Source organism: Anser brachyrhynchus (genome assembly GCF_964034855.1).
Source record: "Anser brachyrhynchus genome assembly, chromosome: 5".
Taxonomy (NCBI): domain Eukaryota; kingdom Metazoa; phylum Chordata; class Aves; order Anseriformes; family Anatidae; genus Anser; species Anser brachyrhynchus.
In genome coordinates this window covers 39,405,929-39,548,819 of record NC_137699.1, presented here as the reverse complement: position 1 = coordinate 39,548,819, position 142,891 = coordinate 39,405,929, and the positions used below count along the sequence as shown (strand labels likewise).

Below are 142,891 nucleotides of genomic sequence, written 5' to 3'. Positions count from 1 at the left end.
CTTAACGCAAGTCTCTTCTGTGTTCAAAGGAGAGAAACAGATTCCTCCAAGGTTCATCCCCTTCATCTTCACCACCAATCTCTAGTAATGCCAGAGGGGGCAGCTCAACCCATCCTGGGTGCGCAGAGCACAGAAAGACTGAATAGGATGCCTCCGTTTCGGTATGATGAGACCCATCCAAAGACAAGTTGCTTCTGCTCAGTGTTCAGGAGGAAAGGGGCTCTGGCAAAGGACTTAGACCAAGGATCTTTAAGAGACAAAGCTCCAGCCCTCAGCCGAGGAGCCTGTGCCCTGAAGTTGCAGCCCCAGCAGCGGCAAGAGGTGGGCTGCTGCTTCCAACTGGAGCGCCGAGGACTGCAGCTTACGCAGCTATAGCAGCATATCTAAGTGATAAGGGCTGGCTGCCGTTGAAGAAATCACACAAGGAAAGGGGAGCACCCAAGAGAAGCGATGGGCAGCTCTAGCACTTTGTATTCAGGAAATGTCCACTCCTGTAAACAGCTTTTAAGGACTCAAGGAGAAGAGGTAAGGAAGGGGGAAATAAATGAGATTCAAAACAAAAGCAGGGTGAAAGGCAGGAGATCTGCCTGATGAGAGCTGTTTGGTTGTGATTACACACTGCTACCCTACATCCTTTGATCCTCCAGCACTGCCATGCAGTAGTCCAGTTGCTTCCCTATTTCTTCTCTCCCCGTCTCCTGTTCTCTACTTAACTCCTGCAGTTTTTCTTCCAGGGTCTCAGCTGAGATTGGTAAGGTGACCCCACTCACCCAAAGCACACGCAGCTTATTACTATCAGCACACACCTTGGTGCTTACTGATCCCTTTGTGCCTTCCCTTCCTATTTTGTATCCTCTTCGGACACCATTTAATTCTTGCCTTTCCTTCCCTGGGCCTCTTTCCTGTGCTATTTCCCCAAATATCCCAAGGATCCTACATCAGTACAAAAGAACAAACTCACTCCTCTCGTGCAACTCACCCTAGCAAAGGGAAAGCTCTAAGCATCCCTTGCTGACTCCTACATCTCAGTCATCCACTTACTACTTTAGAAGCAGCCAATGCCATGGAGTAGTACGGAACCCAAGCCCAGCACGTCTCTACAATAATTCAGTTTATTATTTAGCAGATAAGGCCAACGTTTTTCTTTTGTGCTCACAGCTTGTGTAAAACCGTGATAATTCACAGCCAAGTTCTGTCAGAGCCCGCGGTGATTGGTAACTCCTGGGTACCAGCTCTTCAGCCCTTGTGGGACAGGGCCTTGCTCCACCAGAGGGTCTCTTTCCATAGACCAGGATCTAGTGGGCCTTTGTAGAGCAAGAGGCCAGAGATGGAAATGATTTGGATTAACAGAAGCTTTCCTATCGACTTCCAAGGCTTGAAGTAATCACAAAAGCTCAGCAAAGAGGGTATAAAAAGTAAGGGGGTAGTCCTCCACAACTGAGTGAAAATGAGCGTTTTAATAAGGTAAAAGCAATCTGTGCCAAAACTCACAAACAAACAAAAAAACAACCCACATCATCTAGAGTGCCAGGTTTTTAAGCCTTATTTTAAGCACTCCCTCTTATGCAAAGTAAGTGAGCACAAAAGCAGGAGCATCTGCCAAAGCTGTTAAGCCTGGAGGACCGTCTGTTCTGAATGAGAACAGGCCCTCACCGAGGTCACTCAGGTCCAACCAAGCCTCCTGATCTTGCTTTTAAGAAGCACCTGGCCAAAGGCAGCCCCAAAGTTGCAGAACCTGGCTGGAGTTCGTGCCAGCTGTCATGCAGACCAGGGCAGGCTGAGAGCTGCAACCACTTCCACACGGGACATGTCCTGCAGAAAGGCACGAAGGCAGAACTGCAGGACACCGATTTCACTTGGTCCCACCATCGCCTGGAACTTCAAAGCAGATGAGAAATGTCACCTGCTCAGACCCGCTGCCCTGCTTGCATGGAGAGCGACCCAAAGCTTCAGGGGAGGGGTAAATGTGCCATGCCTTGGCTTGCACAGAGAGGAATTGCCTTTAAATTGTTACTGCTCCGCCAGCTGTAAAAACTGAGATTTCTATTTCTGCCCAACAGTTCTCCAAACAAAGGCATTATATTGACAAGTTTAATTCAAATCCACATGCCGGGGAACTGCAAAATTGCTCGCTCTGTCTGAAGTAGTAGCTTTTGGAAAAGTTGGCAATCCCAGAGAAACGGTGAACTTCTCAGAAATCTGGGGGAGAAGACAGAAAACTCCTTTTACTCATAGATTTCTGCTTTCCACTACATACTGCATGTGTTTACCTGCTTCACTGCATGAGAAAGTGGCTGCACAGGTGCCTGGAAATCGCAGTGCAAGGTCCCTCCTCCTCAATACAGTTTAGTCCCTTCATCTTTTCAAGGCCTTTCCTCTCCTATTGCATTTCCATCTCCTGGGCCACCACTGCCTATTTTTCCTCCCCTGCCAAGGTCACTCAGCTTCGTACTTGCCCCAGAGCCTTCAAAGCTAGATGCTGGAGCAATGTTTCTGCTATACCTCAAGGCAGAAATGTTGCTGCCCTTCTGCTCTGTGTGAAGGCACACACTGCGGGTACCGGCACGAAGAAGTGATCCTCTTTCACTGACCATGATCTGGCTGTTGTTATTTGCAGCTTTCTCCCTGCATGCCAGGTTTAGCACCTTAAAGCACCACCCCACGCCCTTCTGGATGCACGTTGTGCTCTCAGGGCAGCGGTGACGCAGGGCATCCTCTCAGCGCCCCGAAAGGAGGACGACAGCCCAGGATTTACAGAGCCCGAGGGGACAATTTGCTGGAGCGTACAATGTTGGCCTGGAGCTGCTGCTGAGCTACTGCTGGAGGTCAAGGACAAATCTGGTTTATGTGGCAGCAGTTATACCAGCTGGTAATATAAAAATAAATAAATAAATAAAGCTGCCCTTGGGCTGCTTTCTCTGTCCCCTAGTGCAACTGAAAGCTTCTTTCAACTCCAGCCCTGCAGAGCAGGCAGTCAGTAGGGAAGAGCCCTCCAGACAAACTCCCTCCTGTCCCTAACAGCACTTCCAACATCCCTAAACCAGGTTCCTCTACAAAAGGAGAGGATCACAACCCACCTGAGGCCTCATCCGAAATGTCAGCTGAACTTAGCTTCTTGCAACAGCTTATCCTGTTTGGTGGTTTTTCCTCTTTGTTTGAACAGGCCCCCAGAGTCAAGCAAAAAAGCTGGTTGGAAGGCCATTTGAGAAGAACTTGAGGCATGACAGCGAAGCAGCACAAAGCACTAAATGAAACATCCACGAGCTAGAGAGGCACTGAGATGGAGCCCGAGAGGCTTGCCAATGTCAACAAACAAAACCTGCTGCACACCCAGCCCTAGGAGGAAGCAGGAATTCCTTGCCCAGAGAAGAAACTCCTGGAGATAAGCTCCGTGAGAGCATTGGCCCTAGGAAGATACCTGCCAACGGGGCTATGGTGAGGTGGCAAAATGGGTTCCTCTGAGCTGAGCTGGCACGTGCGGTTATCTCAGAGCATTTACAGCTTGCAGCCCAGGAAGGCAGGGTGCTTATATCAAAGTTCAAGCCATCCGTGTTTTGGTGGACATGTCATTTCACAGTCCTTCTGTGATCCTTCAAGCCCGGGGAGGTCCAGAGTCTAAGGTCAGGCCCTCATAAATGGGAATTTACTCATGCTCAGCTGACTCCGATGTTGCCCTTTGAATGGACACATCAACAACAGGGGCTGAGCTGCCTCACCCACTTCCACCTCCCCTCCTTTTCTGATGCCTTTTTGTCAATGCAAACTGGAGGACGACAACTCAGACCTGCTGTCGTGAACTTTGGCTGCAGTGTGAGCTGTTTGCCTTGACCACCGGGCAGTATAGCCCACCGGGCTCCAAAACCAACATGAACTACACGATCTGATGGGCTTAGATAACATCCGCTAACAGCAGGCAGGGCAACACCGGAGAAGTAAACCATCCAACGACTCTGCCTTGTGAATTACAACACCGTGCAGGGGTAATACACTACCCTACCCAAAAAAAAAGGCACACACAGTTTCGCAACTGAAATCGCAAAAAAGCATGGGCCTAGATGTGTTTAAATCAGAGTGCTTTCTGTACCAGGGGCTGCTCAGAACACAACATTTCTGCAAGCACTGGATTATGCCTACTTGTATGAGCCTAAAAGAAACTATGCACTCCCGTGTTTTCCCCTCTTCCTGGCTATGTCTCCAGCAAAGTCATCTCCTCACACTGCTGCTGGCACTGCTGCCCTGTCCTGTCCTCCTCATCCCGTCCTTCAGAATTTTGCCCATTGGAAAATTTCCCTGAGTGGGAAATTTCCACTCTTGGAAAATTTCCCGGAGTGGTTCAGCTGACAGTAGCATTAAAAGTCACAGCGTGTGCCTGCAGATGTCTTTGTATCAAACATTCAGAGATGTAACAGCAGAGATTTAATTGCCACAACCGTGCTCTTAAATGACTGCTGCTATCTCGGGCTATGCCCTTGCCAGAGACGACGCGATGCAGACCTCACTCCCCCAACAACTGCAGAAGTCCAAGTCCGTGCTGAAAAATCCACTGCTCGAGTTTTTTCCCTTCATTTCAGGGTCACCCCCCCCCCCCCCCCACACACACACACCAAAAAAACCCTCAACTCTTAAATCTTTCTCCCGGCACACCGAGATAAGGAGTAATGCTCTCCTGAGTGCCAGTCACTGGGAAGACGCCGGCTGTTGGAGCAGATACCTTGCTCTGTCCTCCTCGCCTCGTCCTTGAGAACTCTGCCCATTATTCCTTGGAAAATTTCCCAGAGCAGTTCAGCTTACAGCAGCACTGAGAACCTCAGCATGTGTCAGGAGATGTTTTTGTATCAGATGTACCGGGATATAATGTGGCAGATGCTTAATTATCACAAGGTTTTTGCTCTCTTGTATCCTCTGTTGCTTATTAGTCGGGGAAAGAATGAAAGAAAGAACAAAAGAGCCAGCAAGAAGCCACAAACCCTTCCTTAAGCAGTAACCAGGCTACCGTTTTTTGGAACTTTTCCTGATGCAACAAAAGACAGCATAAAGACAGGAACTTTGGCGGTGGCGGTTTTGAACTCCACAACCCCTCGCTTTCCCCTGGTTTTCTATGCGTGCGTTACTGGAAATGCAATCGACTGCTGGGCAAACAGTCAGGCTCCAGATAGGTATTTGAGAAGTAGCAAGCCTCCGGGAGCTGCTGTTGCTACTATCGAAGGGAGATTTTCACCGAAGCAGCTCCAAATTCCCGAGTGAAGTGACGTCCTGTTCTGTCCATCACGGCCACCGCAGTGACTGCAGGAGCTGCCCCCGAGCAGCCCCGCTCCCAGGGGAGAGGGGAGCAGGGAAGCGGCACTGGGATGGGGATGGCTTCAGCTGGGGGAGCAGTGGCACAGAAACGGGCACTGGGTCGGGGGCTGGAGGCCCCCTTGGGGTGCATGCTTGTTGGAAAGGCAGTTTGGAGCAGGAAGGAGGCGAAGGCAGCCGGTGCATGTGCTGCCAGCACAGCAGCCTCAAATGGCTGTCACAGACCAAGGCACGAGAGTGGCATGAGCAAGGCCAGAAGGTGACGGAAGAGCAGCTGAAGATGAGGAGGGCGACGAAAGGAGGCATCCGAAACATCCCAGCAAAGGCCTTTCAGCTAGAGCTGCAACAAGCTGATTCATCCCCCAGCCGTCGCTTGCGTGGCCTGCTCCCTCTCCTGGGGAAAATGGGCAGAAAAAAGCTCAGCACAAGTGCTCACAAGCACTCCTCAGAGTGAATGCCGGGGTGAAAATGCCTCTTTTCTGGGAAGAGGACAGAGATCAGCAGTTCCAGGCATCAGCGGCTTGATATTTGTAGCCACAAAAATAAATGTGAGCATCTGTGAGCGAGGAGAAGGAAGAATCTTGAAACATACTCTTGTGGTGAGAAATACTCACCGCTTACCTACCCTTTACTCCTTTGGGATTCCAAGGACCAGTTAAAATCTTGGCAGCGAAGCTGTCTCAGAAGATCTTGCAGTAAGATTAGAACCATCTGGCCCAGCATGGGCCAGTAAATGTTACTGGCAGCCACCAGTAAGTGTCCACATCATGCAGCACTGGTCTGACTGGGACAGAGGGAGAGGTGAAGGGCTCTGCTGAGCTTAACAGTGCATGGGCATAAACCCTACCGGGTGGTACTGGTGCCAAACCAGTGCTCCTTTAGCCTCTTCCTTCTCAATCCCAGCTGAAGAACTTTGCTGTAGGAAACGTATGACAATTACACACAATTAAAACCGAGAGGACAACTCACTCAGTTTTACAGCGGGAAAAAGGGGGACGGGTTTGACTGTGAGAAGGAAGAAATGGCAGGGCTGTGAAAAACAAACAAACAAACAAAAAAACACAACTAAGGCTTGTCATATTTCTGGAATTTGACCAAAGTCATTCACCTTGCTTATGTGCACAGCCTGTGCCAGCTTTTTCATCCTGGGGACGCAAGGAGGGGAAAAAAAAAAAAGAAAAAAAAAAGTCTTGCTTGATTTTTACTAGTCTATGAGAGTCATCAAGTGATATCACACTGGGCAACCATGCAGTCAGAAAATGTCACAAGGCCTACAGCTGTTCCCTACTGGCTTTACAGCTGCTTTCTGGAGCCAAAACTCCTCCTTCTTACCCCGTTTTGCAGCCATGCCTGCTGGCTGCTGAGAAGCCCTACCATAACGGTTGGGTCTGCAAAAGGCAGCTCAGCTTTGGGGAAAATTCACTTTGCCTAAACACATTCCTACTGAATGCTGCTGCATCTGTGTGCCAACGTAAAAGGGGCGTAAGACTCACTTTTTACAGATATTCTAGATTTGAATAGAGGGAAAAAAAAAAAAAAGAAAAAAAAAAGATAAAATGAGAGAAAAAGGAAAAGAAAGTTACTATTACCCACCCTATGGCTTCTACAAGCTATAAAAGAGGCCTTTTATTATTTTAGTTTTCATTCTAGCAATAGGACTGTTCTAACAATAGGAGTTATGCCTACGTAATTCAAGACTCATAATACATACAGAAAAGTTTGCAGGATAAGAAGTCCTTGTCCTGAGGAGCCATGGTTTTATTAGGCTGGTGACAGGCAGTATCATCCCTGTCATACAGACAGAGCACAGATCAGGAGCCAGACTTCAAATTCTTTGGTGATGTGTAAGGCAAGCCCAACGAAGGACACACAGGAACAGGAGAAGTAATAAATATAAGGTGGAGGAGTTCAAGACTATAAAAGATGATACCTATTGCAGCCTTCCTGACCGAGGCCAGCAAGCGTTGTGATTGCCAGGCAACGTCAGGTGATGCTTGAACCTGGAGAGAAGGTGGTGCATGGGTATCCAGCCTTTTCCTCTGCACTATAGGCAGGATTTAGGAGACCAGAGTCTGTCACTGCTATGCCATGCACCCTTAGGGAGGACAGTTTGCATTTCTGTGCCCCGGGGCCTCCAGCTGGACGGCTGGCACCTGCTCTCCTTCAGAGATCACTGTGATATGTGGTAGGTTCCTGCTGCGTTGTTCTTGGTATTTCTTGATCCACACAAATTCAGGAGCAAAAGTAACAGCCCTGAGACTTAACTCTGTGGCCTTTGTGAGAGTAACAAGCCTGGAGAGCCAGAACAAAGAGCAAGGGTCACGTAGGCCAGCCTGAAGGAAGGCCAGGTAGTGCTGCCTGCATCTTCACAATTTGTATTCCTCCAAAGCTTTCGTTCAGATTTCATATAAACAAATCTCCTAATCGCTTTGGATAATCAATCCCTTGCAGTGTGGGAGAGAACATGAAGCAAACCAAGGATGAGAGATCAGCCTTCCAGAAAGAGATGCTGACAGGACAGCCAGGCTCTTCCCACTGCTGACAGCGCTGCGAGGAGGTACAGCCCCCGGGCAAACAGCGATTTAAGAGCACATATAGCAGCAGAAAGGGGCAGCAGCCAGCTTGTTCTCACTTGATTCTGGGAGGTGTAAGACCAGCCAGCAGCCCTTCCCCCCCAGGAATGCATGCAGCATTCCTGAAGCAAGTGTTAATGCTGGATCTCGACCAAGCAAGGATTCCTATAGACTTAGTGGACGAGAGGAGGGCGTTACGTTGCTTGCTTCTTTCCCCGCTCACCCTGCACATCCCCTCGTCTGAGGATCTGTGGCACAGGGGCTACTGGCTGGAGGGGAGGCACAGCAACACACAGAGCTTGGCAGGAATTATTGTGACTCATGAAAACAGCAGAAACCCAAGAGAGGGGCATGAATAAGGCTAGGCAGGGCTAAAGGGGAAGCCACCTCCTGGTGGAACGCAAACGGATTCGAGTTAGCAAGAGCACAATTGCTTTCAGCATCCAGTTAGCTCCGGATCCCCCTTGCCAAGCACTGCTCTGTAACCTGCATCCTTCCCTCCCTGCAGATAGCTGCTGGCCTGCTTGCCTTCTGCCCCGGGTGTCGTTCAGGTGCACCCTTGGCATAGCACAGGAAAAGCAATAGGCGGCCACGCGGCTCGTAGCAAACCCATACCAGCTGGGAAAGGGAGCTGGGCTGAGAGATCCTTCCCTCGGAAGGCGAGTGCCACCTTGTGCTGGGAGCGGAAACACCGCAGGGATGAAAACTCGTCCGTCAGTGCAGAGCTGGGCGAGAAGCGGGGCAAAGCCGCGTTAGGAGCTCTGGCTTTCCGAGATCTCTCCTGCTGGTGCCAGCCAGCACCCCCCTCAGCCCAACACAGCCCTGCTGCAGGTGGCCTGTGCTTTTGGAAGGGACAGCAGCTCGCAGCTCGCTCCGGATGTGCCCTGACCCCAAACGCCAGCACGGTCCTACCCACACGAGCCAGGCCTCGGACGTAACCGTGCATGGACTGCGGAAGGCTCTGTCCTCAGGGCGGACATCCTGGGACAAACACAGCGTGGCGTCAGGAAACAAGGTTGTGCTCACTGTTATTGACTTCCACGCTGGAGCCTGGTTTGCAACACGTAAGCCTCTAGGTAATACCGATGTGGAAGCCAAAAGCTTTTTAGGCAGCAATTTCCAAATGTAAAACACTGCTATGGTGGCTGTCCTGAACCAGCACGTGCCTGGACATGCCTGGCTGAGAGCTTTACCATAGTCATGGAAAGGTTTAGTTTGTTTAAAAACAGGAGGTTGTTACTGTGCAAAAACACAAGCTCCCTATGGATACAGAGACTGTATTGTTTTGAGTTTTATTTGCTTTATTTTATATTTTTAAACAAGCTTGAGAAGGAAAAATGCAACTTCTTGTAAATATTTCTGTGGCAAAGGAGGAATTCCTTTGCAAACACCTTGGAAACGAGCAGGGCACGAGTATCCTGTTCATGAAAACTGGGCACAAACAAAATCCAGCAATTCAGAATTAAAACACCACGTGGACAATATTGTGTTCCCCCAGAGCAAAAGCAGTAAAATGATAACATCTGGAATTTGGTTATATTCAGCAGAAAGCTGGATGTGCCACAGAAATGCAACTAAAGCATATGGCTGTCACCTCAAAGGGTCCTATGAAGTTTAATTCCAAAGCCATGTGTCCAAGCAAGTCCTCCTGTCTCCAGCAAGACCAGGGATGCATATAAAGTTATCCTCTACGCACATACCCAGAAAGCTGACTCAAACTAAGAGCTGGATGGATCATTTTCCCCATTACTAATTAACCCCTGTGACTGTGTGGGCAGGGGGAGTACCTCCCAGCTTTTTGACAGACGGTATCGTCACATCCCAAGGGAGGAGCACCACCAAAGCTGGATTTTGCCTTCCGTTTCCCTCCCCCAGATCCCTGCCTCCTTTGGTATTTGCAGCATACAAGCCCTGGCACAGCGGGATGGATCATTTATGCTGTCACACAGTTCAGCAGCTGAGGTGGCAAAGAGATGTCCATGCTGGCACTAATGCCAGAGTCACTGTTGATTGCTCCAGCAGTGCCGGTATGTGACCGAGAGACGTGACCCCACTGCATCTGCACAGGGACGGAGGCAGGTCTGAGTCTGACTGCGGCAATAGGCCTGGAGGTGGTGCTGAACTGTCCACATCAGCAGGAGGACAAAGAACAGCACTCACTGGGAGCATCCTTCAAGGTTCTGGCTGACTGCTAGCTCTGGAGTCCTAGACCCAAGCTGATAGATGTTCAGAGATTGAGAAAAAAATAATAAAGACCAAAAAATTCTTCCTTCCCTCTATGGATGCGCCATTTCTAGGACAGCAGCTGCATCTTGCACGCCCATCAGCTGCACAGGACTGAAGCATGACATTGGAAAAGCCCTTAAAAAAAGAGGAAAAAAAAAAGGAGTAAACCAGCACAAACTGGTGCTGTTCACACCTGACTCTCTATGTATCTGCTGAAAATAACTGGAATAAACAAAACACACAAACATGGTTAGTTTCACCAGAAATTACACTTGCCATCCTGTGCTGGAAACTAAAAGTAGACATACCGAGAGCTTTGGGCTTTTTTAGTTGAAAAATATTAATCCTGAGAAGATTTTCATTCAATTACATGGCGTGTTCCCCAAGCTGGAATTGTTCCCTGTTGGTCATCGCCGACAGATGCATCATCCCTGATACTAAATGCCTGCCTCACAATTCCCAGCTTCATCCTACAGAAGAGGTCTCACCCTAGACTTGATCATACACATGCAGCTGGTAGTATGACCAGCGCGGATTTGGGAGGGAACTGAAACTGTTTCTCCCACTTGATTTACAATATTCAATTTCAATATAAAAGGTAACAGGAAGCTGAGAGAAGACAGGGGAAAAAACATACTGCCTCAAAAATATGCCTTCCTCCTCCTCAACGGAAGAATACAAAGATATTTTTTTATTTCAAAATATTTTTAAATGAAAGCATGTAGAAAAGGCATCTACAGATACTTAACTCTAACATTAAAAATATATATATCTTGTGATATTTGGCTATCAACAGACACAAAACTTTGAAAAAATAAAACCAAATGATCATTACGGTCCCTTCGAACCCAAGCTATTCTAGGATTCTATGATTTTCATTCTCTACTTTAGTTCTACCAGTTTCCAAGCAATTCTGTTGTAAAAGGTTGCAGCCGACATAGTAATTGGAGCAGAAAAACCCTGTAAATCTAATTATAGAACTGACTTCTGATGGGCATCGTAAAGCATCAGTGGAAAAATCCATGTTTTGTTGGCCCATTGGTAGCTCCACACCAACTCACCACCAAAACCACGAGTCTTTGCCTGTTGAGTCAAACCAATTCCAGAGCAACCTAGGTTAACTGGTACCATCCACACCTGTTTCAGAGCAGACATCCCTGTACCTACAGCAGGCAGGCCTCCAACATCACCTCTCAAGCTGCTCTTGGCTATTCTGCTCACATTTTACGTATGGATGAAGTGAAATTAGTTAAATCACGTGCAGCTGCCTAGTTCAGAGGAGAAGCTGCAGATTTCCTTTCCCTGTGGAGAGAAGGAATAGCGTTGAAACAACCACCTGTGCTTTGCAATTGTCAAAACATTTCATGGGATCAGCGTAAACACGGTATTACGACTAGAACAGAAGTCACATGGGAGCAAAAAGGAGCAGCTGTAACAGGCAATAAAGAGCAGTTACGTACTTAGCATTACGGCCATGAAATGATGCTAAAGAAAACATAACCGTGATAGCTTGTGAAATCAGGAGTTCAGAAAAGGGCAACGGATTATGTGAAGCTATAGGTTTCTTTGTGACCCAGCCCAAAGAAGAGGATTTAGTAAAACGCATACCGGAGAAGATAAGGCAAGCTTAAGCAACTTTGCTGTTTGTTTTCAGTAAGTCTTACTCCACACAGATCCCCAACCTTCAAACCAGACCAGCATGGGGAACATAGGAATTATGTTCCTGAGTTTATTTTAAAGAGCATGCACTGGCAGCTCTAAGCAAAACTGACCAAACAAACCAAAAAGGGCAGGCAAAAGCAGACCTGGATCCATGCTTTGGGGAGCCCTTTGGATGTATTTATCACATACTGGCAGGTAAGGTAACTGAAAAAAAAAACAGTGACCTGTGAGCAACACTGAATGACAGTAACCTCCAAGAAACAAATACCCGAGCGCTCAAAGCAGACACAGACACACCCCATTGCCAGCAAATACGCTAGGGAAAAAAAAGCTTTGCAACCCCCCCAGTAACAGGACTTTCATAAAAGTCTTGCAGAAAATCCATAACAATTTTATGAGAAACAATTTTTGAAGTCCAAACCCTGCTTGCAGGGAGCTGCAGCTACAGATGAGGTAGAGAAGATGCTTGATTAGCTCACTCATTTCAGACAACGTGACAAGAGCATTTGACAACTGCAAGCTTCTGCTGCTTGCAGAAACCAGAAGGCTGCTTCTTTGCACAAGCAACTTTCCAGAAATTCCCTGATGTCCAGGGCAACTTTCCTGAACATCTGAAATGGTGAGGGCTTGATTCCTATTAGGCTATTTCTAGCCAAATCGTTCTGAAATGACTATGAAATTATAATACTTATAAAATTATGAATTATGAATTTTACATGCTAAAGAGATACGGGAAAGAATAACCATCTGCTTTTGCCTTACCGTTGCTCTCTACTGACTCTCCACGCCAAAGACACAAGCCAGCCAAGTTACACAGCTATCCTTCCTACCACCAATGTCCAAAAGCTCTTGCTAAACCTGCCCTCATCTATAAGGGCCCTCGGTACGCACCACTTGTGCAAGGATGCTTGTAAAGCAGCAGCCGACCCGCTGTCTCCGTGGTGCTCGGAGCATTTCTTTAGCCTCACAGCCTGTTACCCCTGACAGCATAGAACAGCCCACACTGAAATACGAGGTAGTAGGAACACCTATCCCAGGGAAGTTTTCTACTTGTAATGGAAGTAGAATGGAAGAAAGAATAATTGCGGAGCCAAGTAGGAGAAACGGAGGGCTGGTGTCCCTGCGCACACTACACTGAGCATCATGTTGGGCACGTCCCATCCTCCGCTCATACAGCCACGTGGATTTTCACCCAGTGAAAACATGAGTGAGGGCTTTGGGAGAGTTGTATTTGTCATTAACTGTTTGCTGGTAAATTTCCTACCACAAGGGAATTCTTTAATAATTCTTCAATTCTCTTCTCCTTGTAACCTACTTTTTCAGTGACTCATTTTCACACGATGCACTCCAACTAGAAAGCCCACACGACAATACCCCACGGCTGACTCAGGACTCAGAAACGTCAGCATACTTACCCATGCCTTTTGCATACAGCCCTCCATCAACCATGTCTGACAAACAACATACAGGCCTTTATATATATATATATATACACACACACGCACACACTGTACATGAGACACAGCTGGCCTTTAACAAAGACTGGACATTGTGAAAATGAAGTTACAAGTATTATGTTTAATTCTACACTTAATTCTCTGCTCAGAATACAGACGTGAGGGTCAGAGCTGGCCAGACCCCTCTGCTCAGCTCATACGGAAATCTACTCACACGTTACTCAGTGCTTTCAAACCTGGGTAGGACAGTTGTCACGTAACTCAATTTCTTGCTCCTCTGGGCAGAGAGGGTTGGACTTGACGTGAAAATACTATGCAATTAACAGGGGATTAAACTAATACAATAGCACATGGTTTTTGATGTGACTTCTGTTTCTACACCCTTCGATACAAGAACTCTAAACCTTAACCCATGGTTGAGTAAGAACACAAATACCAAACCGCTACACAGTTATGACAACTATGAAATACGGTAACTTTAAAGAGTTTCCATGAAACAGGTCTGCAAATTAGCTGATTTATACATAAGAACAAGTTCATTGTGCCCACAAGTGGTAAGTTTTCCTAACGTTCTTTTATTTAAAAAAAAAAAAAAAGAGGAGCCAAACATTGCCCTGATGCTCTTCATTGTTATAAAGTAGACTCTGAAGTATCAAGTGAACTACATAAAAGCAAAGAACTCCAACTGATGCAGAGTTTAAAACTAGGTTTACAAGTTCCTATTTTATTGGCATGGATGTATTTCTAAACTTAAAAACCCTTCTGGCAAGTTATCTCAATTTCTTATGACAAAATTTCTCACAACACACAAATATTTACAACATATACATATTTTTTCAGTCTTTTACAACTGGTTCTTAAAAGACAAACATTTTATAGGTTACCACAGAACAAAAGCTGTGACTTAGTTGTTTTTAATTTCATAAAACTATCATAAGTTAAAGTGAATAGATTTTCTTTAAATTCCTTGTAGCATTTTACAAGTGCAACAGAAAAAATATGAAGAACCAATTCAGGATAGCTGCAGTTCATTGGATAAATGTTGCCCGTTGTAATCACATTATTTCACAGCAAATTCTTGAAAAAATAAGCACCAATCATTCTTGCAAAGAACAATTTTATCTAAAAGTATTGAAAAGTGTTAAATACAAGGTGTTTAATTTACATAACAAGCAATAAATACACCATATCCAAACTTTTATTCTGCATACTGCTACCCTTGTACATATAATGTACTAAAAAGTCAGCAAATTGTCAACACCTTTTAATTTTTTTTTCTTTTTCTTTAAAGAAATCAATTTGACTTCCAACCAACGGTTTGCTACTATAACAAAGGCCACAAACAGTACGTCTGGGACAGCATACAGTGTTAAAACTGACAAACTCCGAGGGGAAAAAAACATCTAGCAAATAAATTGAAAAGCTGTAGTTCATTGCTGGTGATATTAACATATACTAGAAAACCTTAAATATGCTGCTACTATGATTTTTTTTTTAATCGTTTAGTCAGATATTGTAAGAGCAAACTAATGCTCTTACAGATCAAAAATAATTGTGTAGCCACACTGTATTCTCATTGTCCTGCATGGAAAAGATTTGATGCAATTTCATAACTTTGCTTGAGCCTTTATTTTACAACAGAGCATTACCTCTTACTCTAACTTAGAATTGCACATAAGAAGGCTATTAAAAAGTACAATAAAAATCTGCACAAATCAGACTTAAGAAGAGTCAGTATGCTGTACACTTTCTACAATATTATGTTGATAGGTGAATAAACAATAAAGAAGTGCTGCCACTAAGTCTTTCAGAAAGTTCTTCAGTTGAGGAATAATCAAATGGAATTTTTATTTTTATTTTTTTTTTAATTTTTAAATTTTTATTTTTTAAAAATGACATCCAGGTCAGTTTAAGACCTATAAGCTTATGCATTGAGCCTTAAAGACTGATCTTCTCTCCTCCTGGAAGAAATATCAATATCTATTGAATCCTTGCCAACAATGAGCCTTAATCTCTTTGCTGGAGGAAGAGGAATAAAGTCATCAAATTCATCATCATAATCATCTTCCTCTTCATCATCTTCTTCTGATGAAGATTCATCTGCTGTTTCCTCCTCATACTGAGCATAATCATCTACTTCCATTCTCGACTCCAAAAGGGAGAGAGTTTCACTACAACACACACCATTTTCATGAAGGTCCTCAGGGTACGTCCCTCGGTTTTCTTCCTCTCGTTTTAGCTGTATTTTTAATTTTGTTGAACTATTGCCTGATCCTGAGTTAAACCCATTATTTAGCTTTGCTACATATAAATTATTATCTTTTTCATGGTCTTTACTTAATTTGATGCTTATTTTTGAAGAATTCATTCCATCATTTTCTTGGTCATTTGCCTTGCTACTGCTATCGTGGCGTCTACGAAGAGTCAGTTTAGGGATCCCAGAGCTATTTTCAAGGATTAGTTGTGCATCATACCTCGTGATTCGTCTTTTCTTTTTACTTTTTGCAGTTCTAAAGCTGTCCTTCGCTTTAAAATTGTCAGATGTTACAACAGAGCAGCCACCAGATCCAGGGACACAGTCTTTATAGCCAACAGGTGTCTCTACCACATTATTCCTATCTCCGTGTTCTGAATGAGAACTGATCAAATCTGGTACTTCATCAGTCACAGGTGTGTTGTGCGTACTATCAGTTTCATCTGTTTTTGCAGGTGGTTTTGCCAGTTTTCCTTGTCGAGACTTCTTTTTTGACATGCCTGCATCGTTTTTCTGGCACCTAACCTCCCCTTTATGTGATGCTCCATGAGCCAGGTCATTTTCATTCGTCACATGAGACTGCTGCTCTAAAACGTCCGATCGCGTTCCAGTCAAGTTATTCTTATAGCTATCCAATGTATTTGGTTCAAGCTTTATGTCAGAGGTCTCCTTCAAATTCATCCTTGTTCTCACTGACCTCCTTGTTATGTATGTGCAGGGTGGTATATCACCATGCTCATGAGCACCTTTCACAGAATTCAGTTTATACTCCCTTGCTGCATGCCTTGTTAAGCATCCACTAGAGACTGCAACTTTGACTGGTCCCTCTAATTCTTTATCTTTTTTAATGGGCAAGTTTTTATATAAAACTACTTTAGGCTCTTTGAGAACTAAATTTCCCATTTCGAGCTTTCTAGAAGCGTTCTTCTGCTCTGGCCTTTTGCACTGATTCCTCAGCTTAATCTTCGAAAGTAAAGGCTTTGCAGGCTTTTTCAGTCTCTTTGGTACCCTGGAATTATTTAGATGAGTTAGTTTAGATGAGGTAGAATTTGATGATGCTGGAATTCTTGATATAGACTGTCTGGTTAATGTTCTATTTTTGCCGTTCTTTTTTACACCAATTGAAGATTTTCTGTTAGCTGCAAAAGAAAAGGGTGTTAATGACACTGATTTAACCCGACGTTCCCACTCCCCAAACACTGTAGTTATTTTATTTATTTTTAATCAAAACTTTAACTAGCTAAGGCTTTAACAATCACTTTAATCAGAATCTGTCAAACGGACTATAGAGTATGCAGTAAGGAGACAAACTGACTAACGTGTAACTCAGACACTAGAAGATTGCCAAAAAAGTCAAAAGTACTTCTAAATCCCAGGTACACTTCCCTTACTACCTCTAATATACAAAGTTTGGTGTTTTTTTTGTTTGTTCTTTCTTTTGTTTTTATTCAATTTCTTCTTCTACTGAATTTTCCACAAATTGATCCTGCATGATCCTCAGCATTTACTGAGTATTATTCCAGCAAAAACTGAGGATCAGCAAGCTCTTGTTTTAACCCCAGGATTTTTTCTTTTTGGGGGATAAAACCAAAACTTAACTACTGTAATGGTTTCATTTTCAAATATCCAGTTGTCTGTCACCTGTCACTTACAGTGATAAGCAACAGAGAACAGCCTGCCCAAGCAAAGCCGCAATTCCAAAGCTTTATAACTAGAGATCATATAACTAGGAAAAGGTTGTGGGGTTTTTTTTTGTCTTGTTTTTCAGTTTCACAGCAGCAAATAGGAGACAGATCGAACCAAAATATTTTAAGTGACTCAAAACCTGTTAATTAAGTCAAAGTTGAAATTATTTATATCTTGCCTACATTCTGTGGGGAAAAAATGACACTCGCTACTTGATGAAGAGAAGTCTCTCAAGAGCATCAGAAACAAAAATCCCCTCCAATTTCTTCTGAGATTACTAACTGTACACTGTCACTTCAGAACAGGTATTTGAACTATCAGTCCTGGATTCGGAAATGGAATAGGTGCTCAGTTTAAAACACCTCTAAAGGAAGTGGCTATTTTGCTTGATAATCTCTACTACGAGTATTTATATAAAAACTGTTTTCCTACGGAATGTAGATACCTCAAGCTCCGTGAGTTTTCTTTCCTAAACAATAGTACTGCATGTGATTATTTACCATATTTCTAAAGTATGTAACTTACCAACAGAGCTCTTTAGCTGACAAATTTAGAAATATGTCACTAGCTATTAGCTACTGGTATACATAAAAAACGAAAATGAGAACATACAAACAAAACAAGAATGTACTACCTTTCATCACAGAAAGGCTTAAGGAAAACTGTTAAATTGCTATATAAATTACCTTTGGATTCCTGAATCAATTACAGTTCTAAAGACCAGTATTTGAGATGCATCTCAACATTAAGACAGCAATTCCATCGCAGTGAAAGTTTTTCATTTTTTTATGAAACCTTTAGTCCTGCACTCCAAGTTTTCCCCATACTTACTTGCATTAGCTTTTTCCTGAGTGGTATCTGCATCAGTGTTAGAGCTGACAGACTGGCTGTCTGAATTTTTGCTGCTGTCACCCAACTTTTTGAGTCTATTCAATCGTTTATCTGTTTCTCTCAGTCCATATTTACTATTAATCACAGGAGTAGGTGCTGGCAATCCCACTCTTGATTTAAAAGCACCAGTTCCGCGTCTGTAAAGAAAAGGATGACAATATATTAATAGCTACTAATATAAACTTACATCTTTGTTTCATATTTTAGTCAATCTTGTTATATATGGATAAACAATATCAAGAACCATTGAATTTATTAGGATTTGTGGGCTGTTTTAATAAAATATCTACATAGGTATCTCATTTCAGCAAGATGTTCAGAAATACCTTCCTTTTATTTATTGGAAGAAGAAAGAAGCTAATTTGCAATTTTTCTTTTTGTCTATTTTAGTATGTTTTCATAATGAAGTTATACAGGTGAAAATGAAATACAGTAGTTCAAAACACTACTTGAAATCAACTGAGGTAACAGTTTAAATGGATTATTTTTCTTACTCACAGCAGCCTAATTAAAAAAATGCCAGCTCCAGTTACAATGCTTGTTACTGCATCAGCAAGAGTTATAAAGTGCACAAAATTGAGTAAGATTATCTCATATTTCTGTTTACTTTTGGAACTGACATACTTTTAGTCTTTATTTACCACAGAAACATCTGAGTAAACTTGAAACTTTTTTTTTTATTTTAAATTAATCACATTAAAGGGTGGAGATTAAGAATTCCATCACTTGCATTTCAACCACTACTACCAGGATCACTTTGGTACTCTGCCATCCAGTAAGCTTGCACTTTGTAGAATTATCGAAGACAACTTCAGTTTGGATTCCAGTGTGCTGCACTGGAAGAAAATCCACAAAGCGTAACAAAAAGTACGCCAGAAAGAGAGTGGAGAGGATCTCAAGCGCCACAGGGTTAAATATTATTACGCATATACAGTAATTGTTCTCAAATTAACTGGTATTTCTTTGATATGGAACATTTTTTCAGTATTATTTTGAATTCCACAAATTACAGGCAGCTAAAATAAGATACTAGGCTGAACTCAGCACAAGCAGCAGTCGCTTCAGATCAATGCCATAAATAACCACAACTGCCTTCTGACACATCTTCGGTGCCCAGTTACCCCAGTTAGACATCATGAACAGCATGCTCGCTCACCTAACAGTGTGAATGCACATTTTCTTGGTGACGGTTTTTGGAGGCTTGAAAGTATTTGTACAGTGCTAACCTTCCCTCAGCTCCCAGGCATATCCCCCAGGCTCTTACAAGCCTAGCATTTTAACATTACAAAATTAACAGTTTTCGCAGAATAGTCAAAATTTCATCACTTAAAAATCATTTTTCCTGGTGTTCAATGAGATGACTGACTGCATTACACATCTCCTTTTTCATAACAGAGTCATCTATTAGGTTGGCTTGTCTGTGCTGTTAAAGACTCATTTTGCCTTGCTCAGCTTCCCTAAACTCAAACTTCCCATATTTGACTTCTGTAACACAATTTTGTGACTGAAAAGTAGATTCTTGAAATGAGAATTACCAAAGTCTTAGCTTTAAACTACAACATTTTCATGGACTTAAAATCCAAAGATGACAAGTTTGAGAAAATATTCTGACATATGATCTTGGTCTGTCCTGCAAGTAAGCATGTCCATATTACATCAAAAGCAACAATCAAAGAAACTTGAGCAAAAAGAAAAAGAGACATCTCTCTCCAAGCAGCAAGGAAAAATATTCATGGTACCCATTTATTCAATACTTAACAGCTCCCAGGACTGAAGTACTTTTTTACTAATAAAAGAAACTTGAGCAAAAAGAAAAAGAGACATCTCTCTCCAAGCAGCAAGGAAAAATATTCATGGTACCCATTTATTCAATACTTAACAGCTCCCAGGACTGAAGTACTTTTTTACTAATAACTCTTTAGATAAACCTTGAAACCATAGCCTTCACTTGGAATGACCCACCAACACCATATGACCTTGGAGGCCCACAGCAGCAGGTTTTCCCTTGAATTGCAAGAATTGTTAGTGACCAAAGTAGCTAGTAAAAATGAAGGTTGGTTATGAAACTATTTACATGTGTATGCATTAAGCTATTTCTCAATATGATTAATATTTTGTCCTTCATAGGTTTCTTCTCCCTACAATTAGCTCAAACTAACATAATTGTTATGGGTTCTGCATAGTTGCTCTTGGAACCAGGCGAGGCTGGCACAAATCGTGTCGAACCATCATGCTCAAGGTAAGAAGTTGTTTCGCCATGGCAGGAAACAACTATGAAATTCTTTCAACTGATTTTGTGAAGAAGCTAGGTTGCGATAACCTGGGTAAAAAACAAATAGAAACAAGTTTGCTGTTATGGTGCAATGGACAGACACAGGCAAGTACTGTTCAAACTTGCAGACCTTTAATAAATACTTCAACTATGAAGTTCTAGTAATATAAGGTGAAAACTACTTTGCCTATTTCCATCAGAACAGGACTTCAGATTAACAGAGAAATTTGCCTTCTCTAATGGAAAAAAAAAAAAGCTGCCATTAGGAGCCAGATGCTAATGAGCTCATAGCAGCTATTACTGCTTGTCCTTCCAATTCTACCTTATTCAGAAAAAATATTTTAAAGAATCTAGACTACTTTTTGTCATTTTGGCTATTCTTACGACAGAAAACTAAAAGAAGAACAGAATGCAGAAGTTATCAGGAAACAAGATAATCCAGTAACAATTAAAAAAAATCATTCTGATGAATAATTAGGAGGCAATAATAATGTATCAAAAATTTGAGTACTCATAACCAGGTGCCTTCGGTTTCACAAAATATATCATGAATATGCCCAGTTCCATTGGAAACTTATTTATATCAACACATACCTTTCACAGGTGTAACATTCGCAGTATTCATTATTTTCTCCAAAAAAGCCATCTCCGTAGTAACAAGAGATTTCTTCTCCAGGCTCAATATCTCTTAGAGCTTTCACACATGCTGTATCTCGTCCAGTTGACACAAACTTGGGAAGAAGATGACAGAAAGGGGAGGAAAAAATATAAATAAAAGAAAGGCTAGTCATTAAGGTTGAACAGTATATAAGTAAGAAAACAAGAAGTAAAACAGCTGGGGAGGAAAAGGTGCAGGGACAAAGAAAAAAAAGTGTGGGGTGCTTTATTTATTTACTTTTAATGTCTCGCTTACCTTACAGTTAGGTCTGCAATCTGAAAAAGGTCCAAAAGATAAAGTCAATTAACTGTTGATAAGACCTGAAACATGAATAGTTGTAGATATCTAAAGTAAGGATTCACTCTGACTTCAGTAACTCTAGAATCTCAACTAAATACTGGGAGTCATATTAGTATTGCATAAAGGTATGTATCAGATATTCACTTCGATATCATTTGGTTCCTGAGCTCTTCTGCTACCTACAAGTTTCCAAATTCCCTCATTTTTAAGGTAACAGGATTTATCGTAAATCCTACCCACTTTTCCTTCAGCATACAAATGCAACAGAATAAGCAAAGGGTCTGTGTAAAAATGTAAAGGAGGCACAAGGAGTTCACCTAAGAAATACGTTACAGCTGACTACATTCACAAACTTTGCTACAGCAAGACATCAGAGTAGACCCCAATGCGCTCCACTAATTCAGCTGCCAGTTCCAAAACCTCTGTGAAGGATGAAGGCACCACTTTCCAGAGCCTCCTTTGACTTTCCCAGTTCATAGCTAATTAGCTGTGGTTTGGTGAACTCCCAACAGAGTTTTGTCCTACGCTACTCCAGTATAACAGATTCAGACACTTTCTCTGAAGTCCCGTGTCATTTATCTCACATACAGTAACACCCCTGAAGAGAATTGCTTGTGTCATTTAAATACAGTTCCTATATTTGTTACTCACCATGATTGATAAATGCAGCAGGACCGAGCCACAGTTGTGCACAGTTTTTCCGTGTGGAATACATTACACTGAAGTCATTCTCACCATGTCTCAGCAGCATGTTTTCTTCCATTTCTGATAGTTCGGCAATACACCCAACGAGTAATTCTATTTTATCATTCCGTTTCCTTTATTGTAAGAAGTAGTAAAAGTAAGAATACATACCAAAAATTACCAAGTATAATAGCATGGCATTTCTTCAGAAAAACAAAAGCTGTCAATAATTAGGGTAAGTACGCTTTTTCATCTATATGAAATAAATGTTGTTTTGCTACTATACAGTACCAAGTACATCACTTCTGACAGACATTACCATCATTGTTTCTATGGTCTCCTGAAGAAACAAGCAAGAGACTGAGAGAGTTGATTACTTCATCTACTACAGTTGTTAAAACTAAAATGATTTCTTTTCAATTTTTACTTATTCCCTCAAGCCAAGCATTTTAAGTGCAAAATTATCCTTTTATAGAGACTGCTCAACACTCCTTACTAGCATTATGTCTGAACAGTAGTTTTCAAACTACTGACTGTTTTCCAACTGTTTTGAAGCATGACTTTTGTTTGTCTCTCTTAAATGGTCAGGCAAGATTTTGAGCACAAGAAGTTGATTCATTTTCAACACACCTAAATATACAAAGCTTCCACCTCTAAGAATCAGGTAAGGGAGAATTAAAAACAAAATCACACACAAAAAAAAAACCCAACCCCCCAAAAAAAACGATTATACTATGACTGTGGAACTTCCAGCTATAATCGTGATACAGAAACTGGCCTCAGCCGTCTTGAAGCTTGCTCTCCCACACGTTGAGGCCCCAGTCCCACAATAACAGCATGGTTATTTGGTATGCTGCCAGTGTAAAACCTAGCCACTCAATCCTACCCAGCACAGGACAGCATATCATCATCTGAAAGTGTTGTTAGGCATTGGAATAGGCTGCCCAGGGAAGTGGTTGAGTCACCATCCCTGGATGTCTTTAAAAGACGTTTAGATGTAGAGCTTATTGATATGGTTTAGCGGAGGACTTGTTAGTGTTAGGTCAGAGGTTGGACTAGGTGATCTTGGAGGTCTCTTCCAACCTAGATGATTCTGTGATCTCAGATGTGCTGTTATGAGCATGTAGAGACATACAGTAAAGCAAATAGAAATGTCTGGGGGACGGAGGAGGTGAAGAAAGGGAAAATTAATTTTAAAATCTGGATTAATTTGGCTATCTTGTAGTGCTGCTGCTGACATGTCTACCTTGAAACTCAAATGGGAAAAAATGAGAAGGGAAAAATACGTTGGGGTTCCAGCTTTGTGCTTCCAAGAGAGATTTACCTTGCACAATCAAAATATGTAAATAACATCCCTCAGTTTCACAATGGTAGAAAACTCATCCCCCCCCCGCAATTACCTGTTTTATAACAAATGTGACATCATCCAAGTCTTGACATGGGTTTGTTTCTCATAGCAAACCAATGACTAATGATTTGAAGAAAATAATTTTCTGACAGAAAACAACATAGCCATAGAGTTTTCAGTATACAAGTTTGTTAAGTCCAGATATACGAGGGAATACCTCTCAAATGCACGTACCATGTTAACTAGTCAAAGAAAAATTCCCAAATTTGATTTATAAGTAGAAATAATAAATAACTGGCAGCAACAGAATGCAACAGTAAGCTGTATTACTTACCATTCTTTTGTTGCAACTATTTTGGCTCCATTTTGCTCAGAAGAATACCGATTACAAGGCAGTATCTCAAACCCACTGTCAGTTGCAAACATCCGTAAATAAATAAATACCTGTGATGAAAGAAAAAAAAAATACTATTCTGTTAAAAGCAAAACAAAATCAGCAAGAAAAGCTTTATATAAAATAACGTAAGACAAAAAATACATTGCAAAGGAATGTTTCGTGCTGAAATGCATATATTTCTGTTTTTAAATTTTAACTATACACATTATGTTAACCTTATTTCTTCAAAGTGACTTGCAAGAATCCTCACATGGATAACGTGACCATCCAAAAAATTTAAAGCAGCTAAAGATGCCTTGAATGGAATGAAATTGGCCCAGCTAATGAAAATGGATAATTTCTTCTTTAAGTCACTGAGTACTTGAGTTCAAGAATTCTTCTCGGGTCTTTAAGAACCACTCAGACCTAACAATCTTATCAAGTCCAATTTTATTCTTTCCAGTTCCGAAAGAGATTACTTCCATGAGAAGTCTAGCTACTGAATTCAGGGATTGCTGGATCAGTTCAAGTTTTCAAGTTGTTCCTTTTGGTGGCTTTAGTTAAAAATGAAGTTTTATTACTCAAAACATTTTTAGAAGGCAGCATTTGCTGACTATTCTATACTACTACATTTGATTCATTTTAGACTAGGAAAAGGCCAATTCCTTTTGGATGTCTGTGCAAACAATATACTCTTTCTTGAAGGAGCTCTTTTTTTTTAAAAGAAGTAAAACAACATTACAATTTCTTTGCAAATTTGTGTGTCAATGACCTTTGTGCTATACATGAAATTCATTTTGGGGTGTTAGAAGTGGAGGAAGCGGAATGATGTTCCCATGTAAAAGCCCTATACCCAAAACAGCTGAGGTATATTGCGGTACCTTGGCTTCTCCCTTTTCCTTCATCTTTGACTCACAATTTGACTTACAGTAGCTGTACATTAGAACAAAACCCAAAATCCATAACGAAAACAAACAAACAAAAAACCCAAACCAACAGAGTAACAGCAAAAAAGTCCCCCAAACTCTTTTCTCCCATCAGTAGGACTTCTCTCTTCTGCTTAGGACTTCAGCCAACAGCCGAAGAAGCAACTTTGTTTTTCTTTCTACATGTCTATTAAATAAAAGGCAATGAAAAGTTAGCCTTCCCCCAAACCCCCTTCTCAAGTTCTCTGGGTTTTGAAAAACAAAGGAAGTTAATGTTAAAAAGCAATCAAACAAGTAATATATAACAGAACAGCAAATAACTTCCGTTTACTACTGCTACAATCCTAAGAAACTTGTACATTTTCTTAGCCTTTCAACCATCTGAAAAAGCACATTAATTACAAATACACCTACATGTTCCTTGAACAACCTTTCCTGCATTTTGTTCTTGTTAAGAAAATAGTGCCGGGCCCAGTCACCTGACGTCAAGGACTTGAAGGCTTTTTCTAAGTGCTCATCTTTCTTAAAACGTTCAATCACCTCTTTTAGTTCTTCTTGCCTTCCTTTTATAGGTCGAAATCTGAAATAAAGAATAAAGCTATTCCAGTCCACTGTTATTCATTCGCAGTTCTTCCTCACAGTAACTCACAGCACACAGATCTTTTGCTAGCCAGATGAACGCATAAAGAAATCAACTCCTAGCATAAAGAAATTGACCGTTATGCAATCAAATCACAGCCCGTCATTTCCTGAGGTAAGGAGAAAGGTAAGGTAAAGCCAAGCATACTGCCCGGAACTTTGAAGCCCTCTATTCTGCTGAGAGGCACATTTTATTTATAAAACAAATCGCTGATAAGTAACATTTCAATATTTTCAACACCTCTCACTTGGAAAAAAAAAACAGCTAAAGAACTAGTACAGTAAAAGTGTCATTGGCTAGGAGATTTAGGACAATCTACTATCACTAAAAACATTTGTACAAGAAAATGCAGAAAATTAATTGGATGCTGTAAGTTTCCTAATAAAGGGATTTATGCACATTTCTGGCTTTTGTAGTTGGGCTGGGAGATAGATGCGTCATTTAAAATTTAAGCTCTTTACAACCTCACATGTTACACTTAGTTTTTTTAAATAGCGAACAAACAATTAGATGATGCAACTGACTAGTCCGAGTCAGAAGAAAAAAACTCAAAATAGAAAATAAACAACTATTTTCATGAAGGATTCCAAATCAGCTCTTGCCCTACCAAACAAACTTATTACTTGCATTCATAGAAAATACACCCATTAGTGACCTCACAAAAAAGTTTTGATAATAAGTAACACACAGCACAGGTAACAAACTCTAAGAATGATCTTCCACATATCCATACAGTTTTATTTTTTTTCCCCCAAAATATACTGGCTACAGAAAATTTGCATAGCTAAAAATCACTGGTAGACAAAAATCCGGAAATAAACCCCTGTATATTAGCAGAGAATTCTGTCTTCTTCCCAAAGCTTGAGGTTTAATACAAACTGACCTTCAAATTTTCAACAGAATAAAATGATTACAGAAAAAACAATGCCTTATGTCAACGCAAGAAGGAGCGGCACCATTTCTGAGCTACAAAACCATCAAGAGAAAGTAGAATACTGAGATTATGCCAAACCTTTACAAATTATCTTTAAGCATATATCCATGTGTAGCTTTGGGGCAGAGGGAGGGTGTGGAGTTGTGTGCTTTTAATCGGACGGCACACCCTAGGGGAGACCTAAGAAAGACAGAAAATTCCTAGGACCACAAGAAACGATTTTCTGTAGCTCCTTCTACAGCTCACACAGCATATGACAGAAGAGTTAAACAAGTTAATGTTATGGATTTAATCAAAAGCTGTTAAGACCTATTATTTGCTTCTTGAAGTGTATACTAGCTTCCTTATCTTTAGTGGGGATTTACCATACTGATTTTACTTCCTCTTACTTACCAAATGAAGCCTGGATTTGATGACAGAAGCAAAAAATGGGAAACACATTCTTTAGTTGTTTAAGTTTGTGGAAGGAACTTCATCAGCTCCCTGACTGATAACCTTAAGTGCTGCAGATCCCAGTTTTAGTTTAATTAGTAATAGCTAATAATGGAGGGGATTCATTCGGAAGAAAAATGCTGTATTCATGCTCCTGATACAATAAAGAAAGGCCTAACAGTATTATCACTTCTAGGGGCAGTGCAGGTTAATCAGCTTTCCATGCTTTTACACAGAACCATCTTCTCTGCAGTCTCCATCTGAAAAAGCTTCCTTGTAATATAACGACTCTGCAATTCTTTAGATCTTTTTGAATATTGCAAAAATTATCAGCATAACCCTGAGAGCTTTCAGAGCAGAAGATACAGTAAGTAGTTCTGAGAAGACTTCAAGTAAGTATTCTTCTGGCTGGAATCAGAGCTAACAAGATTACAGTATTTCTGTTAAGAAACAGATGATGTGCTTCTAAAACATACCCACTTAAAAATGAAGTAAATATTATGCCAAAGTTTCAAATTAAGTTCTTTAATTAAAAAAAAACAACAGACTTATCCCCTCTCCCTCAAAACAAACTGCCTAACAAGCTGATGAGACCTTATTGTGGAAGAAAATTCCCTTCAGATGACATGCTTGGCATTCTGATCTGTAATACAAAGTCCTCCTCAACTCCCAGTCAGATACCAGCTGGAGACAACCTCCCAGTTCGCCTAAAAATACAAAGGAGCTCTCCCAGGTTTGATAGTCCTAACTCACAAAGCATCCTCAGGTATCACAGGAATTCAAAATGAGATCACCTGAACTGAAGCTGACTAGTTTCAGAAGATGACACTCCTTTTCACTTGGAATCATTAACACCTCTCAAAACACAGACCCTCTGTACTGTAGCACAAGTACAGAGCACATCGCCACGCAAAAACCTGACGGGTCAGCAGTTTGTTTACACCTGTAACTACAAACGTTACAGGAGGAAAAGGAATAGGATTTGGTGCTAAAAACTGGTCTTCAGCCATTCTTTCTGGGCTAAACGCATGACTGCCCTCTCCTTTTCATTTTTTGTGTTGAAATTGATCTCTTTTTTCCCTAGAAGAGCGATCTGCAGGAACAAAGACAGATGGAAAAACCATCACATTCAATACTGCATTAGCATTTGAAAGATGTTTTGTGCTGATAGACACAGTAATACATTAAGCAGCATTTTGGTTCATGCTGGCTAAAGGAAGTAGCATCTTAACTCCCAGGAAGAAAAAAAAAAGCAGGGCAGATGCAAAGCTTAAACAGTGTCAACACACCTACAGAAAAAGAATCCACACCCTATGTTTTCTAGCAATAAGAAGCACATCTTATAGCCCCAAGGTGGCTCTCCTATTCCCCTTCTTCCATAACATATTGTTCTCAGAGACTGACTAGACACCTAGACTGAACTAGCTACCTTAGTTAGCTCAGAACCAGGCACCAGGCACCAATCTTGCATACCTCTACGGATCACATTCAGCACGTTTCTGCAGGTTTTCTTTTTTTTTTTTAAAAAGACATTCCACACCACTAGAATTCCTTTACTAGTCCAGCTGTAACTCATGCAATATCATTCCTGGCAAGCAGAAACAGTATATCCCCAAGCCTTAAAAAGAACAAAAAGAAGGCTGGAAAATGGTGAAGGGATAGCAAACAAACTGAACCATTAAAAGGTCAGATAACGTTAGTGTGTATGTCAGGCATTTGAAATCTGAAACAGGAACTGGGTCTTTCACAGTACATGACTCATTAGCCAAGGGTTCAAAAATCTTAGCAAGGATCTCCTGCAGCGTATCTATCAAAATGTTTTACTGAGATTACTTACATGGCAAAGAGACAAAGAAAAAGAAAAAAAGGTGTTCAACCAAGCAACAGATGTGTCCAAAAGTACGTGGAAAGAGACTGGAAACCAGCAACATGACATAGAGCATCTCACTTCAAGGGTTCCCAAAACTCAGTGAAACAGAATGACACTTTGCACCTTGAGGTAGTGAGTTTTTCACAGCTCACCAGCACACTTAACTGCACTGAAAGCATCAAGTCTGAGCTAATCCAGAACACTGCGAGGCTGATTCCACACAAAAGCCTCGGTACTTTCAAGTGGCTATCGCCATATAGACTGGGACAGGTACCTGCCGATCTGAGACACTATGGAAGCCAACATGCCAAGAAAGCCTAAAAGCTTTATCTTCCTTAAGAACGCAAGGGCCTGCTGTATTTAATAGAGACACTTCACTTCTCCAAGGAGCATTATGAAATAGCAGTTTATTCATTAGTCTTTCCCAGCACTACCTACCAGGAAGCCAACTAGTTACGAGAAGCTATCTGAAGCGCTACAATTTTGGTGTTACAGGGCTTCCTCATTCACACATGACATTAACAACCTATTTATCTACTGGAAGCATCTACATGACTGTTTACCAACACCACAAAGAGGTCCTGAAGAGACAGTGCAGCTAAACGTATAAAAAAACATGCCTAAAAAGGCTTTTGTGTGTCAGTAAAATGGGAGAGTACTTCAAAGAGAAATAGAGAGATAGAAAGAGCACACAAAAAAACAAACAACAACCCTGAACACCCCCCCCCCCCCAACAAAACAAAACACCCCTGTCTCTGAACAGAGAGCCAACTGAAGTCTGAATTACGCTGATCCGAACTTCTGGTTTGCTCCCATGAATTGTATATTTATAAGATTCCATCGTGGAAACCGGACAAGATGCTCTGCTATTTGAACCTGATCACAGGCACTGACTCCTTGAGCTATCCTACGAACAGCTTCAGGGACCAAGTCTCTCAGAACATGGATGGAGTCTGCTGCAAAACAGTCTGGCTGTTAGAAGTAAGCTAGGAATGACAAACTCAGCTACCACAGTATCCTGACAAGCTGCAGAATAGAAAACTTTTTAAACTTCCCTAGGAAATATTTATTTTTCCCTAGCCAACAAGATCAAAAAAAAAATAACCTTAGGCTACTGCAATTTTCAAACCAGCTAGAGGATGATCTTATCCCAGTTAAGGGCCAAACTGAGGTTGTCTCAACAAGCAAGATGTAGGAAAATGGCTTGGTGAAGCAAAGCTCTTTCTCTCTCTCAAGTTTCTCTTACCTCGGGAATACTTAAAGAATCTTGAAACTCCAAGGTATAAAGCCAAAGGTCAGTGAGATGCTTGCCTATAAAGGAAGTTAAAGGAGAGGTTCTGGTAAGTTCAGAAGCACAGTACCTTGCTCAGTCACTGAGAGCAGTGAGTTTGAACAAAAAGGGTAACAGACCCTGAGAGGGTTCCGGAACAGAACCCCGTGTAATGCGTGCATCTGACAGCACCAGTGCATGACAAAGAATTTTACTGCTAGGCCTAACTCTGAAATTCTGACTGGGAACACCAAGAAGAGTGAATTTATCAAAACACAGCATCCCACTGGCCTCTCAACTACAAGCCCTTGATAGGTATTTTACTTTAGTGGCTGTAGAAAGACAGCAAATTACTGTTTATCTAATTCCAGAGATTCAGCACAAAAGCTAGCACTGCAAGGCTGTTAAACATTTCAAGACAGTATAACAAGAGCTGAAAAGCATCTATTTATAATCAAAGTGGAAACAGTTTATTTAGTTAACATTCCCCCCCCCCCAATCGTTCCATGTTTAATCTCCAGTGCTGTTATCAGAAAAAAAATTCCCATATTCTTTAAAGGCCAAAGTTCAAGATCACATTTTTTAATGATAAAGTAATCTGCTTTACTTAAAATTTCTTGAACTGAAAACATACACATACCACTGTGGTCAAAGCCCAAATACAGCCTAAAGAGAAGTAACAAAAATTCTAGCAGCCACAAAAATCCATTCTTCTTAATATAGTTGTCAAGTAAATGCATTTTTCAATAAATGCTGGGGACAGAACGCAGCAGGGAGAGCCCGCGTCCCTTCATTCTTACTCTGCCACTTCACACCGCAAATTTAACTTAACAGTCAGCATGACTACTGTGCGTAAGCCTCTCCATCCTTTGGAAATAAAATACTTTTTAATGCAGTGCAGCTAAAGGTGCAACTAGAAAAAACGTGCAAGAGTAGCTTTGTTTTGTTTTTTAGATCCAAAGCGTTCAGCAGCAGCAGCATAGCAGCTAATTCCAACGTGTCACTGTCTTTGGAAAAGACAAGAGGAGGAAGAGAACCAGGAGCAAGTTAGACAACTTTACTGAATTCAGTAAAGTACAAAATAAAAATAGGGAAAGACGGATTTTACACCCAAGTCAATATCATTTTTGACAGTAAGTACACAGACAATGGTGTCTGAAGAACGTACAAACTTCAGACTGAAAAAGCGTATCACTGCATAAAGGAGCCGTGTGCCTCTAACACAACATCTCCACAGTGCCACAACGCCGAAAATGAACTACAAATGGCCGTGCCACCTCCCTCAGCAGGTGCCAAATAACTTTTTCTACCTCTAAACTCCACTCAGTCAAGATGAATATTGACTCCTTTAATTATTAGTTTGCAGTAAGCTGAATAGCAGAGAAGAGGTTCAGCACAGACCTGTGGATGCAAGCAATGTGGATCTGCTCTGCCCTTTTTGCCTTTATTGCCACAGGGACCCCAAGGGGCAGAGTTGCACACCCTGTCGAGCTCAGGAATGACTGACTGCTTACACTGCGCTCTTGGTAGAAAGCAGCTTCCAATACACCATCCCCAAACACGCTTTTTCACGTTTGCTCTGGAAAACGATCGTTCTTAAAGCTTGCTCCTTCATCAGACAAAACCACCAGTTTGTAACTTCACTCAAAGCAGCAGCACGGAGCTCAGAAACACCCCTAACTTCTCCTGAAACAGACTGTGATGGGTTTGACTTCCTCAATTGCCAGGAAACTTAAAAGCCATTGGAACTGCTTTCAGTCATCCCCAGCACGATGCTGAAGTTTGAGGGAACCAGGAAACAACAGGGACAGGTAACAGCAGCAGTACGATCAAGAGACTTGCTTAAGATTGAAATACTGACACTAGGCAATATATTAAAAGGTGGATTAGCAATCGAGGCACGCAGCTTCGGGACCCAGCCTCAGCCTGGGGAAAAGCAACTGAGTATACGAATTGGTAAGATAAGCAGCAAGTCACTTTTTACAAATGTCAGTTTTAATCCCCAGTGTTTGACAACCTTCAAACCAGGAAATAATAGTTTGCAAAACAACGAATGGGTTTTGTTTTTACAAACAGAACACGCATACAAACCATGTTAACGATACACACAGGATAGCCTTTGTCTGCTTTAACAGGAGTTGTACAAGAAGCAACAAAACCTCCTGGAATATCTACATTTGACAAGATAATATTTACTAACACTTTTTTTTTTTTGATTAACTACTAACCTGCTCTTTTGCTGAGGTATGAGCTACCAATGTTAGGAAGATGACCAGACAGCCTGTAAGGAGGGCCAGAAGCTCTAGAAACAAATCTGCTTTTCTCTTGGAAATCCAAGATGATGAAAAAAAAAATAAAAGTAACTTTTGGGTAAAGCCTCTAAAGACATTTCCAGATACCTTTTATGTGGTCTTTCAAATCCTCGGTGACAAGACAAGATTTCAGCGAAACACTGGACAAATTCATGTGAGGATCTGACCTAAGTCTTTTGAGAACTAGCTTTCAGCTCTTCCAGACATTACTGACTTGACAGCTTACAAAGCTAACAGCACAATTCCCAAGACGGAATTGGGGACCTTCATTTTATTGCCTCGAGGGAAAAAAAACAAAAATGCAGTCAGGTTCTCGTCACCACTCTACTACTGCTTCAGTATAAAGAAGATGGTAAACCAGGAGAAAAGAGTTTCCAGTAATCATCCAGATATTTTACTAGAATTGTATACGTTTCTTCTCTGACCAATATGCTCTTGGCAAAACCAGAGAACTTTACAAACTCAATATTCAGGTACTGATATTTTGCAGTTGGTCTAGACTTTTCATACTCTCTTCCCCCAACCTCCCCTCAGAGTTACATGGCAACAATCTCCAGAGTTGCAGAAAGACTACAACTTATTAGACAGAACGAAGATAATCCAAGATATGTAGCTACAATAAGCAGAAGTCATCGCTGCACCAAATGGCAAACAAAAACTATGCTGATACCTTTATTTTAATTCTTCACATTGATAGAAACCCTCTCAACTGGACATTAAGAAAGCGTCAAAAAGATGAGTTTCTGATAGAAGTTCTAAGCCTCACCTAAGTATTTCCCACAGTGCTCCAAGATTATTAACTACTGGCCTTGAAGACTGCCTGTAACTGTTCTCCAAGTCTGAGAAAGGAAGAAATACACGGTGATAGCCTTTGTGTAGTCTTTTCTTTCAAATTAATAATTCAAAAAGTATTTTATGCGTTGAAAACATCTGCAGAAACAATAATATTTAAGAAAGCAGCTTCTCCAACTATTGAACAATACAGAAGTCCCTTTTTTAGCAAAAAGCAAAAGAAAGAGTTACTTCTGTAAAGTTTTAGACTACCACTGATGTAAAGACAAACAAAAATGGGGTTTTGAGCATATGTGTTTAGCTCAATTAACTGCTGGAAACAAAGATACTACGACAACTGAGCATCTACCAAGTGTGGACATTTATTGTGACCAACAGCATGGACACAGCAGGGAGACTGCCGGGATTCCTCTTAAAGATGAATGTTGCACACTCCATGGAAAAAGAAAAATCTCTCCGGAGCAAGTCTCTACAGTTACTAGGACCACATTACTGCAATTTCATGTACAACTTGCAAGGTCAGTTTACACCAGCGACCATTTATGTTACGTGGGAACAATTAATCTAGCATTCATTTGTCAAATGATCACCTTGTTAAATACACACAAAATCTACTTAACTGATACTCTGGTTATGCACAGGTTCTTTAAAAACATCCACAGCAACAGTTTTGAGGGTTGAGAAGCCTGCTTCTCATGATGTGCTGCCTGGAAACCCCAGCTCAGACCAAAGTTTTCCCATTTATTTGTACAGTTAGAAGCATACAGTTCCCATCCTTAGATACTTACTTATATACAGCTTCTTCATTAAGCTGCCAATACAGATCTTTTTACGCAAACAAAAGCTTAACAGGTATCTACAGACCACACTTCTAATGGGTGGTATGTCTGCAGACCAGGAAGAAGCATGCAACAACTAAACTACAGGTCCACACTGAATTTAGGCAGGAGTATTCATACAGGTGTGTAACAGTGCAAAAGCATGTGCAATTCTGGTACACAGGCTCCAAGTGTGCATGTTAACTTATCTTACATATACAGACATATCTGAGCAGCATTTCTTCAGCACGGATCTGCAACACCTTGAGAACAAGTGGCGCCAACACTGGAGTGCTCAAGAAGTAAATCTTGAGATGTTGGACAAGTAAAAAAAATAACAAACAAAAACCTAGCCCATGAAATAAACAGAAAATATACTCCCCAAACAATAACTCTCACCTTTGAAATATTATTTCAAATGACTAAAGGTTTAAAACCTAGGATTAGTTAGCTGTTTAAGCTAGAAAGCAGTGTCTGTTAACATTCTGTTCCACAGCAGAAGCTGTCGTTAAGGCTGATAGGAAGACCTACACCGCTACAGAGCTCTAAGTTCCAGTCTCAAAGGCAGCACCATTTCCAAGGCTGAAGCCACTCACAAATTATCATTTCTCAGACTTTTGTAAACATGCAGGAAATTCCAGTTATCATCTTAATGGATGTAATCAGAGGACCATTTCTCTTCTAGGAAAATAAAGACGAGTTACCTAGTATTCATTTTGTGTGTCTGAAAACCTAAATAGGGATCAAGAACCAAGCTAGTTGCTAGGTCATCGTTTTCACACAGTTCCTTGGCAGACATTCCAGAGGAAGGCACATAACGACTTTGACCCTCAAATCCTGAAGCACCGCTACCTGCAAACAAGAAAGCATAAGGCAGATGTCATTTATAGAACGTTCTAAAACTCAGCTACATGGGGGTGGGTGGGTGAGGAGCAACTGCAGGTTGCAGGTTAAAAAGCAAAATAAAACAGAAACAACAACAAAAACCACCCTGAGGATAATAGAATTTCTGAAGAAGCAGGAGCACAGTTAAATTTCTCACTCTTGCTTTTGCTGGTTAATATAGCTGACAGCAAACAGACTTTTTTAGAATACATTTTATGGGTGTCTTTTATTTTGGTTTCCTGCTCTCTCCACCTCCCCAAATGCAAGCATCTCTCCAGAATACGCAATCCAATCATATCCAACTCCATTCAGGTCTACAGATGTGACAAAGCCATGAAAGTTTGAACTGGATTCTCCTAAAACCTGAATCAAGGGTTTACTCCAATTTTATATTTTATTCTTCACCCCAAGTCAACAGCAAAAAATAAAAATCCATGTTCCTTAAAACAGTTTCATAACTATTATTGATACATGTAACTTCACTGAAAACAGGGTTTACTTCTACATGCAAATTCACTAAGAGTTGGGCTCGTAACTCAAATGGGATCTTATCTACTTCCAATCACACTAGGTCTCAGCTAGTGCCCATCATGTATGTAAATTAATTTTGAACTGGTTATGTGCAAAATACAATTACTCTCACTTAACTTTTAAACTGATCTGAAGAGATTCATATTCCTGAAATTAGTTACTACATCCAACACATACACACCTAATTAATACTTCTGATGAGAGCTGCATGCTGAATGCCCACCTCCTTTGTGAATTAAAATCTGACAGAAGCCAGACTTGCAAATTGAAAGGTGAGCCACAAAGAACAATAAACTGCACAAATATGTACGTACATCTATTTGATCTTCTCTCAACTCCATTTTTGCCAGTCTTCGGATTCTCCTTTCCTGCATGCTGCAATTTGGTCTGATTCTGTGCATGGTCATTAGACGACTTGCTTCCACTTCTCCTGCCATTCACCACCATGTTCTTGGATTCTCCCAGCCACTTCATTCCCCCAGACAGCCTGACCCAGTTGCATTTAGTCTCTTTTCAAAAGGCTCGGAGAAGTGGATGAATAATTTCAGTTCCAATTCCTACTGGAAGAAAAAGACAAACATAATTAGAACTTACCGGGAGATCTGTTTCCAAGACACGACTTTTAACACCAACAAAAAAAGATGGTGAGCTCTATTTGCATTAGGAAGAATGAAAAGTGGTTGATCAGCACCAGTCTGGGGAACTGTCACAAATACAGACACCCACGGGTAAACTACTGTCCTACAACTTACTACCACATCTGGAAGCAAAGGCAGAATCCTAAAGCTGATAAATTAAAGACTACATCTACACAGAGAGAGACACACACCCTCTACGTAATTATACAGACACACACAAATACACAACTATGTGACTCCAAAAATGTCACATACAAAGTGTCTGACTCCAAAATGTCACTTTTACATATACTCCCAATTAAGATTAGATTTCCTAATCAATATAATGTAACCTGTTTTGAACTCTACAGCTACGAACGACATTATACAAACACCCCCTAAAAAGTAATGAAGATGACAGCGAGATATTAAAAAACACAAAAAGCTGACAGCATTTTTGGAACGGAGGCGGGGGAAAGATGTTACAACCTCCTTTAAGAATTAGAGTTCAAAAAACCCTGAAGTGATGATCTAGAGGACCTGGGCAGCTATTTTAGTTACTGGTCCAGGTAACAAAACCAACCACCCAACCACCAGCCGACACACCACAACACATTTGGCTCAAGGGGCTAGCGACACGTAGGGTCCCAAGTGGAGCATTAAATGGACAGCATAGGAAGAGCCAGCACAGCACATGCTAGTTTTTGCCTGCAGTCTGAATACCTTCTGTATAAGTAATTATCATACAAGAAAGCTACTAATGCTTTTGTACACGGCTGTGTCTATAACTGTCCACAACTTGCAGGAAGAAAAAGGTCTTACAATGATCTGCACAATTTTACAATTGCATTTATGCATTTGATCATTTACTTGGTTTACAGTCATTCTCCTCTTTGCAGTTTTGGCACAAAGAAATAAATTGTGCCTTTTTTATTATTAACAAAACTCCGACAGCGTTAGTGCTCAAGCTGTCTATGCTCAGCACATGTTATCAGGGAACAACCCCACTTAAATCCAGCGGAAGAAATTCGTGAGAAACTACCAGAGGTTTTGAAATAGCGTCTCCTGTAGGAGCTCTGCTTTTAATCAGCCAAGGCTGGCAAAATGCTGGACTTCTGTTGGGCACCTATGTGTTCAAGCTTGAAAGCCACAGAAATATTTACGGCCAGATCGTAAGTACCTAAAAGTTACCTACAAAGATTCAGAAACCTGAGCCATTAGACAGTGGAGACAAGCGACTTAACAGCTGCATGGCCTCAAACATCTTACTGAAGCTACCTCCCGGAGGTTTACAGGTTTTAGGAGCTTTCACAACTTGTCACAGAAGAACAGGAAGATTATTGACCAAGTGCAACGGGAGTAGACCGAGGACAAAGCAGCTGAGCTACTGCCTCAATGTAGAGACAAAAATGAGAGGACTTCAGTGGACAAGGAATTCTCTTGCTGCCAGTGACAGCAGGGATTGGCTTTTACCTGAAGATAAATATATATACACACAGATATGTTAACAAGGAAAATAAAAGGGAAACTTGGTGCCACCCGAACTTCTTCTGGAATACAGCTGCTCTGGGAAGATCTACATGATAAAACAACCCTTACCTTTCACTCTCTCTGCTCCTCAATCCATTTATTGAACAGGTCTGTATATGCCCATTAAATCCTGCTGCTCCATGTCAGTAGCCATGGTAATAAAGAGCATTAAACCAAACTACTGAAGACTTCTACCAAATTCAGCCTCAGTCTTTGTCACCAGGAGCGAACCGTGGCGTGGCGGAGTGCTGCAGCTAAGGAGCTGCAGGCAAACCAAGGGCAGCACGAAGCCACCTGCAGACGGATACTGGCACGAGGCAGTAGCTAACTGACAGCTAACAAGTACGAGAGCTGCACCCGAGCTGGGAAAAAAAAAGTGGCTGCTGCATGGAGAAGGAAGCCCACTTCTGAAGATGATGCGAGGCTTTGGGAGGGCGGCTGCTATCTGCAGTGAGATGCTTCTGTCTAAACACGAGATGGCAAAGGGAAGTACGACAGCAGAGGTAAGAAGGACCACGGCCACAGAAGAACACTCACACCATGGTAAGCATTAGGAAAAATAAATATTTGCTTCCGCTGCAGAATATATTTACAGAGATGACACCAGAAGTCTCCCCTGCAGCAAAACCAGCAAGTAACTCAGTGAAGCCCAACAAAAACCCTCGCGAAAACCCATTCTTCACTTGAGCCTAGCAGCCTGGCAAGCAAGGAAACTTCTGTCTCTGTCGACTGCTGCCTCTTATTTTCTAGCGCTGGCCAGATGAAGAACTTTGGGAATGCCGGTGTGCTTCTGCTGCCCCTGCCCCCCTTCCACTGACACACAAATGCCGCTTTCAAGAGATGGCACCAACAGAGAGGGCTCCTTCACAGCGAGCATCACAGCTCCTCATGCCCAGAGATAACCTAGCGCGAGATGCCCCACTGATCACCGCTGGGTGACCCTCTAGCACAGCCCCAGATGTGACTTGCTTGCCCCGTCAGACTCACACCTACTGACAGCCCCTTTAGGGATGAAGGGAGAAGAGGGAGAGACGAAATCCACCTCCCTACTCAAGCAAGCGGCTCTGCCTGGAACCCACTTCCACCTCCACACTCCTGCGGAGCCCTGGGGAAAGGCTCTGCCACTGAACGTCTCACCCCCCGCACAGATCACTTCCCACGCGGATTTATCCACGCTTTTATGGTCACCAGCACAACCCCGGCTTCCAAGCAATGGAAATGTCCCTGCTGTTTTAACCCTTTACCACTCGTACTGCTACTCTTTGTAACTCTACTGCTTTTTTATACTCCTACCACTGTAGTTTTCCTATTTCCTCAAGCTTCGAAATGCAGCTCAGCTGTGCCTCTCACGGAGCAATTCAGTGCTTCACTAAAACTGGGCTCGCAAAAACTCACTTTCCTTTACCCGGTGTTCAATCTCTTGAACCTATTGACACATTTTCTGAGCATTATTTTGTTTCTGCACCATCGGGAAGCACCTGAAGCACACTCACACTGCCACTGCTTAGCAGGCCCTCCCAAAGGCAGCCGCAGCCACAAGTGTTTCTGAGGCTGATCGAAGAGAACCCTTCTGATTTTACTGCATATGAAAAGGCTTCGTACAGTAGAAAATGTAGTAAGACTCCATGCATTTGAGTAAAGCAGTTCTGTGACTGCTAAAATAGACTTCAAAGGCTGGCTGATCCTCCCAAGCTCTGGGCTCCGCTCTGTGAAATCTATCAAGTCAATAACGTCTTGTTGGGAGGGAAAAGAGGAAAAAAAAAAAACAACAAAACACAGCTGCACAAACTCAACCAATCAATAAACCCTAAACCATACAAACATATATATCAGTAACCCCAAGAAATTCAACTACCATTCACTTTAGTCTTCCATAACACAGCTTTTGCATATAAATCCTTATTATTTAAAGGACAGGGACAGCTTTGAGCAGAAACGGGGGATTTGGTCCACCAGGTTCCCAAACAGGCAGGGTCATCCTCCCCTCCAGTGCACAGGCAGGCAGAGTAAGCTCTGATATCTAACCCAGTCACTTTTTTAATTTCATTACAGCTGCAAAAAATCTTCCTCAAGAAGACAGCAGCTGAAGTACGTGCAGGCTGCAAACAAAAAGGCCCACTGACCACATCTCCTGCTTCTCCGGACAAATCAGTGATGGCAAGAAAGGGATGTTCCCTTGCTGGGAGCTCTAAAAGAGGAGTAATTGGGAATTTGGGAGGCAAAGCTAAAGCACTCAGTCAGTTTCTCTGTGGGATCACCAGGCTGCAGATGGCTTCACTGCGACCGCCTCACCTGGGCAACAAAAGATGAGCACTACTAAAATGCATTCAAGTTTGGGGGATATGACAGAAAGCCGCTGAGCCAAAGCTGAGCTGAATAAAAACTTGCATAGCTTCAAGCCGCTCTTACAGCTTTCCTACACCTTATTTCTGTTACTACTTCTGAGAGGCCAGAAGCATTCTGTGCCTCCCTTTCTGCTTCAGGCTCACAAAAGGCAGAGCGTCACTTCAAATGGGAGCGCAGGGCCATGCGTGACACTACAAACTGCTGTTAAGGGTAGTAAACCAAAGCAAAACTGGCCACCGAGCACAGGTCTCTGCAACCACAGAAGGCCACAAAAAAAAAAAAAGCAGAGATTTGGTTTATGTCCTGCAAATCTCTGGAGCCCAAGCTGTATCTTACAGAAAGCTCAGGTGGTCCCAAAGCACCTCAGGGATTCGGGAGCTGAGGCTGCAGTTCCTCAGCGGTGTCACGAGCACCCAGGCAGGGGCTTCTGCAACCCCACCGCTGAAGATGCTGCCTTTGACCACCTGATTTCACACCCACTTTAGACTTTGCTTGGACCTGTTCAGCAAATGTCCCTGTCCATGTCCCTGTCATGGACCTGTTCAGCAAATTAAAACACAAGAAAAACATCTGCTTTTCCCGTAGTATTTCAACTAGTTACTTCTCAGAACTGGCTCAGGGCAGCACTGGACATGGGTCAGAAACGGCACTGGAGGCTCCAGGACCATGGTAAAACTCACTCAGGACAACTCAAACTCTTGGAGAGCTGCAGCCCCGGGGTGCAGGTTTGTGACAGGACACGGATTCAAAACTGACCCCAAACTGTGCTCCAGTCCCTCCCTAATAGCTCTGTCTACACATTCCCACCTTCTCCTGTGCCTGTTCTTTCGCAGCCACAAGATTTTCACCTACCAGTTTGGAAACTACCCCAGTTACAACGTGGGCGCAGAAGGAACAGCATGCCAGTATAAAGGAGTGGCAGAGAGGGAATGAACGGATGGCAGGGCTTGAGCAGCTCCTGCTCCTTCTCCCCCCTCACCTCCTCCGCCACGGTGCCCTTTCGGGGTGAACCTGAGTGAAGCTCACTCTGCAGCGAGCCAACACCAAGCACCCTGAAGGGCTCCACCTCGTTAACCCAGCAGGCAGGCGCAGGTCGTTTCTGCTGGCTTAATGAGCCGAACACATTCAGCCAAGGCCGCAGTGGGCACGAGCTGGCTGCCACGAGCAGCACTGCAGCTCAGCGAGCACTTCACAGCAGCCTAACGCCAACGGCTGCCCTGCCTGTGCCCACTCGCAAGCCCCCTCCTCCTTTGGGACGATACAACAGCTGAGCGGGGACCGGCAAAGCCCGAACTCCAACAGCGAGCTGCTCGCGGGACAGGACGGCGTGGGGAGGCAGGGAGACGCGCTCTGGGAAGCGGTCAGGAGCACGTCAGCTTGTTCTGCTCCCGGATGCTTCTCTGAGCTGCCCGAGCCCAGCGTTGGATTCGCTGCTCAGCCTGGGAGCACCCTACCTGCCGCCCGCTGCCTTCACCGGGGCGGCTGCCTGCTGCGCTAGGGCCGCCGCCGCTCCCCGCGAGGAGGAGGCTGGGAGCTGTAGTCCTGCCGCCGGGCAGCGCGACCGGAGCCAAGCGGAGCTGCAGGAGTCGCGCTGGTGCTGTCAGCAGGTGCACACGGGCACCTCAGCCGCACGTCCACCGAACAGGCGGCACTAACGCGGGGCTTTAAGCAAGTCTTATCTCCCAGCTTGCCCGCTCAGCCGGGCGTAACGCGGAGCTGGTTGGTGTGTTTCTGCCGGGCTCCAGAAACACAACAGCACAAAGGTAAACAAAAAAAAAAAATCCTATTTTTCGATCAAGTGAGGCTAATGTGCTTACTTAATCTTAGCGAAATCTTTCTGAGTTCCTCACACGGTGATACTTCGATTCGCTAAGCCTTCTTTTATACAAAGCCAAAGTTCATTTTAAATGAAAGCAGGAAAGGATGCTTCCATAGCTAGAGCGACAGGACTCCAGAGAAGGGACGTGGCTTCGTATCAATTGTTTATTCTGTAACAAGCGTTACCCTCGCTGATTAAAGGCTCCCACCGTTTTGGGGTTCCCAGAGTTACACGCTCTCACCAGCCTGCCAGCTCCTACGTGCTGTCCCGTGCTGAATTCCCCCCAACACCAACCGCACCGAGTCACACGCCTAAAATCCTCCTATTGTCTGCGACACGGCCGCGCAGGGACCCTGCCCTCACTTTTCCAGCGAGTAACGACGGCTCCAAAACCCCCGACTCCACGCCGGGTGGCGGCACGGACGGCTCGGGAAGCGGCAGGGCCGGTCCCCAAACGTCCCCCCCCGGCCTGGAGGGCTGCCCGGCGAGGAGGCAGCAGGCCGGGGAGGGCCGGGCGGGCTGCGGGCCGCTCCCCGGCCCCCTGCTGCCCCCTAGGGCCCGCCGCCGGGCCCCGCCGCCCCTCGGCCCCCGGGGACACGGCCCCGCCTGCGGCCGCCCCTCGGCCTCGGCCGCCCGGCCCCAGCCCCTCGGCCGCTGCACGGCCCCGCAGCGCGACCCGAGGCCCCCCTTAACCCCGCGCAGCCCCGAGCCCAAACCGCCTCGATAACCCCACAGACCCCCTAACCCCACAGTCACCTCCTTAACCCCACACACCCCTAACCCCAAACCTCCCCCTCAACCCCACTACTCCCCTCCTAGCCCCCCATTAACCCCCTCCTTAACCCCACAGCCCCCCTAACCCCACAGACCCCTCCTTAACCCCACAGCCCCCCTTTTAACCCCTCCCCTTAACCCCAGTCCCCCATTAACCCCCCCCACCCCCACGCCCCCACATCTAACCCCAACCCCCCCTTAACCCTAAACCCCCCTAACCCCACACCTCCCCTTAACCCTACAGCCACCCCCCTCACTCCCACACCCCTCCCTTACCCCCCCACCCCCTAAACCCCGCAGCTCCCCCCTCACCCACCACCCCCCCTTCACCCCACAGCCCCCCTTAAACCCAGAGCATCCCCGCAACCCCACAGCCCCCCCCGGCCCAGCCCCCTGCTCGCAGGGCCTCGGGGGTCGCCGGCCGCCATCTCGCCCCCTCCTCACACACGCCCCCCCCAGTCACTCACCTCCCGGCCGCCCACCGCGCTGGGGTGCCCCCGCCGCCGGTGCTGCCCCAGCCTCCGCCGGGGGGAAAAAATGAATCATCAAAAGGGAAAAGAGCGAGGGGGGGGGGGGGAGGAAAAAAAAAAAAAAAAAAGAGGAAGGTGGGGGAGAAAAGAGGAGAGCCGGGGAGAAACGAGAAGGAGGAGGAGGAAAAAAATCAGGAGGAGAAAAAAAAAAAAAAAGCGGCGATAATGGTAAAAAAAATAATTCCGAGTGGGGGGAGGAAAAAAATGGCGGATTAAAATCCAAGATGGCGGCGCCGAGGGGCGAGCGATGCAGGGGGGAGGCGATGGCAAGAGCCGCCGCCAGATCCTTCCGCCGGCCCCCGCGAAAAAGAGTCCCCCGGGCTCCCTCACGGAGCCCCCGCGGGGCGGCGGCGAGACCGGGCCGCCGCCGCTCCCCTCTCCTGTCGCTTCTCTTTCTCTCCGCGGGGAGCCCTCTCTCCGCCGCTCCAGCGGTCGAGACGAGCCGCGGCGCTGCGAAGTTTTTCTTCTTCTTCTTTCCGCCGCGCAACCCGCGACCTCCTCGCCCCGGCCGGGGAGACGCCGCCTGCCCGTGTGGTGCCGGCGGCGGAGGGACACCGCGGCCGCCTTGCGCCTCGCGGAAGGATACAGCGCTCGAAATAAACCTCCCCTTCTCTCAACCTGCGCCGCCTCTTCCTCCTCCTCCTCTTTCTCCTCCTCTCCCTCACGCCGCGATCCAGCGAGCCCCCGGAGGAGGCTCGGCGCGGCCCGCAGCCCCCATGGCGGCGCCGTGCAGGCAGCGCAGGGATTTCGGGGGGGGGGGGGGGGTGGTAGGAAACGAGGTCTGGGGCGGCCCGGCCGTGCGAGGAAAGAAGTCCCGGCGGCGCGATCCCTCCGCGCGGGCTGCCCTTTAAATGCGAGGCCTCCCCTCAGCGTGGGGTTGGGTCGCTCAGAGCGGGGGCCGGGTGGGGAGCGGTCAGAGGGGTGCGCGCCCCGTGTGGCTGAACGCTTCTCCCCAGCCCCGAGGGCTCGGAGGAGGCTGTACGGGGGGCAATCCGCCCTGTCCCGCTTGAGGCAGCCCCTTCAGGGAGCACCGGGCACCTGCTTCTCTCTTCCGCGTCCTCGCAGGGCCATTTAAAAATGGCCCCGGCGGGGAGGCGGCGGCCGCCGGGCTGCTGAGGGGGCCGGGGGCGGTGTGGGGGCGCCCCCTGGAAGGAACAAAAGGCGCTTTTTGCGCCGGTAAAAACTGCAGGGAGGACACCTCAGGACCTCCTGCGAGCAGGAAACGTGTTTCTGTTCGGTGCTCAATTAAATGTATTTAGGGGGAAACGTGTTACTGCCAACCATTGTCCCCTTGCAGGAGGTGGAAAACTCAGATGTTTTCTACTCGAAGTTGAGAAGTTTTATTACATCCTTAAAATACTAAGTTGTCTTGTGTGTTTCTTGATACACAATATGATACACCCCTTGCGGTTCTTGTTCTCCAATGTTTTATTTTTTTTAAGTTTACCAGAAGCCTTTTAGGCTGAGTTCACTGTAAGGTACCATCAGCATTTGTGGAAAAGGAACAGGTTCACCACACAGCGACTTTGCTCTCCACAGCTATTTGCCAGGGATATCAATTCCTCAGTTGTCTTCTGGTATTATCCTTAGTAGGAAGCTAAAGGTTTTAAATAAAATGTAATTTCACATAGAACTGGGGTTAATTCTGCTTTAATTACCCAAGCAATACGGTATCTGGAAATGGCATGTATTCCAACAAAACAAATTTTAAGTACATTGATTTTACTGTAGTAACAAGAAATGACTTCTGAAGCTGAGACTTAGGCTGAGTCGCTAAACTAGATTAGCACAGACTTTTACACCTGAATTATAAATCCCTGGAAGATTTACTTCAGGCCTGAATTGGCTGTTAATAGGGCCACAAGCAGTGACACCGATTATATTAGTAACAACGTTTGAATATTGTTTTATAGACGCATCAGCTTGTTCAGTGCGTTTACGGGAATGACTACAGTCATCTCCCAAGTTCAGATATTGCCAGAATGGAAGATGCCAGCTTCGGTCCTGGTGGCAACAAGGGTTTGCCATAGCTCCAGCAGTGGGTGTAGCTGAAGCAAGGTGCACAAAAAAACTTATTTACTATGGACTCCAGCTGGTGATCTGACAACAAAGCCCTGGCTGAGTGTGAAAGGGTGCTTTTTCAGAATACATTTATCTAAAACTTATTTCTTCTGCTCCCTAGGTAACAATTATAAAAGTTAAAGAAAAAAAAAAAGACACTTTTCCATTAGATTACTTTTTTTTTTTTAATTTTTCCTACTTTATAGCATTTTCCCATTGTAGTTCTTTCATTCTATAACACAAAATACTGGCTTTGAAATAAGGAAGTCAGGTGGCCAAAGCCTGAGAGCATACCATACTAAGTTTACTATGTTAAACAATTTTGACTGCGACTATTTCTTCTGCAAAACTGTAGATATGCGGTGACTAACTCCAAATAAATGTAATTTCAGAAATTTGTTCTGAAAAACCCATCAATAGTTTCAGTGTTGATTTCACTTCCTAAATTAATACTACCATAACAGGCTTAATCCTCACCAGAATGTGAAGGGACTCAAATCTAAAACTTGTATTGTTTTCTTACTAATTATCAAAGGACTGTGACAATGCCATTATTTTTTGCAGGAGTAAAAATTTCTTTCAGTCACGTTACTCAATATTTCAGTCACATGGCGATTTTGTGACTTCTGCTCGATAATTTTCTCCTGATAACAGAGGACTGAAAGATTTAGAGCATATGCCAGGCAACAGATGAGTTTATTTCAGTGTGCATTGGCAAGAATCAGTATTTTTTATTTCCCAAAGTAGTATTCCTAAATTGTTACTGTTATAAAATTTAAAAGGAACTGCATTTGCTCTTTGCTGATTTTGTAGATCGCCTCACTTTGGGAATAGTAGCTTTTGCATTTTCGACATCCCATAGGCACTATGGCGCTGCGCTCCTAATGTAGCAAAAAATTCGAAAGCATCCAGTTTTTACTGAAAATTTGTAGTTATTAAAATCTTTATGTGATGAAGAGTTTCGTAAAACTACATCTTTCGGGCAATGAAACTCAAACTTTGGATTCGAGGTATGCGTGGAGGCTGCTGTGTTGCAATTTCTTGGGGCGTCGCAGAGGTCCAAACCTCGCTCCACAGCTGCAGTTTCTGAGTCAGGACTTCAGTCCTTCCCTCTCCATGAAGAACAGCAACTGCAACAAAACCTTTTCAGTGCTATAAAGCCAAAATCAGCTGCTGCTGAAAAACATACAGCTCTTAATCAGCTTCTGCTGAAGAAGACTGTAGCAGCGGGTAATTTTGAGGAGCACAAACATATAATCCCAATTGAAAAGTCCATTTACCACTTTACAGTTTAACTCAGCCACATAGGCTTTTTTTTTTTTTTTTTTTTCTTTTCCCTTACTTTTCTTCTGCGGTACTTTTGCACAGCCCCAGTGTAGGCGTTTTTGGAAACGGGCATCTGGGAGCGTTTATGTGCCAATAACAGAGCCAGGTTGTCCTATGTGTTCTGGCTCCTTAGCAGGCCTGCCGGGCTGAAAGTCTTAGAGCACTGCAAGGAGTATCTGGGAGCAGAGCATGCTGAATATTAAATAACCAACAGCGTTAAACTTCTGAGCCAGCACTGAAGTCTCTGTTACCCTGACGTGCCCCAAGCTGTCTCCCATGGGTAGTTTGACCCCACCTTCTCCATTACTCTGAAGGTCTCAGTTTCACCACCCAGAAGCGCTGCTCTATATTGTATGTGCGCTACGCTGAAATCTCAGAGTTTGCCAAAGCATTGACAGTAACCTTCCCTTTTAAAAATAAAACCATGTCTTGTAAGTGCTGTATGTCCTGTTGCAATTTTAAACTGGGTATACTGTACCCAGATGCATATGGTCAATTCTGCTGGTTTTAAGGGCACAGCAATGACACCCAGGGAAGCAGAGGCACGAGGAAATAGAAAGAAATACAAAGAAGGAGCCGAAGTAACTAGGCAGGTGTAATGAGCTTGATCTTTCATTTTAGGTAATATTTTATCTGCTGTTTGCAGCAAGCGGATGTCCTATAGCTGCTATTTTTACTGTTGGGAAGGGATGATGTTGTACAAAGGGTAACAGGCTTCAAACTGCAGACACCACAGCAAGCAGCGGATGGGCACTTTTGTATCGGCATGGGCGCACTAAGAATGTGCTCCTTTTATACGCCGAGCAAGTAAGTATCTTCCTGTGACATCTTTAAGAGGATCAGTCCCGTCCACTGACATCCGTGCAGGAGTGTGGCCTTAAATACTAGTCACTGTGCCTCCCCAAACTCTGAGCGGTGTCACAACGCAGTTTTTACTGATGATTACAAACCTGAAGTTAAACATCATGAATGTAAGAACCGAATACAATTAAAGACCTTTTCTATCAGAACCTTATTAATTTATCCAAAATGTACATATTCTCGGTAACAGATGGTCAATAATAGATGATAGATGGCCTCCTCTGGGTAAATTAGTGGCTGTAATTCACTTGAGGGCTTCTGCTGATGTCATAAGCTGCCAGAGTGCAGCCTGAGTGATTTATTAACAGCTGCAGAAATCCTAGAGTGAATTACATCCTTGTATTCACTTCGGGTCTGCAGATTGTTATTTATAAAATACAGAGGTTTGTGTTTCTTAGTTATTATAGGGATTTTTTATATGACTGTAATACAGGGGCACGGTGCAGAAATGACTAGTGTGAAAGCTCAGCTCCCTGCCTGCAGTAAAGGCAGGCAGATTTTCTCTGCTAATGCATATCAACACCAACCCTTTCCTTTATTTTTTAAAATAAGCTAATCAACACTTGCAGATTTTTACATGAGTCCTGTTTTTTTGATTGTTTGTTTTGTTTCGTTTTCTCCATCATCGTTCCAACCATCAAATATGAATAAGGTCAGTATCTTCTCTTCCAGCAACCTCAGTGTTGTAGTCACTCTCTTCACATTGAGCTACGTCCAAAACAAAAACGTCCAAAACAAAAAAGATAGAAAAGGGGTCGATGCTGAACAGGAATAAGTGCTATCTAATAGTAACTGGATGTTTAGGAAGAAGGCAACAGATCCAGAAGGCTAGAAAAGGCACTTGGAAACCAAAATCCCTCGTGTACAGGGAAGAGATTGTCCTTTCTCCTAACACTATCCCTGTTTAGGGAGAAACCCCTTTCTTTCTTCCATAAAATTCCTGCACGGTAAAAGAGTTTTTATCTTACATGCCATCCCACCTTAACATCCAAGACTCATTCTTAGGCGATCTCTTGAGTTCTCAGTGCGATGATACATACTTCCCCGTCAGATTTATCTCATCTTTCTAAAATGTGAACATATGCAAGCAAATTAACTACTATTCATTTCCATACCCTTCTTCCTTCCCACCGAGATGGGAGTGGATGTTACAAAATCCTGTTTCTCAAGCAAGGGATACATTTCCAACAAGTAATGTAAGTTCTGGAAGGAAGGGGAAAAGGGAAATGAGAGTAAATGATGAAGAGTTGCATGGCAGGAAGGAGCAGTCGGAATTCATTTGCCAATAACTCTGTGTATTATTTTTGCTGAAGATGTAGAATTTCTTGACAAAACTTCCAGTGAGTGTTTAGATGCTAGCTAGATGCCAGTGAAAATCCTTCCAGCCTTCTCTCTTTGAGATGGCATTTGTTTGGTGATGGTTAGATCTTACTGGCCATTTGGAGAGGGCTGCGTTTATTGTCGTCACCAAGAAATGCTGCTTTGCTGTGAAACAAATCCTCCTTCACTCCTGCTTTCCTTCACCAACATCTGCCTGCATTAAGTGACCTGTCTCGAAGAGGTACAAATAGATGGTATTTGTACAGAAAGCAAAGGTTAGAATTTGAAGAAAAACAGGCTCCAGAAATTGCTTGTTGCCTTCAGGCAAAGCCCTTTGAAGTCTTTATGAGTTCACTAATTTCAGCAAGCCCATTACTGCCATTACAGTGTTATGGACAAAACCCGATCACGCTGGGATCCCACTATGTTAGATGTTATACAAATGCACAGAAGGGTATCAAGAAACAGGAAAATTTTTTTTTTTTTTTTTTTTTCCTGCTTTCTGGAATGAGTTGTCCTTTGGATGCTTTTAGAATTGCTTATGGATTTGTAGTAGCATATATCCAAAAGCTTGGCTCTCCTTTCTTACCATTTAAATGTTTGGGAACCATACCTAGAGCACATGGACAGCTGGACCACGGTCTGTCCATGATTTGCAACTTCCAGGTCAGTTCTGGAACAGGCTCCTTCATTTCCTCTCAAATTTAATCTAAATCCATTTCTTTCCTTTTTCTTTTCAAATTGAGGTTAGTTTTTTGCTTTTGTTTGTTTGTTTTTGCTTGTTTCTACATGTCTACTTGTTAACTTTGGACTCAGTTTATATGAAGGGTGCAGGGAAAAAAAACACAACAAAGCAAAACACAAGAGCTTGTCAAGTAACAAATTTAAGTTGCATTGATCTCAGGTATTTGTATTTTCGTGCTTGAGGAGGAAGATTTCTATTGTCACCCCATAGCTCTATTGTCATTCAGAGATTCGTTATATTGGGAGGGATTTTTCATTTTCTTTTGTTGTACAGAAAGGGAAGGCTACCAATCCTATGCTATGCTTCGGCACCTTTCTCTGATCTCCCTTTTCTAGCTGGGCTTTTCCTCCCTATACAGACTGGCAAATCACTGCAAGTTTGTGGGGTTGCAAGGAGTGATGACGTACATTATTTCTCCCCGTCCCTGTGTTACTTCTGTAAGTTCTGAGACAATTCCTTCATGAAAAGCGGCAAGATGCCAAGTGCTCTCAGTCCCTCAATCACTCTAAATTGCAAAATAGAGGTGGTTACATATCTTATCCTGAATGGCTACTGAAAGAAACATGTACTGTTTATTACTTAGAGATCCATGGCAGGTAGCAGTGAGCCAGGTTTGGCAGTGCAGTCTCTTTGGATCATCCAGACTGCACCTGTAGGAAGATAGGGTGGAGTTTCATGTATCCGCATCAGATTTCTAACCCCCAAATCACGGTATTTGCAGTTCTGTCACTGGACAGAGCCTCCAGCTTTGTGAACAGCAAAGGGAAGCTTAGTGTCAAGTGATAGGGCAAGGACAAACCCTTTTTCACCTCGCAAGCTTTGTTACTATGAAATATGGTCTTACTTATTTATTTATCTTTAAAGTAAAGGATGGTGGCAAATTTCTGATGGTACTGCTCTGATTGCAATCGAGCATGCTGATCAAGGCATTATTTGCCTGTATATGTTGCTTGTATGAATTATCTCACAGATGAAAAACATTTTTAAAAGGATTCGGAGGTCAGACTCTTTATTTCACAGTTTTGTTTGCAGGTTTTGATGCACTGACCCTGTTCTGCTCATTATTTGACCGCAGAATCTAATGACATTTTTTTTCCTAGTCACTGCTTTTGGTTATATTGGAGAGAGATGTGGATATTCATATTTCTCCTTCTCCTCCCAGCGTCAGGTGAGCCTTTGGTTTTCTCCTGATGGAGGATAGTTCTCAGGTGCACTCTTTAATCCAAGGGCCGCTCACTTCTGTTATGCTCCATCACTACTGAAGAATTACTTCCCGGGGAGCACTGGATCCACATGAGAATCACGTATCCCTTCTGACATAAACCACACAGGCACTTTAGCAAGAGTGAATCCCCTGAGAAAGCATTAAATCAAGCATGATGTTCTGTTTTCCCTGTGGAAACCTCAAGCTTCAGCTATTGTTTCCAGAGAGGCTGCTTTACCCAGGAATGGTTCAGCGAGGAGAAAAATCTCCGTGTGTGCAATTTTCACTTCGTGTCATAGGGCTAGCATGAGAATTTCTCATCTCCCTGTAAAAAGATTAAAAATTAGAAAAAATAGAGCATCTCTATCAAGTGACAAACAATAAGTTGTGTGCAACTCTGCTGCATTCTCATCAAGCAAAATGGAGTTTGTCGTGTTCGTGGCTTGCTCAGAAAGGGGAAAGGTTGTCTTCCGTTACCTGAGTACACATTTCAGAAAAATGCCAGAGGTTAGTTAGGGGGTGGGGGAAGGATAAGAAGTTAAACAAATTCTGTCCTTGGCTGCTTCATTCATCTGCTGTTGGGGAGGATAAGAAGTAAGAGCTAAAGCAAGTTTGGACTAGACTTATCAACACCTGTAACAAGGGAAAACGGCTGGGGATTTAACAGAAGCAACTAATGAACCTCTATTTTACTTGCATCTCTCTTAAAATGGAGGCTAGTATCTTTTGGAGGCAGCTTTGGGAGCAGATTGGAAGGAAGACAGAAAAAAATGCTTTTTAAAAGACAGACAAATTTTGTTAGGCATTTGGATACAGTACCAGCTACCAGTTATGTGGTCAAAAACACTTCTAAGGTTTATACCAGCTGTGGTGTTTCTCTGGTAATGCAGCTCTCCAGGTACAAAGTAGCTTCCTTGCTGTATCACCCTTGCAGCTCTGCAGAGGGGAGCGTCACACCGTGCTACGGGAGACGGGGGCCCTGTTTTAGAGCACTTCTCATCTCCAGGAGAGGTTCTCGAAGGTCCAAGGCAAATTCACGCCGTAGAGATGGAGTTCTCTGAAACTCTCCCGTCTGTTTTCCCAATCGCCAGCTATTTAAGCTTAGGCTGACTGAGTTAGGCTGTTGATCTGCTTTCTGCAGTTATAGACCACTGTAAGTGGTCACAAAGCAGGCACTAGCTGCTCCAGATGCTTTTGAAACTGTTGGTCTGAAGGTCAAGTTAGCCAGTTTGGTTGTCTAACAGTGGGTTCTGCTAGAGTCTTTGGGGTAGATAAGTCAGGCTTTGGTTACTCTGAATGGAAAGAAAAATAGATCCTTTGTCTATGGTTTTGAGGTTTTACAGTCACTCGGTGTGCCTGTTATAGGCATGGATATCTCAGAGGAATGGGATTACGGCTTTGATAACATCCTGTCCTTAAACATGATAGGAAGTCTCACTGGACTCCAAAGAGCAATGCAATAAATCTGCCTTGGTTATTATTACTTCAGGAGTTGTCAGCATTGACCTGCTTCCTTGTGAACGTGAAACACATTGAAATACGTTCTGTCTTCCTGCTTGCTCTCTGTGGAGCTTTTCACAGGTCTAGCACAATACAAACCCAAATCTGCTCTGGGATTGTGACTGGAAATGGTCTTTTCACACTTTTTGAAGCTCTGTCTGGAGCTGAAGTTTGGAAGAAAGCATCTGGCTACTGTCACGGGTGTATGTGGAGGTGGCTTGGTGGCTCTGTCCTAAGCTGTGAAAAGACTGTTTGTTATTCACTGAGGTTGGATGGAAAGGAAGAGGTGGAAATTGTTTCACAGAATTTTGGCTGTATCCATTTTGTTTGTTTGTTTTTGTTAATTTTTGTTTTTAGTACAGGCAAGTGAGAAATTACCAAAACATCTGGATCGGGCTTTTCCTTGGCAGGAAGTTTTTTGGCTTGATTTTCTTTTTTTCTTCCGCACCCCCCCCCCCCCCCCCCCCCATTATGGGCTGCATCCTGATGACTTTGGCCTTTCTGTGAAACTGCAAAGTGGCAGAGAGAGGTAAGAGGAGTGATTACAAACTGAACTCGGTGAGCATGAAAGGAAAGGACTGGGATGACAGATTCCTCCACGCAGTTCTAGTTTTGCACAGGAAACCTTTCACTAATCTCCTGGCTCTGTCTGTTAGTTCATTATCTCTCTTTTTTATGCCTACCCACGAGTTAACGACATCTACCACTGAGGATTGCTACGTGATTTAAGAGTGTCTAAAAAGTGGCCCCTGTGCACAGATACTGCTCTAATAAAGTGTTGACTAAGAAGCAGCCTATGCTCGAGGACTGAGCACAGATCTGGCTCACATGATTCGGGGCTCTGAGTCTGTAGCTGAAGGCCAGCCACTTGCATGCCAAAAGCCATTTGCTTTGAAGAACTCCAAGATGCCTCTGAGGGGAGGTGGAGAGGAGCAGAGAAACTTCTTCAGTGATGCACCAGGATAAACAAGAAGTTTCCGTCCATGTTCTGGGTTAATGAGAATATGGATGAAGTGATCAGAGTAGATGCTTGCACAAATGCTTATATACAGAAGACAAATAAATCTAGCTTCTCCTTTCTATGCTTTGCTGTCCTTCCTCATTCCTGTTAAATGAAAGCAAGAGAACATAAGACAATAGGGGAAATATTCCTTGACATTTCTGAATATTTGATGAGAAGCCCCTTTTTCTTTTCAGGAGATCCTGGCTCTTCTAGTCTGTGGTTTATCACATGCGGAGGAACTTCGTAGTTCTGCTTTCAGAAGCGCATTGTACCATCCTGTTAGAAAGCTGCTTCTCCAACATCTGTCTGCCAACAGGAAAGGTCAAAATGGCCTGCGCTGCATCTTGCACACCATGACTTTTCCTTCTGAGGGAGTCAGAGCCGAGTTTGTCAATGTGTCCTTCTTCACATCCTCATTAACCCAGAAAAAATTAACTACCTGCTGGCTACCAGGCAGCTAAAAAATGCTTAGTCCTGAGAAAAGACTACTAGGTTGGCATCACAGTTTGTGAATTTTTAGGGAAAGCAGATGGCAGTGGGAAGGCCTTTGTTTCATTGAGGACCCTGCGGGTAAGAGCAATGCCTTCTTAAATGTCTATCAGCCTTACATAGCCTAACTATGCCTAATTAAGGCTGATAGACTCTGCCAGGGCTCATGTGTCCACAGCAGAATTCCAGGCTCGAGATCGGCCATTAGGGACTTCCTTGAGGTCCTGTGCATAAAGGGAACTGTGTGCAAGCCCCAGTCACCAAAGATGTTATTGGATCTGCAGTGTTGTGCTAAATGCAAAGGGATTAGTGTACACTGACAGCAACCTGCAAAGGTTTACGGGTTAAAGGTTTACAGCTGCCTCGAGAAATAACAGAATGAGTTCTTGCTTCACTTTGAAACAGCTTCCATGCTGAAATTGGGAAGCAAAAAAGGATAATCATTAACTTTCCAGTCCAACTTTACTCCTGATACGGTGTTCTCCACAAGAAAGCAGAAGTACCTGGTATTTAACAGCAATCTCTCTAAAGAAGTGCATGACTGAAAGCCAAACTTGTTCTTTATTATAGCTCCCTGATAAGCCTGGGCCTTCTTTCCATTTTGATGGAGTATCATAAATCTGCTTTCATTATTATAATTATTTTTGTAGAAACATGTAATATCTGATATAGGTACACTCTTGGCTTCTGCCTTCCTTTTTTGTTCAGAACATATAGATACATGTAACAGATCAAGGATTTCAGTTACAATACAGATGCTTTAAAAAATAGTTTAAAGCCTACTTAAAGTGATATTTGGGCTGCAAATGCAGCTTAATGCTAAATACCAAAATTCTAGCTCACAAGATCCTACCCAGCATCACCTCCTTTGATATATAGTTCCTGGTCTCCCAGGCCTATTGCACCCCATAATAACAGCTAACCTGTTCTCTAGGCCTTTCTTCCCTTCATCCAGTACGCATTAGGAGGAGCAGGCAGGGCTAGTAGGACAGGGTTGGCCAGTCTCACCCATCCTTGCCCCAAAGAGGCCACTTCATGCTGATGCCCTCTCTTTCCAGTCATTGGCTTGCCAGAGCTGTATGGCCCATCAGGTTGGGTGTCACCAGGAAGGCTGTTGCATCTTCAAACCAAAGCTTTTTGTGTAGATTTCAGGTGATAATTTCTGTATTCCCATAGGAATGCAGATTTTTTTTTCTTTTTCTTTTTTCCGTTCTTTTTCCAGTTGCTTTGTGTTGGGGTTGAAACTTTAGCCAGCAAGAACATGGGACAAGCAATCAGCAGTGGTCTAGTCGCAGTCCCTGTAAGCTCTTCAAAGACAAAAGGCCCCTCCTGACTGGGAAGTATTTGGTCAAGAAGCAATCCATTTGTTACATATACTAGGCACAAAACAGAAGAAAAAAAAAGAAGAAAAAAAAAAGAATGAACCTCTCTTGGCTGCACATTTTTTTCCTCATATGTTTGTGTGCTGAAGGCTGAAAAATGTGTTTGATTGAAGCACGAGTAAGTGGTATCTGCAGAACTAGCAGAGGTGACTCTTGGTGTAATTTTCAGTAGGGTTTTGTAACAAGTATGCAAGTGCTGTACTCTTGAGCTGTTCTGTTAGAGCATGTTCTAGCCCATATCCCACTCTGTTATGCCAGGGATTGGAAACTCCACAGGGCTTAAGCCAGTAATTTGGTGATTCATGATATCAGACAGATAATATACAGCAGAGGTTTTGTAAAATCCTTGCTGTCTTTGTCTAGGTATACATCTATCTGTTCCTTGATGTGAAAATTGTTGTCGTATTTCGTGGGTAGGATGATTTGATTTTTATCTGGGCTTTCAGTTTCTTTGGAAGGAAAAGGTTTTCTGAAGTGGAATTTTGTGGAGGGAATTTTGACCAGTCACCTATTAATGGACTGTGTGTGTCCCAGTAACGCCTTGTGGTGAGACAGTAGGTACACAGGGCAGAGCGACAGTGCCCTTTTCTTTTCTTTTGGGCAGCACAGTGTCCAGCTTGTTTTCAAACGGGCTTATTGGATCCTTGTTTGCTCTCTAGCTGTTTGCAATCTTATTTGTAATTCTCCTTTTAATCCTCCTCTTTTAGGAGAAAATTACGAAGAAAGGCGATTCGTCCCTCACAATACCTGACCCTTCCGACCCTCTGTAACCGGCCTGATTTGTGTACCCTGTACAAAGTAGGGTGACTGTATTAGTTTTGTGGCTGCCTGTTGGCACTACTGATCCTTTCAGGTCTTCTCTCTGTTTATCTTGACCATCAGTCTGCTGATATGTGTGGACATCGTATCGGGGACATGCGTGCTCTTTAATGGCCTTATTCATATATTTTTGGCAAAAGACACTAGTATGCTTTGCTTATATGTTTTGACTCCACCACCTTCCTCTACCGTCTCAAAATGAATTGAGAATTTTAAGTTTTCCTGTCAGTCCCTCCCCTGTGCTGGAGTCATTTGAAGGTGATGGTGAAGCCATGCAGGCCATATATCTCTTGTTTTGGTTTGTTTGGTTACTTTTGCTGTGTCAGGGCCTGGATGCAGACAAGGCGGCCATAGCTGACAAATGATACTGACTCTTCAGACAGATCCTCTTCAGTCACAGGGTGAGTGTCGGAGGAATGTTGGAGTTTTCTTGAAATGGAATTTCTGATGAAATTTTTGTCCTCCATTGTGTTGGCACAACCCAAATTCATTGAGTTTCACTTCATATTTTGAGAATATACTTTCCAAACCCTTAAAAATGGTGATGCCTATATGCACACATTTACCAAGGCTTCCCAACCCTCTGAACAGTGGGGCCTTGGTAAAAGCTACCTTCTGTAGAAAGGTGGTTCTTTAATACATCCAAAAATGTATTCTGTAACTAACTGCTCAAAGCTCGCTAATATTTAGCAGGAACATCCTGTTATCCACCACAAGCTATGAACTTAGAAAAGAGAGAAATAAATAGAAACCAGAGGCTACCTGAATATTTCACCTTCTGAATACCAATCCTTTCTCACTGTCCCAAATTCTCTCTTGCCTATAGCAGAACAACATGACCATCTCGATTGCCTTCTACGTTTTTATAAATATAAACATTTATCAGGATATTTTAATAAGCTGTTAGTAAAATGCTCTTCCTGATTTCTTGCAGGCTCATTTGGAAATAAGCTTACCATTAAACCTTCTAGCAGGGATTTGAAAGGAAATTTAATGATGTTTTTGCTTCAGAGCTTATGAAAGAAAAAATTCTTTGTGAGGGAGGGAAAAGGGAAAGGGAAGTTGAACTTTTGAAATCAATCCCCTGCATTAAGGAAGACCAGTTAGTTCATGAATAAAACTTGTTAAAAACAAAGTTTCCAAGTAAGGGAAAAGGCAGAACTGTAATTCAGCGCTACCATTCAAGGAAGCTCTTGAGGCCAACATCAGCAAAGCTTTTGGTTCACTACCACAGCCTAGGCAGAGCTGCACTGTTGTAAAAGGACTGAGGCAGAAGAACGTTACAATTTACCTCCTTTATGATTGCTAATTATGTATGCACACAATAACCAGTTCTGAGTCACTGTGGCAGTTTCTGGGGGGGATGCTGCTGCACAGGCAGGGCATTACCCTCATCTTTATCTAAACCCATGAAAATCCCTCACTGCAAAGTATTCACATGGAGGAGCTGCTGATGTCACTTTCAGAGGGAAGGACAAGTATTAGGGCATTGATCTCACAGCTTTAAGGCCAGGTTTTTGGCCTTTTCTCCCCTTGTATGCCATTCAGTTAGTGTTTTTTAAAAGCTTCATCCTAGCCATACATATTTACCGAAAGCCACACATCAAAATCAATAACTTCTCTTTACAATTTGTTTGATGCGTTACGGTACTGGAGAGAATTTCCAGTGGGAACATTGGGAAATTGGAGATTAGTTCACAAGTAAATACCTGAGTTCTGGCTCCAGAAGGGTATCCTAGTTTAATAAGCGTAACTTCATCATTTTCCTTTTATATATCGTAGATGAATGAGGATAGTCTTCCTTGTGATTCAGAGAAATATGACTGGTATTTTTTTCTTTCTCTCAGTGGCAGCTTCTGGATTGTTAACACAGTTGGGGAAAATCCTTGTCTAATCAGGCTACAGAAGACCAAATGCATCCTCCATCTTGGTCCCCTGGGTCATACAGAGCTCTTTGCTGCATTGTTCCTCCTGATGCTTAATCTAACCTGCTATGGAAGAGAAGCTGCTCTAATTGTGTTTGCTTGCTATACAAATTTGTGTGACAAACAGATTTTGCTATACCTTTCTTTATGCTAGAAATCTTAACAAAACACTTTCTCAACTAATGGCTTTTTCTCCCCCCAAAATTTGGGTCCAGCTGCTCATTTAACAAATAACGGTGTTGCTCTTTTCTTTTAGCACACTCTAATAAACCAAGAGTAAATTACTGGCTGACCTACTTACTGGGATTGCTTAAATAAGCCTCAATATGGCAGTATAATTTGATGCCTTAAAATACAGGGCATACAAGTTGCAAGTTAAAAGAAGAAATATTGAATGTTAATGAAAACACAATTGGGTAATATAATTGCCTGAGGGATATTATGTTTCATATCTAATGTTCCCCTCCCTTTCCCCCCCGCCCCCCTTCATCTGCAGCATTTCGTTCTCCCATCTGGTAGATGAACTAATTCCTGGATCTCTGAATGAACTTGGCAAAATCCTGGTGATTTGTAGCTCAAATGAGAAGTTTACAAAAAAGATAGTTGTGTTTTCCATCTTTAATAGGTAGCATGTTTTAAAGGAAGGGCCAAATGCATGGTTGCATTATTCCATTTTTCGCTTTGTGCATTCCTCTGGTCCTGACACTGGGCACCACTGACAAGAGCCTGGCTCCAACCTCTTTGCACACTCCCTTCAGGTATTTACAGACATATTCTACCTAATAGAATATATATCTATTTATTTATATTTATTTTGCTTTTATGTATTGTAACTGAATGAGAATAGTCTTCCTTGTGATTCGGAGAAATCTGACTGGTATTTTCTTTCTTTCAGTGGCAGCTTCTGGATTGTTAACACGGTTGAGGAGAATCCTTGTCTAATCAGGCTACACAAGACCAAATGCATCCTCCGTCTTGGTCCTCTGGGTCATACAGAGCTCTTCACTGCATTTAAGTTATATATATCTGTATGCGTGGGTGTGTGTGTGTATATATATTTATAAATGTATAGAAAATACATAATAGGCAAATTCTACCTAATAAGCATTTTCTATTACTGCTTTCTAGTAATAAGTGATATATGAGAGAGAGATGCTATCCTGTCAAAATTCTCTGTTGATTTTTCTTTCCAGTTGCTACCTTCTTCCTGTTATATTGATTTGAGTCCCCTTATTATAAAACATAAGCATGTAGTGCACTCTACTGTTTACCTACCTAAATAGTTATCAAATAACCCTAAGCTTCGCGTACACATACTTAGAGTTCAGTTCAAATCTTGACAAGAACAACTCTCTTTTTCATTATTTTTGTGTAGGTACACCAAGCTCCAAGTGGTCTCTAACTGACAGACCTTCAAGGCCGTTTTGTTCTTCATAACTCATCGTGTTTTATAATAGATTTTGTCCTGAAGCTCCCGAGCATGGCTGAACTTCAGAAATATTAAGCAGAAATCCTGCTCATCGCTATGAATATATTACTTCATCACAAATCCATGAGTAACTAGAGTGCTAATGTCCACTTAGTTGCTTAAGCACCTTTTGGGATTTGGGCAGAGGTGTACCCTCCACAGAAGACTTCCAGAGAATGTTTGGTTCCTGGTAAACTAAACAACATTGGAACTTCAGCTCTGTAGAAGCCTTTCCTCATACTCACCATCTTTTCTTAAACGAGGACCATTTATTCCACAGCTAGGAATTCTTTCTACCTGGGTGTGTTGGATTTCTGAACTAACAAGTACTAGTCATCTGAAAAAAAAATCAATACCTGGTCCAACAAGGTTCACTTTGCCAGATGAAGGGTGCTATTGAATGAGAAAGACCTAGGCAGGTAATGGAGAAAAAAAATGATATCAGATTGGAGTGGTTAGAAAAATGTTTCAACTCTGCATTAGCAACTTGCAACAAAGAACTGACAGCATCTGGATTAAATTGAAATGTTTGGTCACTTCAGTGGCTGTGTAGCAAGACTCAAAATTGTCCAGTGTCAGCTAGAACTCAGCTTCTGACTCTAACCATGAGTCACGTTTGCATTCAAACAAGACAGTGAGAATAAAGAAATAGATAAAGAAGATTTTAGCTATAATACAGAGGCTTGATAACCGTCTGGGATTAGTTGAAAAACTCAAAGAGAAAAGTTGTGGAGCCAGGTTCGTTCACAGGATTTCTTTATGGAAAAATTAGAATACAGCTTCTCTTGCTTAATTTTAGGACCTTTGTACTGCTGTAATGTTGTCTAGGAGACTGTTGAATTATCTCATGAAGAAAGTGATGAAAGCTTTATGAGTCATATAAGACTGGACTGATAAAGCACTAGAAAATATTACAGAAGAAATTGGGTATTGGCCCTAAATGGGAAAGGACTATGTGGATTCAGTAATCTTTAATTTTGATAGTGGGGACTAGGAGTAAAGAGGAAAGGAGAAACAAGTAAAATGCATATGATGCCACTCAGCTGCATTTCTCCATCTGTTCTCAGGATCACAAGTGCTTAGTTAGCATTACTGGCATAAGCTTACTCTAACACCTAGCTCCTCGTTCAGAGATAGGAACTAGAACAGAGTTGTTAAATATAAGTGCCAAAACTATGCAAAAATCAGAGGGAAGATTAAAATCCAAACCTCCTTTGCCTTAACAAACACTTCCTGCCTGCTCTTTACATCTTTTTTTTTTTTTTTTCCTAGAATACTGATCACAGCAAGGTCTTTTTTAGATGTCTTTTTAGTAGACATTACTAAATCTGGTGAGGTTTTTGCATTCTTCCTCTTAGGGTTTGTCTTCTGGGGAGCCTCCATGGAGATACTTGAACTAACTGCAAACTAAAAGGTGTAAAATAGCCTTCATGAATCTTCATACTGTTTGTGCTAAGTGGTTTTCAGGATCTGAGCTAGCCAGTTTAATACTCCATGCTGTGACGACATCTGAAGCCTGCAGGTCTTCAGCCTCCATTTTACTTTAAGTGAGTTTTTTCCTGTGGCATGGCTGATTTGAGCTGAGTTGTTCCCAGCTTTTCTGTGCTCCATGGAGAAGGTGTGTTACTGATTTTATTATTACTCATTATGAAGTTCTGGATAGACACAGTAAAAGTCTTTCTCTGCATGCCTTTTTTTATGCAGCAGGGTGTCTGTAAATGAACAGATGTGCCAAATAAGAAGTATTTCTTCAGTCCTGGAAGAGGGGTTGAAAGAAAGGTGGAGGAGGAGGAGATTTTCTCAGAAGTTGCAGGAACAGGGTTTCTCACAACCCTTGCATAGTCCACTGAATGGATTCCTTCTTAATTTCCATACCAGAGGTCAACAGGTGGAAGATCACGTCTCTCAGTGGGAAAACCTGCTCTGAGGCACTCCTTCCAAGTGGTTCGAAAGGGTGTGGTTGCATGTGCAAGTCCCAGCAAGTGCAAATTGCACTTCTCTGCTTGACTGGGCACCCTTTTGAAGTCTCGAGGAGTAAGGCAATGCCCTATATGAAAGGAAGAAGGTGTAGAATGCTGTGATTTAGAGCTTCTTCAGGTTGGTGGACAAGATACATTAATGCACTGAGAGGGAATTCAGGAGAAGGAATGCAAGGGAAAAACAAATGCAACTTAAATAGTCAAGAGACTACGGTTCCGTGTTTAGACTGGAAACTTGTATGGATGTCCCACAGGCACACTCTCATGGGCTCCAATGATGTTTCTCATCATGTAATATTAGATTATCTCCAGGACACTTTAAGGGATTTAAACTTGTACTTTGTCAATCTTTCGTTTTTCATTAGAGCAGTGGTGTCCTAGGCTTCATATATAAATTATGATAAGGCAATTTTTCTTTCAAGACACTTGTTTTGTACTTGCAAGAGAAGATAGCTTCATTTGCTACACCATAAAGGATTGTTCCGCTTTCAAGTGTGTGCCTTGACAAAGAAAAAATAAAGCATGGTCTGTGAAGGAATTCCTCCTACAAGATGGGTGTAGTGGCCCATAAAAAATGCATGTACTGTGAAGAAATGTCCATTGCCACACGGACCTAGGGGTATAATTATAGCTGAAGTCAATGGCTGCGTAAGGCAGGACATCTGAAAAAGGAACATCTCCCAGGTAATCAGAGGAATGTGGCTCAAGGAAGCTGTACAAAACAGAACCTCATTTTGTCCAACAGATGAAGCTCTAAACATTTTAGAGCTTCTGGAAAAGGATGATGGTCTCTCTGGCAAGGGCTCTTGGCTGTTCAGAAGGGGTAGGCAGGGCAGGTGAGGTGGAGGTGTTGTACAGTGTGTAAGGGAGAGATTAGACTGTACATCCCTTGTCATTAGGGATGTTGCAGTAGAGGGCCTCTGGGTGAGCATTAAGGGAACAGATAGCAAAGTAAATGTTGTCATGGGTGTCTATTATCGACCACCCACTCAGAATAATAGCATAGATGAGCTGTTCTACAGGCAATTAGGGGAAATCTCTGCATCAGTTGCTCTCATCCTTAAAAGAGATTTCAAATTCCCAGACATGAGCTGGGAGTATCATACTGTTGTGACAAACAAGTCCAGGAAATTCTTCAAGCACATTGAAGATAAATTCCTGTCACAAGTACTGAGGGAACCAACTAGGGAAGGTGCCCTCCTGGATCTGTTATTTGAGAATATAAAAGGCCTTGTGGGAGAGGGGATGGTAGGTGGCTGCCTTGGCCTCAGTGATCATAAAATATTTGAGCTGAAATTTTTGGTATAATGAGAAAAAATGCCAGCATAGTCACCACCCTGGCTTTTAAGAGAACAAACTTCAAGCTACTCAGGGAGCTAGTTAGCAGTGTCCTTTGGGAATTGGCTCTAGAGGGTGCAGGGGTCCATGAGAGCTGGTAACTTTTCAAGAATCACCTTTTAAAAGTCCAGGAACAGACAAGCCTGTTGTGCCGCTAGTCAAGAAAGTGGAACAGAAGACTGGCTTGGCTGAAGAGGGAACTCCTGGCGGTAGGGCAGAAAAAGAAAATATGTGGTCTGTGGAAACAAAGTCAGGCTTCACAGAGAGAGTACAGCACTGCAGTTTGTATCTGTGGGGAGAAAACAAGAAAGCCAAAGCTGAACTTGAGTTGACATAGGCCAGTGTGGTGTCAGACAACAAAAAAAGGCTTTTAAAAAATATGTCAACAACAAGAGGAGGTCTAAGAAAAACATTGGACTGATACTTGCTGAAGAAGGTCACCTAACAAGCAAGAATGAGGAAAAGGCAGATGTATTTAATATATTTTTTGCCTCGTTTTCTAATATTGCTGATAGATCTTGAGCCGCCTAGTACTCTGAGAAAAGTTAGGAAGAAGATTATCCTGGGTGCTCTTGAAAGGCATTTAAAGAACAAAGCTATCATCAGGCACAGTCAACGTGGAATCATGAAGGGAAGGTCCTGCCTTAGTAATTTGATTTCCTTCTATGATAAGGTCACCCTCTCGGTGGATGAAGGGAAGGCAGTGGATGTAATCTTTCTGGATTTTAGCGAGGCCTTTTATACCATTCCTCACATCACCCTTCTGGACAAATTATCCACCTGTGTGATAAACAGGTTCATGCTATGCTGGGTGATGAACCCGCGCAAAGGTAGAGCTCAAAGGGTTGAAGTGAAAGGTGCTGTTGCCTCCCTGGAGGGAAGAGAGGCCTTGCAGAGGGATCTACATAGATTGGACCATTGGACAAAGAGAAATGGCATGAAATTCAACATAGGTAAGTGCTGGTTGCTGCTGCACGTGAGATGAAGCAATGCCGGACAATGAAGGAAAAAAAGAGTGTTTGGTATTTAAAACCAAAAGAAGTAGGAGGGCAACCCCCAGGGGCCAGAGATGTTGCATATGGGACTTGGCTATCTCAGTCTTCAAAAGGACACAATCAGTTTAAAATCTTGTCAGTTTGTGATTTTTTAATCCTCTCCAAAAATCCTTGCTACAGTAGTGTATCTGTTCGTACCTTTTAACTTTTTATCTTCCATGTCATTTCCGATGAGTAGAGAAGTGGTCTGCTGAGAAAATGGAAGCATCTGGACATCAAGCATTATTAAATACACAGTGTAACTAAAGTTGGGCACTTTCCACTTGTTTTCAGTGCTGCTGCTATTCGTTTGAGACCATATACTTGGCTGAGCTTGGAAATCTGTTTGGTGTGGGCTGCCCAAGCTCCAGGCTCCTGTTCTGAATGGCCAAGAGTCTTTCTGTCTAAACAAAATGCTGGAGAGAAACAGGGAGTGGAGAGACTAGTTCCAGAGAGCTGCAGAGTTGGGCAAGTCTGATCCTTACTCCTTACGTGATTAGGGCACGCTTCTTCCTCCAGCTATCAGGGATCAGGGCAGTACCAGGCTCTGCCAAGGTAGGATGCAGTTGCGTGCAACAGTGCAACAGGTCAGGCAGCTGGCAGGATGCTGTATGAAAAATGGCATTGCTTTATTTGAACTGACCATTGCTTTAGTTGAACTGACAGCATCTGAAGCTATAAGGGCCAGGAAGCGTTTCTTTTCAGCTGGCCTGCTGATGCCTAGAACTTGGATAGGAGATGCTTCAGCTAGATTACAGAGGCAGGACAGAAAAGGTCGTTCTTTCGCACACCACCTACTTGCTAATTTTACTTTTTTCCCCATGCCTTCTCAGCTTTCTGTTCTGTTACACTGAGACCTCTGCTATTTTCATATAGAAAAAGTGAAAACCTGTGCAATCTTTGTTCTGTATCACTTACAGAGAGACAGAATTGGCAGGGAAGTAGAGGTTAAATATTTGCACTGCCTTGCTTTCCACTTTTTCGGGGATCAGCATACATGTGCACAAGTATTTGAAATTCAAAGCTGGATGTCCAGTATTCAAGATTCATACCGTAATTTAATTGTGCCTCATCCAGACAGATTATATACAATGATATGATGCATGAAATGGCAAACAGAAGCATTCTGTGGGGACTGTGAGTTAGCAGCAGCAATAATACCAAAACACTGTCAGGAATGCTTAATTTGTAGGCCTCACATAAACCCAAGGTTTCTGACCTACATGAAGCAAGGCATTGCTACGCTTTAACTGAAGTAACTGGAGAAATCTGACATGCTAACCTTCCTTTTGGACCCCTGGTGCCCCAACTTGAGGAATTCTGTGCTGAGCTTGCCAGTTCATACCTATTCATACTGTTTATTGAATGAGACAACAGCCTGGCTATTCATTCTTCTGCTTGCTGATGGGTTTGGTGTTGTTGCCATGGTCTGTTAAGCAAAAAAATAAAAATAAAAAAAATGTAATTTTTACTTTCCTTCTACATCAGTCTCTTGGAAGTTGTCTTCACACGTTAGAGTTGTTTTAGGTATCATAGGTATCCTGAGTTGGGTAATCTCTGTATGTTACTATTATTACAGTACAGCCCAGAGAAAAACTCTGGGTTAGGATGCCATAGTAGTAGGAACCGTATGCACACATTAACCACTCCTCTTGCAAGTTGCTCTTGTGAGATGCAACACATAAAATATTACAAGAAAATAGGAACATTATTAAGTCACTTGTCCTAAAGTGCCTTACAGCTATCAACAAAGGCAGAACCAGAGCCCAGCTCCCTGTCCCAGGTCCTAGCTCATTGGACTGGGAGGCCACTGGATGCCAGTGAACCACCAGTGAACCACCAGTGGTCATCCCACAGGTATGTCTGGGCTTGTGGATTTGAGTTAGCTGCCAATTATGGTGGGGGAAATGGATAAGGAGAATGTTTAGTAGTGATGATGTGATTCAGCAGCAGAGGGATATTCCCTGTGTCCCCTCCCAGCCTTGGGAACTCCAACAAAGAGAGTAGAGAGAGACCCTGTCCCATCCTAGAAAACAACAACAACAAAATCAAATAAAAAACAACCCAACAAACCTTGCTGACTCAGATTCAGCCTATGATTTGTTTGCGAATAAATAAACTGAGGTGTGGAAGTTAGCTACTGGGGTTCTGTTCCTCGTCTTGGTGTCTTGGATGGTTTTAGCTTCTTTAATCTGGGAAGACCTTAGTAAAGGAAGAAGAGGTAGTTCCTTTGTTTATGCTCAGTTTGCATCAGTCTGCAGCTACTGGTTTGAAAAGCAGCCATTCCCTGAGCATCCCACCTACAGAGCAAGTGCTCAGAAAGAGCAAATAAGTGCAGGCTGGGGCAGGGAGGCGTGAGCAGTGGCTTGCACTTTACACTGACATTTCTTCAACCACTCAGGAAAGAGTTAAAACAGATCTTTTCATCTCCCAAGGTAGTCCCTTGCAATTAGGAAGGATTTCCTGTCCCCTATGAAGGAAAATGTGTGGTGGCTGAGGGTGGCCACAAGCTCGCAGCACCATGCTCAGCACAGCCCCTATTCAGCAGGACCGATGAGCTAGTGTGAGTTGCAGCCAGCATCGGCAAGACAAAGGCAGAGATGGTGGAAATGGGAACTAACCCAGAGAATTAAGGGAACCAAGCAGCTGAAAGGAAAACCCGGCTGATGTTTCTGTGCAGTGCAGTCACCTCCACTGCTTGTGATCTACTTCATTGAAGAATGCCAGGGCAGGGCAAGAGGTGAGGATGGGATAAGCAGATACCCCTCCTGTACGTCCCTGCTCAGTCACAGCATGCCCTGCTGCTGTGTTATGTGTGTGTTAATGAATCTTCCCGTGCCCCTTGGAAACGCTTTGCAGAGAGCTGTGAAATGGATGGAAGGAGTTAATGGCTGCCAGCGCAGCCTCTGCCTCCTCCCCGCTCTGCTCTCCTCTCCTCCGCTCCCAGGTTGTTACTTCAGTGCAGGGCTCGGGCTGAGCTGCCGATGGAGGAACTTCCTTATTGCACCGCCTGGGTGCAAACACCAGCGTCTCCAAAACTCGGACAATTCATTTTTTTTTTTTTTTTAATAAAAATGAAGGGAAGGGAAGGGAAGGGAAGGGAAGGGAAGGGAAGGGAAGGGAAGGGAAGGGAAGGGAAGGGAAGGAAGGGAAGGGAAGGGAAGGGAAGGGAAGGGAAGGGAAGGGAAGGGAAGGGAAGGGAAGGGAAGGGAAGGGAAGGGAAGGGAAGGGAAGGGAAGGGAAGGGAAGGGAAGGGAAGGGAAGGGAAGGGAAGGGAGAAAGGAAGAGAAGGGAAGGGAGAAAGGAAGGGAAGGGAAGGGAAGGGAAGGGAAGGGAAGGGAAGGGAAGGGAAGGGAAGGGAAGGGAAGGGAAGGAAGGGAAGGGAAGGGAAGGGAAGGGAAGGGAAGGGAAGGGAAGGGAAGGGAAGGGAAGGGAAGGGAAGGAAGGGAAGGGGGGAAGAGAAGAGAAGAGAAGAGAAGAGAAGAGAAGAGAAGAGAAGAGAAGAGAAGAGAAGAGAAGAGAAGAGAAGAGAAGAGAAGAGAAGAGAAGAGAAGAGAAGAGAAGAGAAGAGAAGAGAAAGAGAAGAGAAGAGAAGAGAAGAGAAGAGAAGAGAAGAGAAGAGAAGAGAAGAGAAGAGAAGAGGGAGAAGGAGAAGGAGAAGGAGGAGGAGGGAGGAGAGAGAGGAGGAGGAGGAGGAGGAGGAGGAGAAGGAGAAGGAGAAGGAGAAGAAAAAGAAGAAAAAGAAGAAAAAGAAGAAAAGAAGAAAAAGAAGAAGAAAAGAAGAAAAAGAAGAAAAAGAAGAAAAAGAAGAAAAAGAAGAAAAAGAAAGAAAAGAAGAAGAAAAGAGAAAACTAAAAGTACCTTACGGGTTTGGCACAGGACTTTGAGGTTTGGCAAGGAAATATTCCTGGAGTTAAAAAGGTGTTTTTTGCCATCCCTGCAAAAACCCTGCCCAGTTTGGCTGAGTTATAAGCCCATGAAAGTTACTATTCCTGCATGTGCAGTAGAACTTGTTAGTGGCCCCGCTCTGTTGCTGCGTGAATACTCTGCCCTCGTGGGATTATATTCGCACACCCCACTGAACCCTTAACATCCTTCCACAGTCTGGAAACTGAAAATACGGTCATTCGGTTTTGAACAGCACTAATTTGGTTTCAGAGCTCTGTCATGAGCATTTCCAGAAGAGGACCTCCATTTCCTGCCTGTGCATTGACTCGCTTACTTCTCCCTCAGTGCACCAGGTTCCAGGTCCAGGGTAATGTGTCAGGGAGATTCATCACGTCGTTATTTGATGGTAAAATCACACCCAGTGATAGGGAAGGCAGTGTCAGACTGCAGGAAGATCTGGCAGCAGAGTTTCTCACCAAGCTATTCAGGATTATAACAAAGATTTGGGACTCTTCACAAAGGGTGGAGCTCTCCCCAAATTAGAGAGAGAATTTTCTGAGGAGCCAGCATGGGCTCCAGCAAGGACGAAGCACTGTAGCAAAGCTCTCCACTTCCCAAGAGCAAAGATATACCCCTACGTAAAGAGCTATATGTGCAGGAAGAAAACAAAATCATTTTTTCCCTTAAAAAAACCAAACATGATAAACCCCGTACAACAGATACAAAAGCACCTGCCTGATAGGAAGACACTTTGCTGCACATACTACTTGAGAAGAAGATGGGAGAAAGCTTAGCGTGTGGTGGACATTAGTCATTTCACTTAATGCGGTGCTGGAGGCACTCAGATACATCACCAACCAAACAAAGCTAGGAACTTAAGTAGAATTATACTACGTGTAATATATAAAACGTTACACAATTTGGCATTCAGTGAATTTTAGCAATCACTATCCTGGCATAGATAGTAAAGAACTGAGAGCTTTGGTTTCTACTAAGCAACAGAGTTATATAGAAAATGTCAGCAAAATCTTGTGCTTGGCTTACACTCTGTCATTATAAGGTGTCATTATAGGGCACTAGGCCTAGCATTAGGAAGGGGGAGAAAGAACCTTAGACCCCACAGACAACCACTTCTTTGACTTCCTTCATCACAGTGAATTGTCCATCCATCTAGTGACATTTGTGGTGGTGGTTTTATTTTTGTTTGTTCATTTGGTTGATTGGTTGTTTTTTTCAGTCCTTTAGCTCTGTAGGCTTTATTTGATAATGCACTCATCCTCTGCATTGCTAATGATTTGCTTTTATTTTTCTTTGGGATTCAGGTCTCAACTCTCTGTGGTAAAACCTCAGCCATTGCTTTTTCAAAAGCATTTCCCCATGACACCGTGTGCTTCTGCTACGTGCATTCCTAAGCAACAGCCACCACTGCCATCAGCTCTGCCATGAAGATGCCATCCTGCTTTCCAACACCTTTTTTATAAGCTCTTCTGCTTGCAAGAGCTCAGTGTGATTGTTCCCATGGGGCTAAGGCAGAAAGGCAGTGTCAGAAGCTCAAAACAGAAGGGTTCACCATTATTGCCTGGCCCCATTCTTCCTGTTTAACAGGGGATACCTATCTCCACATACCAAGAGAACACATCAGAACAAATTCTGGATCAGACTAGCAGTTTGTTTATCCTGGAATTATACTTTGGTATAATTGTATGTGCTAAAATAGTTAACACCTTAAAGGCAGACAAAAACTGTAAATGATATAACATTTGAATTGCAAAATTGTAGGTAGGGCATTGACCCAAGTATTTCTGGGTTCTGACATTAGCTATTTCCTGACAAAAAGGAGGAGTGGTATAGCATAAAGTAAGAAGCCAGTATGGAAATTTGGATATTGCAAGCATCCATCATACCAGTGTACACATTATTAGCTATCCTCACTTTGTGCAGACTCATCCATTCATCTGGTCTAAGTGGTAACTCTTCACTCTCTTGAAGGGTGTAAGGAAGATCTTTCTGTACATTTTTGCATCTAGGGTGTTCTGTGTCTGGAACTCTATAGGTTCCACAATGACCGAGCATGCGCAGGGCTGACTGCACTACTCTTGTCACGTAATGAAGGCACCTCCCTGACACTTGGCCCTGTTCAGATGATAACGTCTGAGTTGTTATTTTAAGATTTGATCTAGCATGATTGTTATATGATAGAAATGATGGACATGATGGACACTTGCAATATCCAAAATTCCATAGGAAATGGCCTCTTTGTTGACAAAACCAAAGCTTTTAACTTACATTCAACTTACATTTACTTACATTTTAACTTACATTTAACTTACATTTTTCACTTACATTCTTATGGCTAGCAAAAAACTTGTCTGTTTAACACTGTTTAGACTTGGCTTGGGAAAAACTCATGCTGGCCTCTTGCTCTTTCCAAGGACCTTGACTTAGCATGATCCAAAGCTTTAGCCTTCTTTACAGAAGCAAAATAAAATAATTTTTATTAATCCTGGTGAAAATGAGCCCTGCAGGAAAGCTGTCTGGGGGTGCTAATACAAAATTCAGATTCCATTATAGTGCCTTTTGTGAAGACATGCTCTTAGTAAGGACAGTTTTCCTGCAGGGCTCATTTTCACCAGGAGACATAAGCAGTGATCCTTGCCGAGCTGACAGGTCACTGAATTTGTGTGGAAGTCTAAGGCAGGCTCAGAATTTCACTCAAACCCTTCACTTAGCCTTAAAAAGTTTGGACTGGAAGCCATGGATCGACTCTGTCCCTTCAGATTGTTAACAGATGAGTCACAAACTCATTTCCCCTAGCCCAGCAAGCTGCCAAAACTGTCTCACGGGTAGCAGGTGACAACCTGAATCATAACGTCTGCTGGCCACAGGATATGAATTTCCACCAGGCAAGTGGGAAACCAAGGTGAAAAAAGAGATTGGCATTGCTTGACCCTGTTTTACTCTAAAGCGAGAGGAGGGCAGCATTGACAAGAGGAAATCAGGATGTCCTTTGGGCTCTATCAATGACCTCCACCGTATAACTAGGTACGTGTATCTTGTCCTCTTCCTCCCTCCTGAAATTCTGTTGTTGTCAGTGGTTGAGTTTTCCTTGGTTAACAAAGCCTGTTTTAATTATTATTATTGTTTCTCCAAAACTAAGTTACTTCTGGAAGGACTACAGCATATTCAGTTCTCTGGTCACCTCTTCCCACTTTTATGGATTGTCTTGCTGGCTGAGGAAAGGAGGTTGGGGACTGGGGGATTTTCACTTTATTTTTCTGCAGAGCTGTTAAATTTCTTAATGACATTCTTAAACTAAGACCTGATTCGATTTGCACACGGTATCTAAGCAAAAGGCATTTGGGTCACTTCCAAATATTAAGTCTGTAAATTTTTACCTCTGAGCACAGTGTTGTGGAGGGGAAGGGAGAGAATGAAGCTGAGGCAGCTGCCCTGTTGCTTTTGTCGGTGTCTTCATTTGGACAATCACCACAAACGTCCTGAATTCTTTGCTGTGAGCTCTGAATGAGAAGTAACATGTGTTTGTATGCCTGGCAGCCTATTCCTGGTTTAGGAGAAAGGAAACTGTGCCAGAGGTGTCTTAAGCCACACAGCAGGTCAGTGCAAAAGTCCAGCTGTCTAGTTTCCCAACGCGATGCTTTCCTGATACCAGGGCGATTAGTAATCCTGCTGAAAGTGAGCCCTGAAGGAAAGCTGTCTGGGGGTGCTAACACAGCACCGTGAGATCTGGTGTCCAGAAACACCCTGATATTAGAGTAGCCCCAGGGTCTAACGTGAGCCCGTAGTGGATGTTGCACATCCGCTTCTGACTCATGTGCGTGAAGAGTCTGGGTCTGCAAACTTGCCTCTATAAAAGTGCTGCAGTGGTTTTAATAACCCAGCATCAACAAATACCTACAAACTAGGCAGGGGAGACTATTTCTTTTAGATACAGCTCACATCTCTATTTTCCACTGCATATTAGAAAGGGAAGATGCCCCTTTATCTTAGCTCAGAAGGAAGTTATTATTGTAAGATAAGTCTGAAGATCAAAGTAGCTATATAAATGAGAGGGCATGGCTCACCACCTTTGCATTTGTCTGTGCGCACACACGTGTATGTACATATGCAGGGTTTACATTTACATCTTATTTGCTGATCTAGAAGCTCTTTGCAAACTGGAAGTGCTCCCCCTGTATTTCCACATGCTTATACACCAGCATTATTTGCACTCTCAGCGTTAGACATGTGTTTGTAAGTGTGGAGATGGAACTGTCAGAGGAGGTGAGCTAGCAAGGAGAAGAAGCCACCAGCTGGAGCAGGACCGATCACATCCCATCACCTTCTCCACTGGCAGCAGCGACGTGGGACCTCCGGGTACACCACATTGTCTAGCTCAGCTCAGCTAAATGACTGCCTTCAGTATTGCTTAACTCGGTGGTGTTTAGGTCGAAACCACACCACAGAAAGTGAAGTTCAGAGGGAATGGAAACGCGAGCTGAGCCCCCAGAGCAGCCCGTTGCCACAGAACCCCTCCGGCCCCCCAGTAGCTGAGCTTCCCACAAGCGAGCACCCGAGCCGACCCTCCCGAGGTTACAGGATGCTGTATGACGAGATCAGAGCCAGCAGCGGTAGCATGGCTGCAGGCCAGGAACAAGGCTAGTTCTTCAGGTCTGAGCTTTGTTGACTCTGGCGTGGATTTTTCCATGATGGGTGTCTGGATGCTAGTATGCTGAAGGAGAGGCAGAGCTGGTTTGACAGATCCCTGCTTGTGTTACAGTGAAATTCCTGTAGCAGCGAACATTTTCAGCCATGTGGAAATCTTCTGATGTTGTGAGCTGTGTTCAGAATGGTAGCAATTCTTCCACAAGCATGTGGATAAAGACTTTAAGCAGAGGGAAGGAAGGCTCTGGATATAGCTTCTGTGCATGAGATCCACACACACTTGTTTCAATAAGACGAACTGGTCGAGCACAATATTGCACAGGCCAGCCCAGACAGTCGGTCCAAAAAGGTAGGATTGAGGTCATTTAATAGCAGCAGTTTCTCACACTGTGAACACGTCAGCTTAGAACTCAGTTATCAAATATTGCTGAAAGATGCAGATGCATAAGGTTATATTTGGTTATACAGCAATCTGGATCTGCACAAGGAAAGCAGAATTAAGGTGGCATATATATTATGAACTTTCAAATGTTATTCCATTACTGCAAATCCTGAATGTCACATTAATTTGGATTACTGTACTTTAAATAATTCATTCAGAAGAGAGAGTGAAAAAAGAATAAAAATCTTAAAGCCTTTCAGATTCAGCTTAGAATTAAGCTTTGGGGGTAAAATTTTGGGTGAATCCAAGCAAAACTTCCAAATTTTTCATGACTTCCACCTGAAGTCACCCTGCTCAAGCCACTTCCAAAAGCTTCTGAAAGTTAACAGGTTCCAGAGAAGCTAGTGAAGCTGTGGGTTTGCCCTGAAACCTGAAACTTCAAGAAATGCAGATGTTTGCTACAAATGCTCTGCAGAGATCCAGTTGTGGCATGCGGGCAGGCTTCCAGAAGGGTTCAGTTCAGTGTGCCTCACAGCAAGCCAGGCTGAAAAATGTCAAACAAAAGGGCACAGGGACAGTGTATGGTGACAGCCTACATCTAGGAAAGAAGGGAGTTTTAAAAAATCTTTTTCCATGCACAGTTTTCACTCGTAATGACGGATTTATCTTGAAACCTGTCTTGCTCATCAAGAAAACAGCAGCACAGTGTGTGAAGGAACTGGAAAGAAAGGTAATGTTAAAAGATGATACTGAGCCTATGCAGCCTTGAGGACCAAGGGACACACAGAGACACAGTAAAGGAAAAGCGTCAAATGGAAATTAAAAGCTGTCGGTACAATTAAACTTGAGGAGTAGATAAGACTGCTCAACAGTGCAGACCCAGAAGGTGAGATAAGGACATTGCACTCCGTGAAAGTGCCAGGGGGCAAGGCAGAGCATTTTGTGGAAAGTTTGGAAGTGTCAGAGGATCATGTATCCTCATTAAAAAAGAAAAAAAAAAAGTGATTGCAAGTTAAGGATGATGAAAAGGATTGCTCAGTGCTGTACCAGTTAGGAAAGAGTTAACAAAATGAAAATCGATGGAAGGCAGAAAAATGGAAAGTAGATGACAATACCAGTGAAGTAGCAATCAGCACAAATGGTGGGAGAAATATGTAGACATCATTCATAAAAGACCTAAGCCACTCCGTTAAAACATTTACAGAATGCAGGAAAATGTGCACAGAGTGAGGAAAGGGATTCCTCATGTGATGAGGAGGGGACTTTAGAGGACTGTAATATAAATTACAAATATAAATATAATAAAACACAGCAAACTGAAAAGTATTTTCCAATTAATAGTTGCAATCTGATTTACCCTGTAAGGATCAGGGATGGAGCACACAGAGGACTCCATGTGACCTCAAACCAAAAACCCACTGACAAACAAACACCCAAAAATGAATGAAAGGGGATGCTTTTAATTGTCCATAAAAATAAAATCCATTCTGAGGTGGCATGAGCCAAATTATTAAGTAAATTGACTGCAGTGGCAGGATTTTAACAGATCTCCTTGAACAGAAAGTGCTCCAAGATCCACACTTTGAGAGCACCCTTTGGCAGATACTGCATTCTTAAATTGCCTTTTTGAGTATATTCAGCATGGCTCTTCTGGCAACAGGAAGATGAGCCTGGGTGCTATGTCTAGAAGAGAAGCTCTTCCCCTAGGCTACCTGATTTGTCAGGCACGACCTGCCCTTAGTGAAGCTATGTGGGCTGTTACCAACCCCTTCCCTATTTTCTCTGGGCCTTAGCAGAGTTTCCAGGAGGATCTGCTCCATCATCTTGCCAGGCACAATGGTGAGGGTATTCCTTTTTATCTGAGTGCATGCTCAGGACAAGGAAAATGAAAACTGATTCAGAAGCTGAAAATAATTTGCTGAATTATTTTTTGTTATTAGTTCTGAAACTCAACAATCTGTTGCTAGTATGGACTTACCTAAAAAAAAGTTGTGTGACACAGCAGATCAGTAAGACTGGCTGAAAATCCCTTGGGAACTGACTGTAACATGCCTACTGTTGTATTCAAGCAACCTGAAGGCTTATGGCACTTTATCTGTTACAGGTTGCTATCTTTATGGGCTTTTAAGTAATAAAGGAAACCTAAAAGGGGTTCTAACAGGTGGCATGATTTGATACAAAACAGCATTTCTTAATCTGTTGTCAATGAGACATTGGGAGGTGGGCTGCAAAGCACTTTCAAGTTATTTCCTTCAAAACCTACACACACATATTCCCACAAGTTCAAATAAGGAAAATTAGCTAAAATTTAGCAGCATCCTACAATATATCTCAAGAGCCTGTTTATTTCAAAAGAAGGTATTGTGCCTTTAATAGCCCATTCAACTATTTTTGTAACAGTGACACCCACGGTACTTAAATTGACTTTGTTTTGATATGACTTGACACAATGACAAAAAACAATGACATATGAACACAATGGCAAGTGCTTGTCCCAGGTACCTCAAGTATTGTGTCATACATGTGAGGGGTGGGTGGGAAATCCTATTCAAGGGGGGAAGTTCCTTATGCTGACAGGTCAGAGTGGGATTAGAAATCTAGCAAGCACTGGCTGCTTGCAAGAGAAGACTGGAGAGGTACAGGACAGATTTCAGGTTTTGAATACTATAGAGAAGAATATATATATGTATATATATTAGTTTATTTTATGCCTAATTTCCGTTTCTAGTTAAAACTTCATCTGGAGATCAGTCTTGATTGTCAAGCAAATAGCATTCATTTAATTTCAACATCAAGACGTTGCAGGTTGGGCATTATGAAATACAGCACTATTGGCTTTAAAGGAGCCTGGCCAGATGCATTTGGCTCTCTGTGCTGAATTTATCTTCATTGTTTTGTGCTCTGCCTGGTAAGTCGCCCCAAGGAGCATTTGTGTGATGAGAGATTTCCTGTCTAGGGTTTTACCTTTGTAACGCTTGTGTTCTCTGTCTACTTGCCCAATGTGGCAACAGCAGAGCAAGCTGTAGAAAGAGAGTGCATCAGAAGGAGGAGTTGAGGTCCTCAGACTTGTGACTGAGTTGCTGAGTGATTTTTTGGCTCTGCCTTGATAGCTTGTGAAGTAGAATAACCGCAGGACGAAGTTAACACACTTTCTGGTTTTCAGAGGAGCTAGGTGGTGAGATTTGATTCACTAGTACTAGTAAAGCTTGGTGAGACCTTTGCATAAAAAGAATTGCAGAAACAATAGCAATGTGGCCATTAATTGAAGAACAGTAAATATTTTGCACTTCTGCAGTGTTCATGAAAAACAAACAAACAAAAACAAAAAACCACAGGGGGCTTCTTTAGTAAATAAGAGAACCTATTTTTTTCAGGCATCATTAACAAAGATTAAAATGTAAAGCCTCAGCAATGTAAATGCAGGGGTTTTGCATTGCTGTGATAATTAAATTGCTGCAGGGAATGGGTTGCAGGTTCCTAAATTAGGATTCTCCAGTTCTAGCTCAGGTTGGATCAAAGAGATCCATAACTCAGCTCCATCATGTGTCTTCATCTGCCTGCTCTGTATATCCCTGTGTGCCTCTAGGATAAAATCTGCCTCCATTTCGGCCAAAGCTTGGAGCCACTCAGCTCTGTTCATTAGGAGCTCCAGAGGTAGCTCATTTCTCTGTCTAAGGACCAAAGAAGCCACAAAGAAAAGTTGCAGAAGATTTGGGGAGCAGGAATCCGCAGTGGACACAAGGAGCATTTTGTTTAGTGGTTTGCTAAAGAAAAATAAATAAATAAATAAATAAATAAATAAATAAATAAATAAAGCTGGCCTGAGAGATGCCTGGGTGGAGTTGCAAGTCCTTCCTGGGCTGGAGCCAGTGGCTGGTTACATCCCCAGCACACCCTTCCTCTTTCCGCTGGTGCCAGGGGGAGATGAGGGTGCTGCCAGGGAAGAAGAGAGCAGCCCATTGTAGGGTGCACCTGCAGGGAGCTCCCCCCCAAAAGTTCACACCCGCGCTTGGCTTTGATGGATTTAGGGACCTTACTGAATGCATGGTTTGCTTCTGCCAGAGCAGAGTTCTAGCCACTGTGTCAGGAAGATGAATTTTCTTCTTGCTAAGGTGAGGGTTCCCTGTGCCTTTGCCTGGAGCAGCTGGGGCTGGCTGGGGTGGCAGGGAGACTGAGGCCAGCCAGATCAGGGCTAGGGGAGGTGCTGTGTGCTTACCCTCTTAAACTGACAATCCTACAACCGCTGTTTGAACAGGCACGCTCTAGAAATAGCCATGCCATTATCTATCTCATGCATCACCTAAAAGCCAGGCAGACTTGACAGCAAATGGGACCAAGCCGTAAATGAACTTGCACTGCGTGACTTCATAGGTCAAAAGGACAGGGAGGGGAGAAAAGGGGGAGGAGAAAGAAAACAACTTAGAGCTTCGTTTCAGGCCCATTTCTCTCTCTCCAGCAGTCAGACAGGTTCCTGCTTAAATCAGGCAACTCCATTTCTCATTCTGAATGAATCACTGCAATTCTGAGACAGAAATATTAAAGGAACTGTCTGTCTGTCTTCTGCTCTCCTACACCTTTGCCATTCTCTGCCACCCAAATCATTATGACAGCTCATCTGTGGCTAATAATTGGCATTTGCCTTTTGCAGGACTAAGGATAAAGAAGCTGCCTCTGTAGGAAGCGGTGTGACACATTCCCTCTTCCGATGGGAGCATCCCCAAGAATAAGGTGAGAAGATGGATTAATGATTTCTGGGTACTTATTTCTAAGGACGCAGGAAGTAAAGTGCTATACACCGCTTTACATTTGAGAACACTATGGCAGAGCGAGCCATCACTCCACTCTCCCAGAGCACTTCCTCCCAAAGGAAGGGAGGGATGGGACATATACATTAAATCATCAATAATTGTTCTCAACCTTTCTTGCAATTTTACAGGGACATCCCTTTCTACAAAGTGGGTAACTGTACTCCAAACTATTGACCCAAGCCTTCACTGGCATGTTTTGTGGCACGCAGCAAGCAGCATGCCCAAATGGGCAGCTCAAGACATACTTTGACTGTAGAGGAGGTCACAGTGTTGGCCATGGTGCTCGCTTCCAGTTTCATGGCAGGAAAGACTGGGTTAATATTGGGAAGAAATTCCCTGGGGCATCTCTGGGTAATCTGCCCATGTCAAAAGCAGGCAGGTCTGTCAGAAAACACAGAAAATGGGCATGACGGAAGACACAGAAAATGGGCATGTCATCCTAGGCTGACACCTGCAGCATTTTCTTAAAAGAAAGTGGGTTTTATTCTAGTTTTCCCCTTCTTGTTCTGTCCCAGACTCTCTGTTTAAGCACACATACTACAGGCCTCTCTTGAACTTGCAGGCATGCAGAGCTGTTTCCGCCCTTTCTAAGCTCCTCTGGCATAAAACAGTGGGAGGGGAGGAGACAGGATGAACTTTCACGCAGCATCCATATCGTATTTGCTCTGTCATGTCACAGGCAACGTATGTTTTATGAATTACAGAAACAACCTCTGTGATCATAGCATGCCCTCTGCTTTTTTCTAGCCTAAATGAAGCCCACCAAGTGTACAGAAGGGTATGATGGGCTTGCCTGTGAAAACTGGGGATGGTGCTTCTTGTAAACCCAAGCAGCATCTTCTGTTCTTATGTTCCTTCTCATTCAGTGCTGAACAAACTGATATTTGAAGAAAGCACTGCCCTGCTTTTAGGATGGGATGTAGAACATGAATAATGGCTCTTTGTGGCCACTGAAGATCTGTAATACTGGAGGAGAAAGAGCACCCATTGCTACTGTCTGGTATCAATGGCTCGAGGGCTATTCTGATGGGGGATGAACCTACTACTTGCGTTAGGCTTAGTGGAGGCAAATCCTCCATTCATTTTCAGGAACAGGGAACAACCTAGCTGCTGAAATGCAGCCACATGTGGGTAAGTGCACACTTGCTATCTAGTAGAAGCTCCTCTGAAAACTTATTCTGAAAACCAGTGAGCATGTCATAGGTTTCAAAACCACCGGGACTTGTTCTGTCACCTGATCTGACTTAGAAGCGTGCCAGGAAGGAGGCAGGTACCAGATTTTGCAAATGTAGGGTAGAGATGTCTCTTCCCAAAGGCCCTCAGGAGCAGTGGCCACCAGAGGAGACCTCCTGCTCGCTGCCGTGCTGCCGCCCAGGGACAGCTCTCAGCAGCCTGGCAGAGGGGGGCAGGCTCCTGGGCACAGAAATGGCTCTGGCCATGCCCTGGGTCAGCATCCAGAAGTATCTGGAGAGACAGGGGCTTGTGGCAAAGTCCCCTCACAGAGGCAATGTTCCCATACCAACCTCCTTCAGAAAACTGACATTAATGCTTGACAAATTCAGGACATTATTACTCCTCATTTTTCAACAGCTGGGAGGCAGAAAAGTTTTTTTTTTTTTTTAAATGCTTTCAGTTTAAAAAAAAGGAAGATTGAAAAGGGAAATCCATTTTTTTTAACCAGCTCTAGGATTATAAATGGTGACGATGACCTGCTGACAGCCCAGCTGTAAATAACGGCGACAGTATTTGTTAGCAAGGTCATGTTTACCGAGACTTAAAATTAGTTAGCAGACTTATCTCACAAAGTTGTTAAAGCCTATGACATCTTTCGGGGAACGGAGAAGTCCTATTTTTAGCATTTCCTCTTTCTAAAACTTACTTCCTTTTTGGGGAGCTTTGTTCTTCCTTGCCAGGGTGGTGCTGATTTCCTCCCTGCTTTCTTACCCCCTTACTCCTAACTTCCCCTCCCCTAGCAGCACGGCACTCTGTTTTGGTGTGACGTCCCCTCATCCAAATTTGGTGTCACATTCCGGCACCCTAATGGGCTAATGTGCCGCCGCCGAAAATAAATGCTGCAGTGGCCTCTCCCAAATGCGTATGGACTCAGCTGGGTCTCCAGGACTTTTTATAGCCCTTCAGCTCAGTCCTATCTTTGGTAGCATCAGCATTTCCATAGCAACCAACTGTGATGTCAAAGTAACATGTTTTTTGGTGAGAACAGCAGGAAGCGGCGAACCCTTCATAAGCAAAGATCCAATTTTCATGCAAATGTCTCTCAAAATGTCTGCCAACCGCTGTTTATGCTCCTAATTCTAATTACCTCACTGTTACCTCGCTGTCCCCCATCTGTCATGCCCACCTGGTGTCCCCTCTTCAGTTAGGTAACGCAGTGTGCGCTTCCTTAGGGGAATATCTGAGCACTGGGGAGGAGAAAAGTGCACTCCATTCAAAGCAGAGGAAGCAGTAATAGGAATGGAAGAGATGTAGCAGTAGCATGTTAAAATATAACAACACTTTTTTTTTTTTTTTTTGTAAACCAGAACTGGTGTAATTGGCCAATATCAGCTATTTCCAGCCTCTTACAGTTGTAGATATTTTTTTCCAGTGGATGCGTAGATTGCAAGTGATGCGAATTGAGCCTCCTGACATGTGGTTTTTGGTGGTACTTTTCAGGACCTCTTATAAGCAGGATCTCAGGGCTCTGCAGCCCATAGCTGAAGAATCATAGGTTCATATACTATACTGACAACTCGTAAGGGAAAGAAGCAAAGAAATGAGCTTTTAAGTTGCAAAGGCTACATGCTAACTGGATCTTAAATAAACCCTCAAGACCATGGATTCTGCCTTGTCCTTGTCAAGCTGCAGTGCTGCCCCTGTGCATGTCCTCTAACCCAGAAGACAGCAGTGAGCGGTGGGGGTTTCCACTTGGAATAGCATCTGTCCATCTTTACTGCAGCACTGCATATTCTTTGGACCAAAACACTCACGTGATGGAGACTGCCTTGTGGTGTTAAGGATTAACCCTGTAATTTGCAACAAGTTTGATTTGTAGGAGAGAGTTCTCTCACCACCAAGGGTGGGAAAAACAACATATTGTAACTTAATGCTGAAAAGACTAGAATTTATCTACTCAGAGCTCTCCTAAGCGTTACCTGCTCTGTTGGACTGATTCTGTTTTTAGGGTCCTTGCTTCATAGGGTGACTGCAGTCTAAAAAGCAAGGTGTGCTGCAGGCTAGAGGATATGTTTGGAGATATGAGGCCTGGAGCTGGGAGGGATGCAGGAAAGCAGTTGCAGGTCAGGACTGCAATGAGTTCTCCAGCCTGCCTGTCAAGAGAGAACACGAGCAGAGGGCTGGGAGTGCTGAAAATCAAGGGAGAGGGTAGATTCAAACACGGAGCAGCTTTTATTCAAGGAAAATTCCCTTGCATGCAAGTGAAGTAAAGAAGTGTCTCTTCTTTATCCACAGCAGTGAATGGGCTTTAGCCAATTCTAACCTGGGCAATAGAGAGTCAATCTACTCCTCCCTGCCCAGCCTGAATCAACAAAGAAATGAGTTTTCCTCCTCTTTAATTACTGGTACGTCACTGGCTCAATGGCAACTGAAAATGCACTGTGGTTTCTCTGGCTCCTAATTTTTTATAAGCATATATATACAAAACAGTGCTGAGAGGGGAAAATGAATTACTTACTCTATGGCCCTACAGAGAAAGCAAGATCACACAAATTCTCCATTTGTATTTACTACACGGGAAGACACAAGCGGGACTCTTACTCATCTAGAAATTGGCTCACAGACTGGCTTCTCCCCAAGGTTGTAAAGTGCAGCAATGGTGGGGGAAATAAAAGCACAAAGCCAGGCCTACATGCAGAAAAGAGGGCTCTGCCAGGCACTGGCTGCTGCCCTACATCCTTCAGTGCCATGTTGTGACAGTGGGGAGGACAGAAAATGTTAGAAATACTAATAGAAATAGACAATAAAGGATGGCATAAACTTTGCAAGCTAGTTTTTAAATTTAATGGCAAACTGATTGTTATTCCAAGAAACTTTGTATGGGTTCTACTTTTTAGTTGCAATGTGTGCTATCTTTCATTTTTATCAAAAGAACTTTTTTAAATCCATTGAGAAAATATGTATTTCTGTGACCTGAGAGGTCACACACATATTCCTTCATGCATTTGATCAGTGTTTTAAACACCTGTACCACAGACCCATTCTAAAAAAAAACATTTCAAGCTGTATATAGAAGTAAGGCCCATTAGCACTAGACATACTGCCTCATCATTGTAAGGGAGGCCAAAATAATGCTACATGCTGATGAATTGGTGTAGCTAAATCCCTTAGTTGCTAATCTGGGACCATATATGCCAAACCAATTAGTTCTCCATCCAGTCTTGAACACACATCTCCATGCAAAAGCAGTGGACAGTTAGAAGAAGAGGCCCAAGAAATTAGAGCATGAGATGTCAGGACTTCAGCGGACCAAATCTGGGAGTCAGCTGCATTTCTAGTTAAAATCTGTCACAACTGCTATGCCCTAGACTGGAGGCCAGGAACTTCATGGTCCTGAATACATGTTGTTTTCTCCAGCTGAGTCACTTCAGGCTGTTGTGCAATCCCCCCAGGGAAATGATGGATGGAACATGCATTCCTTCTCTTCCTAGTCAGGGTAGGAGGACCACAGCACTCTGGGACGATGGGTAGGGGAAAAGGCACCCTCAACCCCCTATCTTGTGCTTCTGGGATGTCACCTGCAAAGGAACCTTTCGGTATTCCCAAAGATAGCCACATGCAGGTCTTCCCCTTGGCAGAAAACCTCCACGGACTCCAAAGAGGGTTATTGACAATTGCCTGGCCAGAGAGCCTTCACAGAGGCCTGTGTCAGCCTAATCTCAGATTATGGCACTCAGACACAGTGCCATGCTCTATTTCTAATCCTGAAAATTTTCTGATTTTTTTTTTTTTTAAAAGCCAGGTTTTCATTATCTTTAGCTCCTCCTAATGGTAAACATGGAATTTCTGGATTTCGGTTTTTATCACTACTAGATCTGTGCAGCACTGTTGACCTGTGAGATGCAGAAGATCCTGTACCTCTGGAAAGAGGTTGCCAAAAGGTGGACAAAATCTCACACCTCAAAATGATGGGCCACTTTGGAAAGTTTGGTTTTGTTCTCTTTTTGGGGAAGGGAGATAATTTCCAAGGTAGCAGGTAATACAATAAATTGCTTTGAGATCTTCGGGTAGATGATGCTGGAACCATGAAAGCTTTCAGGCTGGAGTAGGGGTTAAGACTTTATAAATTCTCTTTTGGATAATGAAACCATTAATTAACTGGAACCACCTTTGTTTAGGCTGAAAACCAAATAGCTCCTATTGAAGCTTTGGGATTGCTCTAATGCCAGGACTCACTGTACTACAGCATCTCTCTTTAGAGCAGAAGAAATCAACTCAGAGAAGAGTTTTATCACAAGCCTCTTAATACAGTTTGGTACTGCCATCCTAGAGACACCCTAGTTAAGCTCTGACAGGAGTCAGCTCTTCCTCCAGCACACTGAGTACTGCCTATAATGCTTCATAGAAGCTAATAACACAAAGGAGACCAGCTCAGACAACCAGTGCCTCCTCAGGGAAGGCAGCTAGGTAACTCCCCAAGGAGTTTAGAAAAGGAAACGTCTGTCAGCACTCAAGCAGCCAGCGTCAAACCCCAAAAGTCTTGCTCTCAGACTGTCCAGACCTTCTTCATGTGCAACACCAGCAAGATTAGGCAAATCAGTACTCTGGAAACCCTTATTTCTGCCTCTCTCTAGGTTTGGTATTTCAGTGCTGGCAAGAATATTAGAAAGCATTTTTCCTTTTTATTGCCAGCACATTTAGGTCTATGAACTATCTGCAGAAACTGGTCTTTAATAACCCCTCTACACTTTACCCTTCCAGTTGAAACCTTTGAATGAAATAATGACAATATTCTGCATCTCTGTGCAGCAATGGGGAAAAGCTGTGGAAGTGACCCAGGGCTACGCAAAACCACATTCTTCTACTTTTTGTACTGTGATTTTTGCAACTGCTCTGCAATGTCATATTCTGCATTAAAGAGTTTTCTTTTTAACAGTGTTAGCAATTGCCCAAGGGCTAGACATTATCTTCAGAGCATTAACTCATGTTCTGGTTCACATACCATGCCAAAAATGGGGGGAAAAATAATCTGCTTATTTGAAATCCTTGATAAAAAATGTTGAGATTCTAAATGGCTAAACTTCACAGCAGATTCTCCATGACAAGCACCAGCTGTACTTCACCAGATTTACCTAGTGGTAAAGTGTACTACGGGATTGTGCCATGACCTGCATGGCTGGTGGTTTTGTGACCGGTCACTGGAAAGTTAACTTATGTATACATGTACAGTAGCATTTCAGATCTAACTTAGGCTTTTGTTTTTAAGGTATTATTTCTTTCCTTGCAGATAATGAAAACAGTCCAGTCCCCCGGTGTTTATACAGATACTGGAATTTAATTAATTTACTCAGCTATCAAATTTTTATTCATTTATTCATCTAGCAAAACTGATAACAGCCATAGGATTTGTTGGTTGTACTAGATAAGGGCTCGAAGCAAAGTTTCAGTCCTGAATCTTTGGAAGTCTGGACAGAAAAAGGGAGGAAAAAAGACGAGTTTGGAAACTGGCACTACCTCTGCATATATATCCTAGCCTATGAAAAGAGAAAGGATATGTTTAGCCCTGTTGGCAGCAGAAAGGCAAGCTGTAGAGATATTGCCCTCTGCCCGTACCCGTTTCCAGATGCCAGGGTGATGCAAGGAGCTGAGACACCCAGTGAGACGGGTGCTTCCAGTGAGGTGGGAGAAAAGCATTTTCCCCGTGATCAGAATGCTTAATGTTCAGAGACTGGTCCTCACCACCCCACAAGATGTCTGTGTACAGGCCATGGGGAGACATTCCCTGCTTCCTTCCAGCTTTATAATCCCATGGGCCCATCAATAAACCGAAGCTGCAGCACAGGACAAGGAAGCTGTTGTGGTGACACCTGGCCACTGTGAACACTGTCCCAAAAGACAGTGTTGCTTCAGGGGGAAGACAATATTGCTTCAGCCCCAAACAGAAATCACGAGTACAGTCCAAAAACAGCACTAAGTACCCCCAAACACTGGCACAGACAATTCAGCATGGGACGCTAAAAGCAAGCCAACATGGGGTGTCCTGCTTACACATCACACGACAGGAGGAGGGAATTCTGCTGCGCTGTGGCAGGATGGCAGGAAAGCAAAGAAACCGCTGAAGACCAGGTAAGGGGACCTTAAAGCCCATCTAATTGCAACCCCCTGACATGGGCAGGGACACCTCCCACCAGAATAGGCTTCCTCTAGCCCCATCCAGCCTGGCCTTGGGCACCTCCAGGCATGGGGCCTCCACAGCTTCTCTGGGCGGCCTGTGCCAGGGCTTCACCACCCTCTGAGTGAAGGATTTCTTCCTTGTATCTAATCTAAACCTACTTCTCTTTCAATTTAAAGCCATTCCCCCTTGTCCTGTCACCACACCCCCTGACAAAGAGTCCCTCCCCAGCTCTCCTGCAGCTGCCTTTAGGCCTGGGCAGGCCGCTGTGAGGGCTCCCCGGGGCCTTCTTGTGCTGGGGGCACAGGAAGAACACGGATGCTTGGTGTCCCCAAAGCATATTTATAGGAATCATAACAGAGATTTTCATGGAAAAGTCAATATAAGACTGTCTTTGTGCATAGCCTTAATGAGAACAGACTTATTATTGCATCGATCACTGGTGTCTTCCAGGGACAGCTTAAACTTTTCTTAGCTTTGACCACAAATTGCTTCAGTGCAGGATTTTCTACAGGAAAAAAAAAAAAAGGCAGTGCATTTCTTCTAAAAACCTCGACATGCCAACACTGGAAAGAATGAAGTCAGAACTAAACTGAAGGGGTCACTGCGCCATCCTCTGTAGCGGGGAGGGCAGTGGCACCCCACAGGGCCCCAAGCCCCCACCCCGTGAGCTCCATGCACTTACAGGGAAAGTGAGAGCCTTGATTTCAAGCTTGGGGATGGCCAGGCTTAGAGAGCATCTGCAAGGCAGCTTAAAAACAACTGCCACTGAGAATTGTCCCTGTTAGCAATCTCTCCAGGTCGTAAAGTGGCAGCTGTAATTAAGGAGGAGCCTTGTTCAGAGCACGTCTGTCTTTCACAGGTGCCAGTTTTGCACCTCTCCACCTTTTACGTTTATTTCGGGGCCGCACAAGCCAGTGTGGCTTGTCGTTGTTTGCTAAGCAGGATTGTTTTGCTTCCCACAGGAAATACCAGATGTCGCAAATTCTCTTTTATTGCTAAAGGGATGTCTCTGCTTGGGGGATGTCTGACACAGAAGGGCAGCCCTCTGTCTCCCTTTCTCTCTGATGAGCATTCTGCTCGGGGTGCCAGGCCTGGCATCACTGAGATGGCCTTCCCCGATCCTGTTGTTACGTTGCAAAGCCTTTCAGACTTTGGACTGAGCAGCTCCAGTCAGCAGATTGTGAATGACTCAAATGCTCTTCATCAGCAGATGTTGAACCTCCCCATTTCACTTTCCAGGAAGGGGGAAGAGATTGATTTATTCACTTTGCCGGGGTGGCAGAGGACAGAAGCGAACTCTAAAAAGGAACAACATATTCTCTGACATTTTTCAAATCCTGAGGCTTAATGCATGCAATCTGCCCTTCCAGGATTTCAGTCCTCTCATGAGTGATATTTTAATTTGCATCCAATTACAATTAGAGTGTGCACCATTTAACTTTCTAAGGGAACTCTGACAAGCTGATATGCAAGATGCTCCTCACAGTTTAGTGACAAACTGGTTGCAGAAAGCTATTGCAACTGTGTGTGCACGTGTTTTTGGATCACTGCTTCTCAGAGAGGCCAAACTGCTCGTCTTTGTCGTATGTTCCGTGCTGCAAACTGGCGAGGGAGATTCTTCTGCTCAAGGAGTGACAGAAGGGAGAAGGAGAAAGGGAGAAGTCTATCGTCGGGAAGAAACGTCATGCAAATGCCCCACACTGCTGTGCTGAAGTCCTGAGTGAAGGCTTGGTTTTATTGCTCACATTCACTTTTATTACAAGAGCAATTAGAGATATCAAAACTTTTGTTGGACATGGTGCAAACGAAATAAATTGCCCATCCCCACTCCTCACATTACTGATAATCTAACAACAATAAGCTAACCTGAAGCCTCTAAGTGGCTGGGAATTTATCACCCTAGGAAGATGCAGATCACCGATCACCTTCCCCTTGCAGGCTCAAGCCTTTAACAACCACTTTGTGGCTATATCTGCTGGACCTTTTCCTGCTCTGAAGGCTGGCAATTGGTTTCACCACCTTGGTTTCTGTATCACAGAACCTGCAAACTGCTTTTATCACCAGACAGCGCTTCCTGGAGCAGGAGAGCAGGCTGAGGAAAAGAGGAAAGAAGAAGTCTCCCCCATTTTTGCACACAGTGCTGCCTCAAGCAGTGGGCTCTGTGGCTGTATACCTGTTTTTTGTGTTCCCCAGCAGAAACTCCCAATAAATATGCACTGTGTGACTTGTCTTGCAAGGGAGCAGTGACAACTCCAGTCATGCAGAAGTAGGACTGGACTTTTCTGCTCCTCCTTGTTCCAACAAAACAGTAACATCCCAGTCCCCTACACAGTGACTGCTTTTTCCTTTGAAAACTAGGGGAAACCAAATGTCTAAGCCATGATCCAGGGGCTCAGATCTGCAGAGCGACTTGCACTCATGGCCACTGTTAGGAAGAGAGAGCTGCAGTTGGATGGTTCCTGCAAAGTTAAACAAAGCCCTGATCTGACTACAACAAAATTCCCATTAAAAATCCTGATTTGTAGGATTTTATGCTTCTATGAATAAAGCTAAAATGTAGGCTATTGCCTAAATGTATATTCAGCAGAGGTCTCTGGTATGGCTGTGAGTTTTTTGTCCCCGGGACACTTGACACTACTTGAAAAATAGGAGAGGAGCATGCAGACACCTGGGGATGGGGTTACACTGCTATGCTCTGCTCCTGCTGGTCTTCTGTCTTGGTCACCAGCTGGGGAGATGGCCTTAAAGCCCTCGTGACATTTATCCTCAGTGCTGGTACTTGCATTTCATTAGGGAAGGCCAAATCATGTTCTCAAAGACACATGGACAGGATAGAAGAAAGCTGAATCTGATGATGCAGGTACAGAGCCTTTTGGAGATCCTTTGCTCTCCCCCTTTAACAAAGGCAACGTGCTCCTTTCGGTGACGAGGAAGGCTTAAATGGGATGACTAAAGAAGGCCTGAAATCTTCTCTGCCTTTGAAAAGAGAAATTAACTATTTTTTCCTCAGATTGTTTTTCTAATTACAGATAAAGCCAAGTGCCACCTGGCTTTTCCTCTAAAGTAGTGCAGAAGTAGGTGAGCTAATGCCATTACATTACAGGCATCAACAACAGAACTCATTTGAAACAGACCAGTAAGGAAAGGCACCCGCTTAAAACCACGTTTTCTTTTGTCAACACTTAATCAATTCAGACTTTAGACAAAAAGCTGGGAGAAAAGACTCTGAAAGTTTTGAGTGCACCTGATGCTTAGTTTTACCTTCCTCTGGCAGATCTACAAATAAAGGCAGGGGGAAAGGGTTATTTCTTGCTGCCCCCAGAAAGAAGCACCACAAAGACAATGAACTTAAGATTCTCTCTGGCTTCCTCTCTGCAGAAAGGGTGCCATCCGTTCATGTTTTTCTTTCGGTAATGACCCGGTGTCTCAGCCAGCTCAAATCTAACTAGATAAAACTCAAGACTGATGAAATCAGAGCTTCTTCAGACAAACCCTTCAGGGAGCTTCATGGCTTTGCTATTGTTCTCAGTCTTCTCATGGTTATGAGTTAAATCCTCTTGATATTGATGCATCCTATCTACATCCTAGCCCCCCTGTCTTGCCTTTAGACCCTGGAATTTATGATGCTAAGCTGATCAAAATTTCTGAAGAGTTCACAAGCCGCTTTTGCTGCACTTGTGGCTCTGTGTAACATTGGTTACTTTGCCATTTTGTTTGGGTGCTGCAAATGGAGCACTTACTAAGCGAGCCCTCCACAAAGCCTTGCAAGGGGTCACACTGCAGCGTGGTGGAGCCAGACCAGAACCCAGAGCCCAGCAGTCCTGCCCCAGAGAAGGGGCAGGGAAACTTTTCTCTTCATACATAGCAGTTCCCCCCACCCACTGGTCTCTAATCAGGGACTAAAGCTCGAGTCTTGCAGAGATTACAAATAGGGAACTATTTGCAGTGAGAGCACAGGCAACCTCTGATAAGCTGACGTTTCCTGACCAAGCAATGCTTTGCCAAGCAGTTCCCTCCCCTGAGCTCTTTCTGTGCTTCTGTTTGCTGTGCCAACTGCTAGAAAATACGGTGTGATGGCATCATTATTTGCATGTTATTATTCTGCTTTTAATTTAAAGCAGCAGAGAATCTGAGGCAGATCTGCTGAGCTGGAGCCTGGAAAGAAACCACAGGGAAAAGTGTCTGTTTGCTGCAGTGCAAACGGCATAGCATCGATCCTGGCCTGTTATGGGACTGACCCCAGTCCTGTGTGGACTGCTTCCAATCATGTCTGTCTGTCTTCTCCTGCTAATCCATTAATATAAAGAGCAGAAAGGAAATTTAAACCATCCTAATCACTTTTCACTGGGCCACAGCTCTGCCTCTGTCCATGCACATGCTTTGTCGTTGCTAGCAGGTGATCATTGCTTATATAGAAAGAATTAAGAGTGGCTGGCTCTTTTCTCGTAACATTTTCCCCAAGGTAAGTGGTGCAGCAAAGTACATGGAGTAAAAGGCAAAGTCTCCTGCAGCACTTAAGCTCAATTACATTGCCGCAGTCTCAATGTGCAGTCGTGTGCCACTGAGGAATGACCAATACATGGCAAAGAATACAGGTCTAACCCTCCTGTCCTTAATGTTTTGTGAACTGGGGCTTTGAGCCTTGTGCAACACAAAGTCCTGCATCTGCAAGGGTGTGGGGATGGGGCTTTGCGTGCAAACAGCAAGCACTGGGCCCCCTGGGGGGCTGAGCACAGCACACCTGGTAACTTTCAGGTAGGGTGCAAGGAAAGGATGGGGATCTGGGCCTGGGAGCATCCCCCTCTGTGGAGCCTTTTCTTCTGTCTGCAGCCGCTTGCTCCTCCCTGAGGAGCATTTATCTGCTCTATACCCATCCATGCCCCTCAGTCTGCAGAGCCTTTTCTGCTCTGATTAACCCAAGACTGCCCCTTGTATCTGACACTCAGCTGTGTGGTGCCTTCTGATGGTCTTCAGGTGGAAAGGCCTTGGCTTTTCCAAACGCTCCTGACCCTGTTCAGGAAGGTAAATACAGAGTTCAGCATTCCAAAACGCTTCAGCTGGGATATCAGTTAGCAGGAGCCCTTTTTTAGAAACACAGACCAGAATAAGGTGGGTTTTAAGCTTTTGATTATACTGGAAATGTGACAAGAAGGTTAGCAGGAATCTGCCAGACTGGGCCGGCCCTAATGCTACCAATCTGAAAGAAGGCAGACAAGTTTCTCCTGTGTTTTCAGCACCCAGTCCTTTGTGCAGCTTGGCAGATCCCACTCAACCTTGCCTATTTCACAGAGCACACATGATCTGATGAAGTGAAAGGGAGCTTTACCCTGCTAGTGCAGCAGCTGTTGTACTCTCAACCAGGGACAAAGCATGGGCAAGGTATGGGGAGATTTCGATGCTGTATGGGGAGCTGTGGCACCTGGGTATGGGGCAGCTTTTTATTGCTACCCAGGAAAGGAGGACACAAGAAAACAGAGTTCTTGCAAAATCCTGAAACACTGATAAGTTCCTGTACTCCACAGAGGCAATAAAAGGAAATTAAGAAGAAATCATGACAGACAAATGATGAAAAGCTATGGCAGGACTTAAACCTAGAAGAAGAAGATACCTGGAGGAAATTTCACCATTGGTTCCCTGGGTATATGTGAGCAGCAGGAGACAGAAACGGTGGGGAAGCTTCATTCCTGACAAGAAGATCTGGGCCACTCAGTGAACATTTCATCTGAGGGTGAGGACATCCACGCAGCTGACTGCTACTGGCACTAGAAAAGCATGAGCAGAGGCCCAGGACAGGAAGCAGAAGACTAACAGCAGCTCCTCTATTGCTAAGCAAAACCAAAAATTACCTGTAACCGAAACAACACAGTGAGGAGAAAGTGAATGCGGCAAAGTGGACAGGTAGGTAAGAAAGAGCAGGAGGCCTGCTTCACAGTGTGCAAAGTCTGTGAGGATGGAGGGGAGGATGAGGCAATGAAATTGTTGTGGAACTGGAGATTGCTCCTGGGCACGGAGGTCTGAGGTGCATAGGCTGCCAGTCTGAGGGAAGCACTGGTGAAGCTAAAGGTGTTAGCGGAAACAGCCCCAAGCTGGGCTGCTGCAGCAGCTCAGTTGTGCACAGCAGGTAGTCCTGACAAAATTAGAGGATCCAAGTCCCATCCGCAGTTTACAGGGAGCTTCTGATGGTGAAAGAGCATCTGTGGATGCTGTTAACACCTGAACTCAAAAAAAAAAAAAAAAAAAAAAGGAGTCTGCTGCCTCTGGTAAACACTGTTTGTATATAACAAATGTGTTTTTATCCTCCTGCCTGGTTGAATGAAGCATTTGTGAAGAGTCCCTAACTAATCCAGAACTAACGTGGCCCCCTAGTCCTTCTCCTATAGAGCATCTCATGCCAGACTGAAGGACCAAATCTTGCTGTAGATTGAGCTGTGGGGCTCTTCTCCTCACAGGCCTGTTGCCCTCATGAACCACCCTGGCTTTGCTCACGTCCTGTGCTTTATGGTGTGAGTCTGACAGTCATGGTTGCTTTACAGCCTTGTGTCCACCCCAAGAAAGCTTTGCAGCATGCCAGTAGCATCCAGCTCCAGCACAGCTATGAGAGGACACAGAAACTACTCCTCTGGTATTTGCTTCTAACACCTCCGTCACAGCTGGTTGTAAGTCCCAGGTGAACAGGCTGTAGCACCTTCACCAGCAAGGCACAGTCCCAAAGCACCTGAGCTGGATGAGCGTGCAGGGATGGTAACAGCCACAGGTCCCATTGACAGTCTGGCCAACACTCAGCTAAAGTAAGGCAGCTAGTCAGGTCCAGGGTCAAGCCAGGAAAGCCAAACAACTGAGGAGGAGATGCGAGAGCAGTTTTGCCTATGACATATATCAGGCCAGGAGGGAATGGTCAGAGATGAACTTCAATGGAGGCTCCTGGGCCCACGGGCAGAGGTTGTGGGGGTCCCAGGCGAGGCTGGTTACGTTAATTAAGGTCCATGGATGTCCTCAGGGCCCTGACACAGAGCTGCAAATGAACAGATGTAAAGGGCATGGATGATTCTTGGGCACAGTGACAGCCTCTGTGTCATCTTGCTTCTTCTGTGTCTTGCAGTGGGCAACCACAGACACCTAAAGAAGAGCATGAGAACAGAGCATGCCTGGAGTCCGACTTCTCAGCGTTTTCACAGTCTCCAAGAACGTATGGTTTAGGGACTATCTGAGCGAAGTATGGCATCTGTGTCCTGGTGGCTTTGTCTGCCTTGAACCTGTCTGGTCTTTCCTGTCCAGCATCCCCCACGTCCTGTGGTGGGCAGTTCTTCAACCTCACTACCCATCCTGTGAAAAGCCACCTCCTCCTGAATGTTTTAAATCTGCCACCTCTTATCTTCATTTGAGCTTCCTGAGCTTTTGTATCAGAGGAGGCAGTGGTTAGTTATCTCCGCTAATTTCTTCCATGCCATCTTGAGCCACTTACATCTTGTCCACAGGCGTAGGGTGGCTGCAGGCTGCAGGCTGTGTGCTCTCATCACTGCAGTCAGTTAACGTGCAGTGCTTTGGTAGTAGGCTCTGTGCCCTCTTTCTTCCTTTGAAACAACTGATTTGGGTAATTTGATGGCACAGAGAAAAAGAGATGGAGGTACCCAGGCAAACATTTATCTTTAGTCTTGCAAATGCTAGACTCTTTCGGAAAAAAAAAAAAAAAAAAGAAAAAAAAAAGCTACCAGCACTGTGAAAACATGGCATTTCTTGCTTTATCCCTGGCTGGCTGGTTGCTGGGCCATCTAGGCAGATCAAATCCCATCACATCTCATTGTTTGCTTTGACCTGATGCTGAAAAACACAGTTTTTCTGTCCATGTTCTTACCTGCTACCTATCTCCTGAGCCAGCCTGTGGAAATTCAGTTTGAGACAGGGGCTGATACGCAGCTCTGCTTTTCTCTCCTCTACACAGATGGCTATTTCTTAATATTTTATTTATTATTTATTTATTTAAGTCAGGGCTTTTGGAAAGCAACCCCTACTCTCCTCAAAATGCTGCTTGAGAGCTTGTGGAGATACAAAGGCCGTGGTCTCTGTTTTACATGCCGCTGGAGTAGGCTGCACCTCTCTGCCTTCTCTCTGCCTGTTTGTTCTTTAAATTTTACTCTTCAACTCTTAATGTGGCCCTGGAAATAATTCGTTCAGACAGCTAGTCCCCAGCAGCTTAGAGGATACTACTGCCTGCACAAGAGCAGCTGGACCCCCCTCTGCATGCCTGCAAGGCTAAAATGTGATTATTTCATTGGAGAAGATGGGAGGGGAGAGACCCACGGTGGCTGTCCAGACTCAGTGCAGAACAGCTTAACCCCTGCACCACTGCATCTCCTCTGCTGTTCTGAGAACCTGGCCAGAGTGTGTGCAGCTCGGGACCGATGCAGGTGCTGCCTGGATGCCATCACTTCTGTAAGAATGGTTGCTAGGAGGGAAAGATGTAAGTAATACCAAGACTGTGGCAGATACCATGAAAGGTGGTACCAAGGGACAAGGAAAAATGCAGCATCAAAAGCATGTAGCACCTGCAGTTATCTAAGAGAGGGAGCATAGAAGAGCTGTGACAGGAGCTCCGCAGGGTGAGGAATGCTACAGAAGCTGGGAGATGCACTTCCCATCCTAGGGGCAGTAGTTCCAGGGCCGCGTATCCTTTCTGAAACAGCTATGTTGTAGTCACACTTTTTTTTTCTTTTTTTTTTTCCCCACCTAGAGTTATCCTTTGCTTTCAGAGGTAGGAATATCACTGCTGCTAGAGCAGAAAACATATAGATCCCAGGTAGGTACAACAGGCAAGGGAAAAGCCCCACATATGGTGCAGGGTATTGAGCACAGGCCACAGAAACTGTCCCTTGAAAATGGCCCCTGCATCCTTCAGTCCTCCCCAGAGCTCTGCCTGGTCATGAATCTTCTGCCAGGCCCTGCCTTGGGGAGTGAGAAGGTCCTCAGGGACTGAGCGAAATTTGCTCTTGTGCCATTGCAGACTGTTTCCTATTCACTCCCCTGGCTTGGCTGTCTGCTTGGCCACCAGGAGCCCAAGCCACTTGAAGTAGCTCCCCTGTCTGACCCCATCCTTGCCTCCCCCACACTCCCACCCCTTCCATCCCTACCCTCCAGCTGTGTTTGTAAGTGCAAGTGCAGACTCCAAGAGTGGTCTGTGATGGTCTGCACGGAGACTCAGGGACTGCTTGTAGTGTTTTCCCTTTCCAGATTGCTCCAGCTCCTGCTCCCAAACACTCCCATTTGCTCCTGTTCACCAGCAGGCGAGTGGAACCAGCGTGTGGTGAGGTCAGTAGCTCTTCGGTGTATCCCAAATAAGAAAAAGCAGTTTCCACCTCATAACTGCAAATGAGGGCTTTCTGCCCCTCTGTGCATCTCCTCCCGCTCTGGCAGCCAGCGCTGCTCCTCCCTGTGCCTGTATCCTGACAGGGAGTGCAGGCTGGGCACAGCCACGTCGCTGCAGGACGGGAGAGGAGGCACTGCAGATATCTCAGCAGCCTGTGCTCCTCCTCCCCCTGCCCGTAAGGCTGCTAAGCAGCATCAGCACGAGGGAGCTTTGAGCTGAGCTGTCACAACAAGAGCAGAAAGCAGCAGAGGGAAAGGTGCGTGGGGGACATCGTGCCCTGCAGCGTGGGACCCAGCAGAGAGCAAGCAGTGACCCAACCCACCAGGAGGCTCCCAGAGCAGAGCCCTCCACGCTGTGAGCGTTTTATGTAATCCCCCTGGGATGGTGTTGGTATATTGTGGAGGGGGAAAGAAAGCAAACCTCAGGAGGAAAAACATTTCCTTGTGGTAACACCACAATAAAGGAAGGGGGAGATGGAGGTAGTGCTCTCGCCTGCCCGCTCCTTCCCAAAGGGAAGGTTCAGCATCTCTCGCTCAGCTTTCTCTACTGTCCACTTTATCCAGCATCCACTGCTCTTGATGGGAGCTGTTCAATAAGCTTTGGATTGGACCCATGTCAGCAGGAATCTGCAAAAGCTGACAGATGAGGTGGGAAATGCCAGCAAATCGGTGGTGCCCTCTCCTGCCTGCCCCATCATTCATTATTGGTTTGAAGCCAAGTCTTTTCTGCTTTTATAGATTTATTTTTTTTTCCAAATACCCTTTTGTATCTCCTCAAGTCCTACCCCAGAAAAGGAAAACTTAGAGCATCCTCCCGGAGACCTCTTCTCTCGCAGCAGTTTGCAAGCCACCGCACTTACATAAGAGTTGGCACTTTTCCCCTTCTGCCTCCCATTTCCTTCTAACACTCTTTAAAATCTTGCAGACTCGTTTATTTTCTCTCACGTGATCCTGGCAGAGACTTCCCTGCTCTCTATTTGGCTGAGCTCTGAGTGGACCCTGCACTCACCTGTCCTGCACCAGCACTCCTGATGGTGCCAGGCGGACTTCTTCTGTCTGCAGTGCAACCCAATTTAACCATATTTGCAGCTGCCTGGTATGCTTGGCTGTACAAAACCACATCGGTGTGCAGTGGGAGACATTTGATTCACATATTATTCAGCTATAGGGCTTGTAATTCCACCAGTGGGGTCTTGCAGCAATGAATCAGTCTCTGACACAGAGGGACACCTGGCCTGCAAACTTAAGAGTAAGATGTGAATTCGTCAGGTTCAGGTATTTATATGCATACGTATGTATATATAAACCAGCTAGGATTTTAGTTATTAGTTTCCAGCAAGTGGTCACATTTAAAAGGAAAAGAAGACATTTTCCCACTGATTGTAGTAATTATAAAATGAGAGAGTGATGCAGGTTTAGAGATCCTGGTTGTTTTCTAGGAGGCAGAGAGCTAACTCTCCCTCTCATGTACGAATACAGAACAGACTGCAGTGAAAAAAAACACACGTTACTCTGCATATTATTCACCCATGAGGTCCCTTTGTTTATGTAGAGATTTCCAGCAGTAAGTTGCCCTTCATAATCCCAGCAGCTAATGGTGCAGCTGAAGCTTTGTCGAAGGTTGTCTTTTACTGTGGTTATTTCCATCAGAGAAAAAAAAAAAAACTGCTTAAGGAGGAGTGTGATTACCTGTGACACAGCACTAAGATGGATGGCTCCAGGAGCAACTGATTACACCTGAGAAAACTCTGCAGGCTTGAGATCATGCGAAATATGGGAATCTCTGACCTCGTGTGTTTTGTACATTTTTCTGTCAGCTGATGCTAAATCCACATTAGTGAAGAGCAAAGAGGAAAGAGGCTGGCTGGCAAAGGTCAGGACTCCCACTGATCTGGCTGTGCCCTTGCCTGCGAGTTTGACAGTGTTGTTGGAGCCCTTTGAGCCCTTCTGTTTCCCTTTGGCAGCCGCTGCGGTCCAGCCCTGAGGAAGAGACCTTGCTAGCTGAGCTGGAACACGGTCGTATTGTAATGCTGCTGACTCAGCTAGTTTACAAGGGTCAGCTTTGAACCCAACCTACCTGCTAATTTTTCCTTCGATGTCTGGGGAGTCGGAGCATGGGGACAGACCATCTGTCACACCCGAATCAGAAGACATACTTTAAAAGTTTGCTTGGAAATTAAAATCTTTGTAGGCTAGGGGTCAAACCTCGGACTCTCTTACACTTGAGTAACCCCATATGGATTGGCATTGGCAGGAACCAGCAACCTCTAGGGCACGCAGACATGCTGCATTACACATCTGAAATGCATGGCCATGCATGAAGATTGCCAGAGTCAGGCAGAAACAGCTGCAAAAAGCAGCACCAGGTTTTGATGGAATACGTGCTGACTCCCACTGAAGGAGAAATAACACCCATGGGGAGGGTTCAGGTGACCTAGCTTTCTATGGTTAAATGATCGCTTCTCCTGCCAGCTTTCGGCAAAAAAAGAAAAGCTTTTTGGCCTCAGCAAAGCAAGGCCGCAAAACCTAGGCCCCAGGGGCACCTGCAGGAATTTCACATGCTGGGATGAAGTGATCCCAGTGACCGACAGAGGCATTGGGACAGAAGATGCATGGGGGGATAAATGATTCCTGACAGCACACCAGAACTTTACCACCACTTGGATGTGGGGCTTCTAGACCTGCTCTTACACTGCAAGTCCAGGAACTGTCAAGCTGGGGGGCGGTTCCCAAGAGACATTTGTGTGCCGATTTTTTTTCTAATATAGGTCTTGGATGTCCACAAGGGGGTTAATTAGGGATCAAATCAGCGTTCTGCACAACCTACAATAGTTGCTGGATGCAGAGAGCAATATAAGTCTTAGCTCAGCTGTGACTTGATTGTGAAGGACTGCTGCTTTATGTGGTGGTGGTAGGAAAATGTGGCTGGGGGGAGGTGTTTTACCAGCCAGGTGAGAGCCTGGCTGGAGATTTCAATAAGCCTTAGAGGTCTGGAAGGGGCTGGGGGATGTGATGATGTTCATACCAAGGGTAGCTTCCCTAAGGGGCTGCTGAAGCGTGGGGAGCAGTGTCTGGCTGCACTGCCTGGAGGTACAGTGGGGCTCAATCTAGCCTGAATTTGTTGCTTTTTGTTTAGGCCTGTGGAAGGGCTTCTGTGTCTTTTTACTTCCCTTTCAGATGTGTTCATTTGCCTAATGCTGTGTCTTCCAACTGGCCTTGGATTGATCAATGCTAAGCAGTATGAAATACTGAGTTTTTTTTCCCCCTAAAATGTAGCTCTCTGCTGGTTACTGTGGGTTACAGGATACAACCTGACTTGTTCTTAGACTTTTTTTTCTCTACCCTTAAGGATCATAAATCTGTATTACTGCTAGTGGGTGACAGCTGAGATATCTAAAGACTTTTTGATTAAGGAGCTGGAAACCCACACCCCCAAAGCCCAACTGCATGACTGCAAAATAGTGGAGTTGACAATGCTGCAGATGAGTCAGGCCCAAAGCAGCTGGGTTAATTTCCAAATGCTCCTCTCCTGCAATTCCTCCTCCTTTATATCTAAGGCTCCTGGCTGCCTTGATGAGAGTGATTTTGATTAATGGTGGAGAGTAGTATGAGAAGACAAAATCAGTGCTGAACCCTAGAGGTATAAAGAAACAAATGCTGTTTTCCCCTGAGGTTTTTATTTATTCCAGCAGTGTTGTGATGGTGGAAGAAAAGCTAGGGTAGGAGGGCTGGTTCTGGTGACTCCTGGAGCAACAGGCATCCCTACTGGGATCTGGTCAGGCAGCCTCTTACCTTCTTTTTCTGTGAAGAGGGGAAGGTTTGACTCAGGGTGCAGGTTTTCTTTTCTTCTTTTTTCTTTTTTCAACAGATCTGTATCTCCAAGTTGGCTTCTGCGGTCTTCAACAAGAGGTAACTCTAATGAAGCCTTTAAAATGCTACCATTTTGTGGGGATTCCCTTTTGTCGCATAACAGTTATATGTTTTGTGCCTCCTCTTTCTCAGTGTGGGGTACTGAAATCATTCTTCCTTATCGACTCAGCTCATAGGAGTGTTAGAGAATACGAGCTTTGTGTCCCCCAGGCCCCATGTGTACTGGAGGGTAGGACTATAAACCTAACTTCACAAGGAAGTCAGAGCAGCAAATATATAGTTGAGGATTAAAAGGGAGTGCTTGGAATGGGAATGTCTTCTGTGTGAGCCTGCTTTGATGGGGAGGTGCAAGCTGCTTGGAGAGGCCTGGTGGACAGTGCTCATGCCCCAGTAACTTATCTAAATGAAGGAAATCCTATGAGATGAAATGATGCCCTGACTAGCTCATTCTCCCATCTTCTATTCACATTGTTTGAATGTGTTTCAGTGCTGGTAGAGGAAGAGAAGCAGTAAAATAGCTTGTCAGTGTGGACAAAACGACAATGCTCCTTTCCCTTCAGAAGATCAGACCATCTCCTCACCTCTAGGTCTAGCCTAGGAGTTTCCTTTCCCTTATCCCCCGATGTACTGAACAAAGCCCTTCGACCTTCACCAATGCAACTGTGCTCTGCCCTGCTGCACCTCCCTGCCAGGAGCTGGTTCAGCCAGCCACAGCTCCATTTGTACCCTGCTGATATTCTTGCACAGACAGTGCTGCTGTTTCTCTCAGTTTCCCCAAAACCATGCTGGGAGCCAGTGATCCCAAGGCCTTCTTCTCTCAGGGCTCTGCCACCTGCGGTGAGAATGCAGCCCACCTCCAGTCCCGGGAATAAATGGTATGTGCGTGTGATCCTTCTATAGGGAGTATATCACCTGCAGCATGCATGCAGGCAAAACTGAGATATGTGAAAAGCAACGTTACCAGTATGTCTAGGGGAGCAAGCTCCAATGGCATGCGTTCACCTCCACATTCAGACAGGTAACCCTCAGAGAATGCAGTGACATACAGCTCAGATGAAACTTAATGTGAACCAAAAAGAAAAAAGAGCAGCTCGGCTACACAAATCATTGGCAAAATGAAACCAGTTTGAAAGCCCAGCTGGGAAAATATGGCCAATAACAATTTTAATTCTCGTGTGATGAGTAACGTCTCCTGGCACCTAGCAAGCACTTGACATCAAGCTAGCAGAAGTCAGAAAGGACACTAAATAATGCCATGTTCTGCCGTGACGTCAGCGGGTGATAATTCTGGAGCCTACAAGTAGGCATCAGTTCCCAAGAAGACTAAAGATAATAACTCACCCTTTCTGGTACTCCATGGGTGGGCGACTGGGGAGCTGGTCTTGGCAGCAGGGGATGCTGCCCAGTCATGCAGTGTGACTGAAATCCCCAGGTAGTGAGAATTGTACAGTCAACTGAGTGGAGACTTATTTAGGAATCAGACAGTTTAGGTTTATCTGGCCATCCATGGCAACAGACTGTTTTTGTTGGCTAATGGGCTCTACAACCCTTTTACAACATTTACCTTTGTTACCAAATGTGCTAATCAGCTGAACTTCAAGTCTCCAACCGAAAAGAGGATCTTGCTGTGAAAATTCTCTCTCTTGGTAATTTTATGGTAGAGGTGAGATGGTGGGAAGTTGGGAGAAGTACAGAGAAGAGAGATGAGGCACAGTGAAGTGGCTCCAACATGCTTTAATTGAGCTGTGCTCATGCGTTGTGTCTGTGCTGAGTGCCTGTTTTCTGACAGCCAGGCATGTCTGAGGTATCTCAAACTGGCAGCTGAAGTCTCTGATCCCTTTTGAAATGCTTGGCATGAAAGGTGAGTGGGAGATGATAAAAAGATGTCTGTAGCAGCTTTGGGAACCAAACTCGGATCTGCTGAGTCTTGAGTTGGCGTGGTGGGCACAAATTATACCATTTGGCTGATTTCTGGAAATATTACAGGATTTCCTGTGGCTGCTGTATAGACAAGCCCATCCATGGGCCTGAGAAGGCCACAGACAATTCCAAAAACCTCGCACACAGGCAGTTATGCTCACACACGACACGGAGCAGAGCTATTTGATTGAATCTGACCCTTAGTCCAAGTCCTGCGGATTGCTGAGGGTGTTGTGTGATAGATATTGGTATCTACTGCATCCTTTTCTCATGGTATAAAATTACACCCAAATGCAGCATTACACCATTTCAGCACTGCTGGGGCTGCAAGAAGCCTGGCACGCTAAAGGTACACTAAGGAAAACAGTGGCTAGACTAGAGGTTGTGGGAATTTCACCATTGGGTTTCCATCGCTCTGCCCTTCCCACTGCTTTCAGGGTGAAGGTAGCTTGATAAAGAAAAAAGGAAAGACCCCCAGTGTCAGAACTGTATCATATCAGATTTACACCCAGAACTGATGGCTCCCAGTGGTGCTGCTTTCAAAAGATCAGCCTTCAGCAGCTGGTTGAGATTTTGGACTGAGATCATCTCTGAATCACACCTGCTGCTCCTGCAGACTTGCAAAGGAAGGTGTGTCATGGTAGTAAGCACAAGACCTGAGCAATACCTTTCTTTGTGGAAGATACTCAGTGAGCAAAGTCTTTTTTACCTGTCTCTAAAAGAGACTCTTGCCCTTTCAAAAGGAAGGCTGCAACGGCTGCAACCCATGGTTGTGATCCATGAATACAGTTCTCTGAAATGTACTTATTTCTCTGAAGGGTGTTAGCCCTCTCTTGCAGGAACTCCAGATTTCATTTCTCCTTCTACTCTCTAGTTTATTAAACCAGCAATCATATGTTACTCCAGGGAAGTTAAAAACTACTAAAAATGGTTAGTGATCTATTAAAAACCCAAGAGTTTTATCTAGCATTTTTGGTAATTGTGCAAACTTTGTGGAGTATTCTAACTTGCTTGGTCTGCTGAAGGTTTGATGTGGCTTGAGTGATGTACTGAAAAAAAACAATTGCTGCACTTACTCATTAATGAGTGGAGGGCTGTATATCTCATTCATTCTGCTAATATGCCAGCATAGACGCATTTTTTTCAGTGCGTTACGTTGTTACTCAACGCATTGTGCAACCATTTGGGCTTTAGAAGGACTGCACCCAGTACCTTATTAATTCAAATAGCATGGTGCCAGCCTTGGATCAAGGGGAACTAAGGACCTCATGCAGTTTCAGTGGTTTGTTCGCATTGTTTTCTGTGCCAACAGCTGTGAACATTCTGTATGGACAAAATTAGTGATGTAATTTGCACTGTTTGGGTTTTTTCTGATGATCAAAAGATCAGAGAATAAGTGGCATTTGTCCATGTTGCTTCATACTGATAGAGGAAAGAAGACTGCAAGTATATTTGTTTTCTTAAGGGGTTTTCTTTCCTGATGTGATTATGCATTTTTTTCTGTGCTTTTGCAATATCAGAGATGTCAGGTCCTCTCTTATTTCTCACTGTTGATGGAATACTTGGAAAGTACCGAAGAGGAGACTAACATACAGATATGACTCAAGTCTCTAAATGTGATTGCCAGTTGCCAGTCCTGAATAATTCCCAGGTTTCTCTTCCTGTGCTCTCCCTATAGACATCTCTAGGATATACAGACCTTTGATATGAGCCCCCAAGCCAGCAGCACCACCTGCTCCCACCTTACCTGCTGCTCTTTCTCTTGGCATGAAATGCCTGGCTAAAGTTACTGGCCCCAAGGACCTAACAGCTGCTGAACTGGATTATTATCCACAAGGAGAGGAGGTAGAGAACTACAGAGACTAGTCACTTACGTGTATTTTTTCCCTTCAACTGGGGAAAAGTCATGAGGTTAAAAGGCAAGAAAACTGTTGTTTAAATTGTTGTGTTTGTGTCCTGTCTCTTCATCTCTTTGAGGTAATCAATCTACACAGCTTCTGCCAGCCCAAAGCTAGTTCTTAGTAGCTGATGAAAAGAGTTTTTCCTCTATGCCAACAGAGAATACAGCTCTCTACAGCTGGTTAACATCCTTTATAAAACACGAATAGAACACACTGTAGCATTCCATTATAGATCTTGGCAGTGCTGTACATGAATGACAAAATCATATCCGTTATCACATATTAATCCATCTCAAAGTTGTATTAGCTGTTTTTGCTATGTCTTTTGCAAGGCTCTTTGTGTTCAGCTTGTGTTTTATCACATCCATCACATCCCTGTCCAAGACGTATCCTGTGCCTTTCTCTCCTCCACTTCAAACCACCTCTTGTCAGCGTGGGACAAAACCCTATATTTCTTAGTGTTTGTCCTTCCACGTGATTGTATTGGAAAGCTTTTGGATTGAATATGCCCATGGCCAAGTAATCCAGCCCATGCCATATGACTGATGGTTGTAGATACTCTCCTGTAGCCTGTAAGGGGTAGAAGCACCTGGGAGTATTGTACTGCTCTTGGGCACAATTGTTGGATATTATAGTGAGATTATTATTATTAGCCTCCTTTACTCTCCTCCCTATCCTCTTTCTGCTTCCTAAAAACAGATTTAATTTGAGCACCACAATGTTCCCATGGACTTGGTGTAAGAATATTTATTAGGCAACCATTCAACAGCTTCTGCTTAAACTCTTCTTTCCCCTCCCTTCCTCATACCTGAACTCTTAATTCTCACTTCAGTAGTTTCCCTCTCTCCTCTACCAAATACCCTTTGAGTAAGACAATGTCATTTCTGAAGAGTGAGCCTGTACTACAGAAGCTTCCAAGCTTCTGATTTAGAACATAAAGATTACAAAAGGGGTCTGCCTGGAGCCCCGGAGAGGAAGGTTTAGCTGTGGTAGAGATCAGTGGGCTCCAAAGCGTGGTGAGCATACCTAGAGGTATGCAAGATGATCCACTGGAGTGCAGGAAGAAAACGTTAGAACTTCAGTAGTACATGTATATAATTTATAAACAGATAAATATACTCATACTGGGGAGTGCACACTCTTTTTTTTTTTTTTTTATACTGATAGGGCTATGCAATCAAAAAAGATTGGAAATGACTGGTTTATATTACCACAGCATGCCTCCCCTTCCAGGAGGGTTTTGCCTAGAGGGTTTTATCTCCATGCTGCTAGTCCAAGGAGCCATAGGACCACCAATTTCAAGTGTACTTTAAACCTGGATATGAACAGAAAGAGCACAGAGACAGGAAGGCCCCACATAAATAAAGATATGACCAGAGAGAGACCTCTGATGGTCTGGTTTATGCATATATGCAAGCTAGAAGCTATTATTTGGCCTGCGGACAAGCAAAACTCCAGGGGCTGGCATGAGTTTGCCAAGCATTTGTTGCTTTCTGTTTCGAAGGGGGTCCTATGATGTCCTCAACACAGAGGCTGGCAGATGGTGCTCTCTCATATAGTGAGTGTGTATTTAGGACTGCTTTCCAGTATAAGAACATACATTTTAGTGCCTTTTAGAAAGCAACACTGAGTCTGCATATAAAAGGCAACGGATATTTTGTCCTATTAATATGGATACTTGTATACTTTATAGTTTGCTGTTGTGTTAGACAGTACTTCGACATTCACTTTCAGTCTGTCATCTTAAAGAAAATAAAGCATGTGAAGCCAAAGAAGGCAAATATTTGTCCAGTGATGATTTAGGGACATGGATACATTTCTGTATGTATTTTTAGGGAGTCTTTTTTTTTTTTTTTTTTCCCTTAATGCTGTCTAGATGTGTGGTTACAGGTTGGGAGAATAAGGTAGCAGGTGTGGTGTGCTGGTCTTCTACAGCCAAAAGCATTTTTTTGCTGTATCTGGCATGTCTGGACAATGGTTTGAACATCTGAGCACCTTCTTCAGACTGTGAGGAGCTTCATAAGCCGTGCACAACCCATTACTGCCACCCACACTGATGCGTGTTGGAAACGTGCAACGGTTTGTGGGGCAATGAGCAGGGCTCCCCTGTCCCCTCCTTCCCATCAGACACAGAGCCTCATGTTTGCAAGGAGCTGCTTTGCCATGTGGGCTATTGCCACTCTGGCAAGGCCCCCACGGTGTCCCCTGAGATGTGGGGACGTTGCTGCTGAGCCTGACACAGGTGAGCAGTGCTGGCTCCCAGGCTGTGGGGTCATGGCAGAGGGGTGCATGTCCCCAAGACCCTCGCTGGCCAGGGTGGGCTCTGCAGAGCTCTGAAGGGGCAGTGCTGTGGCTGGGAGCCCTTAGATGGGGGGATTTGGAAAATCAACCGTGATGTTCCGGCAAAAAAGCCGGAACAACCTGAAATGTTAACCTGAGCGTGACTGTCTGCTACCTACAAAATACAGGTGGGGCCCTGCTGTGAAGCCTGCCTCGATGGCTGGGAAGCAGGGCAGCAGTGAAGTTGTCCAGCAGGCGCTGAGAAGTTCTCCGTTCTCTGTACTTTCTTCTTGCATCCAGCACCTCTTCCTGCCTCTGTGTGCTTAGGTTTCTCTGTCTCTGTATTGCCATCTACCGGTGAGATTGCCAAGAGGCCACTGAAGATGACCCGTGAGGACCACACCAACCCCTGGTGACCTGCCTGAAGGTCCCTGCCTACTGGCCGAGGTGGCAACAGGCCTCTCCTTGCAGATGCCCTGAGGGGACAGTCAAGGCAGCAGAGGCCATGGGCAAACAGTGAAGTCTCTGTGGTGGCTAGCTAGTCACTAGTCAAGCGGCTAGCTGGGAGGGATCTGAGGTGGCCTGCTGTAGCCGTCCTAGTGTGAAAGCCCCGGAGCACAGCCACCGAGCGGTGAGTCCAGCTGGCCGATGGCACTGAGGGCTGCTGGAAGGATGGGGTGAGCCTGGAGCAGCAGCTCGGTGCCACCTCGTCTGTCACTCGTGCAAAGGGCCACAAGGGGTGTGTGTGTGTGTGTGTGTGTACAGGGGTGTGTGAGGGAGGCTCAGGCCCAGCGTGGAGCACATAGGGCACTGCAGCTTTTCTGCATGGTGGCAGGCCATGTTCTCCATCGGCAGATGCTACTGCGAAGGCAAACACCCCTCAGTCAGCTGCTGAGCATGCTTGCGGTGTGTGAGGTGGCTCGTGTGTGACTGAACACTGTTGTTCTGCTTCTGGGATGGGGCTGAGTGTAAAAGAGAAGACCAAAGAAAGCCTGAAGTGGTCTGGGTGAACGTCAATGTCGGGGCTCTACGGATTGAGTTCAACTCTGTCCCCCCCTTAAGTTTTATTCTGCAGTAAGGGCATTGCTGTCGTCAAAGTGGCATGAGGGCTGGCGTCTATCAAAGACATTAATTTTGGCTGACATGAATGCAATAGGTTAAAAAAACAGTTTAAAATAGGCTTTAATAGGTTAAAAAAAAGGTGGATGGAAGAAACTTTAACCCTTCTGTTTCCTTACAGGCTCGTGGAAGGGGAGTAAGTCCATTAGCCACTTTCGGATATGTAAATGCCTTTGTCTAGCCTGTTTTCCTGTCAGTCCGGCTCTCAAAGGGTGTTCAGGAAACCTCCTTCCACCCCCCCCCCCCACTCCTTCTCTGAGCCTTTTGGCAGTCCTGGGATTTCCTGGGTGGAGGCTGGGAAACCAACAGTGCCTTGGCAGGCCAGAGAGGAAAGTCTATTAGGGCACCTAGCATGGCCCTCTGTAATTGCTTCCTCCTGCTGCCCTTTCCCCTGCCAGCCCCGGGGTAGTTTCTGAATCTCTCCTTGACTGGGATATATCCCCCACGTGCCAGGGGGAAATCCATAATCAGCTCAGTTAATGTTAAACAGATTGTTATTTGGGAAAGTAATCACCAGAAAGTATGTTACTGGTTAACTGCCCTCTCTTGCACTGGCTCTACGCGATCTCAGGAGAAGGAGAATAATGGCACTGTGCAATGCTGTTCTCCATCTTCTGCTGACACTGCATTGCCCCCCATTTAAAAAGAGGCAAACATTCATGCTGTTGCTTTGTCATTAGAGCAGCTACCCTAGTCTTCCTCTGGTACTTCCACTGTTTAGAATGCACACGATTTGTTTGAGTTGATTTTTCTTTAAAAACACACACAAACAAGTACTGACTCTGATGGCTTGTTAATATAGTGTCTCTTTCAACCTGGGAAAGCCTCAGAGCTTGTCTGAATTCAGTCAAAAGGTTTATATTAAAATAAATCACTTTTTTTTTTTAGCACAACAAACCAAACACATTTATGCTCCACACAGAGTTAATCTGTGCAAATTTCTGTCCACCTCATGTTTTAATATAAAAGCTATAAACCCTGGGGTGGAAAGATGCCGGGAAGAATGGTGTCTTGCAAAAATGCCACTAGACACAAGGCTGAGAGCAGCACTGCCAGGCATTGCTGTAATAACTTTTGTTTTTTGGGTTATGTAAGTAGCTACAGTCTTCATTCTGTGCCTAAGGCCAGTCTGCTGATGGTTCAATGGAGGCTACTGTTAAGGCAGTGTGCAGAAAGAAAACAATTCAAAATTCATCAGCAAATGCATTGTCTGCACACACTTGGACTGGAAAAAGCAAAAACTCTACAGCATTGTTTACAGAGCATTCAGTCAGCCCCAGCTTCAGCAGCACATAATCTTCAGGTGTTCTTGGCATGGGATCAAGGTCCTGTTTTGTGGTGTGAGGATGAGGGAGGGCAAGCAGGTCTGAAGCAGGAAACAGCTTCCCTTGAATACATTGCACTCAAAATCAGCTGTGGTGCAGTGTGCTGTTTGACCGGGGAGGCAGCATTTAAGCTAGATTCCTTATCGTGACTGACCTCTTCAAGCAGGATAAACCCAGCTTTCAGCACAAAAGATACAGGCTTAAAAACCAAGTTATAATTTTTAAGAATTCTTTAATCCCACCAAGCCAAAACTCCTCCCCAACATGGCTCTAAGCAAAGATGAGATTTGGTGACTACTCTCATCACTCTTTTTTCTTCTGACTGGAGGTTACTTGTTCTCTGCCACCCCCCTTAGCAACCCACTTTTTGGGTGTTTGGATTTTAGCTTATGTTGCTCTTCCAGTCTCCCTTTCTGAAAGGATTGCCTCTTGTTCCCCCAAAACACCCTTTGCATCAGCCTGGGCTGTCCTTCAACACAGGAAGCAGCTAGTGCAAAGCATTGTGGCATAACTCAGAAATCCTTATGGATGAGCTAAACAGCAGAGCAGAAACCAGGTCAACAGGAGTTCTCAAGAAAATTTAGCTATACCTCCAACATCTCTCTTCTGATCTGTTTCTCTCCCAACCCTTCTACTTCAGTGTATGGCCATACCAATATCAGAAAGAGAGGTGTGCTTAAAATCCTCGTGCAGACGAGGCAGGTTGTATTGGTCAGTTAAAGCACGTTTTGCTTTCCTTTAGGGAAAATTTATCAGTTAACATATTGAGAATATGTCCTTTCTCCTTCTCCCCTGCTATCAGTGAGGACAAAGCCTGTCTGCTTTGGGATGGAGTCTTAGGAGTGAGGACCAGCTCTTCTTCTGTGTGCATGGTACCCATCACAAGCATTCCACAGCTGTTCACCAAGAAGATGACAAAGCAGAAGAGGAAAACACCACATGCGCCCCCTTTGTGGTGATGTTGGAGTCACTGTGCCGTAAGAAATCCAAACGCTGAAACAACCAAGAAGGTCATATTTGAACCCTTGGGAATATGAATCAAATTATAGTGCAAGCTCCAGTTCCAGTTCTGGTTTGAGTGTGTGTGTGTGTGTGTGTATATATATATACATATATTCCTTCCAACTCAGGCTATTCTGTTTCTATGATATATCCATATATATGATGTATGACAGCACTACTACCTACTGGAGTGTATACCACGCCACACCAATGGTGTGTAGCTGCCGACTGCAGTGCAGGATGAGCTGCAGCAGTGCTGCCACCCAGTCCTTGTACAGCATGACGCCCACCATGGGTGAACGATGCATTTGTACTCACCTAAGAGACTTTCCAGGTTGCTGTGCGGTAGCAGGGTAAGGTGACAGGACTGTCACTAGAAACTTCTGCCTTGTGCCATAGCCCAGAGGCTGTGCTGGACCAGCCAACCACCAAGTTAAAGGTCTGGTCACATCATGGGCTCCCTGAGCCTCATGTTAACAGTTTGCAGGCACCCTCATTCTGCCCTACTTCTTGCGTGGTCCATGGCAATCTTCAACCCAGGCTCCCTCTGCCCTTGGCCCATATTTTCTCTTCAACTCTATGAAGGGTGATGAGCCTAGTAAGGATCTGCAAGCAGAGGCAATTCTAGCCAGTAATGAGAAAGCTAGTTAAGCATAGAAGCTTACAGCAAATTGTGCCATGGTATCAGGTATGATACTTGTCTGATAATGCACTGCTAGACTTATCTTCCATGCTGCTGCTTAGCTGTGAGGGTTAATGTGTTTTGACTTGTGCTTCAGGGATTCCTATGGCTTCAGAGAGGCAGGATCTCTGGCAGAGCATGACATCCATTTTTCATGATGAAGCTGCGGTAACATGATGCCAGTGGGACAACTCTGTATGTGTCTGAAGAGAACTGGAGCATCCTGATGGGTTGTGAGTAATGTTATATCTGTAGTTGTAATGTTCAGTGGATGCACAGAACCAATCTTTTTTAGCTGTTTGCACATATTTAATTCATTATAGTAACTCAAAATGCAACCACTTTGATGCTCTGTCCCTGTGACCAATTCTTTAATTGGGTTAACATTGCTACAAACATGGTATTACATGAGAATCTTGGCTTTAAAATAAGTTTATCAAGAGCACTTTGAATTTTAAGTATGAAATTTGACTTTTAGGTGACTACTGTCAGTGGATGGAATACCCCGTACTCTGATATGGGGAGTTTAGCTCACTGAAATTGAGATTTGCTTATCTGCATTTCCACTTCTAGGGACATGTATTCTGCATTTCCTTGCATACACCAAATCCATTTTAAAATGATAGTCAAGATCCTTATGCAGTGTCTTGATTGAAGAAGCTAGAGGGTTCAGAAAAGACTCATAATTGCAAGATCTGCCAAGACTCACGATTCGGTGGGACTGAATTCAGAGATGTGCAAAATGCAAGACCAAAAAGGAACTGTGGCCAAATTCCTTCAAAACTGTCATGCCAAAATGAGCTGTTGTACAGTTGGCTGCAGGCATTAGTCTTGATGGAGAACAAGGGCTCTCCTTCCCCAACTAAAATGGCCTTTGTGTCAGCCCAGGGTTCCTCACTAGAAAAATTCACACTCCTCCAAGAGTGGGCTGCCTCAGTTCTTTGGTGCAATAGGGCATATTCCAACATTGAAATTTTGGAGAGAGTGTAATTCTCAAGGAATGAGTTTACTTATCATTTAATTGATTTTAATAAAATAGCTCCAAAGAACCAGCACGGGCTTTTTTTTTTCCACAATGTAATTTTTATTAGTAATTTATTCAGCCTAGCAGATGCCAACATGCAAACTATGCAAAGAGCAAATCTCTTCCTCCAAGTGTAAATATTTACTGATCATAGTCAATGGTATTTAGTACTCTGCAAACATATTGTCAACGGTTCTATCCAGACTCTTCCCTAATTGCAGCTTGAGAGTTGGCAGAGGCATGTCCTCTGTGAAAAGATGGCTACAGGAAGGGAAGAAATAAAAAAAGGAAAGGAAAAAAAAAACGATAGCAGGCTAAATAGGTTCTTGACTTAATTTGATTGGAGTTATACCAGAGGTGAATATGGCCCAGAACAAGTTAAACTCTGGTGCAGGAGCCACACAGAGAGTTGGAAGGATGATCCTTGTGCCTCTAGAGGGACTACTCTCCCCCAGCAGACCATGAGCTTGTCTTGGCACTGCTCTAAAAGGGACTTTACAGTGTAGGGTAGGCAGGTTCAACCTTCCACCTGTTTGAAGAGATGTAGGTCCACTCCTTCTTAGATGTAGAAAGAGATGAAGGACTATTCTTTGCATTGCCTCAACTGGCTAAGTTTATTTGAGCAGTCCAAAAGAGCAAATATTTGCTATCCCAACCACCATCTGTTCTGGAAAGGAGACTATTTTTTAAACACAGACCTGCCTTTTGTTCTCTAGCTGTCAGCACAAAACCCTGCATGGGTTAATGTCTGGAACAGAGCTCGACTGTACTGGAGCCACTTGTGCTTGAACTAATATCCTAAAATCTCCTTTACTGCACCTCCAGCCCAATCCCCTTTGATGCCATTTCATTACATCCCATAATCTCTACTCTCTCAACAACCTCAAATAAATACAAACCAACTGAAAGATAAACAGTGGCTTAGACCTCATTTATATTCTATGAAAACCTCCTATTGCCTGCATGTCTTAGCACCCCAGCTTTTCACATGAGGCGTGTAAAGTTGCAAAGATCTTTAAACACCTTTCAAAACGATGTCGTCTGGGGGCCTGAACAGCAGATGTTCCCCGTGCATCACAGGGAGAGAGGTGAACAGGGCACGTTTATGATATCATGTTCTCTTTGTTTAGGTGATCACGGCTTTACTTTAGTACCTTTATTTTCCCATTCTACATCTGGGCTTCTCCGTGTGCATTTTCATTTATTTTTTTTCTCCTGAGACTGCTTAAGAAATGTGCTTGTTCCCCACCATACCGACCCAAGGGGTGTGAGCCCTCCTGCTTCATATTATTTGCTCCATCTTTGCACTTGATCCTGTCAGATTTCCTTTTTCTACAGCACACAGTCCTTCCCCCATTTTCAACCGTCTCTTCTAATTCTCCTGAATAGCAGAGGTTCTTCCTCCCTTTCTCCTTCTCTGGAAAGGAGGGGAGGGAGCATTTCAGTAGATGTCAGTATCTTACATGAAAGATGGAATGATACATCTACACAACAGATGCAGGCAGACACGCTTTGAGTCCTTAATGTGGAGCTCTGTCTGGCTCTGCATTTTGTCTACTTTTAATTATCTGATGGACTAGGGTATAAATTCCTCCTCCTCATTGCTCATTTCTAAAAGCAAATTTCTGTGTTCTAAAATTACATCAGCATGTGTGAATGATTTCAGCATCGCTTTCATCTATGGCCAGATTAGCAGTAGCAGCTCAGATCCTACTTGAGGTAGCAAAAGCTCCTGTTTCACCTGTTCAATGTCACAAACACTATATAAAGCATCTCACAATACGGACTATGCCTGTACGCACAATGTTGTCACCTGCACTTTTTTTTTTTTTTTAAGACTCTTCTCTGGGCCATCTGGAAATAACCCAAACATGCTGAATGTGTACTTGATCTAAAATGGGCGCTTACAGCTTAAAGGAAGTTCTGCTCCTTCTGTCGTTTTGTGGAGCTGGCTGCATGTTGCAGAATGCTGCTCCGGCACACCTATTTAATATGTATCTGTACGTACTGGTACACACTGCAGTGTGTAAATGCTTCAAAGTTCCACTGCTGCTAGGGTTTCCCCTGATAACACACCAAAGCAGCTGCAGACTGGCGTTGTGCAAACCTTTGGCATTGACAGAAACACTAAAAACGGCAGAATAACCATTTATTATTGCAGGATGTGTGTTACTGAGATGTGGGTAACAAGGAGCTGTTAGCCTGGGCATGTTTCTATCTAGTTTTTCCTTTCGGAGACAGTTGTGAGTCTTACACAACCAGCCCAGCACCCTTCCTTTACTCAACACAAAGCCTCCTGTAATGTTTGCTTGCAGAAAACGTGGGGGAGGCGTATTGGTAATGAATTTAGTACACCGAAAGATGCTCCTGCGGCCGCCCCCCAGCTTGCAGCAGGGGTTTTCACACTGGAAGAAAATTGCCCCTTTGGCTGCAACTCCTCAGCCAAGAGCGGGCCAGGGTACAAGCCTGACCTCCACAAAACAGGCAGGCCTTAACGTGTGGTGCGCATCTGGGGGTAATTTACACGTGCTGAGAGGAAAGGGGCGTCTGTGGCCCTGCCCGGTGCGCAAATAGGAGCCGGGCAGGAGGAGAAACGACGCTCACGCTGAGGGCGGAGGGACACGACCACCCTCCTCCAGGCCCCTCCGCCCTCCACTGGGCACAGCCCCCGCGCAACGCTATTTCCGCCCTCCCCTCGCCGTTTCCGGGGTGACAGGAGAGGAGGGAGGCGTGGCTGGGGGCGTGGCCGAGGCGGGAGGAGGCGGGGCGATCTGCGGGCGGGCCAATGGGGAGCAGCGATGGGCGGGAGGGGCGGGGCGAGGCGGCGGCACGTGGCGGGGCGCGGCGCCGCCCGGTTCCGCTCCTGCCCCGCGGGGGTCGCGCCGGTACCGGGCGTGCGGCCGCCGCCTGCGCCCCGCTCAGCGCCGCGGTAAGCGCCCCGCTGCGGGCTGACAGTGCTGGGGGGGGGCGGCAGGCTCGGTGCGGGCACGGGGGAGCGGAGCGGGGCCCGGCGGGGCACCGGGAGGGGGCGGGCAGCCGTACCGGGAGGGCTCCGCCGGGTCGTCCCCTCCCCCAGCTCCCGGTTGCCCCCGGTCCTGGTTCCCCACTCCTCTCCCTTCCCCCGTCTCCTTCCCTTCCCGGTCTCGGTTCCCCTCTCCTATCTTCCTCCCCGGTCCCGGCTCTTCCTCCCCAGCCCTTGTCTCGGTCCCGGTCCCGTTCCCAGCTGCGGAGGGTAACGGGGAGCACCCGGTGCCGCTGCATGCCCCATACCGGGAGGTGACCAGCCCCCCGTGATCCTCAGGAGACCTGTTTTTTTTTTTGGGGGGGGGTGGGGTGGGTTGGGGATGTTGTGAAAAGCCCCCCCCCGGTGCCCGCGGGGTGCCCGGTGGGCGTCGTGGCAGGGGCGTCTGTCGTGGGGCTGGGGTCTGAAGTTGTGCAGCGGAGAAACCGTGGGGTGGGAGGAGCGCCGTGTGGGTAGCGCGTGTTCAATAACCCTGACTGCACCCCAGAGCTACCGGCGGCGTTCCGTGCAGCTCCTTTTATTTCCCTGTGGACCCCTTCAAAGACGCGGGGTCTGCGGCACTTCCTGGCGGTGTCACAGGCACGCACAAAAAGTCTGGTGTCTGAATAAGCGATGGAGGCTGCATGAAATGCAGATTGCCTTTGTAAGTGGCTTTCCGCTTCACGTGGAGGAATGAAATGTTTTTCATCCTGTGCCCCATCGTTTACCCCAAGTACATGTTTTCAGTAGGTTTAACTGTACCCTGGGCGATGTTAGCACACTGCCATGAGACAGTAAGAAGAACAAATCCTGTTCTTTGACCAGGCTCTTAAACACAGCATCCTCCGGGGATGTCCTGTTCCAGTGGTTCTTGCCCTGGTGGGTTTAGTGAATCCCTTAACTCGCCTCTCTGCTGCCTCCAAACTTTGTCTTGTAGGACTGGCAAAGAAAAATCCCGTGTCAGGATCCTATTGAGTACGGTGCCTTGGCGTCCCGTGTGTTAGCTGAATGAATCCCTGCCGGGCTTGGTCATGCGACAGCACTCCTGCTTCCCGATAAAGTGAGTTAACCGACTGCTTGCCTAAGGAGCCACCATGGGAACGCTGACCCTCCCTGCCTGGAGCTAATCCGCGGCCTTGCTGATCGAAGTGAACTCCCTGATACTGAGTATTTGGTGCCCTTTAGGCCTCTGAGGGTTTGTGGCTGATCAGTAGCTTTGAAAACTGGGCTCTAAGATGCATGTTGATGTTTCTCTCTCTCAAAAGTGCATGTATTTCTGTATTAATCTTACTTACCTATCATAATGATCCACTACTGTATGTGTTAATGCAGTCCATTACATGGCAATGGGTAATTTAGAAAGGATCTGTCCATTTTTATTATCTTTATAATGGGTTAATGCACTTGCTGTGCGTGTTTGCTGCTTGGTTCTAGTTTAAATACTTTATATGCTTGTATATGCACATATCCTTTTCTGTACTTCCTTGGGGAAAAGTTTGGACTACGGGCCTCTTAACGTGTAGCTGCAGACATCTTTATTTTTTTGTTTTAGCTGTAAATTCCCTGCTGGGTTTATAAAATCATCTGCCAGAAAACAGGCCTTGCATCTGGCTATCTGCTATTGAAATTCTAATTGGAGCCTCTGTGCAACCTGCAGCCCCAGCCTCCTAAACGGAGTCTCCTGGTGCAGACTTATCAGAGGCGATGGAAATAATTTGCAAGCGAAATTTCAAGCTTCAGTGATGAAAAATGCCCATGCTGAAGGCCTGATAATGTGCTTAAAGGCTCTGGCTGCATACCCTGGATTACAGGGTAGGTGCTTGTTTAAATGTGGTAGCTGACTTATCAGGGTATATGACTGACTAAATTTTCAAGGGACAACGTTGCAGGGATATTAAAGAGCGGAGACGTTTGTTTTAAGCAGTGCGTGCTGGAAACATCCAAAACTTTGCCTGAAGAAACTGCGCAGAATTGATTTGAATCGAGTTTCTTGTCTTGCTGTGTTTTTTTTTAAAGGCTTGGGTAAAACTTTTCTCTGTGAGGCTTTTAGTGCACGCTTCCGCTGACAGCTGCCTGTGCTCTGATGCATAGCATTAACCTAGCATGTGTTCTGGGTAGCGTTATCCGTGCTTGAACCACAGTTTTATAAATCGAAAGCACCATAAAGCAGGTCCAGCCGGAGTTTATGCCAGCATGCTGAAGTGAAAAATGATGAGGAAGCAGGAGGAATGAACTTGTTACTCAGCTGTGCACCCACAAACCAGAGGAGCGGGTGCGTTGTTTTTGCTGCTTCATCTTGGTTGGTGTGTGTGCTCTAGGCGTGGAGTGATGCTGTACTGTTCAGAGCGGTTGCATCAATGGGTGGGTGTCTTGCACGTGTTTCTTTCCCGGTCCCAATCTCCATATGGAGATCTTTGACATTGCCTGCGTGGGTGTGGGGAACAGCCATGCTCAAATCCTTCTGCTCTGACCTGTTTCTGGCTTGGAGGCCTGCTCTTGGAGCTGGACCCCACACGTAAGCATGTTCAGACACTGCTCGTGTCTGGTTTAATTTATCCTTCCCCTTTAATTGGTACTTTACATTTGATACACGCTCCTAATAGCAAGAACAATTATGCAATAGGAAAGCTGAAGGAAAAAGCAGACGATTCACCAATGCTTGCGTGCAGATCCTCAGCTGCAGTGAATTGTTACAGCTGCCTTGCAGAGCAGTGGCAATCCACACCAGCTGACTGTTTGTCCTTTGAAGTGCTTAAATCAAGATCAGATGCCTTTCTGAAAGATGTTCATGGTATTAACACGTAGCTGGTGCAAAGTTCATTTGTGTGGTAGGTGAGATAGCTCCCCTCTGCAGGGGAACTACTGGATGAAATTCTATGGCTTATGCTGCACAGGAAGCTGAACTGGGGGATCTTTGTGGCTTTTATTTTCTTTCCCTCCTACCCTTAAGATCTGTGACTCTCTAAACCACAAAAATGGAGTCAAGGGGAGGTAATTCTGTTGGAGAAATCTGACTCAGTACTGTGTGGGTAGTGTGTGGGGGCAAATGTTGATGTTCGTGTCTTCTAGCCAGGCTGCCAGGACTGAGCAGCCAGTGTGCTTTGTCTTCTGGTGCTGAGATGGGACACTGACTCACCAGCTGAAGGACTGGGAGAGCATTGTACTTCTGCTAGATGCTTTCTGATGCCGTGTGCTCTTAGCTTAGTGAGGTTGCTTCCCTTCCTGGCTTCCAGCCTATCCTCAAGGTGTAACCCTTTGTTATACCTGTACTGTCAACGTTACCCAGTAAACTTGGATTTCGAATTACTCCCAAAGAACTGTTGACCTTGTTGACTGGGAGGCCAAGAAGTCCTCTGAAATAAACTGCTGTATTCCTTGAGCCTGTTTTGGACTGCATGCAGTCTGCAAGCATTCATTCCTTCTCTGTGAATTCGACTCGGAAAAATTCATGGAGCTTGTGAATCTGCTGAGTTTGACAGCTGGGGTGTAAGGATGTTGCTGGAGCTGCAGGGACAGTAGTGATGCTGAAAATGAATGCAGGCAGAAGCTCAAGTGTGCTTTGGAAATGTCATTCACGGTTCCTCTAGCTCTTGCTGCTGGCAATCCAAGAAGGTTGTCACAGAGGTAAGGCCCCAGGGTGCCTGCAGTAGGTTGTCGTTTCCTGGATTGGGAGCTGTCTCCTTGCAGCGTGGTGCAGGGTCCCCATCTTGCAGGGATGTGAGGGTTTCAGGGTGACTTTTTCTTTGATTTATGAAGTTATGGCCTCAGGTCTTGGCTGTGTCATCAGCGTGCCTTTCACTAGCCAGAACGTGGCTTCCCGGTGAAACGCTGAGATTTCAGGTTTCTGAATCTCAGCTCCCAGCCCCTTTGGTGCTGTTGTTTGGTGGCACAGTGGGCTGGGTTAGAACAAAATATCCGCCTTCAAAACACTCCTCTCTTCTTTTCCTTCTTTCCATTACTGTGTGTTCCTGTGAACAGTTAATCCAGGCTCTACCAACACGAGCAAGCGACAAGAACTGTGGAAGTAAGTGGGTTTTACAGCTCAGTGAAACCACCCGCTTGCCTCGCTGGTGTGGAGAGAGGGGTGAACGCTTAGCTGCTTGTGCTGTCTGGGTTCCTTGCTGCTTCAGGTCTGTAGGCTTATTTGTGGAAACCCTGCGTGTAGCTGATGGCTCTGCTGTGTCGTTACCCTGATTATCACTGAAGTGAGGTTTCCTCCAGTCAGTTTCGAATGTCAGTCAGCGTAGGTGCCAACACTTCTGGCAGTCTTCCACTACCTCTGTTTTTTCTCTGCTGTTGTGGGCTTTGCCTCCAGGATCAGATCTTGAATACCAGCGCTGAGGAGCGGGGGTGTCGCTGTGGTGACACCGAGCTGCTGCGTGTCATCAGACGGGACGGGGCTGGAACAGGCTCCTGTGGCACAGCTCCGGCCGCCTCTGCAGGGACTGCGTTGCTGTGGTGGGAGAGCTCGTCTCACTTCGCATAATGTGCTGTCCCTGCGACAAAAGACAGACCGAGCCCGGATTTTCCATCATGTCCTTTCCTACAAGTTCGAGTGATAACTTGCCAACTGTTTGGAAAGCACATTGGGGCACTTGTTACCTTTTCTTGTAGGAAAAGGTGGTATGAAGGAAGGAGCTGAGGGCCGAGCACAAGCAGTGTGGATTTTGAGCTCAGTCCTCGTGCTGAAGAGCTCAGCAAGTCAGGTCACTTCATCTTTTCAGCAAAATCCTTCCTTCGTTCCCTAGCCATACGGATAGGCCTGTGTCTGCTTTAACTTCTTTAAGATCGGGGCTATTTCTTTGTGCATGCAGGCAGAGTTGGGCAGAAAGAGGCTGTAGGCCTCGCTGAGTCCTTTAGGTAGATTGCTGTGTAGTATGAAGCACAACCACAAACGTTTGCCTAGCTGGGTAGGTGGGAGATGCATCCTTGCACCAGTGGAGAGGAGGAAATGGAGGAAAAGATCATTGGGATTGCCTTCCCTAAGCGCCAACAGAATTGGTGCTCAGCCTGGACAACTGCGTTATGCAGTAGTTCAGCAAAACACTTGAGCATGCACTTCAGACAGAGGAGGAGGTGCAAGGGTTTTAAGTTTGCTTTTTTTTAAAAAAATGTAGGGAGAAAAACAATTTAGTGAAATGGATGAATATTCTCGTTGAATTTTGCACGTGTATTTGTGCTGGGTTTATGTTTATTGAGCTTGGGGAGAATTTGCACCACTTTAACTAAATCTGTGTTTAAATCCACTTAAGTAAAATTCCCAATACAACTTGTACATGGAGACCAGGCTGAAATCTCATTAATTTTAATAGGATTAAGCATGTTCTTTTGGTGAGTCGTCTTCTCTATCTTTCTTTGTCTGGCTTCTCTGTATTAAAAAGCAGGATAAACCTCTCTGCTCATCCATCTCTGTGCAAATGCTTTGACAGTCTCAGGGATATGGCTCTGGTTGCATACAGTAATTCTTCATACATTTTTTTTCTGAGCTTTCAGCTGTAGTCCTTCTGTATCCAGGCTTTTATTGGATTTTGCTACCTATAAAGGCCCCAAAACTTCTGACAGCAAGTCATAGTTAAGTGTTCGCCTGGTAAGTTTCTACCCTTAAAATTATTTCTTTTTTCACGCCATCTGGAATGGGTGTGAAACAAGTCCATCAGGAGAGGGAGAATTGGTTGAAGTTAGCAGGAACTGTGTGTGTCCAGATGAGCGAGGACAAAATTTGTACCTATTTGTAAACTGGGAATGTGCTGAAGAACAGGGAATAAAAGGACCTAATGCTATGAATGCAAACAGGTTGAAGGGAAATACAGGGGATCTATTTAAAATCAAGTAAGCCATTAATTGGAAAGGAGACCGTGTAAGGCATTTGTGCTATCTGTGTACTCTTCCTTTCCTCATTTCTCAATGTACATTTTCCTCTGAATCTAACTCTTGACTATTTTTTATCTGTATAAGTATGTAAAGAACATTATGAGAACACTCCCTTTCCCTCTCTTCAGAATAGACAAACTCTGCAGCAGGTACTTCTACTCGTTCCTGGAATGCCCTTAATGACACTTCGTATGTATACACTCTCATATGAAAAGTAGACCCAGGCACTAAGCTGGATGTGAAGAGACTGGATTGATTTTCGTTTCCAGCTCTGACCACTTCCTCCTATAGCTGTAGGATCTACAGAAGGCTGTTGAGTCTTCTCATGCCTCCTGTTCCACCCAGTGAGATAAGGGAGTCTTGGTCTCTCTTACCTCCACTGCGCTCTTTTGAACTGATGCCCTGTTGCATTACGGCCTGCTATGCGTTACAAAGGTTAAGCTGCTGTATGTGTGTCAGCAAAGCTGACATCATCAGCTTATCCTTTTGCTGGAAGAGTTAAACACCTTCCCCCTCCGACAGAAGTTACACTGGCAGGAGCATTTGCACTTCAGTTCCTATATCTAATCAAAAAGGAGAGCGTGTTGGAAAATGTCATGGAATAAACTTTTTTTTTCCCCCCAAACAACAAACAGGAGATTTACTTACTCAGCAAGTTAAGGATGGGAGTGTCTGATGGTCGAGAAGCATCTAGTGATAAGGTCAAATTCCCAGTGTCAGAGCAAAGAGCATCCCCATTTACTTCCTAAATCTTTACAAAAGGTCTTCTGGATGCTAGTCTAATTGTTAATGAACAGAAGGTGTTGCTGTAAACTTTTTAATGCTTTTCTCAGCTGTGCTGATCCAGGGTTTTTCCTTCTGAGACTAATTTTCTCTAAGGTTATGTCCTCTTGTTTCTAAAACTGTCCCAACTGATCTACAAAAATGATGTTGTCACTAGGATTTCACAGTAATTTATGTGAATCTTCATGAGTGTTTCTGTCACTCTTGGACCTGAAGAGGCTTTGATAAAGGAACTCTCTTACCCCATAAATAGTGAGCAGGCCAAGAGCCCTTGGAGCATTTCTGCATGGCAGCTGGTTGCATGACAGGATCTCCCCTTGCGTAGGGATGCCTCTCAGGTTAAGCTTGCTGTATCCCTTATTCCTTGCTAGATTCCTTACCACAACAGATCCTTGGTAAGTGATTAATAGCTTGCTAAACTTTGCAGGCTTCACTAAGATTATATCTTTGTGCACATCTAATCCTTAGACATAAACCATTGAACAAGCCTGGGGCTAGGAGTGGATACAGCCACATGGAGGCTCCTTACCTCTTAATCAAGTGCATTTTGCGGTCTTGAATCTTAAGTCACTGTCTTATTTACAAGTAAGCTTTGCAACGTATCAGTAAATACATTGCTGCTTCTCTTATATGAGTGAGGTGTATAGTTTCTTCCACAACACCATCCTCAGAAGGAATATCTGAATGAAAGAATTTTAGAATAAAATAGAAAACGCTTGGCAGGGGAGAGATTGTTTTTCCTCTGCCTTGCAGCTGCAGGTTTTCGATACACCAAGCTGTTCTTTCTGTGTTGTGTGTTCTACGCTTGGTCTCTGACCCCTCTGAAACTGGAAACAGATGTAATGCAAACTGTGGAGTGGGCAAGTAAGTGGTCCTCTGGGAGCTGACTGAGAACTGCAAATCCTTGTGCTAAACGAGCTCTTAGCTTATTGCATGTCTTGGGGCAAATCCATTTATTTACAGAGCAGTACTGAAATCAGCAGAGGTTCCTTCTGCATTTGAAGTATGTGCTCCAAGATTGTGATTCATGAGGTATATCTCACAGTGCACTCAAGCATTCACATTTACAGTTGCTGCTGCTCAACATACAGTGAGTGCCATCCAGTGAACATACTTCATATGTCCAATGGCAATGATTCATCTTTGTAAAGGATATCTGGATGAAGGAGAGAATTTGTGAAACAAAAATCATGCACAAATTTATTTTAGTAATTTATTAGACATGTAAGAGATGGTGCAGGAGACCACAGGTGGTTTTAATGTGCCTGTGTGTGTACTTTACCTCTGTTGCCACCCTGATAGCAAGGTTGAGGTGAAGAAACTAAGTGAACAAAGATGTTAGAACTGAGTGTAAACAGTTTGCTTTCTATCTTGGCAAACTAATGTACAAATCATGTTGTTAGACACAAATAAAAGATATTAGCAAGAATGCTATCAGGAAACTTGACTGTTTCCACCACTGTACTTCTGCCCCTGTAAATGGCTTTTGTTACAGTAGCTTGGAAAGAGTTTGTAATGCCAGCTTAAAGCTAACAGTTTTATTTCTTTATACAGTTCCAGTAAAACGCTGCATGCCCCTGACCTGTCGTTAGTACATCTGCTTTGCTCCTGCTGAAGACATCAGTGGCTGAAGTCCTGTGTACAGGTGAGCGCTTGCAAAAAGGTCCCGTGTTCACTTCTGATTTTTGCCCTGCAGAGGTGCAGTGCAGGCTCTGTTGTTAATGACTTGGTTCACTTTTTCTCTTGTCTCCAGGAAGGTTATTGCTAGAGGGAAATGGAGGAAGTGTGCAGCAGCTCTAAGAATCAAAGACTAAATGGTGGGCATGCAGTTGAAGTGGTTACAGTTTCTTTAATGTTACAGGCATTAGTATGTGGAAAGAGTTTCCTATCTTTGCCTATCAGTGCTAGAGGATTTGGTAAGCAAGATTTGAAACCTAATTCTTTCTGAGATGACTGTCATATGAACAAAAAATAAGGTGTGAACATCTAATCCTCACTGTAGGGTTCTTTTTCTGGTACATTATCTGCTTGGGCAGATTTACCTGACAATACAATTCCAGGCAATTGAAATCTAAGTGCACTCCTGTAAAGTGGCTTGGATGCTGCAGAAACTGAGTGCTGAGAAAGAAGCTTGATTTTTTTTTTTTGTGGAGAAGCTGGTGGAGATGATCACTTCTTTCTAGGGCAGAGGAAACCTTTAATTTCTCCACACTTGTGAAGATCCTTGCACTGAAAGCTAAAAGTACTGGTTACTTGACTATTCAGTGACATACCAGCTCTCAGGAATACGAGTTGTTATAATAGCTTTGTTAAATCCTCCCATGGATGCTTGCATACTTAACTCTAGATGCAGCTGGCAGGGCTGGTGGTGTTTCCCTGCCCTGCTGTACGCTTTTATGTGTCTCTGGCATCATTACTCTGAATTAGGACCCTGAATGTGGGGTGGAGCCTCTTCTGATGGAGAACCCCTGTTCTCGTGGTGCTTTTTGAAGTCTTCATGGTTACTGACATTAGGATAATTTATGTACTTCCTGCAAATGATAAGGGGTCTGATATAACACTGTCATTTATCTCCTAAATGGCCAGAATAAATATCGCCTGAATTGTTTTTTTCATTCCTGCACTGCAGGTGAATCAATTTCTTGAAGGCAAATTTAACTCCCTCAGGGTGTAGTTAAATAGCATTTTGGTGTGCTGTTTGCCCATTACAGAAAGGGAACTGTGGTTTGAGAGGAAGGGAGGCCGTGTCTGACCCAGATGGTTTGCGATAACTTCACGTGGCACTTGAGTGGTGTTTGCCTGAGCAGGGCCTGGCGCAGGGGGTAGAGGACAGGAGGAAGAGACGAGAGTTTCACAAGATGGCTTTGTCATCAAGCTTAGAGATGAGTTTTCAGGTTAGTTCATGCTTTGGCTAAATGCACCACTTATGCAAATATTTTGTTGTTGATGGCTAAGGGTCATTGCTCTCTTTAGGTGCAGGCTAGCCATGCTACGCAACAGGACATGCAACTTGGTCACAGCTTCTGGTTTCAAAGAGGTTTCTCAGTGTCCCAGTTTGAATCTTGTCCAGTCCTTTCTGCATTGAAAGAAAATTCACCTTTTTTAGTACCTTGACAGGTTTTTGTAGGGTTTGATCCTTGTTGAGATTTGATGTTAAGATTTGCTCTGTTGGTTCATTTCACGTAAGCCTAAAGACAGGATTCTGTGTGAAATGCCAAAGTACATCTTTTAAAGAAGTTAAGTGTCAGAGCTCAGTCTAGCTTGTTATAGTATAGTTTGAGTTAGTTCTGCATGCTGGGCACGGGGCTGACTTCTGTTTGTTCAAACATTAACTTTGGAATGACAGAAGAGAGCTGCAAGAGCCTGAGGGCTGTTGCCCCACAGGCAGTGGAAGCGTTCACTCTGTTTCTTGTTTGTTTATGCTTGGAAGTTGTGAGATTCACGCTGCTGAAGCCTGATGCCCTCCAGTTGCTGACAAAGGTGGGAGGTTGGTATTGGTTGTGACCTTCCTTCATAGTGCCTTGGTCCAACAATATTTTAAGGCTCAGGGAACCAACCTTCTCTGCCTTTTTGCCTTCTGGTGGTGAGGATTGGCATTACCAGGAACAAGCTGGGAGTTTGCTTTCAGCTTCTTACTAAGACAGCCACAGCCTTCCACAAAGGACCATTTTCCCTCAAATACTGAGAAGAGATGAGGGTTCTGCGATGAACTGACCCACAGCAGAGAGGGAACCTGAAAAGAAGACTGCTGGCCCTCTGACCCATGTGTTTGCTTAAAAGATGCCTCCAGAGTTTTCTCTGATCTTCTCTGCAAACTTCAAAGTTTCTGGATGATTTAAGAAGCAAACACGCTTCAAACGTGTAGACAGTTACCTTTGTCTTGGGATATATAATATCTTAAAAGAATAGTGGTAGGTTTTTGAAGCAATTCCGTACCAGATTGGGAAGAAAGCCTAAAGTAACTTGCTTGTGAGAGTGAGTGAAAGCATCCCTCTCACCCTGCAGGATAAAAATTCTGACAATTGGGAAGGGCTTATCTTTTCATGGCTGTAGCTGTTCCTTCTGCCAGGGCATATGTTATCACTCTGAGGTTCCTGTCCTTCTGTATGGATGACTTTGTTGTTTATGGGGCAGATCTTGGTTTACCACAAATCACATTGTACTGAGTCAAGGAAATCTGAGCTGGTGCCAATTCACTTTGTGCGCTTGGCTCTCAACCTTCCCAGTTTACGGGTGTGATTCAGGGCTGCTTCATGCCTAGCTAAACAGCCTTTAGCAGGAGCAAGAGTTGCCAAGAGGGCAAGGTTGGGTTTGTGGGTGGAGGCCCCAGCAGCCAGCTGATGTCCATCCTGTGTGGTGGACTTGTCTGATGTGTAGTTCTGAGGATCCTAAACTTGCTTTGAGGGAGGAGGCTGAAAAAGTGTTGTTCCCTCATGTTGGCTGCCTGCGTCCCCACTCATCAGCATTTACAGCCTCTTCTCATTCCAGGTTTGCAAAGACTCTAGCAGCAAACTGGATTTGGAGCAAAAGGTGGTGTTTGGTCAGCAGGAAGTACATGTTAATTCAAGTGTGAATTGCTTCATTCTTGACATGCCTTTTGTTTTGTGTTTGATTTCATTAAGTCACAGCCTGTTCCACTTGTTGATTCCTGACCTTTGGGGAATTACAGATGGCATCGGACTGGTTTGTATTGGATTAAGGTAGAGCTAAATTCTTCAAAAAAACACTGTTCAGTGTATTGAAGAGAGTGGTAAGAGTTAGTACTTGTAGTGTGGCTTTCACAGACTTGTCCTTATCCTCGTTTTTGTTGTCCATGCTTGGACAGCCTCCCCCAGGGCAGTCTCTTGACTCAGATAATTAGTGTGTGCTGACCTCATTTTTGGACCATGGTGGGCTATTCTTGTTATTCTTTTTGGCATTTCTAGTCCAGTGTTCCCTTCATTACATGATAAGAATATTGTTGGCATAAAATCAATAGCCAGGAGTTTCTAATGGGTTCAGTCTGTGCTGCTGCTCTTAGGACGCAACTGGAGAAGTAAGACTAACTGCTTGCTTTTGTTTTGAGCCAAGGTGTTCTAAGTTGAGAGAGGACTTCTGGCTTTGTTTTTCAAAGTAGAAATCTCTAATCAGTGAAAGGCAAAGTACCACTCAAAGGGATGTTATTCTAACAGGCATGCAATAATGTTGAAAATCTGTTTGAAATCTGTGTTCAGGTATGTATCATATCTCAGCCTGCTAGGTCTGTCTGTGTTTGGAAATGAAGAGAGAAAGTAACAGCCAGTGGCAGTCTTCAGGAGTCCACAGGATAAGGATAGAAACGTGTAACATATTGAAATACTTAGCAGAGCTACACAAAAGTCTGTGTGGGTTCCTTTAGGAAAAAGATCCCATCAGTTTGAGACATATCTCTTCCAGCTGTGTTTTGCAATTGCAATTTTTCTGTTGTAAAATGTAAATTGATAAAAAGCATCTATGTTGATGAAATCCATTTGAACTGTGTTTGTCTTGGTGTTCCTTCTTATGAAGATCAGACCCTCTTCTCTGCCTCTACGAAGGAGGAGGAAAAAAAGGAAATGGACATTCTCTAAAGCTGCAGAGTTCTACTCGGTTGAGGCAAAATTTCTAAGTAATGGTAGTATCTTATTTGATCAAATAGAGTAGGTGGGAGGATAAAGCAGACCTGGTATTCAGGTCACGCTGTGAAATGGTTTTGGGGTCCTTGTTAGCAGCATCATAGGCAGATCTTCTATATCAAGCTCAGAAGGGTTCAGAAAAACTTACTGCTGCGTGTGCAGCCCCTTTTCTATGAATGAAGTACACTTTGTACAAAGACAGTTGTACTGGGAAAGCTTTGAGGAGCTCAAGCCAAGGCTATTTTACTTAATTGATCAGTGTCAGGAATCAAAACTTAAATAGATTCCTCTGAAACTGCAAAGAGGGAATGTGGAATGAGGTGAGTGAGCACATCAGTTGCCACGTAGGAGACAAGTGACCCAAGAGCAGAGAACCTGCAGAGAGGGTCAGAGCAGCTGTGGGTGCCCTGCTCCCAGCCTGTGTAGCCAGCTGAGTGGTGCTGAGCTGGGCTGGTACTTCTACAGGTGCTGCCTGGACAGCCACAGAAATCAGTGAGTAAGGAGAAGGAAGGATGTATTTATCACCTGTATGTTCAGATGACTGCTAGGTTTAAGTTTAGGTTGGTGTATGGCTTACAGAAGATTTGTTGGCTAGGAACCTCCCACAGGGAAGGCCAGCAAGGATTAGGAGAGCTGCTATTGAATTTGATTCTCCCATTGTTTAGAAAAATAGATGCGGCTAATCTTCTGCACCCACCATGCCTGGTGATTTCCACATCTTTTAAGCTGTCAAAATCAGAAAGCAGTGAGGCCTGTGGCCAGCCACCCTTATTTGTTATTGCTATGAATGTCTTCCTGGCTTGGAGATTTTGAGACGAATCCTCATGATTTGTGTCAGCATATATACGGTGAAAAGCTCCCCTGTGTCAGACTGGTTTGTGATAATCTGGAATGTGTGATAATGTGTTTTTGCTGCATCTCACCTGGCAGCCCTTCCATATAAAGCTACCTTTGTCTTTTAACTAGAGTTTTACAGTTTAAAAAGACGACTCCTACATTATAGGGGTTTTTGAGTTGTTTTGCTTTCAATAATAACTTACAGTGGAGGCAGGATTTTTGAATTAAATCTTTTAACTCTCCATATTTTAGGATTTGTGCAGAGATCCTGCATCCTTAGAGAAAAGAGAGGTCCAAAAATGCTCTCCTTAAACCCAATTCTTTCAGCGTTGAGCAAAAGTTCCCCTTCAGTCATTGTACTGGGATCACTCTGACCATTGCCATGCTGTCTGAACGTCTCTGAGCTCTCCATGGTGTTGCCTTATGCCTTTGTAATGTAGGGTGCCATCACTTCTGAGCATGGTCCTGCTCAAAACCATGCACAGTCTTAAATTGCTGAGCAAATCTGCAGACCCATGTGCTCTAAGTAGAGGTGTTCTCTGTTTCTAAATGCCTAAAATTAGCATTACAGCTACCTGAGCCTACAGAAGAGCGTAATGATTTCTCAAAAATATCTGAAGTGAAAGATGACGTTGAAGTTATTAGCTTCAGTGAAATTTAACCTGACCTGTATTGCTAGCAAATTGCTGACTTGTAAAAATTCTGCAGGGCCAGGAGGTAGGCGAGTGACCAGACATTTAACACATTTGTGGTTTTATTTGTTCGAAAAGTAACACCTGGTTAATTGTACCTTCAGGCTGAAATCCCTTCTTAAGTCCCTCTTAACTCTGGACTTGGGAGTTTCAAATTTAATAACACCTCAGACCAGTTCTGAGTGTGCGTGCTGTGTTTTAACATGGGAGTGCTGCTTCTGGCTTCCAATGCCATCCATCAGGAAGCACGAAGCACTTGTACTGCAAAGTAAATGCTTCTCTAGGTACTTAGAGCCCAAAAACATGAGCTTGCCACATAGAAGGGTATTTGGTCTGTATTAGCTTGGTGGCTGCGGAGTTCTGGGGTGATTTCTTTCTGGGTGGTGTTGAAAGCTGTTTAATTTGAAACACGTGGTAGCAGATGCCCTGTGTACAATCTCCTGTTCCAATGAGACAGCAGTATTTGCTATCTTTTTTGGGTACGGATTATACTAGGGAAGGTTGCAGTTTTGCCATAGCACACATTTTTATTCCTTGGAAGAATTTGTGTTGACAGATTTATTGTCCAGATCCAGCTTTATGCAGTTAGCATTTGGCAGTTCATTTTTCTTTATATTAAAATGGGATTGTTTCAGATATTCCAAAACAAGCCATATTTTCACAAATGAAACAGCTGTCCAGTCACTTTTCACAGGAAAAGTCCTGCAGAGTAGTAGTTCTCACCATCTGAAATGCAGAACTTGGCAGTGAACATGGGTGAGGAAGGATGATGGGTGGTGGTAGATGGGGAAATTCCTGGTTTTAGGCTTTAACATTTGTTTTGTCAGAGGTAACCTGTGATAGGCATAAAGTCTTAACAGTGCCAGTGTGGGCTTTTCTCATTAGTTAGGTAAGAACTGTGTGAGCTGCCCCGTGCTCAGAGGAAGAAGTGGGGAGTGCAGGTGAGGAACTGAGGCAGAGAAAGACAGAGGCAGTCAGTGATGTAGGAGATGAGTCAAGCTGATAACATTCAAAACAAAACTAACCAAAAAAGAACAACCACAAAAACCACCGGGGCTCTATCTGCCCAAGATTGTGAATAAGTAGCGCTGCCTCGATTCCACGGGAAGCTGGAAGTGGAGAAGGAACCTGAGCTCTGGTTTTGTCAGCTGTCAGACGTGGGCTGTAACCACCAAAACTTCCTTCCCCTCTGCGTTGTTTGTGGGGGAAAGGTTGTTTGTGGGGCGAGTCGCTGAAAGTCTCGAACCTCAAGAATATAGCCCTTTATCTGTGTGAATGAGGTCTGCCATTCAGACTCTCTGATTAATCCGCCTATTGCATGGAAATGGCTTTCCATTCCTTGTGGAGCATGGTAGCTGCTGACCTTGCACAGATGCTTCTCCCTGTTGCTGCTCCCCGTGAGCTCTGCAGAGCACAGCCTGTGGTGTACAACATCGTTTGTCAGCGTGGAGTCTGAAGGGCTTTATACTTGGGAAACTTTCACATGTCAGCCAAGACCCAGTTTAATCACAGAGCTCCTCAGCAAATCTTGGAGTTCCACCCCTCTCAGAGAGTCTTTAAAATGTTTGTTTTAATTATGTAGAACATTTTGGAAGTCTCATTAAACATTTGGCCATTTACAAGCAAAAGAATAGATTTTCTTGCATAAGTGGCAGCTGGACAAATACTGTAGCAGCTGCAAACTTATTTTAAAGATCACCATTTCCACGCCAGTCTTCAGAGGTTGCAGCAGCTCAAGTAGCCTTGTCAGAGGTTGTCTGCTCAGTAGCTATGGTTTATCCCTTGCTTTCTAGCTTAACATCCACCTAAGTTGGTCAGACGTGAATCTGGAGGGGGTGTTGGTGACACTGAACAAGGATGCTCTGTTCTTTTGAGTTTGTAGTTTGCAACTCTTGGCATCTTCGGGCTCATTCCCTGGAGCTTGTGAATGTTACTGCAAACGCTGCAGTTGCATTTGCTGTGGGCTGTGTGCCATACAGGCTGGTGGGGGATTCAGCCATAGATGGGGACTAAAATGACTAAAATAAGATGGGGACTGAATGAGGGGGCTCATATTTAGGGGCAGAGAGGATGTATAATCTTGTGACTGCTTAATCAAATTGTTTTCACTTAGTGGTTTGTCCTTGAGAGTCAATATGATGGAGTCTTTGTGGACTCAGGCAAAAAAAAAAAGTATGTATCGTACAAAGCCATTTTAGTGGACATGTATAGGGAGAAACGTTGGAAGAGCAGCAGCAGACCCTACTGATGTCTAATGCTATCCTACCAGCTGCAGTAAGGGAGTGCCTGCTAATGTGGAAGGATGTGCCAGCTCTTCTGTAATACGTAGCCAGCTGTGTGCTGTTATGCTCTGAAGAAGCTGTGTAATAGGAGGAGGAATATAAATGACATTCTTCCGGGCGTGAGCTGGCAATGTTTGCTCTTTGCATCGTATTTCAGAGGACGTGTAACTTGTGTCCTGGTGTTGCAGCATCAACATCAAGCATCAGGAGCGTGCTCCTCTTTGTGGGAGGGTCTGGTTCCCTCTGAGGTGCAGGGAGATGTTTGCCTACCAACCTTTTTGCAGAAATTACTTCTTGGAACAAAAAGATTCAATTTTAGGTAAGCCTTGTAGAAAACGAGCGGTGTGCTACTAGAAATCTTGTGAGCCGCTCAGGGTAGTGAAGAGTGCTTGGCGCACCAGCAGAAGCCTTGCATGTTCTTCTGGGCTCATGTCAGTGCCAGGTGTTGATCAGATTCAGCTTGTTGGTCCCAAGCCTAGCCTGGCCTATGTATCCATGACTGATTTTTAGACACAATTTTCTTCAAAACTCCCTCAGAGTGTAGAATTTTGCCTGTCCCACCTCAGTCACCCTCCCAGTGGAGCGTTTTGTTAATACTGGAGAAATGATGGGGGCATGGAGAGTCTGTCCTGGAGCAGCGAGCAGGCCTTTGACCACTGCAGCCTTTTCTGAGGAAGTGGAGAGCTTCACATGTCTTGTGAAGTACAGTTAGAGGAACTGTGCCCAGAGCAGGGATCCCCTCCACAGTCATCAGTGATGCATTTGCTGCGCTGTAACCCATAACACTGTCTGCTTCACAACCTCTGGTCAGCTCTGTGTGTGTTTATGGCAAGTGACGTTTTGTAGAAACACCTTTTGTAATCTGTCATTAACTTTCCCTGGAGACTAAAGGAACTTGATGGCTTTAAAGCTGCTGTTCAGAGCATGATGTGACTTCATCTGGCCATGCTCTGCTGACCACGGGTGGTGACTCAACAGGAGATGCAGGGGAGAACATTTTAACAGAGGCTTTGAACCCACAGTTCAAGCTGTATTTACTTGCTCTGGGGCGGGTTCTTTGCATAATGTAGTTAAATCATTCTCAAACGATCTAAAGGGCCAGCTATTTTTTCTCTAGCACAGTAACGAAGCGTTGTTGTTCCTGCACATTCTCAACCTGCTTTGGGGCTGTTATAATTCATGCGTGACAGACACTGTTACAGATAGAAATCATGACCAAAGTGAAGTTTTGTTGCAGGGATAAGTAAGTAGCTTCCTGCCATTATTCTCATCCCTTTTTCTTGCCTTACTGATGCAAATGCGATTCAGAAATCAGCCTCGTGTACTTTGTTGCTGCCCCTTCTGTCTCCAAACCTGTACGTGTGTGCCATTTCAGAGAGAAACTTGGAAAGCCAAATGCTCCTGAAGATTGCAGCACAGATTCTTTTGCCTCCTGTGTTCTGGCCTCAATTCACAAAACGAGATGTGCTTGTCTTTCCTTAGCAAAGCCTGGTTTAATTCTGTTTTCCAAAGAGTGAAATATAGCACTTGTTTTGAGAGCTGATGGCACATGAAATATTTAGCAGCAATTGCAAGTTGAAACCAGGCCTTATGTCTTTTCAATTTAATGGGAGAAATAGCACCGTTATTTATGGTATGTATTCCACCCTTGTCTTCCCTGCTTTGTTGTTACCCTGAGGACCTCACGGTCCTGTGCTGTGTCCTCATGTTATTTCCCTGAAGGACAAGGAGTCTTGTTCAGTTGCTTTTGGCTCTGGCCCAGCCTGAGGGAGCATGAACTGCACAGATATCTTTCTGGCAGTGAAAAGAGACCACGGTACTGGCAGTTCAGTGTGCTGGGTGCTGTGGCCTTTCTCTGGATTCCTCTGTAGCAAGTCCATACTGTACGCTGCCTGCTCTGTGCCTTCCTACCCAGAAGGATGCTAAATCTCAAGGTTTCCTTTCCACCTTCTGTCAGAAACAGGTAGAGATGCTCCAAGGGAATGGAAAATGACTTCTTTGCAGCTCTCTGACCTCATTTCATGTTATTGTGAGTTTTGGAGCAGTGGCTGCTGACTCTTTGACAGCTCGAGGGAGCACGAGCCCTAAATGACTTGCTTTGTTTGCATACTTTACACCTCTGATTTCTAACAGGCCCTCTCCCTTGTCCCATGTTTTTCTCTGGCTCTGCCTCTCTCCTTTTGTCATGCTGGGCTCCACCTGTGTCCAGTCACTGCATGCACCTTGCAGCTGCTTAACCAGGAGCATCTGAGGCTGGGATGGCACGGAGACAAAGGGTTTATATTCCAAGGCTTTGCTCTGCTCTTGCAACACCACCCCCAATCAAGTAGATGTTGTTTGAAACAATACTTTGATTTTTTTTTTCCGCATTCCTTGGCTTCAACTACAGGGAAATCAGCAAGAAGGGAGGAACACTTCTGAAACCCAGCAGGCAGTGCCTTCTGGTTGTGTGTGTACATTGCAAAGTCATCAGTCATTCAGTTGTTGACTCAAAGCTATTCTGGTTTTCCAGCGTGCTTGTTCCCCGCTGAGTTATAGCCACAGATGGTAGAAGTAAACTTTGCACTTCTCAGAGTGTAGTCTTTTCTCAGATTTTATTCACTCACCGGCTTTTGTGGTTTGGTTTGACTTTTAATTTCCTTGGAGATGCTTTACATATGGAAAAGGTAGTGCTCAGTGTGAATTTTGCTCTGATTTCTCAAAATTGCTTCCAATAGGAATGCTAGTGCTCATCTCTTCCTTCACGTTGTCTCTGACTATACCAGAGAACGTTTTCATCTGGGGAGCAGCATGACCTGGAGGGGAAGCTTCAGCTGGTACTTCTCTGGGATGTAGCTGTGTGGGGTGAATGCTCCGTGGAGTTTGTAGGAGTACAAATGGAGCCATATGGGACTGGTTAGAAGTGTGAGGGGAGGGGGGAAGTAAGGCCTATTGTTCGTAATTATAAAAGGCAGTGGTTATGTTGGGAAAAATGATCTGTAAGTAATTGTGATTCCTGCTATGGATGTATGAGATTGTGCAAAGGTAAAAGAGGCAAAAACACCCCCAACAACATGCTGGCTGGAGGTTCTGATATTTGATACAGCATCCCAAGTGTCATCTGGACTGCATTTAAGGTATGACTATGTCTGATTATCCCCTCGCTGGCATCAGGGCGTCATTTAGAAAACAGCACTGTGTCCTCAAAGAGGATTACGGTTGTGGTACTGGTACTCACTTCAGCAACTTAAGCACTTCAATTAGAAGGTGTCTTACCTGTAGCTTTCTTTTGAGAGCTTGTTGTGTCAAGGTGTTGACTTGGATGCCACCTCTTCCAGAGGTCATTCAGACCTGAATGAAGTTCAGCATGGATCATGGTGATGGGAGAGTGCTAGTAAGCCATGCTCATTGCAGCAGAGAGCTCACAGCATGAGATTTTGGTGGGTAAGGTAGATCACCACAGGGCCTGGGGTGGCTTTGCACTTGCTTTGCTGCAGCCCGAGCTGTTGAACCCCTCACTTGAGCGAGCACAGGGTGTGCTTTTGCCAAGCACTGGGTGCAGCACTTAGGGGGACAGCTGTGTTGCCTGAGGTCAGAGATGCATCGTGTGTCTTTGAAAGTCTGCGTGATGGTTTCTCATTGTTCTCTGTATGTTTTGAGAGCCCCAAGCATGGTCCAAATCAAGTTCTTCTGCAGTTGAGACCATCTGTGGTAGATCACCCTTGTGAACCAAACCCTCTGCACCACTCATCAAGAGCTGAGAGCTTTGGGCTGCTGCTCGTTAGCTTCGGGTCTTGCAGAGCAGGGAGCATTCAGCTTAATGCTCATGTTTCTGTAACGAGCATCACTTGGCCCCTGAGGAGACTGTGCTTGCTGAGAGGGAATGGGGAACTGCACTGAAGGCAGGTGTTTCTGATGCCTGAGCTTGGTCTGTCCTCTGTTACTGGTGCTGGCCTAATCCAGAAAGGCTCCCAGGTGCTTTGGAAGGGGTGAGAGGCACTTACTGGGATTTTGCTCGCTGGAGCTGTTGCAGTTACATGGGACTGAAGTCAGCTGGGGCTGGCTGGCAGGGGCTTCTGGCCTGGTAATGTGGTTGGGGACGCAAGATGCTTCTGTGTGGGGGGACAGTTATCTGTGCTGACAAAACAGCTTCTAGACCTCGTGTGATTAATGCACGATTGTCCAAGTGTATGAGTTCCTGGGTCAAGGCTGGGAGTCATGCAGTGTTAACTGTGAAATGCTGCTATATCTGCATTTCGGAAATGTAATGGGAGATTTATTCTTTTGGGATTGCTTACTGTGATTACAAAAGTAATGCTAAGTGATATATCTATAATAACGAGAGAGCTCTCTGTATTTGTATTAGTTGCTATTCCATTTTTTATATAAAAAAGTAAATGCATACATTTATTGCACAGTCAGTTCATTCCTGTTGACACTTCAGGCTATAAAATTTCTTGTAAGTGTTCTTACCTTGAGAAGTTTACTGCAGACATAAACAGAACTCTCTTTAAAATGTAAAACTTACCATTTAAGATCTATATTTTTTTCCTGTGGGCCAGGTACTGCTTGCTGAATCTCTGCCTGTGAACTTAACAAAAAACCCTGCGGTTGTTTCTGCCTAGCGTTGACAAATAGTGCTCTGAGTATCTTGATAAAGTACCTACAGTGTCTGCGAGGGAACCTCAGATTGCCTGCTTCAAGTTGAAGGATTCAGAGTTTACAGCAACCTTTTTCTGGCTGTCAGCTATAGAGATCTGTTTGCTCTAGGAAAACGTCTCTTGCAGGCAGAGTATTTTACATCTTCCCTTTTTCCTTACTGTCAACTGGAGCTTTCTATGGTTAAACTATGTGGAAGTGCCTTGCAATTCAGAGCAGCAGGGTGAGTATTGAAGTTACATTGGTGGAGTAACACAAATTGTTTCCCCTTTCAGATTCCCAGACTCAGACTTCTGAAAATGTGGAACTGCTTTCCCAAACTGCAGACATCAGCATGCTGTGGTGCGGGGCGCTGCAGTTGTGCATTGCACAGGGCTTCTCTCCTGTGTTGATTCTGTTTCAAATCCTTCTAGCTCACCCTTGGAAAAGCCAGGGAGCCCTTGGCTGAGCTGGGGCTGGCTGTAAAGCCAGTGCATTCCCTGGCAGGCAGGACTAGATGGGGCTGGTGAGCTGCCTTTCCCCACCAAGCTTCTCAAAAATATTTCCAGCTGCCAGCTGGGACGACCGAGGCCTGAACTTCTGTCTGGAGTGAGAAACCCACTCACACAAAGCAGCTGTGCTGCTGTGTGCCTTTATTCCAAGGAGAGAGCCACGGAGCAGTGTGTGAGCTTAGTGCAAATCCTCCGCCATCCGTTCCTTTGGGGCTCCCCCTGTTCTCTGCTATAGAGATCTTCCATCTATTTTCAACAAACAAAATAGCAGTTTTTTCACTAGGAGAAATAGAAGGCAGACAAGAAGAGGGTTTGGGGGAGCAAGTGGAGCTTCCTGGGGGAAGTCGTAGGGTGCCTAGGGATGCTGAATTTGATGCACTGCAACTTTCTATCAAGTTTTGTCCCTATCTTTGACCTTTTGATAGTCTGGTGCAGACCTGTATGTTGTGTATGTGTCCTTTGTGAAATCTGGGGGAGCTGTTTACACTTGAGCTTTTTCCAGGCAGGGGAGTTTTGAGTCGAAATGTCTGCTACCGTGTTCAGGTCTTCAGAAAGTAGAGTAAGGAGAAAACTTGGAAACAAAAGTTCCATCGAGAAAAGTTTCATTGGGGTATCAAGATGTCACAATCTGGGTGTAAGAGTAAATATTATCTTGGAGGCATTTTTTTCCACAATAAAGATTAACTCAAATTCTTAAGTTCACAAGCATAGCTGGGAGTAGGGTTCAGAGCTCAAGGCAAACCTTGCAGGAATGGCTAAGTCAGGACTGTAGCCTGCTCCCGATGACCATTGGATATTTTTCACTATGATATTTATACCGTTCACGCATGCTGCTCATTCCCTGAGCTGTGAACTGTGAGCGTCTTCACATGCAGAAGTCATGTAGACCTCTGAGATGTCAGGCATAGTTAAATCTCACCACTCTTTGGAGGCCATGACATTTCTCTTGATAACTGCAGGATGAGAGCTAAAGCTTGCTTCAGCAGTGAGGAAGAGTTGCCCTTAAAAACTACCTAGGGAAGAGGCCGATGTTTAATCTGGTTCAGGCTGGATTGTTTGGAAGTACCTGTTCATACAAAACTTAAAGAAAATGTTGGAAACGATAGGGTAAATCTAGATAGAAGCTGGTGATCTGCTCTGAAGTCAACAGGAGTTCCTCCAGTGACTGCCAGGGTGAGAGCTCATCCACGGAGACGGAAGTCTCTCGTGTGCATTGGAAGTGAAGAAAAGGCTTTGCCTATTTATTGTCTTATGTGGGGAAATGGAAGCTTACTGTGGGTGTGGATCTTCTTCACTAACAGCTGATGTCTGTGTAGCACCTTGGAAGATGTGAATTATTGGCTCTTGCTTGTTTTGAATCAACATTTTTGACAATCAGCAGGAAAATTGAAGCAGGAATGAACCAAACCTGATTCTTGGTTTTGACTGACTTGGCGTAAAGGCAGGGTGTCCTGGGTATAGTCCAGGACTGCCTATATTGTCTTTATCATCATCATCATTATTATATAGATGACTATAGTATCAGTGTCCTCAAGCTGGTCAAAACGTTTCTGCTGAGCCTGGGAATAACACAAAGGGTTCCAGGATGAGCCAAAAGGCATCATGTCTGTGTTGCTGTGGGCTTTGAGTTCGGCTTTGTGCCCACCGACTGTCTGACAGCAGTCAGGTAAACTCCTCCAGCTGAAGTCAGAGCAAGAGGCAGCAGAGCTCTTCCTGTTCTTGATGCTGATCTTGACTGCAAATGATAAATTTCACATTTTTCTTTGCCTTGCAACGTTAGGGAAAATAAAGGAATAAAGTAGGTATAACCCACCGCTTGCAGCTTTTGTGTTGAGTTGTTTTCTGTTGGTGTCTGAGAAAAGGAGAGCAAAGTACTGTTTCCAAAGAAAGACACTGAATTTGGGAATAGGTTTTCTTGTTTGTCTCTGCTTCATTATCAGTATGTTAATCCTGGTAGTGATACTTGCCTGTCTTATGCACATTTTATTGTCGTTCTTACTGATAGGAGTGTATTTAGTAAAACACTTCAAGTGTAGCCTTTTGATATAAATCGATCACTTTCTTTTCTTTGTAGGTATGTTGCAGTGGATCTGAAGGTGATACAAGAAAGCATTCTACTGTGCTACAGGCTCCTGGAAAGGGAAGCCTCCCAGCAAGGCAACCCTGAAGATGTGGACTGCCATTGTATTCTTCCTGCTGATTTCCTTCTGTATATGTGAAAACAGATTTCCTGTCCTGAAAGGAAGAGGAGTCCATGTAGTGCAAATAAACAGGCTGACAACTGAAAAGCAATGCAGGCAGGCTTGTAAAGGCTCAGCTGCTTCAGGTGAGGTTCTCATCCTTCAGTGGGAATTCCAGCTGGTTTTTCTCTTTATTAAAGGTCTCTTCTGCTCCCCTGACAACTATTTATCTTAGCTCCAGTTGTTTACAGGCATTTACAATTATGGCTTCTGTGTGCAGTCCTGTGGTGCTAAATAATTTCTGACAGCTTTGGTTAAATTGAATCCAGAGCAACCATTTCCCAGGGCCTTTCTAGCTTCTGTAAGAAACAGCATTCATGTGCTCTTGGTGTGAGCTGGTAGCGTGCAAATGGTGTTAGGTCACTTGAGTTGAAGGATGATTATTCCATGCTGCCAGATGTTTGCAAGTGAACAATGCTATAGTAGACAGCTGCACTGGAGTGAGTAGCCTTGTGTGTGTTTTATCCACCTCAGAAGAAACTGGTTGTTAATTATCCTGCAACCAAGCGCAGCATTAATACCAGGGGATATGAGAGCCTTCTGGTGTCTACCTCTGAGATATCTTTAAAAAGCATTAAACTTCTAAGTGAGTCTTTGAGAGGTGTCCTTATTAAGGACCTTAACTTATCTAGCCACATGCCAAAGCTTGTAGCATTTAAAAAAAATCAGTGATGCTGTGGTTGAGATGAGATGTTAGATGAATATCTGACAGGTTGATAGGAACATCATAAGGACTTTTCTTTTGATGCTTAGAGCTTAGCTATTTTATACACGAGTTTGCTCTATCCCTTCACAGTGGAAAGAAAGCAGCTTTGCAAACTTTTTTTTTTGTTATTGTTTAGGAGATAAAATATGGGTGGGTTTGTTTCCAAGGCACCAGAGCTTCAGAGCTCCAGAGAAAGCTGACACAAAGACACTGTGCTGATACTTGGGGTCTGTAACACTACATGTTTGTCTCTTCCACCAGAGAATCTCTAAATGCTATGGATGTGTCATCTTAACTTCACAAGATCTTTATAAGGGTAGAGAAGGTGCTACAGCTGCCTCTTCCAGAGGAGGGAGCTGAGGAACATCAGGAATTCAGTCTGTCATCAGGGTTCGGAATGGAGACTGAGCGCGTACTTTGCCCTGTTGCTGACTTCAGCCACTTTTTTGTACTCATCCCCTTGTTCCTTACTGGTATGGTGTTTCATAATGAACAAGTCCCGTTGTGTGTTAGCTGTGTTGGGCAGAGGGGGCTGAGGTTGTAAAATTAGGTGACCTGGTCCATCATTGAGAAGCCATGCAAAAATAACTCCCATAGCATGTACTGCCCTTATCAAGTTTTATATTCTGTATGAAACCCACTGAAGCAATTTCATTCCTCTTTCTTACTTGGTGGCCAGTCTCTTGATTTATCTCTTGTTATCAGGGAGAAAGAAAAGATACAAACTCTTGGCATAAGTGTGTAATCAGGTGCAGAGAGATCATCTGGAGACAAAGACCTGACATGTCTTTTTTTTTTTTTTTATGATTTAGCTTAAGGTTTTAAGATCAACTTTACTGCTCTTCTACTCCTGCCTTTCTGGAATGCCTTTTTTTGGTGCTTCTTTTTTTGCCATTTCATTACAGATGTGAGTCCAGAGGCTATTGAATATTGCAATAATTACACCTACATAACTGTAAGTAAAGGAGCAGTGGTTGTGATTTCAAAGGTATTAGTTTTAAGTTGCAGGACAAGGTTGCATGAAGAGACATCTTCATAACTACGTTGCTTAGAGAAGTGGAAAGATTACATTCCTAGCTGATCAGTCTCTCTTCTGTAGTTTGAATTTATAAGAGGAGAAGAGCCCTTGCTGATACAACTTCTCTAACTTAGGGAAATAGTGTAAATGTCACAAAGAACCACTTTTGTGTGTTAACATCTCAGGTGTGTCCTGCAGAAAGGAGGGGGCTGGCTGGAAAATTCTCCAGGGCTGATAGCAGGGGTAGTAACTTAACCTCCGTATGTTTTCTAACATAATGGGTTCAAGCCTTCAGATGCTGCTAGGGAAAGTGTTACAAGATGGAGAAAGTGCCCATCTCAGCAAGAATATGTCAGTTGAGGATTCCCAGATTCATGATGAGCAAGGTAAGCACATGCTGGGGAGTCAGATAAGTTTGTGCTCTTCCCTTTGCATCCCCATACATATTCTAGAGCCCTCCCAAGATGCTTCTGTGGTGGTTGGTACAGGTCTGGATATCTCGTCCATCTGAACAGGCTGGTTCAGAGCAGAGCCACCTGGTCATAATTTTGGGCAGTCTTGCATGCTCTGGGGAAAATAAAGGGAAAATATGAGATGTCTGCAAGAACAAATATTCCTGCTTCTGCTATACATGTGCATACCTGGCTTCTACTTGCATTTGGGGATCTGAGTTTTCTTTCCAGTAACAGCAGGTTAGAAATGAAATAATCCACTTCTGCACAGCAAGACCTTGATGTGTTGCCTACATGCTTTCCTTTCAAAATGTGTATGACCAGCATTTGTTGTATCCCCCCAGTTTCTGTCTTTTTCTGCTGTGTCTTAATTAGATATGAGCAAAGAGGAGTGGCAGGGCAGCAAGTGTCTTGCAGTGGGAACAGCAGCCAGGGCCCTGGTCTGTAACTCCAGCTCTCATCAAAGGGAGCACTCATCAGTCCAGTTCTATGGAAACATTCAGTTCTTCTGGGATGCAGTTGGGTGCAGTTCTGATGGCAGCAGAAATCAGGCTGCTGAAAATGTTGACCCTGTCAGTCTTTTCCTGACCTGACTTACTAGATATGTAGCTAATACAAGGTATGCTGCTGGCTTTTTTTATTTTACCCACGAAATGAGAACTGACACTATTTACAGTAGTAGACCGTCTGTGATCCTCTGCTAGCATGGTTCTCAAGCCAGGAACAGGAGGTGGGATTAGGAATCAGAGCACGTTCAAACATGGTTTCCTGTCTGAGGAGGGGACTTGAGTATAGCCTCTTCTGTGTGCCTGTTGAAGCTCTTAATTTTATTGCTTTTTAAGTACCAATTTTCAAGTGTTTGAATGGTTTCAGTGACTTTCTTAACATTTTATTTGTTAAGTCAGTAAAATGCCACTTCGCTAGTTTCTTTAGGGCTGTCAAAACAGACTACAGTTGTCGGTACAGGGATTTCTCCAAGTTCATAAATTTTCCACAAGCTCTTTTAATAACTGTGGTAATGTAAATGTTTTATTGTAAAAGTTCAAGCTTCTCACAGCCTTAATCCTCAGTGAGGGTAATTCCCTTTGTAGATAAGAGCTTTAAATATAGCCATGTGTACCACATCTGTCTGTTCTTTGCCCTTTCCTACGCTTCTAATAAAACACAGGAATAAACTTCTACTACTGCCATACACTTAAGTTCTCTGATCTACTGATGGGTGGTCAGTTGGGTACACATCTGCTTCATCCCAAACCGAGAGCTATCTTCTCCTGTTGATTCTTGTTACAGCACACATTTCCCAGTCCTAGAAATGCATTGCACACAAGGTAACAAGTTAGAAAGGATGACAGGAGTGGGAGTTCCTTCTGTGATGACTTACATGAGCTTATTTAACTTTGTGTTGGGATTTGACATACTGAAAGGCAATTTCTTTGATGGCTCCCCTGGCCAGTGGTATTATTTGTCAGCAGATGAGGAGTAAATTTGTGTAACTTCAAGCACTGAGATGAGAGCCGTGTCTTATGGAGACATATGAGAGATGTCACCCATCTACCATGGGTGACAGTTATTATCTCATTTGCAACTCACTTTTTCTTCCTCGTTAAGACATCTCGGTGAATGCTAGCATATAAATGGGGTCTGTCCAAACTCAAAGGCACATCTTGTTATTGTCTGGGTGATCAAATTATTGTTAGACGTTGGCTCCAGGGGACAAGCAGGTTGGTAGGCTGCAGCTGCTATATATTAACTTCAGTGACTTTTCAGTTATTTTCACTAAGGCTGAGTCAGGTTCCTTTTACACTGTACCTTCCAGATATTAGTTGGTTTTTAATTCTTCATTTACAGCCATGAAGCAATATGTTCAGTTATGCTGTGTGTAATGATCCATTTTCTTACTTTATCTGAAAGCGTGTTCTTTGGTCAGGCAAGGTTTTGAGGAGCCTGACTAAGGTAACATCTGTTCTGGCCTATTGGATTTTAGGGGTTCTGTGTTGTAAGTGGCTAATAGTCCTGATACCTGCCTTCTGCTGTTTTTAGGTAACCATCACTGCAATTGGTCTGTCCCCTACCAGAATCGCTGCATCCTCTTGCAGTGTCACCAGCTAAGTGTGTGCCAAAATGCTGGAGAGCAAGAAATCAAAGATCTGCTTGGAGGTAATGCTATGCTTCAAACTCTTGCTAAATCCAGGATCTGATCTGTTTGCCTTAAATTTAAACCTTGACTGGCTTTCAGATGAAGGGCGATGGGTTATGAAATACCTGCAGGATGATTCTGTAACTGAAAAAAATGTTTTACTAACTGATCTGGTACTTAAATGTGCATACTATGTCTTTGGGTAACTTTTATTGGCCTCTCCATGTGAAAGGCATGATTCATTCAGCCCATGTGCACTCCACATTCTGTCCTTAGGAAAATAAAGGCATAACAGATGTATTTATTATTTTTTAAGAGAAAGGAAAAATGTCTTGGCATTGTATTTTCTGAGATTGCCAGGATTTTTGAGCCAGAGGCAGAAGGCTGCTTATATAATCAGAGCAGTCTTAGTAGCAGTTGCTCATGGTCACTTCTGAGTGCTAGGGTCTTCAATTTTAATTGACTAATTAACAAAACAGAGCTTGCTCATAATCAAGGAGTTGATCTTTTAAAGTATGTTTCAAGAGTATGCCATACACAGGCTTAAAAAAAATTGTTCATTGTTCTTTTGCATTGGCAAAAGTTTCTCTGCAACAGCAACCAGACCTGTGATAAGCAGATGAGATTTATGTCGCAATAAATCTAGATGACTAGTTGTGAAGGAGGTTCTCCTGAGGTACGAAGGTATATGTGGAAATTGTCAGTTTTGAGAGGTGAAAATTAGTAATCTAAGCATGAAGGGCTTATTGAGAATGTGTAGCCTGATGAAAACATAACGCTGCTTCTTCAGAGCTGGTGTTCATGGCGCTGCTCCTTTTGTGAATGTTTGTGTTGTAGCTCTGTACTTCATTACCCTCCTTTCATGGAATTAATTCCCTGGTTGGGCAAATGCCAGAGGTCTGTGGCAGGGGAAAAAAAAAAAAGTAACCCAAAGGGATTGTATGCAATAAAGGCAGGGGTCTGGGTTTTCATGTTGTTGCTGACTTTGGGACTGATTCAGTCCAGTTGTACTGCATGTACTTCAGAATACACATTCTGGTTTGCACGTGGGAGTGTGAGGTCAGATTTTGGGCTTCAGAGTTTTATTCTTACAACTGTTTTTTTTTTTTTTTTTAAGAAATCATGTTTGGGGAAAGGGAAACAGTCCAGTTTCACCACCAAAGCTATCCACAGAAAACGAAGAGGATGGTGAATGCACAGATTGAACAATACAACAGAGAGAACCTATTTTCCTCCACCACTCAGGCTCACAAGATTTACTTGAGGCAGTTGGCTGCAAATTCAGGTTATCCTGAAGCACCAAACACAGGAAAAACTGCAAGCAGTGTTAGCAGCACCACCACCACCACCACAACTGTCAGTGCTACCACAGTTGTAACGATGGCTGGTACAAGTGCAACTGTCCCCAGTGCAGCTAATGAAAAAACTGCCAAAGCCTCGAATGCTTCAGGAGTGCTCCTTTCTACTGCCATGTCATCCACTGTCCCTTCTCCCACTACTACCAGTGACACTGCTTCCACTTCCAGGAGTATCACCAAGCTCCTGACCACCGCTGAAAAACTAGGAAATGATAGTTTTGGCTCAGTATCAGCCCCCTCTTCTGCTCCCATCACTGCCACTACTGGAGCAGATACTCAAATGAATCACACTGAGCAGTTTAGCACAGCCACCAACACGACCAGCGCTCCCCACTCCAGTAGCCTCACTACTGCTGGAGCTGGCCCGAAGACAGTGAACACAACATCAACCATGCTCACCCAACAGGATGCAGTGACATCTTCCACTGCTCTTATTCGTGTTGCTACGTTCAGCCCCTCGGTGAGTCCGCATTCTGTGAATTCAGCGCTCCCCGTGTTGCCAGAAACAAGTAGAGCTCCAACATCCTCAAGTGAATCAACCTCTTCTCAGGGTTCTACAAGAGGTGCCGTGGATTTAACTAGTGGTCCTACAGCACAAGCTACAACTGGGCATGGAATAAAGTCAGTATCTCTCGCTCCTTCAGTTAAACATACAACCACCACTCCAGCAAATGCACCTGGAACAACAACTTTGAACATTGCAAAGACTCGGGACACAAACAATGAGTATCTTCTCATTGCTGCTGAGCCTCTGACTCAGTACTTAGTGGATAAAAGTTCGCTTCTTGCAGTGCTTTTATTTGGTACGGTTTTTTTCATAACTGTCATAGTCCTTTTCCTTATGCAGGCGTATGAAAGTTACAAAAAGAAGGATTATACGCAAGTGGATTACCTGATCAATGGAATGTATGTGGACTCAGAGATGTGAAAGGGTAGGGATAAAGCAATGGGCAGAAGAGATGGAAGGGAGATTAAAGGCCTACCTGGCTTGTTTTTCTTTCCCATTTGCCTATAACAGAAACTGAAAGTGCTTCCAAATTTAATTCTGGTGCAATTTAGGAGAAATGCCATGTACTGTATTAAGAAAAATATATATTTTTTATTCAACTGCAACAGGTTGCTGTAAAAAATAGTCATTTTTAAAACCTTTCCATAATGTGCTATAGCTTTGATCATTATTTTTCATTGTAAATTACCTATCAAGGGGTAAGCCATCATCCTCTGAAAATGATGTGGCACTTTTTCAACTGTTTACATTACAAATTCATCATGTTTCATTAGTTTCATGTGTGTTTCTTTCTGAAAACAAAACAGAGGATGCTCTCACCTTTTACAAAATACTCTGAAATCACTTGATGAGAAGTATGAAGTATTGCCACAATGGGGAACTTTTAATCTAATGTGTTATATTTCGGTACGCTTCTAGCTTGTAAAAAGAGGTCTGTTTACAAGACATTGTAAACACTGTTTACTGCTAATCCAAGATACCTTTTTCACTAGGGAGCAGATTACTGTGCATCTTCACTTACATGATCTTATTTTTGTATTCACTCAATAAATGGAGCCCTGAAAGGGCATATCTTGTTGCATTTCTGTTTTCATTCCTGTTCTCGTCAGCTTAGAAGCAGACAAGTGGCCTTTTGGGGCTTGTGCCAATGAGATCTATTTGAGTAGTCCGAGTACAGGGTTTTAGACGACTGCAGTGGAGGTATGAATGTGTCACAGAAGATGCTGGTTGTCTTTCAGGGTATGGCTTCTGTTCCTTCAGAGGATTATGCTACCAGTCTCCCAGTTATGCAGAGACACTCACCTTAGTGTGATTATTAACTTTCGTGCATAGAGCATCAGGCTCTTCTCTTGCATTCAGGACTAGCACAGAGCGTTTGGTAATTTGGAGCTCTTATTGTACATGCACGCACAGAGCTGACCTCTGAAGATCTGCAGTTGAGAGGGAGTAGAAAACAATTTGTTTTTATATATATATATATATATAAATAGTATTCTTCAGCAAATAATGCA

At 44.2% G+C, this 142,891-nt stretch overlaps 2 protein-coding genes and 3 long non-coding RNA genes across 16 annotated transcripts; 3 read left to right on the top strand and 2 right to left on the bottom strand.

Annotated features, from left to right (window-relative positions):
* Window positions 1-13,768: 13,768 nt before the first annotated feature.
* On the bottom strand, window positions 13,769-43,270 carry KMT5B (lysine methyltransferase 5B). Of its 3 annotated transcripts, none has more exons than XM_080592790.1 (10): window positions 42,646-43,270; window positions 35,407-35,649; window positions 34,381-34,528; window positions 25,023-25,188; window positions 23,641-23,750; window positions 21,926-22,092; window positions 21,230-21,249; window positions 20,911-21,047; window positions 17,985-18,181; window positions 13,769-16,606 (listed from the first exon to the last, which is right to left on the bottom strand). In XM_080592790.1, exons 2-10 carry the CDS (start codon window positions 35,564-35,566, stop codon window positions 15,138-15,140), a joined length of 2,574 nt encoding a protein of 857 aa, XP_080448916.1. In that variant the 5' UTR covers window positions 35,567-35,649; window positions 42,646-43,270; the 3' UTR covers window positions 13,769-15,137. The 3 variants fall into 3 exon arrangements, with proteins under 3 accessions (XP_080448916.1, XP_080448917.1, XP_080448918.1); XM_080592791.1 differs by having other exon boundaries at window positions 35,407-35,652; window positions 42,646-43,250; XM_080592792.1 differs by lacking the exons at window positions 34,381-34,528; window positions 35,407-35,649; window positions 42,646-43,270 and having other exon boundaries at window positions 25,088-25,177.
* Window positions 43,271-68,560: 25,290 nt separating this feature from the next.
* LOC308196748 lies at window positions 68,561-75,825 on the bottom strand. The gene is made up of 2 exons (XR_013952375.1): window positions 74,073-75,825; window positions 68,561-72,190 (listed from the first exon to the last, which is right to left on the bottom strand). It is a non-coding gene; the product is annotated as an uncharacterized lncRNA (long non-coding RNA).
* A 192-nt stretch (window positions 75,826-76,017) lies between these two features.
* On the top strand, window positions 76,018-87,134 carry LOC308196749. Its single transcript, XR_013952376.1, has 4 exons — window positions 76,018-76,206; window positions 76,743-76,822; window positions 83,363-84,201; window positions 85,213-87,134. It is a non-coding gene; the product is annotated as an uncharacterized lncRNA (long non-coding RNA).
* A 2,235-nt stretch (window positions 87,135-89,369) lies between these two features.
* LOC308195706 lies at window positions 89,370-107,656 on the top strand. Of its 4 annotated transcripts, none has more exons than XR_013951752.1 (5): window positions 89,370-89,629; window positions 89,773-93,553; window positions 95,428-97,250; window positions 97,479-97,519; window positions 106,828-107,656. It is a non-coding gene; the product is annotated as an uncharacterized lncRNA (long non-coding RNA). The 4 variants fall into 4 exon arrangements; XR_013951753.1 differs by having other exon boundaries at window positions 89,370-90,148; window positions 91,350-93,553; XR_013951755.1 differs by adding an exon at window positions 103,909-104,212 and having other exon boundaries at window positions 89,370-93,553; window positions 95,428-97,329.
* Window positions 107,657-111,528: 3,872 nt separating this feature from the next.
* Window positions 111,529-142,461, top strand: LOC308195550 (uncharacterized protein C11orf24 homolog). 7 transcript variants are annotated; one of them, XM_080593173.1, is made up of 7 exons: window positions 111,529-111,662; window positions 112,672-112,794; window positions 113,905-114,006; window positions 119,943-120,033; window positions 135,187-135,287; window positions 139,418-139,534; window positions 140,632-142,461. In XM_080593173.1, exon 7 carries the CDS (start codon window positions 140,637-140,639, stop codon window positions 141,798-141,800), a length of 1,164 nt encoding a protein of 387 aa, XP_080449299.1. In that variant the 5' UTR covers window positions 111,529-111,662; window positions 112,672-112,794; window positions 113,905-114,006; window positions 119,943-120,033; window positions 135,187-135,287; window positions 139,418-139,534; window positions 140,632-140,636; the 3' UTR covers window positions 141,801-142,461. The 7 variants fall into 7 exon arrangements, with proteins under 7 accessions (XP_080449299.1, XP_080449296.1, XP_080449295.1 ...); XM_080593170.1 differs by having other exon boundaries at window positions 135,036-135,287; XM_080593169.1 differs by having other exon boundaries at window positions 113,902-114,006; window positions 135,036-135,287.
* The last annotated feature ends 430 nt before the right edge of the window (window positions 142,462-142,891 follow it).

Bases quoted from the DNA above. Each gene is read 5' to 3' on its own strand.
- KMT5B (XM_080592790.1), bottom strand. From the start codon at position 35,566: ATGAAGTGGCTGGGAGAATCCAAGAACATGGTGGTGAATGGCAGGAGA. The intron at 23,751-25,022 runs GTAGGTGTATTT...CTTTCATCACAG, and splicing joins AAAGGTTGTTCAAGGAACAT to GTATTTATTTATTTACGGAT. The intron at 22,093-23,640 runs GTAAGTAATACA...CTTACAATAAAG, and splicing joins ATAGTTGCAACAAAAGAATG to GAAACGGAATGATAAAATAG.
- LOC308195550 (XM_080593168.1), top strand. From the start codon at position 135,131: ATGTGGACTGCCATTGTATTCTTCCTGCTGATTTCCTTCTGTATATGT. The intron at 135,288-139,417 runs GTGAGGTTCTCA...TGCTGTTTTTAG, and splicing joins TAAAGGCTCAGCTGCTTCAG to GTAACCATCACTGCAATTGG. The intron at 139,535-140,631 runs GTAATGCTATGC...TTTTTTTTTAAG, and splicing joins AATCAAAGATCTGCTTGGAG to AAATCATGTTTGGGGAAAGG.